Source organism: Prionailurus viverrinus, chromosome D2, assembly GCF_022837055.1.
Source record: "Prionailurus viverrinus isolate Anna chromosome D2, UM_Priviv_1.0, whole genome shotgun sequence".
Classification (NCBI taxonomy): Eukaryota; Metazoa; Chordata; class Mammalia; order Carnivora; family Felidae; genus Prionailurus; species Prionailurus viverrinus.
This window is the reverse complement of record NC_062571.1, coordinates 19,894,735-20,034,044: the sequence shown is the minus strand read 5'-3', so window position 1 is coordinate 20,034,044 and position 139,310 is coordinate 19,894,735. Positions and strand designations below refer to the sequence as shown.

Here is a 139,310-nt window from a genome sequence, read left to right as displayed (position 1 = left end):
ACTCTGTGCTGACAGTGCGGAGTCTGCTTGGGATCCACTCTCTTTCCCATCTCTCACCCCCTTCCCATGCACGCTCTCGAAATCAATAAAGAAAGAAACTTTAAAAAATATTAAGTATACAAAACATTAGGAAACCCTTCTCTCTCATATCTGGAAGGAGACAAGGACACCTACTCTCACCACTTCCATTCAACACAGTACTGGAGGCCCTAGCCAATCCAAGGCAAGAAACATACAAATGGTTATACTATTGGATAGAAACAAAAGAAACTTACCACAAGGCAACACAGAGAATGTAAGGCAGACATACACAAGAATGTGAAAACCTCTGCCATTCACAGATGGATTCCACACACATAGAAAGAACTCATTCAAATCAACAAAAACCAAAACACACAACCTAAACACCAAGTGGCTTCCAAAAGGCAATTATTATACAAAAGAAACACGTAAGTGGCCAAGACACACACAGGGGCGGGTCCCACGAATACACCATACCTCCCAGCACTTGAGCCCCAGCAACCAGTTAACACACGAGAAGAGGCAATACCAGGCATCAGCCAGCCCTGAGCTCCCACATGCTGTTGCTCGAGGGGAACAGACACGTGCCACCCCTCACGCCCTGCTCCTCCAAGGCAACCGAATACGGTGCATGTGGATCTGCAGGCAGTCTCTGCACAAACCAGAGCACCCACAGGAGAAAGAATAAACCGTGCTGTGCTCACACACTGGGCCTTCGACAGCAGGGGAGGACCAGCACAGCCACGCAAGGAAAGCAGGTGCATTGCGCACACACAGAGCTCAAGGGTTGGCTCAACATGAAGTGAAGAACAAGCCAAAGCCATGGCTGGTGAAAGTCAAGACCGTGGTTACCTTTGGAGGACGTTCGGTGGGAGTCAGTAGGAGGTAGGAAGCACGGTAAGGTTCCATTTCTTCATCCAGGTGGTGGTTCCAAGAATGTGTTCACTGAGTGGAAGATATGGAAGATCAGCTGAAAGTAGTGGTCTAGGATGTTCCAAACGTCCACCGCGTGCCACACAAAAATGCAGCTCTGTGCGGGCTGCTAACCCCCAAGAGAAGCAAGGAAGCCCCACCCATCTGAGTGCAGAATCAGGAAAGAGCATCCAGACACCCCAGGAGCTACCGCCACACCCTCCTCGCCTCCAGCTGTTCATCTGGGGGAGTCCACATCACCTTCCTAAACATAATTGGCCACAAGACACTGAATGCAGAAGCAGCTGGAAGAATAAAGATCTTGCACTAAGCCAATGCCAATGCCAATGCCATGCTTCTACACAGCGTTGTTCTGAAAATGTACGTATTTTTTGCATGAAAGGTATGAGTACGTTAATCTGTACTAATTTATTGTCTTTAAGTGAATTCATCACATGTGAGATGCTCGGATTTGGTTTGGTTTCCTTAATGTTTGTTTTAGAGAGAGAAACACACGGCACGTGAGGGGAGGGACACAGGGAGAGGGCCACAGAGAATCTGAGACAAGTCCAGGCTGGCAGCTGGCAGCACACAGCCCCACATGGGGCTCTAAACCATCAAATGTCACATCACCACCTGAGCCAGAGTCGGACCCTTAACACAGAGAGCCACCCGGACGTCCACTTCAATTCTCGGTTTAACCTCACCACAGAAGAGATCAAGAGACACAACCCCCACACACGAAGGCTCTCTGGGGCCCTCAATAATCCCCTGATGTCCAAGTGTCCCGACACCACCGAGTCTGAGAAATACTGACCCAGGGAACAAATGACACTCTCCCCTTCTTCTCCTCAACTTCCCAATTTCTATAGGGTTTCCCCAGCTCACCAGACTCTCTAGGGCCTGGCCCACAGGACACAAGGGCCTAATCGGCCTTTGTTCGTGGCAGCCGCCTCTGGGGACAGAACGTGTGCAACCTGTGCGGGGTCAGGGGACGGACAAGGCGGAAGGTCTCCGACAGCCTCTGCGAGGGCAGGCGGCACACTCCTTACATGACAGCCGCGGCTGAGGCGGGCACCCCGAGAACCTCAAAGAAGCCACTACCTGCAGGGAGAAGGGCCCTTACCGCCTGCCGAGTGGTTAAGCCAGCACTGCCACGGGAGGCGCTCCCACACACACCCCACCGCCACAGAGCGGCCACCATGACTCACGAGAGCCTGCGGGCGTCCACACGGACAGGCCGGCCTTCCGCCCGAGGATGGCCAAATGCTGTCCCCCAAGTGAACAGAACCAGGGCGCCCCGAGCCACCCGGCCTCTCACGGCTGGCACTGTGGCCTCTGCGGGAGTCTGAGCGGCGCTGGGTCCACCAGAACTCACCTGCCTCGATCGGGACGGTCTTCGGAGAAACAGGGGCCCCAGGGCGACATCCTCCTAGGTGGAAGACTTCTAGCAAGGGGGAAGCCTGATGCTCAGAAGAGCACCTCCCTCACCCCCCACAGCGCATGCGGGCTCCTACCGCCTGGAAGAGCCGCCGGCCTCCCGCCCACCTCTCCGCCTGGCAAATGAGCTGTGGCGCCAGCACCAACGGAAACTACTGCGTCAGGGCGGAAAGACTACCGGGTGGGACGCTGCACCCACCCGGACGCACTGGGGTACAACGTCAGAGGCGAACCCAATCTCAGCTGCGGACCTTGGGCGATGGACACACATCAGCACAGGTTTGGGGCTGTGACAAAGGCCTCGCCCTGGTGGGGGGTTCGGATACCTGCTCAGGGGAGAGGCTGTGCCTCAGTAAGGGCAGGTATGTGTGTGAAATCTCTGGAGGATCCTCTCACCTTTGCTAAAACTGCTCTAGAAAAGTAGGCAAGAAGCCAAAACCACCCCCAAAAATATGCATGGGCGGGCCTCCGTGCAATCACGGAGCTTAGCCTGCAGCACAAGCCTGTTACCTTGGAATCACTGTCTTCTTCATCCACTGATAGGATGGCAAGGGAAAACAGTGAACTCCAGAAGCTTTCCCTCTGTTTCTGAAGTAAGAACACAGGCATCTTGCCTTTGGGTTCCCACGGTAGATGACGGAGGCTTCCCTTTGCCGTACCCTTAGGTGTTTCATATCTATCCATATCTTATTCCTGAGACCATCAGCTTGCCAGGGAGTTGTCCTAGTCATTGCATCCTAAGATTTATCTCATTTTCTGGACCACATGCTTCCCTGGGGAATTCCATCAGACATCTAAAGCAGTTAATATCTATGCTTCTCACGCTGTTCCACAGAATAGAAATGGAAGGAAAACTTCCAGACTCATTCTACAAAGACAGCTTTACTTTGATTCCCAAACCAGACAGAGATCCAGAAAAAAAAAGACTACTACAAGACAATATGCCTGATGAATGAGAATCCAAAAATCTCAACAAGATACTGGCAAATCAAACGCACAGCATATGAAAAGAATTTTTCACCATGATCAAGTAGGATTCCTATCTGGGCTATAGGGCTGGTTCAATATTTGCAAATCAACCAATAGGATACATCACATTAAGAAAATCACAGGCAAGAACCACATGATCCTGTCAATACAGGCAGAGAAAGCATTTGAAAAAACATAGCATCCTTTCTTAATAAAAACCCTCAAGAAAGTCAGAATAGAAGGAACATATGAAAACATCTTAAAAGCCGCGTATGTTACAAGCCCACAGCTAATATAATTCTCGTGGGGATAAACTGAAAACTTTCCCCCTGAGATCAGGAACATGACAGGCATGTCCACTGTCACCACTGTTGTTGAACATAGTTTTGCAATTCCCAGAACCAGCAATCAGACAACAAAATGAAATAAATGGCATCACAATGGCAAAGATGAAGTCAAACGTTCACTCTTCACAGACCATATCATACTCTACCTGGAAAACCTGACAGAATCCACCAAAAGTCTCCTCGAACTGATACATCCATTCAGCAAACTCACAGGGTACAAAAGCAATGTACAAAAACCCATCGCATTTTACTATACCAATAACAACGAAACAGAAAGAGAAGTAAAGAAACTGATCACGTTCATAGTTGCACCAGGACCATAAAATACCTATCAATAACCTAAAAATATGAATGAACCAATCCAAAGATATAAAAGTTCTGTATGCTAAAAACTATACAAGGGTTATGAAGGAAATTGAAGAAGACAAAAAGAAATGGAAAAACATTCCAATTTCATGGATTCGAAGAATGAATATTGTTAAAATGTCAATACCACCCAAAGCAATCTACACCTTCAATGCAATCCCCATCAAAATCATGCCACCATTCTTTCCAAAGCTAGAACAAATAATGCTAACATGTGTATGGAACCACAAAAGACCCCGAATATACAAAGTAATATTCAAGAAGAACACCAAAGCAGGAGGCATCACAGTCCCAGAATGTAGCCTCTGCTACAAACCTGTAATCATCAAGACAGTATGGAATGGGCACACAAACAGACACATAGGCCAATGGAACAGAATAGAGAAGCCAGATTCAGACCCACAAATGTATGGCCCACTAATCTTCCACCAAGCACGAAAGAGTATCCAATGGAAAAAAACCAGACTCTTTAACCACTGGTGCTGGGAGAACTGGACAGCAACATGCTGAAGAATGAAACTAGATCACTTTCTTACAGCATACACAAAAATGAACTCAAAATGGATAAAGGACCTGAATGTGAGACACGAAACCTTTAAAACCCGAGAGGAGAAAGCAGGACAAAACCTCTCCGACCTCAGCTGTGGCAATTTCTTACATGACACGTCTCCAACGGAAAGGGAATTAAAAGCAAAAATGAACTGTAGGGACCTCATCAGGATAAAAACCTTCTGCACTGCAAAGGAAACAAGCAACAAAACAAAAAGACAACAGATGAAATGGGAAAAGATATTTGCAAATGACGTATCAGACACAGGGCTAGTATCCAAACACCTATAAAGAACTCACCAAACTCCACACCTGAAAACAAATAATCGGGTGATGAAATGGGCACAAGACATGAATAGGTACTTTTCGAAAGAAGACATCCAGATGGCCAACAGACATGTGACAAGATACTCAGCGTCACTCCTCATCAGAGAAATACAAATCAAAACCACACTGAGATTCCACTTCACATCGGTCAGAGTGGTGGAAATGAACAAATCAGGACACTATAGATGCTGAAGAGGATGGGGAGAAACAGGAACCCTCATGCATTGTTGGTGGGAAGAAAAACTGGTGCAGCCACTCTGGAAACACTGTGGAGGTTCCTCACCACATTAAAAATAGATCTACCCTATGACGCAACCATAGCACTGCTAGAATTCAGGGGATTCAGGAGTGCCGATGCACAGGGGACTCGTACCCCAATGTTTATAGCAGCGTTGTCAACAATAGCCACATGATGGAAAGAGCCTAAATGCCCGTCAATGGACAAATGGGTAAAGAAGATGAGGTTTCTATATACAATGGAATACTACTTGGCAATGAGAAAAGATGAAATCTGGCCATTTGTGGCAACGTGGAAGGAACTGCAGGGTGTTCTGCCAAGTGAAATAAGTCAGGCAGAGAAAGACAGATACCATATGTTTTCATTCATATGTGGATCCTGAGAAACTTCACAGGAGACCAGAGGGGAGGGGAAAGGGGGAAACGAGTTGCAGAGAGGGAAGGAGGCATACCCTAAGGGACTCTTAAATACTGAGAACAAACTGAGGGTTGATGGGGGGGGTGGGGGAGAAGGGAAAGTGGGTGATGGCCATTGAGGAGGGCACCTGTGGGGATGAGCACTGGGTGTTGAATGGAAACCAATTTGACAATAAATTATATTGAATACAAGAAAAAAGAAAAGATGCTCAAAGTCACTCCACATCAGGGGACTACAAAGCAAAACCACACTGACATGCCACCTCACACGGATCAGAGTGTAGCTATGGGTGGGCAGTCAGCACTGCTGCTTTGCTGGGACACAGTGTGTCCTCCAAAAGCGACAAGGGGTGGGGGGTCTCGCGCTTTGGGAAATATGGACAATCAGGAGCAGCGAAGCTGCAACGTAGCCCAGGGTGTCCCGAAGCTGGCCCAAACGTGGCCCATCAATGGCATCGGGGCTCTTACAGGCTCCCGAGCCCCTGTCGGTGGCCGAGGAGGGGGGTGGGGGAGGGGCTTGGAAAGAGCACAGACTTGGGTTATGACTGCACGGAGGCCCGCCCATGCATATTTTTGGGGGTGGTTTTGGCTTCTTGGCTCCTTTTCTAGAGCAGTTTTAGCAAAGGTGAGAGGATCCTCCAGAGATTTCACACACATACCTGCCCTTACTGAGGCACAGCCTCTCCCCTGAGCAGGTATCAGAAACCCCCACCAGGGCGAGGCCTTTGTCACAGCCCCAAACCTGTGCTGATGTGTGTCCATCGCCCAAGGTCCGCAGCTGAGATCGGGTTCGCCTCTGACGTTGTACCCCAGTGCGTCTGGGCGGGTGTGTGTTGAGGAGTCTCTGCCGGTGCAGCGTCCCACACGGTAGTCTTTCCGCCCTGACGCAGTAGTTTCCGTTGATGCTGGTGCCACAGCGCATTTGCCAGGCGGAGAGGTGGGCGGGAGGCCGGCGGCTCTTGCAGGCGGTAGGAGCCCGCATGCGCTGTGGGGGGTGAGGGAGGTGCTCTTCTGAGCATCAGGCTTCTCACTTGGTAGAAGTCTTCCACCTAGGAGGATGTCGCCCTGGGGCCCCTGTTTCTCCGAAGACCGTCCCGATCGAGGCAGGTGAGTTCTGGTGGACCCAGCGCCGCTCGGACTCCCGCAGAGGCCACAGTGCCAGCCGTGAGAGGCCGGGTGGCTTGGGGCGCTCTGGTTCTGTTCACTTGGAGGACAGCATTTGGCCACCCTCGGGCAGAAGGCGGGCCTGTCCTTGTGGACGCCCGCAGGCTCTCGTGAGTCATGGTGGCCGCTCTGTGGCGGTGGGGTGTGTGTGGGAGCGCCTCCCGTGGCAGTGCTGGCTTAACCGCTCAGCAGGCGGTAAGGGCCATTCTCCCTGCAGGTAGTGGCTTCTTTGAGGTTCTCGGGGTGCCCGCCTCAGCCGCGGCTGTCGTGTAAGGAGTGTGCCGCCCGCCCTCGCAGAGGCTGTCAGAGACCTTACCGCCTTGTCCGTCCCCTGACCCCCCACAGATTGCACACGTTCTGTCCCCAGAGGCGGCTGCCACGCACAAAGGCCGCCTTAGGCCCTTGCGTCCTGTGGGCCAGGCCCTAGAGTCTGGTGAGCTGGGGAAACCCTATAGAAATTGGGAAGTTGACGAGAAGAAGGGGAGAGTGCCCTTTGATCCCTGGGTCAGTGTTTTTCAGACTTGGTGGTGTCGGGACACTTGGACATCAGGGGATTATTGAGGGCCCCAGAGAGCCTTTGAGTGTGGGGGTTGTGTCTCTTGATCTCTACTGTGGTGAGGTTAAACCGAGAATTGACGCGGGCGTCTGGGTGGCTCTCTGTGTTAAGGGTCCGACTCTGGCTCAGGTGGTGATATCACAGTTGATAGTTTAGAGCCCCATGTGGGGCTGTGTGCTGCCAGCTGCCAGCCTGGACTTGTCTCAGATTCTCTGTGGCCCTCTCCCTCTGCCCCTCCCCTCATGTGCCCTGTGTCTCTCTGTCAAAAACAAACATTAAGAAAACCAAACCAAATCCGAGCATGTCAGATGTGATGAATTCACTTAAAGACAATAAATTAGTACAGATTAACGTACTCATACCTTTCATGCAAAAAATACATACATTTTCAGAACAACGCTGTGTAGAAGCATGGCATTGGCATTGGCATTGGCTTAGTGCAAGATCTTTATTCTTCCAGCTGCTTCTGCATTCAGTGTCTTGTGGCCAATTATGTTTAGGAAGGTGATGTGGACTCCCCCAGATGAACAGCTGGAGGCGAGGAGGGTGTGGCGGTAGCTCCTGGGGTGTCTGGATGCTCTTTCCTGATTCTGCACTCAGATGGGTGGGGCTTCCTTGCTTCTCTTGGGGGTTAGCAGCCCGCACAGAGCTGCATTTTTGTGTGGCACGCAGTGGACGTTTGGAACATCCTAGGCCACTACTTTCAGCTGATCTTCCATATCTTCCACTCAGCGAACACATTCTTGGAACCACCACCTGGATGAAGAAATGGAACCTTACCGTGCTTCCTACCTCCTACTGACTCCCACCGAACGTCCTCCAAAGGTAACCACGGTCTTGACTTTCACCAGCCATGGCTTTGGCTTGTTCTTCGCTTCATGTTGAGCCAACCCTTGAGCTCTGTGTGTGCGCAATGCACCTGCTTTCCTTGCGTGGCTGTGCTGGTCCTCCCCTGCTGTCGAAGGCCCAGTGTGTGAGCACAGCACGGTTTATTCTTTCTCCTGTGGGTGCTCCGGTTTGTGCAGAGGCTGCCTGCAGATTCACATGCATCGTATTGGGTTGCCTTGGAGGAGCAGGGCGTGAGTGATGGCACATATCTGTTCCCCACGAGCAACAGCGTATGGGAGCTCAAGGCTGGCTGATGCCTGGTATTGCTTCTACTCGCGTGTTAGCTGGTTGCTGGGGCTCAAGTGCTGGGAGGTATGGTGTATTCGTGGGACCCGCCCCTGTGTGTGTCTTGGCCACTTACGTGTTTCTTTTGTATAATAATTGCCTTTTGGAAGCCACTTTGTGATTAGGTTGTGTGTTTTGGTTTTTGTTGATTTGAATGAGTTCTTTCTATGTGTGTGGAATCCATCTGTGAATGGCAGAGGTTTTCACATTCTTGTGTATGTCTGCCTTACATTCTCTGTGTTGCCTTGTGGTAAGTTTCTTTTGTTTCTATCCAATAGTATAACCATTTGTATGTTTCTTGCCTTGGATTGGCTAGGGCCTCCAGTACTGTGTTGAATGGAAGTGGTGAGAGTAGGTGTCCTTGTCTCCTTCCAGATACGAGAGAGAAGGTTTTCCTAATGTTTTGTATACTTAATATTTTTTAAAGTTTCTTTCTTTCTTTCTTGATTTAGAGAGCATGCATGGGAAGGGGAGTGAGAGGGGGGAAAGCGAGTGGATCCCAAGCAGACTCCGCACTGTCAGCACAGAGTCTGATGCGAGGCTTGAACTCATGAACCATGAGATTATGGCCTGAGCTGAAATCAAGAGTCAGACGCTTCACCGACTAGAAGCCACTCAGGTGCCCCAAAGAGTTCAGTATTTTATCACTATATATGACACTTTCCGTGGCATTACTGGTAGATAGTTGTATCAAAACATGAAAATTCTCCTCTGTTTTTAGTTTGCTCTGATTTTTTAACAATCATCAAAGAAATAATAATACTAAATTTTCTGAAATGTGTTTTGTGCATCTTTGGGGACAAGTGATTTGTTTCAATGTTGTGGTAACTTAAAACAACTTTTGCCCATCTAGAATAAATCAAACCTGATGTCTATGCATTCTCTCTTCACTGGATTCCATTTGTAAATAGTGTGCTTTGGATCCTTGCATGTGTATTCAAGAGAGAGGTGGGTGTTCCCTTGCACCCTGTTGTGCTGTCCTTGCTGGGGTTTGGGTTACAGGTCGTGCTGGCCTCCTAAAACAACGTAGGAAGAAGCACTCCTTGTGCTTTCCCAGAAGAGTTTTTGTGTGTGTTCTTTTCTTTTGGGAAGAAGTGCTAGGCCAACAGCTGGTGTAGGGTTTTCCTTGTGAGAAGGGTTTTCATTGCAGATTCCTTTCTTAAGTGGAAATAGGATTTTTCTGATTTCCCATATCTTCTTGGGTCTATTTATTTATTTTTTTTCAACGTTTATTTATTTGTGGGACAGAGAGAGACAGAGCACGAACAGGGGAGCAGCAGAGAGAGAGGGAAACACAGAATCAGAAACAGGCTCCAGGCTCTGAGCCATCAGCCCAGAGCCTGACGCGGGGCTCGAACCCACGGACCGTGAGATCGTGACCTGGCTGAAGTCGGACGCTTAACCGACTGTGCCACCCAGGTGCACCTTCTTGTGTCTATTTAGATGAGGCATTTTGTTTTCTAGGAATTTGCTCTGACCTCCCAAACTTTCCAAGGAGTAAGTGTCAACTGGTTTCTAATAGCCCTCCTATCTGCAGCATCTGGTGTGATATTGGCTTTAGAACTTCTTGATATTGGGACTTTGTGCTTTGTTTCTTTTTCATAGAACCAACTTGGGCTCTTTTGATTTCTGTCATTTACTATTTGTTTCCTGCAGCACTGATTTCTGCCCTTTTGTTTTCCATCTACTTGGTGATTGTTTGCTGTCCCATCTTGTAGTTCTTGAACTAAATCCTTCATTTGATTTTTAGCCTTTGTTCCTTTCCAGTATGTGTATTGTATTTATTTGCTTATTAGTGTGTTGATTCATTTTAGAATGAGAGCATGAGCAGGGCAGAGGGTCAGACGGAGAGGGAGAGGGAGAGCGAGAGGGAGAGGGAGAGCGAGAGGGAGAAGGGGAGAGAGAGAGAGAGAGAGAGAGAGAGAGGGAGAGAGAGAGAGAGAGAGAATCTCGAGCAGGCTCCTCACTCAGTGTGGAGCCAGGATGGGGATTGATCTTGTGGCCGTGGGATCATACCCTGAGCCAAAATCAAGAGTTGGTCACCAAGCAACTGAGCTATCCTATGATATATGTATTCTAAAGCTATGAGTCTCCCTTTAAGCACACCTTTACCGATCTCACAAGTTTTGATAAGCCAAATGTTTATTATCTTTTATGTGAAACTATTTCCTAACTTTCATTGTGGCATCTTTTTCTTAATTCATCACAATGTTTAGGAGCAGAAGACATCTTGATGTTTCGGGGATTTTCTCGTTCTCTTTGTGCGGATTTCTAGCTTAATTCCATGAAGGTATCTGTCTCAGTGTTTTGGGGTGGTTGTAAGAAAATACATTGACTGGCTGCCTAATAAGGAACAGAAACTTCTTTCCTACAGTTGAGGAGACTGGGAAGTTCTCAAGATCAAGGCATCTACACATTCAGGGTCAGGTGAGAGTCAGCTTCCTGGTTCATCAACAGCCTGCTTCTCCCTGTCCTCCTGTGGTGGCAGGGGTGACAGTGCTCTCTCAGCCGCCCAGGACTGGTCATCACCGGAAGTCTCCCTGTCTTCATCCCATCACTGTGGGCGTGATGAATTGTTGGGGGAATTGAACTGTGAATCTAATGCAATCCCTAAATATGCCCTGCAGTATTTCAGTCCTTTGAGATGAGCTGACTTTCCTAATGGCCTGGCATATATTCGTTTTCATGAACGGTTCCTCGGGCACGTGAAAATAATGTGTATTGGGGGAATGCAGTAGTCTCTATTTATAGGTTAGATGAAGTTTGTTAATGACAGAATTCAGATTTTAGTAACCACTTGAAACCAAGTAAGGAATAGGCGAGAATGAGTTTCCTAATATAACTAAGAGCCACATCCAAAATATCATTTCAGTGTATAGCCGGTGTGAGCAAAAATTATGAATGATTTTGAATTCTCTTTTATCACGTTGTCTTTAAAATGTGGTGTGCATTTTATACTTTCCACACGTCGCACTTTGAGGAGCCGCGTTTCAAGTACTTGCAATAGAGCACGTGACCGCATATTGGACAGCCCCGTCCCACTGCCTTGAGTTTTCTGTTGTCGTCAGTTCTGTCAGATACTGAGAGATGTATCGTCAAGTCTCCCATCGTGCTTATGGATGTGGCTCTTTTTCCTTTTCTCTGTTTGTGAATTTTTCTGTATTTTGAGATTGCGTTATTAGGTATATGCGAGTTTAGAAGTTTTGTTCTCTTGGTAGATGGAACTTCCATCGCGAAATGTTCCTCTTGGTCTCTAGTAGAGCTTTTTGCTATTTTGGTTACTTTCTTGGAGGGTCCCAGTGGCCACATCAGTTTTCTGTTCGGTAGGGTTTGCCTGGGGATCTTTTCCTTCCACCCGTCTGTGATCTTATGTTTTAAGGTGTAGCTTTGTGACCAGCGTATGCTTAGTTTCCTTCTAATGAATTTGAGAGTCAACCTTTTGCTTGCAGCATCTGTGCACGTGTCATGACTGATAGGTTAGTTTACACGTACCGTATTATTAGTTTCTTCTTTGTCCCCTCTGTTCTGTGTTCTTTTGGTCTCTAGCCTTCCTTTAGAAGTAGGAGGGAGTTTTTAATTGTACACTGATCTGTTAGGTAATTGGAATATATCTATTTCTAGAGGCAGGTGCATTTTCAACTGACCCCTGCCTGATTCAGGACTTGTACTGCTTCCCTGACACTGCTCTCTCCGTTTATCTTTTCTTTAAGATTTATTTGTTTTTTGAGAGAGACATAATACAATCGGGTGAGGGGCAGAGCAGAAAGGGAGACACAGAATCTGAAGCAGGCTCCAGGCTCTGAGTCATCAGCACAGAGTCTGACGCGGGTCTCCAACTCACAAACCGTGAGATCGTGACCTGAGCCAAAGTCGGACACCCAACTGACTGAGCTACCCAGGCGCCCCTGCTCTTTTCTTTGACACTTGAACCACACTGAACTCCTCTTCGCCTTTTGTGGGGTAATATTTTTAAGTTTTAGATGGATTTTGGCGTTGTTGTCATTGTTTCGTGCACTTAATGCTTGTGAAGGTTTGTTCTCATAGTTACCCTTTCTGTTGTGACGTTGTTCTGCAAGCCTTGTTTTTTCATATTTCTTTCAGAGACTACATTTCTTTTGTGCAACAAGCTGCTTTAATATTGATTTTAGTTTGTGTCTGTAGTTGATGTGTAGTCATGGTTTATGTGTGTGTGTGTGTGTGTGTGTGTTTGTGTGTGTGTGTGTGTGTTGTTTTTGTTTGTTGTTTCTGTTTTTATTTTTGTTTTTGCTTCTGATTTGCCTGAAAAACATCTTTACTTTGCCTTCACTGTGAAGAATGTTTCTGTTAGGTAAAGACTTCCAGGTTGGTGGCTATTTTAGTTCACCTTTCATACATGCCAATCCATCATCTGGCTTCATTTGCTCTTCTTGAAGAGTCAGCTGGTAGTGTTGTTGTTGTCCCATGGAAGGCGGTATCTTTGTCCTCTCATGACTGTTAACATCTTTTTGCCTCGGGTGTTCTTTGTGGAGTCACTCTCATGGTTCTTTTATCAGTTTTGATTCTTATCTTTGTAGCGAAGTGGTACTACCCATTCTGTGTTTCCTCTACTTTGTGGGTTCCTATTGGACCTTTGTACCATATCTTCTGTGTCTTTTGGGCTTCTGTATTTTCTGGACGTTTTCTCTGTGTATGGTCTAGATATATTTTTACCTAACTATCTTTCAGTTCACTGAGTCTATTCACCTGTGTCTAGTCTGATGTGAAACCCACAGACTGAGTTCTTAATGCCATTAACAAGATTTTTTAGTCTTTTAATTATGTTAGAGAGCTAGACAGACTGGGAGCAAGGGAAGAACAGAGAGAGAGGGAGACACAGATGCCGAAGCAGGCTCTAGGCTCTGCACTGTCAGCACAGAGCCCAACGCGGGGCTCAAACTCCCGAATCACGAGATCATGACCTGAGCTGAAGTCAGATGCTTAACCAACTGAGCCACTCAGGCACCTGGAGATCTTAATTTTAGCTCCGATAATTTGCAGTTTGAGAATCTGTTTTGAGTCTCTGAAAATTTCCCATTTGTCAAGAATGGTTTTTGGACAGTTGACTTTTGCATCCAATAACTCCAGTCTATGTGTCTCCTCTTGGTCTGTTTCTCTTCTTTCTTCTTTGGGTCGATATGATGTAAAACCTGTTTTTTTTTTTATGTTTATCTATTTATCTTGAGGGAGAAAGAAAGTGAGAGCAGGGGTGGGGGTAGAGGACGGGGGAGAGAGAGACACTGTTGAGGAGAGGCTGTTTTCTGTCAGTAGAGAGCCCAACACAGGGCTCAAACTAACAAACGTGAGCCGAAACCAAGTGTCGGTCACTTAAACGAGTAGACTGAGCTATCCAGGTGCCTCTCTTTTTTTTGTTTGCTTGTTTGTTTCTTTCCTTTTCTTATTAAAAGAATTTTTTTTAAGATTATTTACTTCTGAGAGAGAGAGAGAGGTAGAGACAAAACTTGAAGAGGGGAGGGGGAGACAAAGTGGGAGACACAGAATCCAAAGCAGGCTCCAGGCTCTTCACTGTCACCACAGAGCCTGACGCGGGACTCAAACCATAAAGCGTCAGATCATGACATGAACCAAAGTGGGATGCTTCCCCGACTGAGCTACCCAGGCATTCCTTTCATTTCCTTGCCTTGCTTTGCCTTGCCTTGCCTAGCCTTGCCTTTCCCTTCCTTTCCTTTCCTTTCCTTTCCTTTCCTTTCCTTGCCTTGCCTTGCCTTGCCTTGCCTTTCCTTTCCCTTCCTTTCCTTTCCTTTTCATTTTCTTTTCTTTTCTTTTCTTTTCTTTTCTTTTCTTTTCTTTCTTCTTCTTTTTTTCTTTTCTTTTCTTTTCTGTCTTTTTTTTGTCTTGTCTTATCTTGTCTTTTCATTTCTTCTTTGTTTTTATTTTTGTGCTGGACTGTATGGAGAAGCATAGAGGCTCTTCGTGTGCTTGTATTCCTTCAGCATTTCATCCCATACACCCCGAGTGTGGCGGTTATTGGGCCCACTCAGGCGTGAGTGAGTTGAGACTGGGGCTCAGTCTTTGTAAGGTGCAGTGTGAGCTGGGCTCACGCTGTCCCCCACCCCCGTGTAGACCTCCAGGGTCCCCATTTGGAGGCCTGTAGTATTTCCGAGGACCCGTCCTTGATGCTAGGTCCCAAAGCCCAGTTATTTTCTCCACAGCACAATGAGATGATGGAAGGGTCAGCTTCTCAGGCAGTGCTTGCCGAGTGCCGGGCTCATTTTCTGTGCCTCCCTGTGCTGTCCACAGCTCGGTTAGCTGCGACTTTGTGCTTGCCTTTCTGTTAGGTTTCCTTTGCAGCTCGTTGGTATCTTGCCTCCAGTCCCTGAGGAAATTCAGAATCCTCACATGTCTTGAGGGAGAGAGAGGACTCTGAACATTAGAGTTGGCTCAGCGGGCTTCCCTCTTGTTGGGGCCTCAGTCCTTCCAGTTGTGACTGCCTCGGGGTCTCCTTGATGCCTTCAAACATGCTTCAAATTGAACTCATCTTTCCTAGTTCACGATGTGGTGATTAACAGGCTACTCACATGTATAAGAGCAAGCCAGGGAAGACTGAGAAGTCCTAGCAAACATTTTGGTCATCAGCATTTGTTACAGGAGAAAACAAAACCCAGTAGTCCTTGCCTAGTACCCGTCGTTCTTCTAAACTGGCCATCCAGTTTGCCCACGCTCAGCCAGCGTCCATGGGGTGGTGATGGTGTCAGCCTCCCAGCTCCCTATCCCCACTGCCATGGCCGCCCTCCTCCCCTGTCAGGTGCCTGCCCAGGGCAAGCTTTGTGATGATGGGCTGGCTATGGCAGGGCAACTAGATGAAGTGGATCGCTTAAGTGGCAGTTATTTTGGGAGTGTTTGATCAGTGTCGTTTGTTTCCTAATTTTCATAATGTTTATTTACTATTTAGAGAGACAGAGAGTGTGGCCAGGGGAGGGGCAGACAGAGGGAGACCCAGAATCTGAAGCAGGCTGGGGGCGGGATGCCCCTCAAGCGTACAGGGTAGCCCCCACAAAAAGGGCTTCTGTGTTGGTGCACCCGAATCATCTGCAGAGACACAACCACCCACCCTTGTTGAGCCCTTTTGTGACTCTGCACCATTGTGGTCGCCAGGCTCTGGCTGCTGTGCTCCTCGGAGACGGGGGTGGAGGCACAGCTGAGAAGAGTGTATCTGGACGAGTGAAGGGGTTAGGAGGAAATGTCGCTTACTTGTGCACCGTGGTTCCGGAAAGGCCTTTTCCGGAGAGGTCGCTCGGGGGCTGAGGCTGACCGAGCACTCTCCCAGCAGTCTGACTCCGAGGCCAAAGGCCGGGGTCAAGGAGGAGCTTGGCTTTGTTGTGAGCGATGGAAGGGGAAGCGGAGCCAGGTGAGGCACCAGGCAGCTGGTGTTGGGACAGAACCTACCCCGTAAGGAGTTGGGTTTTCAGATAAGGGCCTGGGGTCGTTGTGTCCTCAGGGGGAAGGACTGGCATGATGTTGTCGAATTTTTTATGTTTATTTATTTTTTTTCAGGATATGAAATTTATTGTCAAATTGGTTTCCATACAACACCCAGTGCTCATCCCAAAAGGTGCCCTCCTCAATACCCATCACCCACCCTCCCCTCCCTCCCACCCCCCATCAACCCCGTTTGTTCTCAGTTTTTAAGAGTCTCTTATGCTTTGGCTCTCTCCCACTCTAACCTCCTTTGTTTTCTTCCTGTCCCCCATGGGTTTCTGTTAAGTTTCTCAGGATCCACCTAAGAGTGAAACCATATGGTATCTGTCTTTCTCTGTATGGCTTATTTCACTTAGCATCACGCTCTCCCGTTCCATCCGTGTTGCTACAAAGGGCCATATTGCAGTCTTTCTCATTGCCACGTAGTACTCCATTGTGTATATAAACCACAATTTCTTTATCCATTCATCAGTTGATGGACATGTAGGCTCTTTCCATCATTTGGCTATTGTTGAGAGTGCTGCTATAAACATTGGGGTACAAGTGCCCCTATGCATCAGTACTCCTGTATCCCTTGGGTAAATTCCTAGCAGTGCTATTGCTGGGTCATAGGGTAGGTGTATTTTTAATTTTCTGAGGAACCTCCACACTGTTTTCCAGAGTGGCTGCACCAATTTGCATTCCCACCAACAGTGCAAGAGAGTTCCCGTTTCTCCACATCCTCTCCAGCATCTATAGTCTCTTGATTTGTTCATTTTGGCCACTCTGACTGGCGTGAGGTGATATCTGAGTGTGGTTTTGATTTGTATTTCCCTGATGAGGAGCGACGTTGAGCATCTTTACATGTGCCTGTTGGCCATCCGGATGTCTTCTTTAGAGAAGTGTCTATTCATGTTTTCTGCCCGTTTGTTCACTGGGTTATTTGTTTTTTGGGTGTGGAGTTTGGTGAGCGCTTTATAGATTTTGGATACTAGCCCTTTGTCCGATATGTCATTTGCAAATATCTTTTCCCATTCTGTTGGTTGCCTTTTAGTTTTGTTGGTTGTTTCCTTTGCTGTGCAGAAGCTTTTTATCTTCATAAGGTCCCAGTAATTCATTTTTGCTTTTAATTCCCCTGCCTTTGGGGATGTGTCGAGTAAGAGATAGCTACGGCTGAGGTCAGAGAGGTCTTTTCCTGCTTTCCTCTCTAGGGTTTTGATGGTTTCCTGTCTCACATTCAGGTCCTTTATCCATTTTGGGTTTATTTTTGTGAATGGTGTGAGAAAGTGGTCTAGTTTTAACCTTCTGCATGTTGCTGTCCAGTTCTCCCAGCACCATTTGTTAACGAGACTGTCTTTTTTCCATTGGATGTTCTTCCCTGCTTTGTCAAAGATGAGTTGGCCATACGTTTGTGGGGCTAGTTCTGGGGTTTCTATTCTATTCCATTGGTCTGTGTGTCTGTGTTTGTGCCAATACCATGCTGTCTTCATGATGACAGCTTTGTAGTTGAGGCTAAAGTCTGGGATTGTGATGCCTCCTGCTTTGGTCTTCTTCTTCAAAATTACTTTGGCCATTCGGGGCCTTTTGTGGTTCCATATGAATTTTAGGATTGCTTGTTCTAGTTTCGAGAGGAATGCTGGTGCAATTTTGATTGGGATTGCATTGAATGTGTAGATAGCTTTGGGCAGTATTGACATTTTGACAATATTTATTCTTCCAATCCATGCGCACGGAATGTCTTTCCATTTCTTCATATCTCCTTCAATTACCTTCATAAGCTTTCTATACTTTTCAGCATACAGATCTTTTACATCTTTGGTTAGAGTTATTCCTAGGTATTTTATGCTTCTTGGTGCAATTGTGAATGAGATCAGTTTCTTTATTTGTCTTTCTGTTGCTTCATTGGTAGTGTATAAGAATGCAACTGATTTCTGTACTTTGATTTTGTATCCTGCAACTTTGCTGAATTCATGTATCAGGCCTAGCAGACTTTTGGGGGAGTCTATCAGATTTTCCATGTGTAGTATCACGTCATCTGCAAAAAGGGAAAGCTTGACTTCATCTTTGCCAATTTGGATGCCTTTGATTTCCTTTTGTTGTCTGGTTGCTGATGCTAGAACTTCCAACACTATGTTAAACAACAGCGGTGAGAGTGGGCATCCCCGTCGCGTTCCTGATCTCAGGGAAAAAGCTCTCAGTTTTTCCCCATTGAGGATGATGTTAGCCGTGGGCTTTTCATAAATGGCTTTTATGATGTTTAAGTATGTCCCTTCTATCCCGACTTTCTCAAGGGTTTTTATTAAGAAAGGGTGCTGAATTTTGTCAAAGCCCTTTTCTGCATCGATTGACAGGCTCATATGGTTCTTATCTTTTCTTTTCTTACTGTGATGTATCACGTTGATTGATTTGCGAATGTGGAACCAGCCCTGCATCCCAGGAATGAATCCCGCTTGATCATGGTGGGTTATTCTTTTTATATGCGGTTGAATTCGATTTGCTCGTATCGTATTGAGAATTTTTGCGTCTATATTCATCAGGGATATTGGCCTGTAGTTCTCTTTTTTTACTGGGTCTCTGTCTGGTTTAGGAATCAAAGTAATACTGGCTTCATAGAATGAGTCTGGAAGTTTTCCTTCCCTTTCTATTTCTTGGAATAGCTTCAGAAGGATAGGTATTATCTCTGCTTTAAACGTCTGGTAGAACTCCCGTGGGAAGCCATCTGGTCCTGGACTCTTATTTGTTGGGAGATTTTTGATAACCGATTCAATTTCTTCGCTGGTGATGGGTCTGTTCAAGCTTTCTCTTTCCTCCTGATTGAGTTTTGGAAGAGTGTGCGTGTTTAGGAATTTGTCCATTTCTTCCAGGTTGTCCAATTGGTTGGCATATAATTTTTCATAGTATTCCCTGAGAATTGTTTGTATGTCTGAGGGATTGGTTGTAATAATTCCATTTTCATTCATGATTTTATCTATTTGGGTCATCTCCCTTTTCTTTTTGAGAAGCCTGGCTAGAGGTTTGTCAATTTTGTTTATCTTTTCAAAACACCAACTCTTGGTTTCATTGATCTGCTCTACAGTTTTTTTTAGTTTCTATATTGTTTATTTCTGCTCTGATCTTTCTTATTTCTCCTCTTCTGCTGGGTTTAGGCTGCCTTTGCTGTTCTGCTTCTATTTCCTTTAGGTGTGCTGTTAGATTTTGTATTTGGGATTGCTCTTGTTTCTGGAGATAGGCCTGGATTGCAATGTATTTTCCTCTCAGGACTGCCTTCGCTGCATCCCAAAGCGTTTGGATTGTTGTATTTTCATTTTCGTTGGTTTCCATATATTTTTAAATTTCTTCTCTAATTGCCTGGTTGACCCACTCATTCTTTAGTAGGGTGTTCTTTAACCTCCATGCTTTGGGAGGTTTTCCAGACTTTTTCCTGTGGTTCATTTCAAGCTTCATAGCCTTGTGGTCTGAAAGTATGCATGGTACAATTTCAATTCTTGTATACTTATGAAGGGCTGTTTTGTGACCCAGTATATGACCTATCTTGGAGAAAGTTCCATGTGCACTCGAGAAGAAAGTATATTCTGTTGCTTTGGGATGCAGAGTTCTAAATATATGTGTCAAGTCCATCTGATCCAATGTATCCTTCAGGGCCCTTGTTTCTTTATTGACCGTGTGTCTAGATGATCTATCCATTTCTGTAAGTGGAGTGTTAAAGTCCCCTGCAATGACCACATTCTTATCAATAAGGGTGCTCATGTTTATGAGGAATTGTTTTCTATGTTTGGGGGCTCCTGTATTCGGCGCATAGACATTTATAATTGTTAGCTCTTCCTGATGGATAGGCCCTGTAATTATTATGAAATGCCCTTCTTCATCTCTTGTTACAGCCTTTGATTGAAAGTCTAGTCTGTCTGATATAAGTATGGCTACTCCAGCTTTCTTTTGGCTTCCAGTAGCATGATAAATAGTTCTCCATCCCCTCACTCTCAATCTAAAGGTGTCCTCAGGGCTAAAATGAGTCTCTTGTAGACAGCAAATAGATGGGTCTTGTTTTTTTATCCATTCTGATACCCTATGTCTTTTGGTTAGCGCATTTGGTCCATTTACATTCCGTGTTATTATAGAAAGATACGGGTTTAGAGTCCTTATGATGTCTGTATGTGTACAGTGTAGCCCCCACAAAAAGGGCTTCTGTGTTGGTGCACCCGAATCATCTGCAGAGACACAACCACCCACCCTTGTTGAGCCCTTTTGTGACTCTGCACCATTGTGGTCGCCAGGCTCTGGCTGCTGTGCTCCTCGGAGACGGGGGTGGAGGCACAGCTGAGAAGAGTGTATCTGGACGAGTGAAGGGGTTAGGAGGAAATGTCGCTTACTTGCGCACTGTGGTTCCGGAAAGGCCTTTTCCGGAGACGTCGCTCGGGAACTGAGGCTGACCGAGCACTCTCCCAGCAGTCTGACTCCGAGGCCAAAGGCCGGGGTCAAGGAGGAGCTTGGCTTTGTTGTGAGCGATGGAAGGGGAAGCGGAGCCAGGTGAGGCACCAGGCAGCTGGTGTTGGGACAGAACCTACCCCGTAAGGAGTGGGGTTTTCAGATAAGGGCCTGGGGTCGTTGTGTCCTCAGGGGGAAGGACTGGCATGATGTTGTTGAATTTTTTGAAAGCTGGTGCTGGTTCTGTGTGGATAGTGGGTTGGGGGAGGAGACAAGAATGGATGCAGTGTAGACGTCATTGGGTAGAGTGGCTCCTTCTAATGTGTGGGTTGAGCTCTAAGATTCGTGCTTTAGGCAACAGGTACAAGCCCCTCACATCACCCATCTCATAAAGCACAGGACAGTGTGCGTCTTTATATCCTATACAGAACTACGTAATGTTTAAAAGCAGCTTGTGTAATATTTACGTGTGTGGGTACAAGGCGTACACTAAAGTATTCACCTGTTCTGGAGCGCGTGGCAGGCACGGTACTAGGTGCTGACCACTATGTGCTGCAGTTACCTCGCCCAGAGACGTATGCGGTTTTACGGAGAGTAATAGAACGGCATGGGAGTGTGTGGTTCGGTGGAATGGGGGAACGTGTGCACAGTGCGGCTGCAGGGTGGCCGTTTTGTCCCATGGGTTGGCGTGGGTCAGACTCGGGGAGGCGGTTTTCCTTGGGAGGTTCGGCTGCCCTGTGTTCTCCTTCATGCACCCCACTCTGTCTCCCGGACGTCTTTCCAAGCACCTCGTAGTGAAGGTCCATCTGGGCGGACTGTGGGCTCTTTGAGTTCCACACGGGCCACCACCCTCCTCCCCACACCTGTGCCTCCTCCTGGGAACAGAGCAGCTTGCTCCCTGGTCCGGTGGTCAGAAGCCAGGGAGATGGCTTTGCCTCTTTCCTGCTCTTCCCTCTCCCTGCTGGTCCGTGGGTCCTGTGGCGTGGAGCTTGCCTGTCTCAGAGGCCATCTGTGAGGTCTCTGGAGATCTGTACCCTGTCATCACTCGGGTGGACTCGGGGAGGGGCCGAGTCCTGCGGTCTTCCCTGCGCCGGCCCCACTCACCTCGCAGCTGCTTGGCTGTGGGGCGGGGGGCTCCTCCTGCTGTGCAGAGATGCTGGCGTTCTGCCCCATCCGTGTACAATACGCCTCTCTCTCTGAGAAGACGGCCTTTCTTTCTGAATCTGTGTCCTGCCTGCTGGCACTTAGTGCTGGGTGTTCCTGAGCAACTTGGTCACTAACTCCTTTGGGGAAACACGTATGCCTTGTGTACAAGGACCGTCTCAACTTCTCCTTTTCTGCTCCTAGGTTGCTCAGTGAGTTAAGCGGCTGACTTTGGCCCCGTCATGAACTTTTTCTTGGCGAGGGAACCCCCGAGACGGGCTCTGAGCTGACAGCCCAGAGCCTGGAGTCTGCTTTCAATTCCTTGTCTCCCTCTCACTCTGCCCGTCCCCTGCTGCTCTCCGTCTCTAAGGAATAAAGAATGACATTACAAAATTAAAACAGAAAATCTATTTCTATTTTCCTCTTTTCTGTTGTTCACAAAGGTCGTGCTTGCTTCGTTCTTCCCCAAGGATGAGTAGAGCTGACCGTAGAACAACTTGGTGTTCGGGGTTCCACCCTGCCCACAATTGAAAATCCATGTATAAGGTTTGGTCCCCAGAACACTTAACTGTTCAAACTCTCTTGTTGTCCAGTAACCTGAGTAGAAAGAAAAACAGTGCATTAGCACCTGTATCTTGTATGTGTCATATACTATATTCTTCGAGTCAAGTAAGCTAGAGAAACAGTTTTACGTCACAGGGAAATAGGTGCACAGCTCTGCGCTGTATTGATCCCTAAGTTTATTCTCCATCTGTTTCTAGAATGAATTGTCTATCAGAACCCACATCAGTGCTGTCTCAGGTGACACACTACGCTGTTGTTACGTGTATCCTTAGCACTATGCATCAGAAATGGGAGGAATTGGAAAGATTCCTGTGTATTTACGGATGTAACAATTCATGCATTACCAATGAAGGGTGAATGCTTCATGATGGCCTGGTGTACTCAGTACGATTGCTTCGTCATGGCCTAGGAGATACACGGGTGAATGCATGGTTACAAAGCTTTTCTAGCCTGCAGGTTTACAGCCATATTCCTAATACAGTCTGGACACATTGTTACATTACAAAAACAGCCTGTGATAGTAGGCTGAGAGGCATTTTCTCTGGGCGGGGACAGAGAGAGGCCTGCCAGAAGGAAATGTCATTTTTTGAAAGCCAGGTTATGGAACAACACGTTATTCATTTTATGTCAGATCTTACTGCCCTTATGCCCATGTGAGGATAGGCTGTCCAAGTGCACACAAGTCTCCACACGATGTTCCTCCTGATGAACGCTTAGGTGGTGGTGACACACATGCGTCCCGGGCGGCCTGGCTGCATGGTCCCTCGATTTTCACGCACAGACGTGTGCATGGCAGGCGAAGTGGTTCACTGAGCACCTTGGTGAGGATTTGCTGTCTGGAAAGTGGGGGTGGGTCCTCACAAATGTGCTGATATGCAGACCTGCATGGGGTGGGGGGGACCCGCCAGATGGGGCAGTCTTGGGCCTTGGGGCCTGGCGGTATGGGGGTGGAGGCGGGCACTGTCTGTGCAGCTTTCCACAAGGGCCTCTCTGTTCCTGGCCAATGTTTCCATAGACGGCTGGCTGGCTTTAGTCCCAGCGCCCTTGTCATGGAAGGGTCCATGTGGGAAAGGAGCCGAGACTCTGCCGGATCACTCCTGGTGGCACCGTGCTTTCCAGCGATGCCGCTTCCATGCCGCCTTCCTCGCCCTCCGTCTGCTTCGCCAGATCTCCTCTCTGTGCTGTCTTCTTCTGTGACCTCCTCTGGGCTTTTCTCTGTGCTCGTGACCTTCTGTAGGATACGCATTTTGAATCCCTGCATCCCCCAACTCTTTTTCTTTTTCTTTTTTTTCTTTTTGCCATATGCACAGTCTCAGTCATGAGTTTCCCTATTGGCTGTGTCATAGGTCCTGGAAATCATGCACGTCGTATGGACAGTCATCTCTAGCAGGGATTTCTTGATTGTGTTGGGCTTGATGGTTTCCCCAGAGTTTTTTGTAACGTCCCTTGGCATCTTCCTGACTTTCATAATGTTCCCTCTGTGGCGGTTCTCTTTGGCAGCATTGACTGTCCTTCTTGTAACGTGCCTGTGTCATGAGCCTCACAGGTCCTCGTGGCCCCTGGTGCGCAGGCTGACTTAGACCCGCTGCGCTCCGGAGCGAGTGAGCCACCAAGACACGTTTGGTGGTGACCCGTGGGGTTCTGGGTGGCCAGGACATTGTCCGATGTCAGAAGAACTTTAGAGGACATTCCCTTGCTCTCAGCGTACTTCCTGAGTTGAGGGACAGAGCCGGGATGGAACTGGTCCAGGGCAAGGGCTCTGGTTGTGCAGCCGGACCACTGGCCACTGGGACTTGTTGCCTTCAGGACCCTGGGGTGAGCTTCCTACACAGGGCCAGCCGCCCTGCTCACACCCCCGCCTGTATCCGCTCATTCGGGAGCTGCTTCACCCCTTCCTACCCAACATCTTGGTGCTCACTTGTCTTTCTCGTGAATAAATGTCGTTTGTGGCATTTTCCCCCCGACAGGGCACCTCCTTCTGCATGAAAAACCTGTGCAGGCAGCCATGGTCTCCTCAACTGATTTTCTTGGGTTTTCACTTTTTGTGTTGGAGTGGTTGACATGCGGTGGATGGTAGTTCCTGCTTCTCTGCAATCTTCTCTCGGGCGTCTGGGAAACTGTGTCCTTCTTCTTCGTGGTGGAAGCTGCTTCTCCTATCGTCTGGACCATTTTCAAAGCCAAACCCCTTTCTAAAATCACCAAGCTATCCTGTGCCTGCATTGAAATGTGCCAGTTTTCGATCCTTCCCTTCCTTCTGCCTTACGTCGTGATGTCAGGTCTTCACTTGTCTTGCAGTTTGAGTTGAGTCTGCAGGTGTGCCCGTCTCACAGCAGTCCTACATCCACAGAGATGCCACATCTTCCACACGAGACACAAAGATGTCTCACAAATAGCACCAGGTTTTTGCGTGTGCTGGGGTAGCCGCAGCGAGAGCTTCGAGAATTTCCCTTTCTTTGTGCCTCCATGGGCCTCACGCTGGCCGGCTGGCAGCTGCAGCTGTGGACCTCAGGACGTGTCAGGCCATTCAGCCTTTTCTTGTCATACCATGAGTCTTCTCTGCATTGCGGGAGCACGTCCAGCATCCCTGGGGACACTTCAAATGGGTCCCAGGATGTAATTAAGGTTCATGGTATTGCCCTTAACATGGTGAAAATGATGCAGGAACCCTGAGAAATCGCTTCTCCTGTGGTGCTTGATTTACTGGAGAAAGGAAGTGCTTACCAAGAGCTGAGTAGGAGTTTCGTGGATTCGTGCAACACTTGAGGGGATCTCAATAGCAACAGGAGGTGGTGCACACTTCCCCCAGAGGACAGCGTCTGCTACAGCTTGTGTTATGCGGTTAGGACTTAATCCTGCGTCTCCACATTGGTTTGCCTTTCTCTTGACTGCAAATGGCACCATGTAGGTACGGTCAGTTTCTGTGTGCAAAAGGATACGTTTTATCTTGTTAGAGTAGGTTTGTGTATGTTTTCGGAGAGGAAATGCTCTAATAGCCTAGTATCTGCGTATATTTCATGCACTCGTGGCCTCCCGTTTACTTACTAGTTTTGATACTTCGTAGCTGCTCAGCTCATCTGCCAGTCTTTCCAAATGTCACACATCTCCAGAAAAGTTTCCAATGTATTTATTGGAACAAAAATCCCCACATAGAAATGGGCCTGCACAGTCCTACCTCAAGGATCAGATAGGCTTCTGTGGGTTCACCTTGTCAAGTCAGATTGCAAGGAACGTGGTCAGTTCTGTGGTAACATTCCCGTTGATTTGGAAAGGGTTAATTTATGAAAGAAATTGAAGTATGTCACCAGTTTGTACTTGGATTTTCTAGAATTGCTGAAATCACAAACTCTCTTTATTTGGAATGTCAGTTGTTAAGTGAACGTTTATCCCCTCGTCTGTCCTACAGAGACCAAAGCTCTGGGGCGCCTGGGTGTCTCAGGGCATTAAGCGTCTGACTCTTGGTTTCAGCTCAGGTCATGATGTCATGGTTCAGGGATTGAGCCCTGCACCGGGCTCTGCGCTCGACTGACTGGAGAGTGTGCGTCCACCTCCTTGGAGCCCACCTGTACGCCATGTCCTGGGCGGGCGCTCAGTATTGGCGGGAGAGAAGCCCCACGCGGGGTGGTGGGCCCTGGCATCACTCTCCTCAGAAACCCTTCCTCCATAATATTTCCTGCTTGCCTATGGAAAGAAGTCGTAAACTCGCCCTTTCGTCAAGAGTCCTACCATCATTTTTGAAAAGTCCATCGGGTAGGGTTGAGTCTGATTGAGCCAGGGGTTCAGGCCAAGACAGCAGCTTTTGAGGACCGTCAGCCTTTCCTCACTGCCGCTCCACAAGCCTGCTTGCCAGGCGAGGCCAGAGGCTGCGGATGGGCAGGAGGCTTCTCGGCCTGTTGCTCCCGAGTCAGCAGAGTTCCTGAGTCCTAGACCTGCCAGGCACCTGAAAACGTCTGTCCCCTTGAGTGTCGGTCCCTCCGAAAATCCCCGGGGCTCCTGTGGGTGGCGAGGAGGGGACTGGTGTGTGTGATGCTACTTGAGGGTGGTGGGTGCTGGGACTCTGGAGGGCCACGGAGGCCTGGTGTGCTCTGGTAAAGACCCCCTGTGTCTCTCCACTTTTGTCCCCTCTCCGACCCCAGGAGTGTGCAGCTCTCGCTGCAGAGCTCCACACCTGCAGGGAGCAGCTAATGCAGAGAGAGGAGGAGATCGCCAACCTGAAGGCGGAGAGAAACAACACCAGGGTCAGTAGGCGCACTGCCAGTGTCTTTAAACACAGGACACCATTCACGCCCCTTGTCCACATGTCCCCGTGGAGTTGGCTGGGACCTATTGTTCTCAAACCTTGTTTGATCCGTGAGGAAGAGCGAGGCTATTTTAACACATTCGAGGGGGTGGCTCCCTACCTGGGATCTGAATTGAAGGGATTCAGACTTGGTTTTGCATTTGGTGAACTTGACGCCCGGAATTGAAGGTGTGCTTGAAACACGGTTTTCCTTTTGCCTCTCCCACCAGCTGCTGCTGGAACATTTGGAGTTCCTCGTCTCCAGGCACGAGAGAGCTCTTCAAAAAACAGTCATACGGCGACAGGCGAAGACTCCTGCCGGCGTGTCCAGTGAGGTGGAGGTGCTCAAGGTCCTCAACTCCATATTGGAGAAGGACAAAACCGAGGCTGAAATGGTGTGCCTAGCCACAGCGGTTCTCAATTTGTGCACATGCTGTGTGTTCTAGGCACACTTTGTGTGTTTGTGTGACTGGAGTTTCCTTTTCATCTTCTTGAATTCTTGTAAGAAGACAGGTCTGTATGGTTAAAAAGCAGTAGTTGGTGGAAATGTTGTGTGTATCGATTGGCTAGTACAAATTGCATAATGTAATTTATTTCGGGGAAGATTTGTCTCGAATGTAAAATTGAAAGCGGTTAACAAGCAAGTTTGTGAACAGGAGCATCCGTGAAAAAGCTTACCAGCATTCTGTCATGTTATTTGAGGCGAAGGGGTCTTAGGGTAACTGTAGAGTAAGGACTAATGAAACACCTCTGTGTACCAACTCAATCCCTTTGTTTCCAGGTGAGAGAGCAGTTACGTGTGGCACTGGAGGGGTGTAGTTTCGTAGAAGAATTAGGGGCCACACGCAGAGTTCAGCTCCAGACATCATCCCAGGATTTGATTGGAGGGGGTTTCCTTTTTATCCATTGTTTTTAAAACAACACGGGGGGCCTGGGTGGCGCAGTCGGTTAAGCGTCCGACTTCAGCCAGGTCACGATCTCGCGGTCCGTGAGTTTGAGCCCCGCGTCAGGCTCTGGGCTGATGGCTCAGAGCCTGGAGCCTGTTTCCGATTCTGTGTTTCCCTCTCTCTCTGCCCCTCCCCCGTTCATGCTCTATCTCTCTCTGTCCCCCAAAAAATAAATAAACATTGAAAAAAAAAAAACAACATAGGAAGACTAGCAGTGGGGGCCCTCACATGTTGCTTCCCTTTCTGAGTGTCAAAGGTGCAGAGCCAGGTGAAAGAGCTCCTGACTACCCTGTGCATTCTCGTGGCCAAGCTGGAAGAGGACCTAGACATCTCAAGGAAAGACCTCATCCTTTCTGAAGCAAGGAACACCATATTACAAAGAGATATCCGTGAAGTGAGTGTCAGTTGAAATGGCCACGCCATCGTCGAGCCTAACGTGGGGTGTTTGGTTCGGCCTTGCCCCGTGTGTCCTTCGTCTCCCACGGGTTTTGAACGTTTGGAGTTTGGTAGAAGTAGCAGCAGAACGGGACGTGACTCCGGGGCCTGGGTGGGCTGCCTCCCCGTCTGTGTGGTGGAATCTGTCCTCCCTGGACTCTCCCCTGCAGAGGCCTGGCAGGCAGGCGGCAGAGTGGCCTCGGGTGTGGAGTGTGGGCCACCTGAGCTTGGCCCCTGCCATGCTCTCGGTCCGTTTTGGGAACACACTGGCACGTAGGAACCAGCGTGGTGCTGCCAGGTCGTTTCCGGGGGCACGGCCTTGCGGGGGCCGCTCTGCCAGGGGCCGTCACGGCCACCTCTGCCGCCCTGCCCTCCTCCCAGGGTTCCGTGCCCCTGGTCGTGGCGGTCAGAGTGAGCGAGGCGCAGCCCGCTGGTTCTGGTGTAAGGTCATGGAGGAGTGCGGCCGCTTCTGCACGTGTGGACGTCGATGGGAATCTGATCATTGTCACAGAAACTAGTAAGGGTAGGATGGTTTCTCTGTGCCTCCTCCTGTCACTGTGAGCTGCCCTTTGCGGACAGTCCCCGCACACCCCACCCCCAGCCCGGAAATGCCACCTCGGGAACACCCTGTCAGGCCCTTGAGGGTGTAAGTGCACGAGCAGTCTGTTTAGTACCTTAGTGTGGGGGAGATCGTGTCAGAATTTAAAACAAAAGTATTTGCAGAAATTATAGAACCTGTTCAGTGAAGTTGTTGTTTGGCAAAGGTGGGGAGAGACCCCTCAGCAGAGTTCAAGATGCAGAGAATTTAGGAAATCATTTCTTAGGACTCATCACTTTCACTCTTGAGACTGCTGACATAAATTGCTTAGTAAACACGGAGGGCTGGAAGAGGAATCTTTCCCGTGTTGGACAAGAAAAGCAGGGCAGGACGTTCTGGTTCCATTGGCAGTGTCCGATACCATGGGATACAATGTTGTTACAGGGTTAGGCTATAGAAGATGACCTCCACTTATATGAAAGGTGGAGTTTGGCTTCCATTTGTTAACACTGCTGCTTCAACTCTGTGGTAATTGGATGAGATTTCATCCACCTTTTCCCCGGAAAAAGGATGGTTGTCTCATGGTGTGTGCCTCCAGAGGCAAGTCGCTGTTCTGTGGAAAGCTCAACGGTGTCCGGAGGCAACCGAGGTGATTTCCGGGAGACTTTATTATCCGTTTGTCTTTGAACACATGGGAAAGAATAAGCCTGGGTAACTGGTCAGAATCCTGAGCAGCCTCCGCACTGTCGGCACAGAGCCTGACGCGGGGCGGGCGCCAACTCACAAAGCGACACCGGCTGAGCCACCCAGGTACCCCGAGGATGCTACTTTTCTGTTTGTTTGGAAAATGAGGATTTCGCCCGGTTTTTGTGTCTGGAGCGTGTTAATGTGTCGTACGCTAATTCTTTCCCTGTTTTCCCTCTGAAATACCTGCTGTAGGCCGTGGCCCAGAAGGAAGACATGCAAGACAGGATCACTACCCTTGAGAAGCGCTGCCTCAGGGCACAGCACAAAGCCACCTCTCTGCACGACCTCAAGGATAAACTTGAAAACGAGATCGCAAAGAAGGACTCTCTGCATCGACAGGTCGTTGGTTTCGTTGAACTTCATTCCACTTTTATTAATTACAAGTCAAGTTAAGGACCAAGTGTCAATGTCAAGGTTTTAGGATCTTAGAATCTTGTGTTGACCAGCGGGGTTACTTCAACGTCCAGGGTTTAATTCTTTCGAATTTTATGGAAGCATGTTATGGGGCTCCCCTCCTTGATTCCTTCTTTGTCTTGTCTTACATGCACGTTACTCTGTTGCCTGTTAGCACTGTTTCCAAAGGAGCAGGGAGTGGCCGGGAATGTGTAGGCAGCTGGCCATTTTGGTTAGTACCTGAGATCGGGGGGAATGGCAGGGGCAGAAGCACAGTCTGGCGTGAGGATGTGAGACCCTGTGCTTTGGGAAGCCGCACGTCTCTTCCTTGGTTGTCTCAGGTCATCCGGCATTGAACAGGAACACCACATCCAGCTTCTTGGAAACAGAGAGAGCTTTGTCTGGTGTGTTTGTCAAATGTGTCAGTCGACCCAACATGATAATCAAAGTGAAATACTAGGAAGCCATTAAAATGACATCGAGGAATGCTGTTTGAGAGCACGTAACATGTTCCAAAGCATGAGTGTAAAGGGCAGATCACGAAATACTATGTGTACAGCATGTGATTTATTTTGGAGGGTTTTAAAGCATGACACGCGGTCTGTATATACACACAGAGCTATATGCACACAGAAGATGGAAGGAGTCTGTGGGAACAAACGTTAACCTTGCAAAAACCTCACCTTGTACATGATTTTTAAAATGACTTTATATATTTTTGATGCTTATTTATTTTTGAGAAAGGGAGCCAGAGTGAGAGAGAGGGAGACACAGAATCCAAAGCAGGCTCCAGGCTCTGAGCTGTCAGCACAGAGCACGAGGCGGGGTTGACCCCATGAGCTATGAGATCATGACCTGAGCCGAAGGTGGACGCTTAACCGACTGAGCCACCTCGGCTTCCCTAAAAGTCCTTTAACAAAAAATCTCGTGTCTAACTTTTCCACGTTGAAGGTTTCCACGTTTTTGGTCAAGAGGGAGAGTGTTTTTGTTGAATAATGGTACACTTCCAAAAAGAACTCAACTGGCATCAGGCATGCTCTCAGAAGCTCTGTGCTGGCTGATGTGCCCACCTCAGAATGTCCTATGTAGCTAGCCCTCGGACCGCAGTATAAGTATGTTTAAGAAGGGTTAGGACCGAACCCTTCTCTCCTTAACTGGTCAGGAAGAACGAGCAAGCTCCTCCAGAAGATGGGTTTTCTTTAATGTGTGGGAACTTTGTCTTTGGAAAGACTTCTTTGAAGATACTGGAGAAGAGCAAAGAGTTTGGCAAGACATGTTTTGCGTAGTGAAAGGAGGACCAAGGCCGTGGGTGACTCCTTGCAGAAAGGAAAGGTTTACTCTGAAGCACCTACCAAACTGTTGGCTTCGGTCAGAACTAACAGTAGATCTCTGCATTCATATTTTGTTTCACTTTATTAAAAATGGAAACGGAGAGAAGACTTGCTACACTTTGATGCTTTGCCTTCATTTCCTAGACTGTGGATCAAAACCGCCAGTTGCAAGAGCGCCTGGAGGTGGCGGAGCGGAGGCTGCAGCAGACCCCGAGGAAGGCCAAGTCGCTGCCCGAGGTGGAAGCCGAGCCGGCTCAGAGGGTGGCCACCCTCTGCAAGGTGGGGCCCCCGTTTCCTTCTGGGTCCCATGGTGGGAATGTCATTTTCATGGCGGTCCATTCTTGTATCTCATTTCTCACCGGTAACGTCGGCGTGCCAAAGTCCGCGAACCAGCTGAGATCTGTTTTCGGTGCTACTTTGTCTGAGATTGGAATGCTTTTCAAACGGCAGGCATCATCCCCAGTTTTGTTCCCTCCGGTTTTGTCTGACGTGTGCTGTTTGCCGTTGGCTGCATCTAAGACTCACTGCTTTTCAGACTTAAGTCAGCGACTCAAAGCTCAAGATAGTAGCCTTGGGCAAGAGAAGGACAGGGGTGCCTGGCCGGCTCAGTCAGTGGAGCTTGGGACTCTTGATCTCAGGGTCATGAGTCTGAGCTCCCCGTTGGGTGTAGAGCTTACCGAAGGAAAAAAAAAAACAAAGAAAGCATAGAATTTTTCCGAGAAATGAGAATATCCTATCCTCTTTTAAACACAATCGTTTTTATTTAAAAAATTCTTAAATGTTCATTTATTTGACACAGACAGAGAGGGCGAGCATGGGCACATACATGAGCAGGGGAGGGGCAGAAAGAAGGAGATAGAATGCCAAGTAGGCTCCATGCTATCAGTACAGAGCCTGACCCAGGGCTCGAACGCCCAAACCTTGAGTTCATGACCTGAGCTGAAGCCAAGAGTCAGAACCCGACTGACTGAGCCACCCAGACACCCCTGTAAGAAATAAATCTTTAAGGAATTCACTCGGAGGTTCCACAAATAGAGTCGAGGAACGTGCCAGACACATTCCCTGCCCTCCCAGCTCTCACAGCCCTCACCACCCACAGAGGAAGGCAGCAGTTGAAGAGGTAGTTTCCAGACATGATGTAGTCTGTGCTGGGATCGAGTGATGCACACAGGACGAGGGAGCACATGACTGGGCAGCCAGTCCATCCTTCCGGAACCTGGGCTGAGGGAACCTGTAGCAGGGAGCCTGTCGGTGCTTCTGTGTCACCGGTTCCAGTGCAGCGAGGGTCCCAGTGGGAAGGGGGGTGGGTTCGTCACGGGATAATGGCCCTCAAGGCTGCCATCAAGTCGGGCAGGCGGCATTGGGCGCCCACAGGCCCAGGCTCCAACAGAGCCTCTCCTCCTTTGTGATCTGCATGCCAAGTCTCCGTTTCTTTTCTCGCCTGTCCTGTCTCCTGTCCCTGGTCAGCCGTGTAGCCCGACCCTTTGTCTTTGGACACTGTGCTGCTGAGGAAGCTAAGTTGTTGGAAGTAACTTCCCAGCTTAGGAAGGCAGCACGCCTGTTTGCTCTTTCCGCTTGCTGCTTCCTCCTGTCCCTGCTGAGTGGACAGGCGTGTCTCCCGGGGGACGAGGCACCGTCCAAGGATCCGGAACCCGGGGTGGGGACGAGACCGTTGCCTACCCCCGGTCACCAGCAAGGAAGCCCACTGTTTCCCACTGGCACGCATGAGGCCTGTAGGGACTGTGAGCAGGCAGAAGGCCGCTCACAGCATGTCGTGCGTAGGCACAGCGTGTGTTGTGAGGCAGCCAGCTCTTCTAACCCCGCTGTCGCCCACAGGCCGAGCAGAGGCGTGGCAACATGGAAGAAAGGCTGCGCCAGATGGAGGCCCAGCTGGAGGAAAAGAACCAAGAACTGCAGCGGGTACGTGTCCGGGCGGAGCAGCCGCGCACCTGGCAGTGATTGAGGATGAGGTGCAGGCTGGGGGTGTGGGGGTAGGGAGTGGTCCCTTGTTTCCCACTTCTCCCCACGTGGACGCCAGGCCCCTTCTCGATCCCATCAGGGGTACAGTGCACTCTTGTGCAAGTTGGATGTTAGTGAACACTCCTAGCCTGTGGACAATGTTCTCTGGACGCTGGGGCCCCGTAGGCAGTGCCGCCTCGGGGTGGAGGCACCCGCACAGCCCACCGTGCCCACCAGCTCATTAGCAGCTACTCACGGTTGACGCGGGACCTCGTGGGTGTCCCTTGGCCAAAGCGGAGGTACTGGCCTGGGGTAGGGCAGCCTAGAGGAGGGGTCTCCTTCCTTAGGACATGACACTGAGGTCCTGAAATCAGGTCACGGGCCTGACCTTGGTCCCCACATCCTGAATTTCTACTTGAGATGTAAAGGCACAGGTCGGGGTAGATGTTCCTAAGAAGAGGAATAGCGTCATCGAGCCTTGACGAAAGGGAGGCCCCTGTCCCTTGAATCCCCTGAGATTTTTCCCTGCGGGAGCTGGTCGGACGTCAACATGAAACACCCAGGAGACAGAGCAGGCAGCAGCCTCCCCAACTTGGGACGTCCGTCCAAGGCCATCAGGTTTTGTTTTCACCAGAAAACCCAAAACACTCACCCTTAACTTACACCAGAAACTCGTGTGCTTGGCCCTCAGGGTCAGAGAATAAAACATGAGTTTCCGCGGAGTGAAGCTTCTGATGCCAGCGTGACGGCTCGGGTTGGCCGACCCCAGCCCGCCATGACACATGCACACAAGCGAGCACAACCAGACGCTAGCCTCTTGGGCCGAGAATTCGACCTCACCTACTTAGAGAAGCACTTCATTGCCTTTAGGACTGTATGGTAGTTTGGAGGGACAGGTGTTGAGATAAGGATTCTATTATAACTGAGACAATTGCAAGGACACTTTTAAGCTGCTTTGCTTGAAAAATACTTGGGTGCTGATCCCTTCTTGTGGGGTGGCCAGGGTCTTTTCCAAGTGATGGCCGTTGCTGCGTGTGACGTGTGGTGGTCGTGCTTTCTGTTGCCTGCTCCCAAGGAAAGAGGTGCCAGCAGGTGTGGCTTAGAGATGAGGAAGCCCGAGGCTGGAGGGACTGTCCATTGCCTAGCCTGCGGGTGTGTCCTGAGGGCTCTTCCTCCTCCCTGGGCCCCCCGACTGCAGGGCACATGTGTACTCCGTCCCCCACGGCCCTGCGCCCGGCAGGAGCCCCTGAATCCTGCCGGCCTGTCCTCGCCGCTTCTGTTTTGGGTTAATTCAGGATATGCGGTAGAAACAAGTTTTTAAACCATACGATTGATGAGAGTTCTATAAAACACAGACCCGTGAACTTTGCGGTTACGTTCGGAAATTACTTGAGGTAAATACAAGTTTCCATTACAAAACGTTCAGGAGATGTGTGAATTTCACGAAAAAACAGGTGAAAGTCTTTCTCACCACTGAATCTTTCCCAAAGGGGATTTTTTTTTTATCTTTGGGTTTTGTCAATGGATTCATTTCTTTCCCCCTGAGGCCAGATCCGAGCTTCTGTGTCCGCCCCGGAATATTCCTCCTCCCGTGGGTAGATCAGCTGATCCCCTTAAGAATATGCTCTTTCCTGCATGTACATCTGCCTCCTGAGCCCATCTGAGAGCTAATAATGAGGACATTCGTGAGGGCCCATGCGTGTTTTGTTTCCCAGAAACAAAGGGACCTGCTAAGTGATGACCCCTGGGAAGCAGGTTCCTGCGTTTCTGTGCCCCGCTAGGTCGGTGCTGGCAGTGACGCACAAGCACGCCAAAGAGTGCCGTGGGAAGGGGCAGCCGAGGATGGCGTGCGTGTGGGTCACACCGCTGGTCATTCGCACGCCTGAGCCGGTGTTCGCACTTTGGCTTGAAGCCTGCGTCTTCTCTTTCAGGTAAGGCAGAGAGAAAAACTAAAGGAAGAGACTAATCAACATCTGTCCAGCACTATTGACAAGCTCCTGTATGAATCGGACAAGCGACTTCAGCGTCATCTAAAAGAGAGAATGGCTGCTGTGGAAGATAAGGTAGGACATGAGAGACAGCGGCTGAGTGCCCCCGTCCTCACAGAGGAGACGCTCACGTTGTGATCCTGAGGAGCAGCGTGGAGCAGAGGCTAACAGCCACTGCAGAAAGAAGAAATGATTCTTTCACGCGGAAAAACTGCAGGCTGTTACCCACTGCCTACGTTAAGTTCCCAGTGTCCTGTCCCTGCCCGACGTATGTGTGCGGGAAGGTGCGTCTCACTGTCTAGAAGAGGAGTGTGGTCTGGGGAGGGCCCGAGAGTGAGTATTTTAGGCTTTTCCTAACTGAGACGTAAGGAGTAAGCTAGCTTCATGCTAATCAAAGATGGGCACAGAAACAGCCATAGGCAGTATATAACTAAGGGGAGGGGCCGTGTGCCGATAACCCTTTGTTGAGAGGACCCGGCGGTGGCTGGATGTGGTCGGCAGGCCCTCGTTTGCCACCCCTGTGCTGGAACCTTCAGCCTGGTTCTTGTCTGGGGAGCTAATTTCTACCTCTTTGTCCAGAACGAGCGGTAGGACTGCGCAGTTCTGTCAGGCATTTAACCAGCTGAAAACAGAGTTTCTCCTGTTCCATGTCCTGCCTTCCCTCTTTTCATCTGGGTTGCAAAGAGTCGAAGCCTGGACTCTCACACCATCACAACGGATACACTTGAGGTGTAACGGGAGGGAAGCAGTATCATACCATCTCTGTGAGAGAAGCTCTGGTGGGGACAGTTGGATGCGGACCTGATACTACCGGTTCTGGTGACACCTGTGTCCCTGTAGATGAGCCCAGAATCTTCCCTAAGATTGGCACTTGGAGACACCAGTGAGCAATGCTAATTCCACGACACACTTGTTTTGGGTAAAACCCATTATGAGGTGCGTTATTATACCCCACGTGAGATTCTACCTTGATCACTGGGGCCAGCCTTTCGGTAGAAAGTTGTATGTGAGATTGGAAGTATATGTACGAAACTTAGGTCAGGTTTCCCAAGTGACTGAGGCATCACAGACCCTAAAAGCTAGTACCAACCAGTGTACCTGCTGCAAGTGAACTTAGGAACTTGTCATACTTACAGTCAGACAGTGATCCGGGAAGAAATTGTACATGGACAAAGTATGAGTAAAGGCTGTTACTGCAGTTTCACAGACAGCATTTCACTCTGTGGTCATGTGACCCGGTTCGTTGGTAGGGCCATCCGCTCCATGACTTGTCTGTGGTGCTGCGTTATGGTAAAGAGAAACGTCGGCATGCTCTAGCATGTGGAACGTTTGAAAGAATCAACACTAAAGGACTGTGTGTACCTTTCTCAGAAGTCTCTGTTAGGAGAAGTTGGCAATCTGAAAAAACAGTTATAAGAAACGCAACGTGAGAAGGTATTTCCATCTTTCAATCATTCAGTGATCGGTTGAGACTGGAAAGGAGCAGGTGACCTCTGGGGCTCACACTTCCTCCAAGGCGAGCCAGCACTGTGCTTTCGAGCGGCCCCACGCTCGCAAGTCTGAATGGCACGCATGTGGCGGAGTTGGAGCCGAGCAGCCTATGGGGTTCAGATTTCTGAGTCCCTTCGGGGGTTCGCTCGAAAGCGAAAATGTTCGCGTAAACCTTTCGTTGAGTGCAGCGTAGCCCAGCAGGAAGGTAACAGGTGACACGGGTGTCATCCCAAGGGTTCTCGAGGCTGCATTTGAAAAGGTCAAACAGGGACGCCTGGGTGGCACAGTCGCTTAAGCGTCCGACTTCAGCCAGGTCACGATCTCGCAGTCTGTGAGTTCGAGCCCCACGTCGGGCTCTGGGCTGATGGCTCAGAGCCTGGAGCCTGTTTCCGATTCTGTGTCTCCCTCTCTCTCTGCTCCTCCCCCATTGATGCTCTGTCTTTTCTGTCCCAAAAATAAATTAAAAAAAAAAAAAAACGTTGCAATGGTCAAACAGACGGGTGATGTTTAGTTTTCATGCGGGCTCTGGGCTGATGGCTCAGAGCCTGGAGCCTGTTCCCGATTCTGTGTCTCCCTCTCTCTCTGCTCCTCCCCCATTCATGCTCTGTCTTTCTCTGTCCCAAAAATAAATTAAAAAAAAAAAAAAAACGTTGCAATGGTCAAACAGACGGGTGATGTTTAGTTTTCATGCAGCCTGATGCAAGCAACATGTTATTGTATCATGTAAATAGTGTAGACATGAAGGAGCTACTCTACAATGTTTTTCCACATTCAGTCCTTGCAACCCACGGGGCATCTCACAGTTCCATCCCCTGTGGTTGGGACCAGCCCCATTTTGGGCGCTCAGTTAGCCACGTGCGGCGGTGTCTCCAGCCTGGGACGGCACTGCCTAGGGGCTAGTTGTGTGACCGAAGCTCCTCGTCGGTTTGCTCCCTGGTGCTGCGTGTGCAGACGTGAGGCTGGGCTGCAGAGGGTCCACGACGGAGCACGTGCCTATTGCACAGAAGGGCTATTCCCCCACCGCCCAGAAAGTCCTGCTCCTCTCTACATAATTAGGAAGAAGTCCTAGTGGCTCGGTGTTTCTCCTCTGTAACCTTGCTATGCCTGAGACCTAACTGTTCAGTAGGGTTTAGGACGTTCATTTGGTGATCTGGGTGTTTCCTGGAGGACTCTTGGAGAGAATGGTCTTGGGGTTTGTAACTGCTGAATTTACCCATCGTGGTTATGATGGTCAGCATTTCAGCACACTTGATGCTAGTAGTGTTTTCCATTTGTTCTTGAATTCTAATGAACCTACAGTGTTATATCAGTTTCAAGTAGACAGCATACGGTTTCAACAATTGCACACGTGACTCTTTGCTCGTCACCATCACTGTGGTCACCGTGTGTCACCATACAGAGTCCTTAGGGTATCACAGACTGTATTCCCTGTACTGTGCTTTTCATCCCCGAGACGGCCTTATTTGATATCTGGATGCTGATGCCTCGTAATCACCATCATCTCTTTTGCCCACCGTCCCTACTCTCCTCTCCTCTGGCCACTACCAGTTTGTGCTCTGTGTTGAACGGACTCCTGATGCAAAGACTAGTTAACCTTGCTTGCAGTGAGTGTCGTTGTCATTTGCTGCTTTGCAGGATCACCTTCTACAGAACTTCGAAGCACTGAGGGCCGTATTAAAGCGGGCAAGAGTGAGAGGCTCTTCGCTTCACCACGGGTATGACACTTCCCGGTTCACAGATCTGTTTGAGATGCGGCTGGGGGCGGCTTCCCTCTGTCACCAGTATGACGTGAACCAGCTCATGGTTCGAAAGTAGAACCGTGGGTGTGCTATGGTATGACCCGAACCGGATCAGAGTTACACACAATAACCCTGAGTGTGTTGTAGTCTGACGCGATCCATTTTCCAGGGACCGGCTAACTGATGATGGGGCGGGGCTGGGGGGGACACTGCCCTTCACCGTGCCTAACATGAACCACCTCACAAACACCTATGTTGGCACCTGCTGTGTATCTTCCAGAGGAATCCTTTGGCCGAATGGGCAGAGTGACTGGATGTAGCTCAGGGAGCCGGTAGCTTAGTAGTTGGCAAGAGGGAGAAGTACAACCTCATTCCAGAGGTTAGGTTTGGAATCTCAGGAGACCGGGAGGCATGACAGAGCTCGCAGCCATGGGAGGAGGAGTGGAAGTTAGGGCAAGTTCTGTTCGTGTTTGGGTGGGTTTCTTTGCGGCCTCCCTCCACCGAGTGTGGCAGTGATGGTGTGGGGCTAGGAGGGGTCCAGCGTGCCAGGTTCGGCCCAGCATCCCTGGAAGCTATGGTCCCTTCCGCAACGCCAGTGGGGTCACCATGGGAGTGCACACGTGGCCATGGTTGTGAAGATCACCTTGACATTGGTGGGGTTAGCGCAGTGCTCGCAGTTTCTTATATGTTTGAAAAGACTGGAGAATGACATGTAATCGCTGTAACTCTGTTGGGACGTTGGTGAGTCGCCTGTGAGGGAGTGGGTCAGCCGGCTTGTGAGCTGCGTCCTGCAGACAGTATTGTCAGCGAGGTATTAAAAGGTTTGCTTGCTTCTTTGTAGGAAATGGGTACCATGTGAGAGTCATTCTGGTGTGACAGTGCCTCGAGTAGCTGACTGGGCCCCCTTAGGTGCAGGAAGGAGGCTCCTGCTCCAAAGGCAGGCCCACTCAGGCCTCACTGGGGTCTGTGCGGCTGCCGACGGGGGCTCTCGGGAGAGTCGAGGGTGTGCTGTGGCTGTCCTTGTTGAGCCTGCTTGTAGGAGAGAGAAGTCAGTGCAGGTAGAGTCACAAGCGGCCCTCCCTATCCACGGAACTACTGGTGGCACAGCGAATGTGTGTCCAGAGAGAGAAGCACCCAGGAAGATCCAGGCACAGAGCAGCCTCTTGGTTGGCTGACAGAGATCCTCGCCAGCAAGACACCAGTGTGCTGAGTGTCACCATTCCAGGGCTTGAAGACGGGTATGTGTGAGGAGGCCAAGGGAGCAAACAGTGGATGTGGTGCAGGCCACTCGAGTGCATGTTGGAGTTCTCAAGGGAAGGGGCTGTGCAGGCCCCTGGAGGGTGGCACCCTGGGGCAGTTGCCATAAGAGGGACGTCCACGCCCGTCACCCGCCTGAGGTGAGCTGGCCAAGGAGAAGGATAGAGAGGATCGCAGTGCTCCCGTGGTTGCGGAGGCATTGGCCGCGGTCACAGGTGGCCTTGTGGTCAGAAGACCCCGGGCAGGAGACCGGCTGAGGAACAGGGTCTGTTTGAAGCCGTCTCCCAAAGTGCTCTCTCGTCTGGTGGCAGAAGAGAGGCTGCTGGGAGCTGTGTCGCCGTGAGCGGCCAGAGGCCGTGGGGACGAGACTGGGAAGGCGGCAGGCAGGCTGGACAGCTGAGCCCTCCTGGCACGACCTCATAGCCACGTCTTCTGTTTGTGTCGTCCTCTAGCAAGATGACATGGTCTGGGTTGCAGAGGAAAAGAAAGGTGTCAGACCCACTTCCACACGCAGGCGGGGCAGATGGGAGAGAGCTCTGGGATAGGACTGGGTGCAGGGTGGTGGGGTCGGGAGCCAGGGAGCCTGAGATAGGGTGTCAGAGTCAGGGGACACACGTGAACCTCGGAGGAGCCATGAACCATGCCAGGTCCCATGCGGGGTGGCGTGTGTGGCTCTCCCCAATTGGTGATGTGTCGTGGCCGCACAGCGGTGAAGCTAGACCACCTGAGCTCAGGTGAGCAGTTGTTCTGGGAATGGGGGGACCAGAGGAGGGGAAGGTGGTTGTGGCCAGCGGGCAGTCCCGACTTGGCTGTCTTAGAAGCAATCAGTACCCTGAGGCAGCACGTGTCAATGACGTTTCTTGAAAGGCCGCAGAGAAGAGCTTGAAGCACCACAGCGGAGACGCCCTGTCGTGGTGGCTCTGTCTCCAGGCCACAAGGGGTGACGCCAGGGGCCCCCTCTCTAGTTGATGTGAATCAGATGGGCGTGTTCTGTCTCCTGAGACCATAAGGATTGGTGAAATGGAAGGCAGCCTCTCTTCTTTTCCAGAGAGCAAGGAGCCACTGGACTCCCGTGCAGGGTTCAAGTGTGGAGGGTGAGCCCGTGGCTGAGGCCAGGCACGTGGACTGGCCGGTGCTCCTTCACAGCTGCTGCCCCGAGCTTCGTGCCCAGAGCCTTTGCTGAGGGGAGCAGCTGACAGCCCAATTAAGTGACTCCACCCTAGGGGCTCGGGGCTCCATGGAACTTTTCTAGAGACTTCTGTGGCTAAGGGGGATATTTGTCAGTTAGTCTAACTGCACAGAAGCCAGAGACGCTTTTGCCTTGGAAACACCGGGCGCATTGCCACCTCCTGTGTACGGGAGCTGCGAGGTGTGGTTCCCGAGGATCCTGCTGCGACTGCCCCTGGGGCGCCCGATAGTGGCTGGTGGAGGAAAACCTGGGGTCACCTGGCATCACAGCAAGGGCCTTGGCACACGTGGGCCGATGGCAGGTGAAGGCCAGAGGGACGTATAGGAGTGCTTTCCGGTCAGTTGGGCAGGAGGTGGTGCAGACACGCAGGACGACAGCTTGACTGGGGGCAGGCGCTGCTCCACCTCGGGGGCGTCTGGGCCGTGGGGATGCGTTGCACCTATTGGGCCCAGGAGACCCTGTCTCCACAGGGCCTGGCTAGCGGGCTTGCACTGGAGCCAGGGGCAAAGACGCCTTCCTTGGAGACCTTTTACTGTGACCTCATTTTCCCAATGGACGGGTTCTGGCCTGGCTGACAAAGTCCACTTTTCTTTAGATAACAACCTTGGTGTGTGTGTGCGTGTTTTTTTGATTGTTTTCCTCCATATTTCAGGCGGACGCACGTCGGCAGCATCCCAGCTTCCAGGTTCCGTCTGGCGGGCAGCCCCACGGATGCCAGCAGCAGCAGCAGCAGCAGCGCGGTGTTGCGGCGCCACCGGAAAGGCCGTGTGGCCCGTCTGCGACATGAGCCTTCCAAGGCAAGGACCTCCATCCTCTGGGGGCTCTCGTGGGACCCACCTGCCTGCTCCAATGTCACCTGCCTTTTCCTCTGTCTGTGAGGCTCTTCTGGAACTAAAGGACTGATAGGCTGCTTTCTCTTTTCCCCTTCCCCCATTCTTCTTTTGCTGCCTTAGAATTTACTTTTGAGAGCTTTTGTTCTTTCTTTGTATAAAGTAGCAATGTGGATTCACATAGGACCTTGTGTTAAGCACAGCACAATGCAAATTAGTAAGGGTTTGAAACGCTAATGAAGGTTAAATGAACATGTGTATTCATCCTTGAACAACAAAGAATTCACCTTTGGAGTTTAAGTATTTTGTCCTTTGTCTCTTCAGCTGCGTATATTTTTATATATTTGTGTAAGTTTTGAGCACCTGTAGTCATGGAACAAGTTTGGTGCAGATATCGTCCCAGAGCTAGGGTGCAGCATGACTGAAAAACCCAGATGAGGGGCGCCGGGTGGCTCAGTTGGTCAAGCGTCCGACTGCTGATTTCTGCTCATGTCACGATCTCTGGGTTTGTGAGATCGAGACCCGGAGCCCCGCAGCCCCGCATGGGGCTCTGTGCTGACCGCGCCTGGAGCCTGCTTGGGATTGTCTCTCTCTCCCTCTCTCTGCTCCTCCCCCACTTGAAATAAAACAAAGAAAACAATAAATAGATAAAAAGTCAGAGGAGAGGCCTGCACCCCTATGTGTGCACAGTGTAGTGAGGGGAGACCAGCAGCGAATGGGAAGTAAAAGGTGATATGTGTGTTAGTTATCTATTTCTGTTTGACAGATGATTGACAAGTCCCTAGATGGGCACCTGTGGATAGCCCCAGAGTGCAAGGGTGGCTCTCTGGGCACTGCCCAGTGTGGCAGTGGAGAGAGAGAGACAGAACTGGCAGAGACCAAGCGGTGAGCTTGGTCTCAGTGAGCCAGGTGCTCAGAGAAAGGGAGCCCGGTGGCCTGGTCGTGCTGGGTGGGGCCAGGCAAGGTGGAGGCCGAGGACCACGGTGGTCTGGTCCAGGAGCCCTTGCGCTAAATCCCACTCGCCAGAGTTCCAGAGTCTGTTTAGACACGGTAGGGGCAGCTTTCTGGAGGACTTGAACTCTGGTTGGGAGCAGAGACGCAGTGCTAGCTGGAAGGAGACACAGGGTAAAAGTTCTGTGGTTTGTGTTTTGTCATTTTGCTGTTTTGCCCTGGAGCGTCTGTGGTCACTCGTGGCTGGCTCGTGTTGTTTCTCCTGTATCTTCATTTGTCATTAGAGAGTGGGGTTTTGCCCCAATAGTCATAAATTGTCGTTAGCGTATCACTGTATAGTACAGGTGGATACGGGTATGATCCAGATAATAATTTGTAAACGAAGTGTTTCTTCAAAAGAGATAAGGCACTGAGCATAGACGAACGGAAGCTCGATACAGACAGCACGCTTTGCGGTGCCGACACTCGTGTTCAGGACTCCAAATCTCACGGGCTTACTGAGCACAAGTACTGCCTTCTACACTGAAACTCAGGACTCCTACAACGTGAAGCCGGCACCTGCCCCTGAGCCCGTTTTTATCACGTACCTGCCCAGGACACCCTCCTGTAACCAGCACAGTGATTTGTGAGAGGTTGTCAATCAAATTCTAGGTCAGGATTTCACATTCACGTCCAGCAGGGCATTAACAGAGTGGGTTTGTTTGGTGTTATCCAAGGTGTTGCGGGAACTTCGGCACCCCCTAGGGTGATACTGTAAAAGTGTAACTTGGTTTTCAACAAGGAGAACAGTTACAGGAAAGTTTCGAATAGGCACCTGTTAGATGTCTCTGTTCTACAAGATGCCATGTTTTAATAAGTCGTGTATGTTGTAATGGAGTTTTCCATCCCTGAGTGATAATTGGTAGTGTCTCTGGTAAATGTCGAATAACCTATTACATTCAGATGTGTGGTGGAACAAAGTGCTGCTTCCAGGCGTGGTTGTTTCTAAATCTTCTCTCGATTATATCCGTCCTGTTGTTCTCTTTAAAATATGTTTGCCTCGTTTGGTCTTGGAAATTGTAGCTTCCAAGTGTGCAGTAAATCTGATTTCTCTTCCTTTCTTTGCATGCCTCTGTCAGCCTAGTGATGTAAGGAAGCATCGGAGAAAGCGAAAGTGTTTCGTAGTGCAACCTAGCTGTGTTTGTGTGTGGTGTGGGGGAGAGTGCCCGTCTCTTCACAGTGAGCACCACAGCTGGGTAAGGACGAGCGGCTGGCGTGTGCGGGGAAGTACAGGAGCCACTGGGAGCTCGAGCGCGGCGTGCGGTTTCCACGGTACCTGCGACGGCCACCAGAGCTCACCGTTGTCTCGCGTTTGTGTCTTGCTCGCTGCGCTGCGTACTTAGTTCCATGAGACATAGAAGTTTCTCGGAAGAGAAATTACTGAAGCAGAGGCATAGAGTTTCGATTTCGAGATCACCACTTTTGACAGCCGTAGCCAGCAGCATTCAGAGAGCTCTTAGGGTTCGCCACCTGGTGTGTGCAGTGGTTTAGGATCCTGTGACCTGGCCCTCACAGACATCCCCGCGAGCCACAGCTTGTGTGGTTAGCCCATTTCCAGATGTGCAACCAGAGCCTGAGAGCCTGGGTCCTTTGCATGAGGACACTTTGCAGGGCAAACACTGGCCACGACACCACTCTGCCACATACCCCACCTTTGCTCGGGCGCCCTTCTCCCATTTACAGTGCCCTTGCTGGGACAGGCCACCTCCTGTGTCCAGAGGACAATGATGTGGGTGTGCCCATTCTCACGGGGAAGCGCCATGCCTCGGGACGGAACCCTCGACCAGAGAGTCCGTCTCATAACTGGGATGCCTTGCTCCCTGGACCGGACCCCCATCTCAGACCTTCCCAGCCATGCGCTGACAGGGCCGTGCCTCTGATACACAGCTGGGCGGCAGCTGGGGGAGCCCCTCCACTGCACAGACGGTGTGTCCGTTCAGTTGAATTCTTGCGTTCAAGTGCCAGTTCTGTCCCTGGTTGTTTTGTGACCGGGGTGTATTCATCACCGTCTTTTTTTCCTGCTTTGGTCTCCTGGTAAGGGAGGACAGCGAAAGGTTCATGGCCCTTGCAGTGTCCACACCCTGCCCCTCGGTGCACGGTCCTCAGAGATCAGGAGCTCACATCGGCGCCGGGGCACAGAACACGCCCTGCATTCTGCTGGCTCGTGCTGCCTTTTCTTCGGTAGCAAGACTTTCTCAAGGAACAGAGGGTCGTGTGATGAACACCCAGGCAGGACGGCCTGCTCCCGCAGCTCACTGATGGTTACTTGGAGGGCTCTTTGGAGGTTTTGGGGGATGAAGTCTAGGTGTACGGGCAGTGGGTGTCAGGTCCATGCAGACAGGGCCAGCACGGGCGTTGCACTTCCCAGCCTGGCGGGAGCCTCCCGTTTTGGTTGAGACTGAAATGGCCCATAGGCACAAGTCTGGCAGGACCCAGTGCTGGGCGGGGGCCTGTGTGTGGACTGCGCTGTGACACAGGGGAGGGTGTGCTCCCGGAACCCTCCGTCTCTGCTCACCTCATAGCCTGGTCGCTAGTGTGGCTCCCTGTCCTGTTCCCTTTTGGGTTTGTTTTCTCCATATCCTTGCTTCCACCTGGGTATGAAACCTACTTGTGTTGAGCCAGTCTGACCCTGTTTGGTTTTATGTGGATAATTTGTAGCCTGTTAAGGTAGCCTTTTGTTGTCTGATGATTGTCAGGAAATCAGGAGAGGAGGCAGGTGTTTTGGAGCTGTTGGTTAAGCTTGTGTCTTCCCTGAGCTCAGCTCCACTTGGTGCTGACCGCCATGGGTGTCCCGAGCCCCATGCAGCTTCGGAGGCCCTGGTACAAACCCAGTTGGCTGTGCCTGTCTCACCAGTCCTACACGTGTGTCTCGTGAGATCCGGCCCTGCCTCACCACCAGGACCTGTCAAGGGTCGTAACGCTGGCGGGTCCATGGCCCCACGGTCCTTTCCAGGGCCCACAGCCACATAGCCGCAGACCCACAGCCTGTCACACAAGGAAAAATGGAGTCTGAAGGGGTTCATTTGTCGTGACGGCAGCCAAGGGACGCTGTGTCTCCACCGTGTCGAGCAGACTGTCTGTAAGCTGCAGATGAGTCCATCAGTTTGTAACATCAACCGAAATGTCCCCGAGAAGCAGAAGTCAGACCCGAGTGTGGGGTCAGGGGGTTGGGTGCCTTGTCACTTTACACACGTCCCCGTAGATTCCAGCCTTGCATCGCCACCAGAGGTGACAGTGGATTAGGCCACAAGCTCGCTCCACTTCCCCCAAACAAAGAGCTTTGGACAATCGTGCATGGGAGGGCTCCGTGCTCACCAGGGTTTGCCCTGAATGGCGTCAGGAAACAAACACCTTCCTTCTCAGCTGGCCGTGGTGTATGGTGACATGGTTTGGGTCTCCGCCTCTACCTTCTGTGGCCGGGCTCCTGGTGGTGGGAGGTCCTGGGGAGGGTACACCCCTCGGTGCAGATGGGCTGGGGGTCTCAGTGGGCCCACTGCCCGGACGCGAATCCACCCTTTCGCCTGGCGTTAGGCCGATCCTAGGAAGTCATTTTGGACGCTGCACAAAGCACAGCTCATAGCTTTTCAAATGAGTTGCTGGCTGTGATTTCAGGGCTGTGTGCTCCTCTGTCTGGGTGCACGGTGAACTCATGTCACTCTCCTCTCCACCCCACAGTTGCTGCCTTTGGAGGAAGAGTCACAAGATAGCACGGCAAGGACACGATGTGTACCGTCAGCTCCTTCTTCCCAGAGGTCCCTGAGCTTGGACAGGCTGCAGCAAGGGGCACTGCACAAGGCCAGCCACGAGGACATCAGGGACGCCACAAAGTAAGGGGCACAGGCATCGTAGGCGACATGCCTGTGCGCTGGTTTTCAGCTCTGAGAAACCTTTGATCTCTACATGGGGGAGAAAGGGTCGGAACAGCGATTCCAAAGAGAGGCCAATGAACCGAGTTTACGTGCACGTCATTCTTGGGATACCTGCCTGGGTGCCCTGGGTGTGGCCAGCAGAGCAAAAGGCAGGGGGAAAAGACCAGAGTCTTGTGATGCTGGTGGCTGTAGGGCAGCCTCGTTTGCTCAGATCCTACGCACCAGCCGTCCTGAGACCTCCCTTTTCCTCCCGGTGGATCCTGGGTGACATGCTCCCTAGGGCTCCTCCCCTGGGCCACACTGTGCCCTGTGGGGCTGTCAGGAGCCATGCTCTCTTCCCCCCACCCCCACCAGGCAGCTCCAGCAGCCTCTCTGTTCCTCGCACCACGTCCTGGGGTGGCTCAGGTGTGCATGTCCTCCGTGCTCCCGGGTCACGGCCAGGGTGGGGTGCCGAGCGTTCTCAACCCAAGGTGCTTGGACTCCAGATATACTTGGGAGGGAGAGAGTGTCAGCTCCCAGGGCGCAGCCCTCCCTAGAAGCTGGGGGATTGTGCTTCTAATCACGTGGGGCGGTGTGTCGTGTGACGAGCACGCGTGGAAGATGCTCTCCTGTGCGTCCCCCAGATCCCCAGGCTCTCGGGATGGCCCCTTGAGCAGCCTCAGCAAAACTAGCAATAGCCAGGACTCACTGAACAACGCCCCCAAGAAGAAGGGCATCACAAAATCCATCCTCTGGTTGCTCACCAGAAGACAAAAGGTCCACCCCAGCCACGCTAGCGACGAGCCTGCCTGACCAGGTTGGTGTCCCCTGCGTGTTTCCAGCGTGTGGGTGGTCTTACTGGCCTCATTCCTCTAGATCCGTGGTCTCTCTGCCTGCAGACCCCTCCCCGTGTCGGGAGACCTCACGTGGCTGTGGACACCCCCCACCTCCCATTTCATCACTCTGCTTCCCCACAGCCACTGGGTTGGAGCCACTGAATTGAAAACCCTTCCCAAGGTGCCCTGGGACTCAGCAAATTGGGCGGACAAGCTGAAAAACACCAAAAACTTTAAAAAATAAGCATTGTGTTTCTTGTCACCTTGCTGAGCACTTTTCAGCTGTACCTGTTTTTAAAGCAGTAGCTGTTCGTTTGTTCAATAGACTCTATAGCTGCAAAGCAGTATTATGTCCTCCACGGACATAAAAAGGCCTCCAGGGCCTTTTGCTCCTGGAACCATGCTGGGAAAATTCGGTCCCTTAGATGTTGCCGGTGTGTTTTCTTCCACATCCTTATACTTTCTGTAATGAAAACATTAAGATTCGTGAAAGTGCCCTCTGGCTCTCACACCCACTGCTCCCAGAAATGTGTATGTCTTGTAAGTCCAGGGGTCACAAAATTGGCCAAAACATTTCACTGTGTTTCCTACGTTTCTTTTGTCATCTTCGGGAGGTACGGTTTAAGTACTTGGTCATATGAGGACAGCGTTTATTGAGTCGTTTGCCCCAGCATTTGATTCAGTTTCACAGAGTGTGTGTAGGTGACTTTCTCCGGGGCTGAGATGTTCAAATCGCTGACTTGGGTTCTGGGTTACCATAGGTATAACGCAGTGTCTGAGAGTGGATCATACTGTGGTCTCTGTGGACATGCATGGCCAGTCCCAGAAACATACGGTTGACCCTTGAACAGCCAGGGTTTGAAGATCAGGTCCACTTGTATGCAAGTTATGTGTTTCCATTCAGTAGAGTATTGTAAACGTATTTTCCCCTCTTTATGGTTTTCTTAATCACATTTACCTTGTTTTATGAAGGAATACAGCATATACACGTCACTTATAAAATATGTGTTAACCGACTGTTTCTGGTAAGGCTTCTGGGTACAGTGGGCTATGAGGAGTGAAGTTCTCAGGGAGGTGGCGGTGAGGTAGAGCCCCATAAGGCTCCACGAAAGGTGCCTAGTGTTGACAGTGTCCGCCTCAGGAGAATGAGTCTCAGAGTTCTTACAGAGTTCTTACAGAGTTCTTACAGAGAAATGTAATAACGATCTGTAAGTGTTTTAAGCGTGTCCATGTGTTTGAACAACTGTTATTTTACCTAGTGAAAGACCTTGGAAATGAACTGGGTATATGTGTTTCCTGTACTGTGTACTTCATTTTAAATCTCTTCACAGTTGACAGAAGCAGTCTTTCACCAGAAGTAACTAGTGAATCATCTGGTGATTTTTCGATGTCTCCTAAAGGAGATGCAATATTTATTACTTTGCATGAAAGTGAGGTGTCCCGTCACAGTCTCTTCATATGCTGGGGAGTCTTTTCAGGTTTCTCTGATTTTCAACTGAGTCCACAAAGCGGGCTTTGCGATTAGAACTGAGACGTTTGTGTTGAAGTGACAAGGTGCCCAGGCTCGGGGCCAACAGTGTTGTCTGACGGGAGGAAGGTTTTCCAGAACACCCGGAGTGTGCAGCTGAAGCATAGGCTTGGGGCACAGAGCAGAGATCCTTGTCCTGCATCACAGGGTGTGGATGTGATGGAGAGAGCTTTCGGCAGCCACCGTGGCCATGGGTGTTTACTGTCGGCAGAGGTGCTGGTTTGGAGGAAGGACCCGGTGATTCGCTGGGTCCTATCGATTGGCCTTAAAGAGGAGGCCAATAATCGCGTAGACGGTGGAGTTCACGGCACGTTGATGGCCTTAGACGGGACCTTCGATGTCACCGCCCTGGCGCTTCTGGTGCAGATCCCGACCCAGAACACACAGGTGACACCGGGCCGTCTGCACCCGCCCACTGCTCTCCTGCTGGAGACCCCGCAACCTGTATTGGAGCAAGGCAGCGCGTAGCTTCACCGCACAGCTAGTCCTCTCTCCCCAAACCCGGTCTGTTTTGCGCGGCACGGAGTCCTCGGTGCTGCCTCCTCCTGCCTGAGCTCTGCCTGTCCCTTCCCCTCACAGGCTCGTGAGACTGGCGTGCGTTTAGCTCTTATGTGGAGAGAGAAACACTCTTGCTTCGTGTGCCACGTGGAAGTTTCATGGCTTCTGTTCCTGATTTCCCTGTGGAATTCTGTTTGACTCATGGGCTCAGTGGAGAATCAGGAATCTTTTGATCCTTCTACAGAACACTGTACACCTTTGGGAATGCCCTCAGTGTCCCCACTGCAAACCCCCCTCCACGGCACCCTTGTCTAATTTCCCGGAGAGCATGGACCCCTCTCCCCAAAGGCCCATTCCTGTGGGCTTCCTGGGGGGCTCAGATGATTCGGCGCTTGACCCTTGCTTTCGGCTCAGGTCATGATCTCCTAGTTGGTGGCGTCGAGCCCCAAGTCGGGCTCCGTGCCGACAACTTGGAGTCTGCTTGGGATTCTCTCTCTCCATCTCTCTCTGCCCCTCCCCTGCTCATGCTGTCTCTCTGCCTCTCAAAGATAAGTAAATGAAGCCCATTAATGGACTCCACATTAACATCTCTGATTGAAAATACACTATTAGGATTCAATGGGTATTGTTTTGAGTTTGAAGTCTTGGTTTCGACGCTATTGCAATATGTTGTCATCCTTTAGATTGACATAACTTTTGGGGTGTTGGCTCGTGACTTCAGCCTCGTACTATCTTGGAATGGGAGCTGAACCACCTTTTGCTCATGGGGACTGACCAAAGGGTTTTTGAAATAAGTTTTCAGCCTAATGATCTCTAAATTTGCGTTAACTGTTAAGTATTATATTTGGGGATGCCTGGCTGGCTGAGTCAGAGGACAGCGTGACTCATAATCTCTGGGTTGTGACTTTGAGCCCTGTGTTGGGGGTAGAGATTTCCTAAAAGTAAAATCAAAAAAAAAAAAACCAAACAGGAACGTAGATTATTCTGTTTGTAGGAATCATGTACCAGACTACTCTTCCAAATGCGGAGATAATTTTACCTTACAAGTTAAGCTTAGCTCTTAATTTATTAACAAATGAGCTTCGGGGCGCCTGTGTGGCTCAGCTGGTTAAGTGTCTGACTTTCGCTCAGGTCATGATCACACTGCTTGTGAGTCTGAGGCCAGCATTGGGCTGGCTGCTGTCTGCGTGGAGCCTGCTTTGGGTCCCCTGTCACCCTTTCTATCTGCCCCTATCTCACTCACACACAATCGTTCTCTCTCTCTCTCTCTCCCTCTCTCTCTGAAAATCTAACAAACAGGGGTGCCTGGTAGCTCAATCATTTAAGCATCTGAGTCTTGCTTTCAGCGCAGGTCATGATCTCACACTTCGTGAGTTTGGGCATCCCGTTGGGCTCAGCGGTGACAATGGGGATTCTGCTTGGGATTCTCTCTCTCCCTAGCCCTCTGCCCTTCCACAACTCATACTGTTTGTGTCTCTTTCAAAACTAAATAAATGTCCCTGCAAAAACGTAAAAAACACCCAAACCAACGAGCTATTGAGAAACCAATATTTTAACAGAGGTGAGGAGTTTGGTTTCTTTCCTTTTGGTATTTGACTTTTGATAGTCTTGAGAAATATTTTTCACATCATAACACATTGACGGCAGCCTGGCAATAGAGCCTGTAAGTTGCCTTTGGGGGCGGCTGGAGGTCTCTCTGCAGTCCAGGGCCCTGTGCTCTGGGGGAAGGTTACATTCGTTTCTTTAAAAAGACACGAAGTGTTGATTTCTCCTTATACAACACCAGGACTGATTTACTCCCACACCACTACTTAAGACTGTCTTCGTTGCCATAAGAACACTCGAGTGTGACGAGAATAGGACACGTGAAAGGGTGCGGTGGGACTGTCCTAGCGTGTAGCACTGTCCGCAGCTTAAAGACTGTTTTGAAAACAAAAAGGTAGTATCTTCTATAGCAGGAAGGTGATTTCACAAAGACAGTGCGGCAGGTCCAGTCAGCCCAGGACTGTCCTGACTAGTGCCCGGTCAGGGTCCTGGCACAAATATGGCCCTGCCCCCCTTTACCTCCTGGGGCGGCCGTCTGGGCAGGGGGCCCCCAATGGCTCTCAGGAATGGGGGTAAACAGCTGTAAACAAACTTGCAGAGTGAGGTCATTTTAAAGGGCTGGTAACCTTACTATATATTTTTGGTTTTTATTTCACAATGTGTCCTGTAATTTCCCAGGATGATGATAGAAGCTTCAGGAGGGCACCTTCTTAGAGATAGCAATGTAGATCAAGACACTGTTGACTTACCTGCTGGGTCAGCAGAGACTCTCCCTGCAGGCTTCTGGGTCACTTCCTCTCTGTCCTCTATGCAGCCAGAGAAGATGCTGCTGGTCTGTATGTGACGTGCTGCTCTGCCCCAGCCTCTTGGCGGAGGTATGGGAGGCTCTTGGGTTGGAATGTGAACACTGGTGGAGAATGGCCGACTTAATATGTAACAAGGCGTTCAGATGCTATGGCATGCTCAGGCTCAAATGATCTAAGGTTACTCCTCACTTCTGCTTATCAAAGGTTCACAGTGAAAGAGATTTTTTTAACTTTTCTATCTGATGGAATATTAGCGTATTCTCTCAACTACTACAACTAGGCATCGTGGGTGTCCTCAGAGCGTTGGACCAGCCTCAGAGCGACACTTGCAGAGCTATGTATGTGATGGGCAGCCCTGGCCCCTCTTTCACAAGATGGCAGATGGACACGGCGAAAGTGTTTTCATGGCCTCTACTGCCCCATTGCTATTTGAGAGTGAACTCCCGGGGACCCCCCCGGCTGCTTGCGGGTGGAGAGAACCCCACTCAGAAGTGCCCCGGGAGCCCTCAGTGGTTGCTGCTGTGGTTTGGAATGTGTGTGGCTGTATTTGTGCCCTCATGTGCTATTTCAAGACTAACCGCATGCTGCATTTGCACGCTGCCCCTTGTGTTGCTTGGAGCAGGCATAGTATCTGCACCAGGGAGGCTAGATTCAGGCAGTCATGTCTTAATCCTGCCGACACTTCCTGTTGGTGAGTAGAGGGCACCGTCCATGCAGGCCACAGTCGGACACCCTGTGTCCTGTCTGCGCAATGTCCATGTGAGCCAGGACAGCCGCAGCAGGCTCACTTAGAGACGTTCAGAAATACACGGACACGCAGACGCACATAGACAGACTCACACACACATACACGCACACGCACACACACACACATGCACACACACACACACACACACACACACATGAGCTTCTCTACACCTGCTAAGAGGATTCTGGTGTTTGTGTGCTTACACTTAAGAGGTTGGTGTGTTCTCAGTTTTTCCGGAGAAAACTGTATTTCCACTCTTTTCGTAAAAAAAGAAGTTTGGCTTCAGTGTCTGCTAATGTCTTTTGTGGTAGGGAGGCAGGATTGCTGTCGAAGCAGTAGGAGATTTTCCAGGTCTGAGCTGACCTTCCTGGTCGTTCGGGAGCAAGTGGCACTGGCCTTTGCCTGGTCTGGTGGAGCTCCTAGGTCAGCAGGCCTTGGCTGGCTTATTTTACGCACACCTCCTTGAATGAACCAGGCCCAAGAGGATTCTAGTCCTCACGTGAGTGACGCTGGTGGCCTCTCACTTGAGAGATTAGCTTTTAAAAGTGGAAGCACATTGCCCTCTGAGGGGCTGAGTTTGAACTTGGAGATTTCGGGTGTGGGCCCCAGAGCCCAGCCCTCTTCTCCCTGATCTGAGGGCCTCGGGGGTGGGCTTTGTTCTCCTCTCATTCTGTTTTCCTGTCTCATCCACAGTGTTTGATTGTTGGGAGCTCCTGGCTGGAGGCCAGGTGGAGCCTATGACACTTGAACTTAGGGTAGTGAGTTTGAGCCCCATTTTGGAGTGGAGATTACTTAAAATCCTGGAAAAAAAAGAATAGTGGATTGATTCCTTCATCTTCTTTTTTTTTTTTTTAATTTGGTAACTTTCAGTCTTAAGCCAGTATGAACTCAATCGAATAATTCTCATTGGTAATGCAAAATGCTTCATATGTTCTCTAGATTCTCAAATCTCTTCAGCCAGGAAGGTCTGTGGGGAGGGGGGGCACGTGCTAGGCCCCACCTGGGGCCCTGGAAGGTGCTTTACGGGCTGATGTCTTAAGACTGATTCTTTCCTTTATCTTGCAGTTTACCCACACTGCTTCTACCGATGGTCTTGCAGCACGCAGAGCCCAGCAGCGACTACATTTGAAACTTCAACCAGATCTTTCATCTGTTAATCCTTGTTATATGGACCCTGAGATATTTTATTACAGTATTTAATTACTGAAAAATTCGTGAATAGGATCAAGAAACTCATTTAGCATTTAATGTTTCGTACATTTCTGTAACTTTGTCACTCCCTATAGATAGTTCGTTACTTTCATGTATATCCGGGCTATAAATATCCTTTGGAATCAATTGATGTTGTTATATCTCAGTTTAGTCTTTCAAGTGTATGTACTCTCATGGTTGTATGTATAAATCCTACGACAAATACAGGGCTTTTATAACCTGTGCACGTATTGTAATTATCATTGTTTAATTGTTTGTTAAGAAACCCTGACAGAGAAAAGGATTTTACCACGTTTGCAAAATCACCGTGACACAGCCTGCATTATCCTTTACGAATGTCCCTTAGCTCTACAGCCATGGTTTTGATATAATCAGACTTAATTTGCAGCAATTGTCATTGTATTTTAATGACTCACCTTAACTACACTTTTTCTAGCAAGAAATGCTTTCTTCTGCAGTGTGAACAGAGTAAAAATATCTGGTGTTAACTATCAGCTAAAAAAACTTGGAGTGGAAAGCTGATGGAAACACTGTGAAAATCTCCCAGGCCCGTATGCTGTTTCTGAGCCTGGTCCCTGGGGGCCTGGGCAGTTTGCCTGGAGTGACCCGCACAACCTGGGAGCTGAGGGCCCAGAAAGCCTGGGTGGGGCAACCTGGCCACCTCTTCCCCAAAACTCTGCCCGCCCCCTTCTCCCCCCCAACCCGAACCTTAGACCCCTGGCAGCAGAACTCTCAGAGGACCAATCAGGGTGCACTTGTCTCCCACCTCGGGCCAGGGTGCTGGGTGCTCAGCACAGAGCAAGATGCAAGATCCTGGAAACAACGTAGTGCTACTCTAATAAAGGCCTTATTCTTCTTCCGGAAATCAGCTGTTTAGATATGTTTGTAAACAAGTTTAAGGAGTGGACCTCATTTTCCATTTGTAGATTTTATTTAATTTTTTTTTATGTTGCTTTATTATTGAAAGAGAGAGAGAGACAGAGCATGAGCATGGATGCTGCAGAGACAGGAGAAGACAGAGAATCCGAAGCAGTCTCCAGGCTCCGAGCTGTCTGTCAGCACGGGGCCCGACGTGGGGCTCTAACTCACGAACTGTGAGATCATGACCTGAGCTGAAGTCGGACGCTTAAGTGACTGAGCCACCCAGGCGCCCCATCTCCATGTGTAGATTTTGAGGAGACAGCCATTTCAGGTTATACAAGTAGCCAACGTAACTTATAATTTTGAGGTGGCATATAAAAAAGCCACCCAGGAATGTGCTCAGGTCATGGTGCCTTATTTCTTATGCAGCTGGTACAGAGATAGAAACGACATGTCTCTTTACATTGGACATTTGACAGTTTCCCTGTGTCTTTCTATTAATCTTTTGTGAACTTCCTGATTGTATGACAGAGTAGGTACCGTCTACTTTGAACTATTTTTATCACGGAATTATTTGCCGGCTTTCAAGGCAGTAGTGGAGCGTTTCCCACTGCCAATAAAGACTAGTGAGAATAAGCTGCCATTGACTTGAGAAGTGGCTGCCGTGGATTTCTCTGGTGCACGGGGCCATGAAGGCACTTGTGCCACGTGGAAGTAGTAGTGTGGAAACCAGCTGATAGAATACCACAGCTGGAAGTGGAAGTTCAGGACAGGGGTGTCCTCCACAGGAGGGCCAAGTGCCCAGACCCTAGGGTGGCGGCCCCGGAATCAGTGCAGCCGGGGGCCCAGGCAATAGGCCAACAGGGCAGGGCGACTCTTCCACGGTCAGGGCCAGCTGAGGCTGCTCTTCCTCCAGGACCCCAGGAGACTGGAGTGTGTGCGTGTGCGCATGTGTGTACAGGCGCGTGCTTTCCACCCAGTCTCCACTCCTCTTCCATCCTGTGTGTGGGCTTTCCTGTCCTGCTGCTGTCCTCTCAAGGTCCCAAGAAGTGCCCAGGGCTGCATCCTTCCCCATCGTCTCAGCCCCTGGCACCCACTAGGCTGCTTCTCCCGAAGCTCAGACCCAGTGCTGAGTCTTACACCAGCCGGTGTGGCAGGCGGGAGGGTCTGCCCGCACCGGGGGCTGGCAGCCACCACCAGGCCAACTCATGAGGCTCTGGCACAAGATCCCTGTCGCTCAGCTGACTCTGGGACGGTTCCTTCCCTCCCTGCCACAGAGAGGCTGCACACAGGGTTTTGGGGACACGCACCGGGGCACATCCAGCAGTTAGAGGGTACGTTGGCCTGTCCTGTGCAACCGGTGGCCACCGTCCCACTGGCTTGGAGTGTCTTTGGTGTGGCCGGCCAGCCATCCTCAGAGGAGGCGAACAGAACCTTTCTTCACTGGCGCTGAGGGGTGCCCCACAGCCCAGCCTCCAGGCCTTAGTGCCATGGCTCTGGTTTCCAGGCCAGGATGCTCTCAGAAAATTAAGTAAAAGCTATTTTTAAACTTATAATGAGAACAAAATAATGGAAATTGCTTTAAAAATCATTAACTAGGGGTGCCTGTGTGGCTCAGTTGGTTGAGCGTCTGCCTCTTGATCTCGGCTCAGGTCATAATCTCACGGTTTGTGCGGTTTGAGCATGGCATCGGTCTCTGCGCTGACAGCACGGACTCTGCTTGGCATTCTCTCTCTCCCTCCCCCGCTCACGCAAGTGCTTGCTCTCAAAATGAACGTAAAGGAAAATAAAAAATAAAAAAATTTAACTTGTAATTAAAGCAGTGACTAAGGGATTGTCACGTTGCACAAATAGAGGGTTGAGGATGTCTTCATCTCCAACACCTTATTTTCTTTTTTATGTTACCTTTTAAATTTTGTGAAAGTTGTGTTCATTTCGACAGGGACAGAGAGAGAGAGAGAGAGACGAGGAGGAGGGGCAGAGACAGAGGGAGAGAGAATCCCAAGCAGGTTCCTCACTGTCAGCACAAACCCGACATGGGACACAACTCTCACCAACAAAAAGGTCATGATGTGAGCTGACATCAAGAGTCAGAAGCTACACAGACTGAGCCACCCAGGTGCCCCTAATTTTGATTTATTTTTTAAGATTTTAAGCAACGTCTGCACAGACCCTTGACCCTCCTACAAGAGTTGTATACTCCCCTGAGTGGCAGCTGAGTGACCCTGTTTTTTTTACTTTTTCAAATGTTTTAATGTTGGTTTATTTTTGAGAGGGAGAGAGAGACACACACACAGAATGTGACTGGGGGAGGGGCAGAGATAGAGGGAGATACAGAATCCAAAAAAGGCTCCATGCTCTTGGCTTTCAGTACAGAGCCTGATGCAGGGCTTGAACTCACCAATGGTAAGATTATGACCTGAACGGAAGTTGGACACTCAACTAGCTGAGCCACCCAAGGGCCCCTGTTTTTAACGTTTTGCCCAAAGTGCCACCACACTCATTATTTCAAGAGAAACTGTGGTTGCCCCCACCTTGGTTTTCACTCCCCTCCCTACCCCATGTGATACTATTCTAACCATTTCCTCCCCTTGCTTCCCTAGAAACTCATTTGTGGCCAGTGTGAGCCCTGGCAAATCCATTTCAGATTTACCCGGTGGCATCTAGGTAATAAAGCGATATGTATAGCTCAGCCACGTGGATTGCAAGGAGGACAACACAAAGGGCTCACGGTGCCACCGTATGTCCCAGTATTTACAGGTGCACTCACCCACCATCTGGGAATTCGACGCCCTGGGTTAGGTCAGGGTATGCATCAATGATTAAGTGACCATGTGGTTTGATACTGGTGGAAGATGGGTGATGCATTCATGAAGGTTTACTGTACATCTTCCTTTGACATTTGTGCAGAAGTTTCTAGAATAGAAAACGTTAGTGGTTGTTTAGGGTTCCTCTCCATGCGATAGATGGTCTCAGCCTGGAATGAGTGCTCCCTGGCCCTCACTTTGGAACGTAAAGTAGCCCGGGTTCGAACTTTGAGCTGCACCCTCAGCGGAGACACGTCTCCCATCACAAACCAGCGTGCAAGTGCCGATTCCATCTTGGCCCTGCTTTCACATTTTGATTCCTGTGACATCAGGATGCGTCCTACAAGTGGTAACATTGTAGACTTGCTGAAAAGTGGCCTATGATGACATCAACGTCACGATGGGAGGTAGGTGCTTCGCTACGACTCCCTTTGAGAGGTGGAATCTAAGGCCTCCCCTTGAGCCTGGGCCGGGCTCAGTGATGTGCTTGTCGAAATGGATGTGTAGATGGGATGCCGGGGACCCTGTGGTTCTTGTGTGTGACAGAGTGGCTCATGGATGTAAGTGACATATGCTTGAGACTGGCTTGTTTCTAGGGAAAGAGGGCACTTTATTTCTCTGCTCTGTAATGTCTAACCGTGGGGTGCCTGTCGAGGCTGCTGTATCATTTCTGGGAGTTGGTGGGGAGTCAGTGGCTTGACGGATTGGTGTCTTCATCTCTGGGCAGTAACCATTACTGTTCATTAGAATTGCAGCCGTCTTCTCTCTTTGCTCCCAGAAGCTCCCTGCTTTTCATGCAGACAGCATTCCCTGTGCTTTGTCTCCCAGCTGCAACACAGTCCCTTCAGAGAGCTTTCCTTGGGTTATGTAATGATCGATTGATTGATTTATTAATGTTTGTTCCTTTTTGAGAGAGGAAGACAGGGTGAGCAGGGGAGGAGCAGAGAGACAGGGAGACACAGAATCAGAAGCAGGCTCCAGGCTCCTAGCTTACAACACAGAGCTGGACGAAGGGCTCGAATCCACAAACCTCGAGATCATGACCTGAGTCGAAGCCAGACGCTTAACCTACTGCGCCACCCTGGTGGCCATTTTGTGTGTGTGTTCGTGTGTGTGCATGTGTGTGTTTGCGTGTGTATGTGTTTAACTCACAGTAATATAATTTTATCACTTGTAGCAAAGTCTTCATTTGCAAGGAACAAAGACTGGAGGCCATGAGGAGATGTATGCTGGCAGGTTGCAGCAATGATTTCTGTTGGCACGAAGAGAAAACTTTATGCAGCTACAAATCTTTGGAAACTTGTCATTTTCTGTATTTTCTCAATGTGTCTGAAAACCGGTTGAGCTATTTGGTTAGTCAAATGCACTTCCTCCTTCCCTCCTTCGGATTTCTTCACAAAGCCGTGTGAAGTGTGGGAGGATGTCCTGGAGTCCTGAAAAGGTTTGCACGCCTGACAACTTGCCCTGGCGGCAGACGTCCTCTTGAGGTTTTTACTCTTCATCGTGTGACCCACGGATCCCTCCAGATGCCTGGGATTTCCTCAGTGGATCGCTGGGTTTCAGAGAGAGACCTGTGAGCAGCCTCTCACCTTGATCCAGGAAGAAAGGTCTGTGCCTTATCAAAATGAATGAAATATCGCCATTTGCAGTTACATGCATGGAAATGGAGGATATTATGCTAAGTGAAATTGGTCAGAGACAGACAACAATCATATGACTTTCCTCATATGAGGACTTCAAGAGACAAAAGGGATGAACATAAGGGAAGGGAAACAAAACTAATATAAAAACAGGGAGGCGGACAAAACAGAAGAGACTCATAAATATGGAGAACAAACTGAGGGATACTGGAGGGGTTGTGAGAGGGGGGGATGGGCTAAATGGGTAAAGGGCACTAAGGAATGTACTCCTGAAATCATTGTTGCAGTATATGCTAACCAATTTGGAGGTAAATTTTCAAAAATAAAAAAAATAAAATTACAACAAAAAAGAAAAAAGAAAGGTATGTCCCTTGTCACCATTGTGTTCCCTCCACTCAGAACACAGGAGTGAGTCCCTGAGCAAGGAAAGGGAGGCGATTCTCCCTTTGGGTGTGCAAAGATCAGATCAGGACAGAAATTTTCTGAGAGGATATTTTGTTGTTTGAAAGGTATAATCAAGAGGGCGCCTGGCTGGCTCTGCTGGAATAGCCTTGACTCTTGATCTCGGGGTCATACGGTTGTGAGTTTGGGCCCCACGTGAGGTGTAGAGATTACGTATACATTTAATAAATAAATAAATAAATAAATAAATAAAACAAATAATTAATTAATTGAATAACATTTAAAAAATCCAGCCCGGTTTCCAGTGATGCCTGTAGTTTCCAAGGAGAACTCTGGAGCTGGGGAGCAGGAAGCATGTGGACGGTGGGCAGGGCTGCCAGGCAGGATGTGAGGAAGGAGGCACAGGTGCTCCCCCTGTCCATTCGTGTGACCGTTTCCTCTGGCCCGAACTGCAGGTGGCTGAATTCCTGCAGTTGGGTGGCCTCTGTCCAGCTCAGGGCCGTGGGACCCACTTGACTGGAGAGGCAGAGACTGTGGGCAAATCACACAACTTTGGGTTAGCCGTTCTTTCATTTGTGAATGGGCTCCCTGGGACGACACTATCTGGGTTCCCCTCCCAGGGCTGAGAGTTGAGTCTGCTGTCTAAAAGGAGGCAAGGGCAGATTACATCTGGGAAATTCTTGCTGGTCTTGGGGCACCTAGACAGAGTGGAACTTTGAAGTGGTGGCTTTGAAGGGACAGTGTGGATCCTTCCTTACCTGCTGGCAAAATGTTGCCCGTTCAGGGGACAGTGACAGAGGTCCCACCTGGACACTTGAGAGCTGAGCCCTGATTTGCCCCTCGCTGCCATCCCGGATTTGGACTTGAAACCCAGTGGAGCTGGAGGGGGTGGGTGCAGACGGGCTATTGTTCTGGCTGAATTCAAACTACAAGAGCACAGGTGTGGCACCCCAGAATGCACCTACTGGTGTCCCCGGTTCAGACACGTGGGTGGAGCTTCAGCTTGATCGACTTCAAAAGGACGTTCAGTTGCTTCCTGGCCCCGGTGAAATTTTACCAGCGCTGGTGTGGAAGAAGAGTCGGTTCTGATACATAGTCTTCTCTTGAAACACTTAGAAGTTCGAGATTGCATTTGCGCGTGGGAAAAGTCTTGTCCTGTTTAGGTGTGAGGCGGCTGTCCCTTGTCTCTGTGCCAGATGGACCCTTCCAGCTCTGATGTGCTGGAGGAAGAGCGGACAGACCAGCCTCTGAGCTACCCAGTAGGAGAAAAGTCCGCATTGTGCGAGCCAGAGATTTCCCCGGAGAAGTGTTGAAGCAGCCCTCTAATAAATCACTTGAAACAATGGAGGTGTCAGAGCCCGAGTTATGGACGTCACTATTACCCTTCCAGGAAGTACTTGAAATCAAAACGGGTCCTGTTGTTTCTCTGAAGTGAGAAAGGCCATGTAATTTGACATTCCCTCATGTTGTTGGGCTCCTTCCTGTTTGGGTAACACTGTTGTTAGGACATAGTGAAGGCGTGAATTCTTTCTTGCTAGCTTGCCTTCTTGCTTTCTTGCTTTCTTGCTTGCTTTCTTCCCTGCTGATTTCTTGCTTTCCTTTCCTTTTGAATATTTATTTTTGAAAGAGAGACAGAGAAAGAGAGAGAGAGAGAGCGCGCACCACACAGTGGAGGGGCAGAGAGAGAGGGAGACAGAGGCTCTGAAGTGGGTTCTGCACTGATAGCACAGAGCCCGATGGGGACCTAGGACTCACGAATGGCGAGATAATGACCTGAGCCCAAGTTGGACACTTAACAGACCAAGCCTCACAGGTTCCTGCAGAGGGACGTATTCTTAATGGATGACTGAAATGCATGGGTGACTCTTTGTTTTCCAGAACATTTTCCCACTCGAATTGAAGCCGGAATGTTTCTGATGGTCTAAGATGCCCCTTGAGAGCAGTATTAGAAATCCCACATGATGTTGCTTTTGTGTCTGATGTAGTCATTCCCGCACGGGGTTGTGGGGGGGCATTTGCTGGCCCGGCTGCCCAGCCCCTCCAAGCTGAGAGCTGTCACACTGTGGCCAGAGAGCTTGTTGGGTGGCCTCTGAGAGCCGTTCTCCCAGGCGTCCCTGACCCCGGGCCCTGCTCTTTCACATGTGGAATCTTAGGAATGCCACACCATGTCCATTCCCCAGGATGAGGGGGTGCTGATGAGACCCATGGGAGACTGACCCTATTTTGTGGTATGAGTCACCAGTGTCCTTCTGTCTCCCTTTTCCCAAAGGTGATTTTCCTCTTGTTTTCATTTGGGTTCTCTGTGTTTCTTACAGTCCCCTGTGTGGGCTTCACTCCTCATTGACTACACTTTTCAGAATGATGTAAGTGGCAAAGAGCAGAGATGGGGGCCAAGACCGTGAAAGTTTCTGAGCACCAGGAGCACACCAAGGAAGAGACTATCTTCATGCTGTTGTGAAATTGGTCTTTTGAAGGGCAGAGACACAGACCAGGGGGGACACAGCTTTCCTGTGAACCCACACTGGCACGACTTGGTCTGTCTTGTGAGCTCACGTTCCCACAACACGCGACTCCGTGCTTCTATGCGTGTGTTTGCATAGGTACGTGCAGGCTTAGAATCTCCCATCACAAACAGTTCCTGTATTGATGATTCTAGCATCTTGTCTTTAATGGTGGAGATTGCGTCGAGGGACGTGGTCACCTATGCTCTCTGCAATGGGGGCTCCTGCCACACACGATGTCTCTGAATATCTTCAAAGTTAAACTCCCCTCCACGACTCTAATTTTCCTGCTTTGTCACTGAGCATGGGGTATACTGGAGAGCTGGGTTCTACGTACTGTGTTCTCATGAAAAGCCCCAAATAGGAGAGCCGAGGGATTGTCCCCTGGGAGAGCGGGCCCTGCTCCTGACTCGGCATGGCCTTACGCTGCCACCTCTCCTGGTGGTGTTTCCTAGTCAGGAAGTGTAGGTAAAAGGAACCCTGAAAGTGTGCTCAGAATTTTGTTTAGGCCGCACCAGCTCCCGTTTTTACCCTCCCGTCCCTACTTTGAAGGACTATCCCTCTGACCTGTTTGGGTCACCTGTGGTGCTTGACTTCCTCGGCCCCAATATCTTTCAGGAAAATGAAGCTGTTCTTGGGTGAGGCAGTGCCAGGAAATCATCCCCAAAAGAGGGTGAAGTCTGTAGTGTGGGTATTTTAGACACAGTGTACGTTCCTCCCTGACTTGCTGACCCCACACCTTCCACAGAAGCCATGTGAGGATGTCGAGGCCCTGGGAGCCGACTCCCGAGCCGGTGAAGTCACCATTGCTCTCATCGTCATTTCTGTTCCCGTGGCTTTGAAACATGCTGGATGTTGGGAGAACCCCTGGGACAGTTGTGGGCACCCTGTGGCCGTTCCAGGTGTTGGAACCGGTTCTACCCCCGTCACCATTCCCAAGGACACTGGGCAGTGGCCAGGGCTGGTTTGCAGGCTGGTTTGCAGGGCAGGCTGCACCCCAGGTGGTGCAGAAACAGGAGGAGGGGGAAAGAGAAGGCAGAAAAGCTGAGGTGTCTGCCTGAAGGCCAACAGAGGCACAGAGGGCAGAGAAAAGGCTTCACGTGGTTCTAAAGCGTGTCAGCTCAGTTAGATGAGCAGACGCCATGTTTTGTTTTTTTGTTTGGCTTGGTTTGGTTTTCCAAAAGGGAAATTAGGCAGTCCATGTCAGGCAAGAGAAGACAGGGAAGATCCCTGAAACAAAAGGGGTTTCGGCAGCTGCTTGGGAAGTTTCCTTCAAATCTTCATCCGGAGGTAGACTAGCCAGAGACCATTTGCTCTCATCATCCTAGTTCTTAATCCAGGGAATGAATGAGAGAGAAGCCCACACATATAGGTAGAGTAAGCAGAGTGTATAGGGAGAAACAGTGAGAGAGAGAGTCAGAGTCCCTATATTGTGGATGGCCTGTGGAAAATACACCCGCCCAATTTCAGTGCAGGGATTTATTGACAATGACTGGAAGCTGGCCTTGCTGCCTTGGTTGGCAATACTGCCCTGTAGCCGACGGTCATTCCAAAGACACCACAATAGCAGTGTCAAAGCCCTATGTGCCTTAGAAGGTATTGTCACTTCCTCCAAGTTAGTCTTAGCCCACGGCAGGCATGGCAAGAGTGCCATAACTAAGTTCTCATGTAATTCACCTAGTCAATGAGTGGATAGGTCCTCATTTAATTGTCTTGCTTTTTCACAGTGTCTTTTCTGTTTTTGTTTCTTTAATGCCAGTTAGGTAATATGAAGAGTTATGTTACTTTCAGGTCTACTATTCCATAGATCACTCTGTGTTCATCATGACAAGGACACCGTTCAAACACCATCACCGATTTCACCACCCCCCAGTGCATCCCACCACCCCTATGGTACTATCAGATTGTTCTCTAATCGGAAGAGTCTGTTTCTTGATTGTCTGTTCTCTCTCTCTCTGTCTCACTCTGTCTCTCAGTGTTTCCATTTGCTTGTCTGTTACTTCAAGTAAACATATGAGTAAAATGACTGGATGGTACTTTTTCTGATTGACTTATTTCACATACCATCATATTCTCTACCTCCATCTGTGTCCTATAGATGGATGTATACCTATATCTATATCTATAGAATAGATATATATTGATATATGAATAAATATATGTTTATATATATCTATATACCTATAGATTCATATAAACATATAGAGATGTAGATACATTCATGGATATATTCATGGATATATATGTATAGGTATGTAATTATGCATATAAATATGTATAGACATATATGGGTATATGTGGATATATAAATATATATACACACATATGTTTGGATATAAATTAATACACATATGGATATATATTTTGATATATATATATATAAGTACATGTATATGGATATATACAGACATATATATGAATATATATATCAAACATATATATCCATATATATATCCATATATCCATATCCATGTGTATATATACATATATATCAGTGATACAGATATATATACATATACATCAGTGATATATATATATATATGTATATATATATCAGCAAAAACAAGGAATGAATACTTCCCATTTGCAGGGACATGTTTGAAGTAGTTAGCATTCTCCTAAGCGAAATAAGTCGTGAGAAAAAGACAAATACCATGGAATAATTTCACTCATATATGGAATTGAAGAAACAAAAAGCAAAGGAAAAAAGTTAAGGGATAAAGTGAAACTCTATTAGGATTCGCTGCCACAGACTTTTAAGAAATTCATTATGGAAACTGTCTCTCCCCACAACAGAAACCATTCATTGTATTTTACAGACATTGGAAAATGTGGCCAACACTATCCCCAATCAGAAAGCAATCCTGAAATCATTAATGATTCCGCAGCAATACTGCCCTTGGTTCCCCACACAAGGAAATTATGGTCTTAACAATTGGGAACAAGTAAGGAAAACATTTAAAGCTGGGCATTCTGAGGGGGTAACATTCCCCCTGAGGTCGTCCTCACTTGGTCCACTGTTGACACTGCCCCTCTCCCCTTGAGTTCACAGGATGTCTATACAGATGTCAAATTACCACGAATAGAGGAAAGACCTGAGCTTTTTGACAGTCAGCCTGTGCCTTTGGTGCCTTTGCAGACAAGAGATACTCTCCCTCCCTCCAAAGTGTGGGAGGATGTGGAGCCTCTAAAAACCTCACCGACCAGTTCTGACAAAGTCCTCGCCCCCATGCAAAAGAGAACACACGAAGGAACCCCATAAGGCTGGTCAATTCCAGCTGTTTCCGTTGTCAAGCAACATGGGCAATAGGTCCATGAAGGCCTGCTCTTTCCAATAGGAAGAGAATTGCAACAATCGGTTCAGCTGCATGTCCATCACAGCCCTTTTACCACGGGCACTTTTAAAAAACACTTGTGGTACTTACTCCATGTGGGCCTGGACGGGGGCTCTCTTATGAGCCCCATTTTGACTCCAGCCCAGTGTGCCGTCTGTGCCCAAGAGGTTCAGGCAGCTTGTGTGGTTCCTGCCCTACAGACCTTTGATATGGCTGTTGCCGTGTCTTTCGAATGACCGTCTGCTACAGAACAGCATAGCCAACCAAGGCAGCAAGCCCAGCTTCCACTCATTGTCAGAAGCAATGCAGTGAAATAGTGTGGTGTATTTTACACAGGCGGTTTCTACTCCTACATGCCACGTCGGGGAGAGAGTCTGAACAGCACTGAAGAAGATCCAAGAGAAGGCCCTGATCAGCAGGGTGCACGGCGGGCAGAGGGGCATGGGTAGCAGGCAGGGGATGCGCACTCCAGGCCCAAGTCCACCGCCTCACGACAGACGGGCAGGCCAGTGACAGGAAGTGTCCCGCGGGAGCACCAGCAGCTTCCCTGGGGAAATGCCGAGCTGGTGGTGTTTCCAGTCGTGGGGTTTAATTCACCTTTTAAAGATCTCTGGGTTTTTAATTAATACGTGAGCTCTCTATTGTTAACGGTTGGCAACGATTTTCAAAATCTGAAACTGCACGGGCACCTGGGTGGCTCATTTGGTGAAGCATCAGACTCCTGGTTTCACTCAAGTCATGATCTCGTGGCCCGCTAGTTTAAGCCCCGCGTCAGGCTCTGCACTGACGGTGTGGAGACTCCTTGGAAATCTCTCTCTCCCTCTTTCTGCCACTTCCCAGTTTCTTGTAAGTAAATAAATAAATGCAAGAATACACACATACATACATACATAAATGAATAAATAAATATACAAACAAATAAACCAATAAAATCACACAAAAATTTAAACGTGCATGGACTCCTGGTGACTCAGTTGTGCGAGCTATTGACTTGTGATATAGGGGTTGTATGTTTGAGCAGCACACATGTGTACGGATGACTTAAAAAAGATAAAATCTTTATGAACATTTTTAACATGCACGCGAAATACAACATTGCAAAAGAGCCAACAATCTGCAGCCTCTGCGGGAGGGTACTGCGTTTCTAACACACCCCGCATGCACACATCAGTGTATAACTGATGCCTGGCAGGGATTTTAACGAGGGACAGGAAAACCAGCAGGGCCTGCAGGGACAATCTGGCAGCATCCACCAAAATTTTACCTTCCACCTTCTGTGACCCGGCAATTCCTCTTCTAGAAATTTACGCTTCTTAATAATCACTTCTGTCGATGACACAAGAGAACAAGATTTTTAACTTCAAAAACTGCACAGCGCCTGGATCCCATGGTCCAGAGAAGAAGGACGTACCTTGGGAGACTTGGGCCCTTCACACGACTGGGGCTGAGGTGCCATCCGAAGGACGACAATCCCCCTAAACCCATGGAAGAGACAGGAGTGCTCGCACACGTTCAGGTAAAAAGGCTACGTGAGTGTAATGTGGGCCTGTCTCCCCAGGTCCTGTTCTGGGGACGCAGGAGGCATCCCACACGAGGGGGCCCCAAGCGGTGAGCATGTGCTGCCACAGGCTGATCTTTCTGTGACTCGTGTTTCTCGGTCATGCCCTGGAAATTGAAGTCCACGACACTCTTGTCCACGTGCTTTGCCTTCAGGCTGTACTTGATGCCAAAGTCGCTCGAGTAATTTGAGGGGAATGGACAGGGCTCGGGGACAGAGACCGACGATGGACTGGTCTCTCGTCTATCACTCACGACAGCAACATTCCGGAATTAGGAGTCACCAGGACATGACGCACACGATTGAAAACACCACCCACGGTCACACACCAGTGAGCCGGCCTCGGCCTACAACTTGTGCACTGGGCAGCGAGGACCCCAAGCCTGTGATGGGCACCTGCTTCCTGGGGCAGAAACGAGCCTCGTTCCCACTCGGGAAAGTAACACTTTGGAAGCTACGCACTTATCATCCTTTTCCAAAGGGACAGGAAATGCCCACACCTGGCCACAGCACCCGCACCCTGGCTCATCTGATGACAAGCAAGAGGTGGAAGTAACCGGCTTGCTCAAGACACATCAAGTCCTCTGAGAAGGTGACACTCTTTCATTGCTAAAAAAGGTTCTAAAACATGGGCACAACTGAAAGGTCAGCTAATGATGTATTAGAGAGCACCCGTGTCCAGTAAAAGTGCACCATCATTAATTGAAAGGCTCGGGTTTACATTGTTGGGGGGAAAGTTAGCTCTTCACTGACCGGGCCCCAGAGACGACTGTCCAGGGAACACTGCTCAGAAAGACAGCTTCCGTGGCAGTGACACAGGACCCACACACCCGGAGAGCACAGTCTTCCCCAGAGGAGACACCCCACTCGCCAGGAAACCACCTCCGGGGACATTGGCCTCTCCCCCCGCTCGACTGCCCTCAGGCCTTACCTTTCTGAGAGGCGTGTTTCTCAGTTTTCCCCTGCTATTCAAAGCCCACAGAAGAGTGCAATTACCACAAGAAGGGAAACACGTTTTTAGAGGTCTCCAAAACAGGTCATCTGATCCCAGAATGCATGTGAAAGGATTGAAACCGCAAACCGTGTTATTTTTTGACCTCTGCCTTCCTAAGCCATGGGCAGGCCAACCTCACGCCCAAAGCTCTGGGGATGGAATCTTTCGGCCATGAAACATTCTGCAACGCCCAGCAGGCAGTGCGGGTGGACCGGTAGCCACCCGCAGGCCCTGCACGGCAAGTTGTGCTCGTGGACTTCAGCCCCCCAATGCCAATCCTCGGCGACCCCCTCCTGCCACACGCACACCTGCTTTTCCACGAGCTCTTCCAAGAACAATACTATCATCAGTAATGACAACGGGCATGGTGGGGGGGCATCTGCGCACACGGCCCTAGGAGACAGGAATCCCCGTCGCCCCGTTTTACAGGCAGTTAGCGCAGAACCGCAGCTGACATGTAGTAAAGCCTGAATGCAGACAGAGGGTTAACTCCAAAACCCAACTGCTGTGATGTAAAACAGGGTATACACGGCCCTCAGTCAAGACTGAGAGACTGAGGCCCAGAGGCGCCAGGACACCGGGCTTTGGCCCTGGAAACGGGCACATGTGCCGTACTCTGCCATGTCTGCCCTGAACACCACCGGGTCACAGTGATACCCATGCAGGGAGGCTGGCTAGAAATGGTCCCCACGGGCACAGTCTTAGGCAGTGAAAGGCTGTCTGTCCCTGGTCTATGTGATCTGTAGATACCAATGTGGGGGATTTCTACAAGAAACAGTGTTCCTCTTCTCACTTCTTAACCTGGCAAATCATCTCAGAGTCAGGGACTGGGGCGGGGGGCTTCTAGAAGCTCTGCACCTGGACGGCCACCCCACAGGCCTGAGTCGAGGCGCTATCTCGAGAGGCCCAGTGCATACCCTGGTCTAGAGGGAGGGGCTCCATCACCTGCACTCTGGTTCCCATGACGCCTCACTCACCTGGTCAACGCTGTCCACCTGGACACCAAACTTGACTCGAATGCCCCTGATGGAGTGGACCTGGGACGAGCGCTTGGAGAGCTTTGACTGATACTCGTGGCCGACAGCTGACTGAAACAGGTCACAGAGCAAAGGTGTCAGTGCCGGGCATAGAAGCTGTATCAGATACCCCGGGGCATGGTCCTCGAGGAACAGGCCCCACCTTTGTCCACACCAGGGCTCCTCCTGGGAACAGGCTCAGTGTGCAAGCTGGTGGAGGAGGGATCCCCGAAGCCACCCAAGACCCTACCAGGTGGGGCTTGTGATCTGAGGGGCATGGGGAAAGGGCCACGGGGCCGGGACCATCCACAGCCGAGTCTGACACCTGGCACCCACAGATGGTGATACAATCACTAGCTCTGTAAAGCGAGGCACTTGCCTACCTTGTGGCGTAGGAATGAGGACCAGGGATTTGCGGCGACAGGCGGAGACAGACTCACGCGCTTGGTGACAACATGCACTCCACCACTCTACACAGAAACTGCAATTGCAACGCCCACTCTATCCACATACAGGGTCTGCCACTCAGGAAAGTCTAGGCTTCCCGCCACTCTGGCCTCAGTGGGGTCAGCCACCCATAGCCTCCGTGTCACTCCGGGCACCACAGCACTTTGCAAACAAAGCTTCTGGAATGCAGCCCCCACCGAGCATTTATATATAAGCCCGGTTCTGAGATCTGCCCACCAAATTCAGTAAATGCCAGATGTGCCACATCCTCCAAAGCTGAAAATATGGACTACCGAGGTCCCAGGCAGCCCCTGGCCCTGCCTGGCCTCCCAGCACCAGGCTCTGTCCCCAGTGTGGTCGGCCCAGACGTGTGACCCAGTGTGGGCATCTGAACCTTCCCTCTTACTGCCTGGGACGCGGTGCATAGACACCCCACCACCTGGTCTCTCCAGGGCCCTACAAGATACCTGGGTCAGGAGGAGCCGGGATGAAGAGGAAATCAGGAGGCCCTTCTCAGCACAGTTCAAGGGGGAGAGCGGCGAGGTTTATTCCAAACTTCGGAGCCCTGCCACTCTCTCCCCTCCCCGGCTCTGCTCTGATGTCCATCCTGCCTGGAGACCTGAGGCACACTGGCCTCCCACAGCCTCCAGGCTTCCACTCAAAAGTGTTGACAAGCTCCCCTGGAGGACAGCCTGCGGAAGGGACTCCCCAGCACAAAACTTAGCAGAAAGAAGTTGTAAGAGAGTTTCTCTAAGAGTACTGCCAGAGATGCAGAGTGGCAATTTTTCCAAGTTTTTTTTTTTTTTTTTAAATCAAAACAGGTTGATCCAACTGAGAAAATCATGCGTATAACTAGGCAACAGCACCAGGGAGGGTGTGGTCTGAATGCCTAGTCTCATGCTCCAGGCAGGGGGTTGGGCCAAGGCCAGGAACAAGCCCAGGAGCGAGAACAGGAATGAGGTCCGCCTCACTGGCTCACCTGCAGACAAGGGCAGGATGCCAGACAGCAGTGCAGACTGGGGCCTGGCGGCTACCACACCTGCCCAGGCCACACTCATGCAAACACGTGCCTGCTTGAGCAGACTTTTGCTCTCCAAGACTCCATCACATTCTCCTCAAATCTTAACACAGGGATCTCAGGGCTCTTTCCAACTCAGAGAGGACAGGTTACAAATAACTTCAGAGTTATGCGTTTTTGAGTCTCATTTTCTTATCTTTATTTTTTATTTTGAGTGAGACAAAGACAGAGCATTTCAGGGAGGGCAGAGATATTGAGAGAGAGAGAATCCCTAGGAGGCTCTGCACTGACAGTAGACAGCCCAATGCAGTGCTCGAACCCAGGAACCGAGAGATCATGACCTGAGCCGAAACCAGGAGTCAGACACATAATAGACTGAGCCACCTAGATTTCTGACAAGTTGGTCCAATCTGGAAGAGCTGGAAGCCAAGCTTGCCTACAGGTGCAGGGTGGCACGGAGAGAGGGGCTGTGAGCCCATGGCAGCACCCCCGCCAAATTCCTCTGTAAGGGCAGTCTCCCACTATACCAGGTGTAGACACCTGAGCATTTCCATCAGCTGTCTGGGTACCATCACTGCACCGGCTGGTAACTCATGAGATATCGCTGAGCGCCTGCACGGTGCCAAGCCAGGCACCAGGTAAGGAGGACAGGTCCCAGCCCCAGAGAGCCTCCACGGAAATACAGTAATGTCCAGGGTGAGTGAAGGACCACAGGCAGAAGACACGGGGGAAAGGCAGCTGCAGACAGGCTGGCGGGAAGGAGGGCTCCTCAGGGAAACTTCGGGGCCTAGTAAGGCCAGAGCCCAAGGTGTTAGGAGGACAACAGAAGCAGAGAAGCCAGCAGTGACAGCTTTGTTGTTACTGCCATCAAGCTTCTCCTTGATAGATTCATTGTTTGCCCCAATGTGTCATTTTGCCAACCCAGAGCTAGAGACCCAGACAGACCACGAATTTCTCTCCGTTTCAAATCCCTACAACCCCATGGGCACAGGCTTTGTTTCAGGAAGGAAAGGCCTCTACCTGTTTCTCTCACTGTCCGAAGCACACGGGGGTGACGGGTTGTGTGTACTGCAAAAGGCAACCAGGCAACTTTGTAGAATCCAAAGATGATTCCACTCCCCACTCTGCCTATCTAGATATCTCCGGGAATGACAGTCACACCGGGAAACGTCCCTGTCTGTTTCCTGTAGCTCACTCTTGGTCCAACCCCAGCGTAGGCAAATTCCAGACCTGGTGTGCGGTGCCCCTAGGATGCCCCAAATATCTGCTCGGTGTGAACACAGTTCAGTGTGGCTCACTGTGACCCAGTGGTACAGTTCTGCACTTGGATCTGAGCAGCATCTGGAATTACAAGGGACAGGTTAGAATTATAGACCAGAAATTCCGTATCAGCTGATGGCTTCCCTTCTATTCAGAACAGAGGCAGACATCTGTTGGGTCAGAATAAGAGACACTGCTCAAACTGGGAAATTCACCTCTACAGGGAGGTCTGCAGAATGTACACAGGTACCTCCCTGGAGAAACATGTAACACACCCACCCCTGCACCGTAGTCTCTTGCATGGGGCATGGAATAGAGCGGATGAGCTCCGGGTGTCTCAGGACAGAGGATGCAAAATGCCACCAAAGGCTGATGTGTGCAGTCAACCATGCTGAACCCTACAGCTGGATGGCAGAGGAGGCTCGCCCACTGTCCTCAGTGAGTGCTCTCTCCTGGACTCACGGGAAGTGACTCTACACAGAGGGCCATGTTGGACTGTTCTGTCAAGGTCGTCAATGCCTGAAGGACAGCAAAGCACCTGGTGGCTGAAGCATCGCCTGCGCACTGAAGGACAGCCCCAGATCTGGTTCTGGCACCAGCTGGCTGAAGGCTCGCCTGCGCCGTGAAGGAGAGTCGCTGATCTGGTTCTGGTCTGCAGACCTGCTCAGATTAGGCTCGTGGTGAACTGGGGGCAGCAGTGACACCAACACCCACACTCAAGATCCTTCTGGGCTTCTGTCCTCCACCCAGAGCCCCCCCACCGCCCCCCAGTAAGGCCTTCTACCACATTGCCCAACCCCGGCACACATGAGAATCCTAAAAGAGATTCTAAAACGCAGGAACACCTCATGAGGAAGGTCAACAGAGGAGGATCTCACCTTCACCGCATGGACTCAAAGGTCTTCTGCAAGAAGTCTGAGCCCCTACTTCACCAACTCTGTGCCCGCAGTGAACTGGTACATGCTGCCAACACTGACCTTGTCCATCCAGTCCTACCACATGCCAAACATCCTGCCATAACCATGAGAGGCTTTTGTTCCTCTTTCAAGCTCTTTTCCTTGAGGGTCTGGTGTTCTTAAAAATCATTCTCTCTCAACTTGTGAGAAGGGAAGGAAGGGAAGGGAAGGGAAAGGAAGGGAAGGGAAGGGAAGGGAAGGGACGGGAAAGGAAGGGAAGGGAAGGGAAGGGAACCGAAGGGAAGGGAAGGGAAAGGAAGGGAAGGGAAGGGAAGAGAAGGGAAGGGAAGGGAAGAGAAAGAACTGGGAATGGTGGGAGGGCGTCGGTGCCTTCTAAGATGACACGTGAGGTCACGTGGTGGGATCTCTACACCACTAGGCCCCATTCCTCCACACCCCCAGTCCCTGCCTTTGCCAGTCTCCCCTTAGTCTGCCAGGCCCATCTTGTCAGTAGAGCTCAGAGTCAAGGTTACAGGGAAAACAGAAACTAATGTGCTCCGGGCCAGTGAGTCATCCCAAATCCAAGAGTAGCTGACCTAAAATGGGAATTTTCTATATTCATATGGAGAAAAGGTTCTCTTTCATCAGGTAGCAGGATTAGGAGAAGCACTTTTGCAAGCCTCAGCTCATAGCAGAGGTGGAAACCAAGTCAACAATCCCACATCGCAGAGACTCTGAGGACGCTAGTCAAAGACAGTGAGGCAAAACGTTTAGACAGCATCTCTTTACTTGAGGTACTACTGCTTTCACATATTCTTACACATTCGAAGGTGACACAAGACACTATCAGAATTTATGATCTAAAGCCCCTTTCTACATTTAACACCGGGAATAGTGAAGCAGATCCCAAGCTGTGGTCAAAATATGGCAGATCAAGAAGCCTTTAGAGCTGTCCCAATCAGGGGACGACAAAATGGCACAAAGGCCACCCCACAGGGCTGTCCAGGGGTCACCACGTCCACACATCTGGATGGCAATCCCAGAGTATAACAAAAAAGCAAACGAACCCTGGCCCCTGCCCAGTGTCCTTGGGAATGGTGACGGGAGTAGAACCGGCTCCAACACCTGGAACGGCCACCGGGTGCCCACAACTGTCCCAGGGGTTCTCCCAACATCAAGCATGTTTCAAAGCCACGGGAACAGAAATGACGATGAGAGCAATGGTGACTTCACCGGCTCGGGAGTCGGCTCCCAGGGCCTCGACATCCTCACGTGGCTTCTGTGGAAGCTGTGGGCTCAGCAAGTCAGGGAGGAACGTACACTGTGTCTAAAATACCCACACTACAGACTTCACCTCTTTTGGGGATGATTTCCTGGCTCTGCCTCAGCCAAGAACAGCTTCATTTTCCTGAAAGATATTGGGGCCAAGGAAGTCAAGCACCGCAGGTGACCCAAACAGATCAGAGGGATGGTCCCTCACAGTAGGGATGGGAAGGTCCAATCGGAAGCCGGTGCATCCTAAAGAAAAGTCTGAGCACAGTTTCAAGGTTCCTTTTACCTACACTTCCTGATTAGGAAACACCACCGGGAGAGGTGGCAGCATAAGGCCATGCCGAGTCAGGTGCAGGGCCCGCTCTCCCACGGGACAATCCCTCGGCTCTCCTATTTGGGGATTTTCATGAGAATATTGGACTTAGAAAGCAGCTCCCCAGTATACCCCACGCGCAGTGACAAAGCAGGAAAATTAGAGTCGTGGAGGGGAGTTTAAGGTCGGACGTTTTCAAAGACATGGTGTGTGGCAGGAAAGCCCACTTGCAGAGAGCGTAGGTGACCGAGTCCCTTGATGAAATCTCCGCTCTTGAAGACAAGATGCTAGAATCATCAATACAGGAACTGTTTGTGATGGGAGATTCTAAGCCACCACGTACCTATGCAAACACATGTATAGAAACATGGAGTCACGTGTTATGGGAACATCAGCTCCCAAGACAGACCAAGTCGTGCCAGTGTGGGTTCACAGGAAAGCTGTGTCCCCCTGGTCTGTGTCTCTGCCTTTCAAAAGACCAATTTCACACCAGTATGAAGATAGTCTCTTCCTTGATGTGCTCATGGTGCCCAGAAACTTTCACGGTCTTGGCCCCCATCTCTGCTCTTTGCCACTTACATCATTCAGAAAAGTGTAGTCAATGAGGAGTGAAGCCCACACAGGGGATTGTAAGAAACACAGACAACCCAAATGAAAACAAGAGGAAAATCACCTTTGGGAAAAGGGAGACAGAAGGACACTGGTGACTCACACCACAAAAAAGGGTCAGTCTCCCGTGGGTCTCATCAGCACCCCCTCATCCTGGGGAATGGACATGGTGTGGCATTCCTAAGATTCCACATGTGAAAGAGCAGGGCCTGGGGTCAGGGACGCCTGGGAGAACGGCTCTCAGAGGCCACCCAACACGCTCTCTGGCCACAGTGTGACAGCTCTCAGCCTGGGGGGGCTGGGCAGCCGGGCCACCAAATGCCCACCCACAGCCCCGTGCAGGAATGGCTACATCAGACACAAAAGCAACATCATGTGGGATTTCTAACACTGCTCTCAAAGGGCATCTTAGACCATCAGAAACATTCCGGCTTCAATTCAATTGAGAAAATGTTCTGGAAAACAAAAAGTCACCCATGCATTCAAGTCATCCATTAAGAATACACCCTTCCAGGGGCACCTGGGGGCCTCAGTCTGTTAAGCGTCTGACTTTGGCTGAGGTCATTATATTGCCGCTCGTGAGTCCCAGCCCCACATTGGGTCTGTGCTGTCAGTGCAGAACCCACTTTGGATCCTCTGTCTCCCTCGCTCCCTGCCCCTCCCCCATTGCGGCTCTCTCTCTCTCTCTCTCTCTCTCTCTCATTAATAAACACCAATAAAGAAAAGAAAGCAAGAAAGCAAGCAAGTAAGAAAGAAAACATGCCTTCACTAAGTCATGACAACAGTGTTGTCCAAACATGAAGGAGCCCAACAACGTGAGCGATTCCTAGGTTCCGTGGACTTTCTCACTTCAAAGAAACAACAGGAATCATTTCGATTTCAAGTACTTCCTGGAAGGGTAATAGTGACATCCCTAACTCAGGCTCTGACAATTGTGTCCATTTTTTCAAGTGATTTCTTGGAGGGCTGCTTCACACCTCGCAGGGGAAATATCTGGCTGGTACAATGTGGACTTTTCTCCTACCGGGAATCTCAGAGGATGTGCTGTCCCCTCCACCTCCAGCACATCAGTGCTAGAAGGGTCCATCTGGCACCGAGACCAAGGGCAGCAGACTCACACCTGAACAGGACAAGGCTTTTCCCACCCGCAAATGTAAACTCGAACTTTTACAGGTTTCAAGAGAAAACTATGTATGAGACCCGACTCGTTTTCCACACCAGTACTAGTAACAGTTTGCTAGCAGGTAAGGCAGGATCCACACTGTCCCTTCAAGGCCACCTCAAATCTCGCTCCCCTCTCTCTAGGTATCCTAAGCCTGGCACGAATTTCCCAGATGCAATCTACTGTGGACGCAGTATTAAACATCAGACTCAAATCTCAGTCCTGGGAGGGGAAACCAGGCAGTGTCTCGCCGGGGCGCCCATTCACAAACGAAACAATGGCAGAACGAAAGTTGTGTGATTTGTACACAGTCTCTGCCTCTCCAGCCAAGTGTGCACCATAGCCCCGAGCTGGAAAGAGGCCACCCAACTGCATGCACGACTTCAGCTGCCTGCAGTTCGGACCAGGGGAAACTGTCACACGAAAGGACAGGGTCTCTGGGGAGGGCCGGTGAGGCTAAATCTCCCGGAAGGTGAAGGTCAAAGAGGGCTTTGCCTGTTGTTCTAGACTCACCAGGAAAACTCGGCAAGGACACACCATTCCTGGTCCTTCTGGAAGCCAGCTTCATCAGAGGGCAGGGTGAGCACCTGTGCCCGATTCCTCACATCCTGCCTGGCAGCCATGCCCACGGTCCATATGCTCCTGCTCCCCAACTCCTAAGTTCTCTTTGAAAACCACAGGCAACACTGGAAACTGAGCTGGATTTTTTAAATGTTATTCATTTATATTGATTGATTGATTGATTGATTGACTGATTGATTGATTTATAGGTAATCTCTACACCTAACGTGGGGCTCAATCTCACGACCCTGTGACCCCGAGATCAAGAGTCACATGCTGTTCCAACAGAGCCAGCCAGGCGCCCTCTTGACTTTACCTTATAAACAACAAAATATCCTCCCAAAAAAAATTTCTATCCTGACGTGATCTCCGCACACCCAAAGGGAGAATCCCCACCCCATCCTTGCCCAGGGACTCACCGCTGTGGTCCGAGGGGAAGGAACACCATGGTGACAAGGAACAGACTTTTCTTTTTGTTTTAATTTTCTGTTTTTTGTTTTTTTTTTTATAATTTACCTCCAAATTGGTTAGCATATGGTGCAACAATGATTTCAGGAGTAGATTCTTTAGTGCCCCTTACCCATTTAGCCCATCCCCCCCTCTCACAACCCCTCCAGTATCCCTCAGTTTGTTCTCCATATTTATGAGTCTCTTCTGTTTTGTCCGCCTCCCTGTTTTTATATTATTTTTGTTTCCCTTCCCATATGTTATCCCTTATGTCTCTTAAAGTCCTCATATGAGTGAAGTCATATGATTTTTATCTTTCTATGAGTGACTAATTTCACTTAGCGTAATATCCTCCAGTTCCATGCATGTAACTGCAAATGGTGAGATTTCATTCATTTTGATAAGGCACAGACCTTTCTTCCTGGTGGAAGGTGAGAGGCTGTTCACAGGTCTCTCTCTGAAACCCAGCGATCCATTGAGGAAATCCCAGGCATCTGGAGGGATCCGTGTGTAACACGATGAAGAGTAAAAACGTCTAGAGGACGTCTGCCGCCAGGGCAAGTCGTCAGGCGTGCAGACCTTTTCAGGACTCCAGGACATCCTCCCACACTTCACACGGCTTTGTGAAGAAATCCGAAGGAGGGAAGGAGGAAGTGCATTTGACTAACCAAATAGCTCAACCGGTTTTCAGACACATTGAGAAAATACAGAAAATGACAAGTTTCCAAAGATTTATAGCTGCATAAAGTTTTCTCTTCGTGCCAACAGAAATCATTACTGCAACCTGCCAGCATACATCTCCTCATGGCCTCCTGTGTTTATTCCTTGTAAATGAGGACTTTGCTACAAGTGAAAAAAATCTATTACTGTGAGTTAAACACATACACACGCAAACACACACATCCACACACACCCACCCACCCCACCCCACCCCCACACACCACCTGCGTGACTAACCAGATTAAGCATCCAAGTTTCGACTCAGGTCATGATCTCGAGGTTTGTGGTTCGAGCCCTGCGTCCACCTCTGGGCTGTAAGCTGGGAGCCTGAAGCCTGCTTCTGATTCTGTGTCTCCCTCTCTCTCTGCTCCTTCCCTTCTCACATCCTATCTCCCTCTCTCAAAAATAAATAGACAAGAAAAAATATATAAATAACCCAAGGAAACCTCTCTGAAGGGACCGTGATGCACCTGAGAGACAAGCACAGCACAGGGACTGCTGTCTGGATTAGAGCAGGGTGACTCGGGGAGCAAGGGAGAAGCCAGCTGCACTTCTCATGAACGGTCACTGCGACTGCAGAGAGACCAAGACACCAATTCATCCACCCACCGACTCCCCACCCACTCCCACAAATGATACACCAACCTCGACAGGCACTGCATTGTTACGAATTACAGAGTAGAGAAATCAAGTCCTCTCTTCCTCTAGAAACCAGCCAGTGCCAAGCACGCACTGCTTACATCTGTGAGCAACTCTGTCACACTCAAGAACCACAGGTTCCCCGAGCATCCCATCTACACATCCATTTGGTCAAGCATGTCACCGAGGATGGCCAGGCTCAAGGGGAGGCCTTAGACTCCACCTCTCAAAGGGAGTTGGAGACAAGCAACTACCTCTCATCATGACTTTGATGTCATCATAGGCCACGTTTTAGCAGGTCTAAGATGTCACCACTTGTAGGAAGCATCCTGATGTCACACGAATCAAAATGTGAAAGCAAGGTCAAGATGGAATCGTGACGTGTAGGACTTGCACGCTGACTTGTGATGGGAGATGTGTCTCCGCTGCCGGTACAGCTCAAAGCTTGAACCCGGGCTACCTTCCGTTCCAAAGTGAGGGCCAGGGAGCAGTCGTTCCAGGCTGAGACCATCTATTGCACGGAGGGGATCCCTAAACAGCTACTAACGTTTTCTACTCTAGAAACTTCTGCTCAAATGCCAAAGGAAGATGTACAGTAAACCCTCATGAATCCATCACCCATCTTCTACCAGTATCAACCCACATGGTCACTTAATCATTGATGCATACCCTGACCTAACCCAGGGCGTCGAATTCCCAGAGGGTGGCTGAATTCACCTGTAAATCCCGGGGCATAAGGTGGCACCGTGAGCCCTTTGTGTTGTCCTCCTTGCAATCCACGTGGCTGAGTGATACATATCGCTTTATTACCTAGATGCCACTGGGTAAATCTGAAGTGGATGTGCCAGGGCTTACACTGAACACACATGAGTAGGTAAGTAACGGGACAAAACGATTAGAATACTATCGCACGGGGAAGGGAGGGGAGTAAGAACCAGGGTGGGGGCAATTCAGCCGCAGTTTTCCTTGAAATAATGAATGTGGTGGCACTTTGAGCAAAACATGAAAAACAGGGGCACCTCGGTGGCTCACTTGGCTGAGTGTCCAACTTCGACTCAGGTCATGATCTCACGATTCATGAGTTGAAGCCCTAGGTCGGGCTGTTTGGTGACAGCTCAGAGCATGGAGCCTTTTTTGAATTCTGTGTCTCCCTGACTCTCTTCCCCTCCCCCAGTTGCACTCTGTGTGTGTCTCTCTCTCCCTCTCAAAAATAAACAACCATTAAAAAATTTAAAAGAAACAAAAACCAGGCTCACTCAGCTGCCACAGTGAAGGGTGTATACAACTCTTGATACCTGGGTCGTGGGTCTGTGCAGAAGTTACTTAACATCTTTAAAAATAAACCGAAATTAGGGGTACCTGGGCGGCCCAGTCAATTAAGCACCTGACTCTTGATTTCAGCTCAGATCATGATCTCTCTGTTGGTGAAAAAGTTCCCACATCAGGTTTGTGCTGACATTGGAGGGCCTGCTTGGGACTCTCTCTCCCTCTCTCGGACCCTCCTCCCCTCTCCCTCTCTCTCAACAGATACCATTTTTAAAGTTTAAAAATTAACATAAATAAAAAAGAAAATAAGATGTTGGAGACTAAGACAATCTTAGCCCTCTATTTTTGCCATGTGACAATGCCTTACTCACTGCTTTAGTTATGAGTGAAAAATTTTTTTATTTTTGTAACTTTATTTTTATAACTTTATTTTGAGACAGAGTACATGCGTGAGTGGGGGAGGGGAGAGAGAATCCCAAGCAAGGTCTGTGTTGCCAGCCCAGGGCTCGATGCGGGCCTCAAACCCACAAACCATGAGATCGTGACCTGAGCCGAGGTCAAGAGTCAGACGCTCAACCAACTGAGCCACCCAGGCTACCCTAATTAAAAAATTTTAAATTAATTGACATTATTATTCTCCTGAAAATGTTTACAAATAGCTTTTACTTAATTTTCCCAAAGCATCCTGGCCTGAAAACCAGAGCCATGGCCCTGAAGCACGGAGGCTAGGCTGTGGGCCTCCCCTCAGCACCAGTGGAGAAAGGTTCTGTTTGCCTCCTCTAAGGATGGCTGGCCGGACGCACTGAAAACAATCCAAGCAAGTGGGACGGCAGCCACCATTTGCGCAGGAGAGGCTGACCTACCCTCTAACTGCTGGATGTGCTCTGGTGTGTGTGCCCCGAAACCCTGTGGGCGTCACCCATGCCCATGGCTCACAGCGGACGGAGGCCTTGGAGGCGGCACAGTGGGACACAGGCCTCCCTGCACCTGGCCCTCACCACAGCCCAGCCTGGCTGGCATCCTGGCTTCCAGGCCTGATGCTGCTTCCTCTCATGTGTGGCAGGATGGTTTCCTCTTGCATCACTGTCTCCCCCGCACGTCCTAGTGCCTTTCTAGACTGGTTCCTATCTCAGGGGTCCCTGAAAGTGCCTTCCACCAAAGCAGAGAACACTCACCCTCACCAGGCACACATAGGCTCGTGGCTAGGAGAGACCCAGCACACTCGAGTGAGAAGATCAACCGGCAGTAATCCTGATGCACGCCAGAGGTCCTTTTGACTATTTTCCATCTTCTACCTTCTGCCTGGACAGTCTAGAGCCTGTTGTGTGACCCAAGAGTCCTCTTCCCCGTGGGAGGGTTGGGCCCGTCCTCCCCACCCTGATGCCTCCGGGGTAGGACCGGGCAGAGCAAGCCTTCTCCAGAAACAGGTGGACTGGGGAGGTGGTCCCGTCTATGTCCAAATCTCTGGAACCTGTGCATGTGACTTTATTTGGAAAAGCAGTCTTTGTAAGTGCAGCTACGTGGAGGACCTGGAGACCACCCTGGACTCCCTGGGGAGGGGGCTGGGCAGTACACGGATGAATGTTCTTAAAAGAGGAGTCAGGTAATATACACCGAGAAGGGACAGGGCACGGGGGCCAGCAAGCACCGAAGCCGGGCAGGATGGAGCCTCCCTGCTCCCGCTGAAATCTGCCCATGCACCGGGTGGTGTGGACACAGCGCTGGCCTCAAGTCAGGACTGGGAAAGGTGCTGCAGGAAGACAAGGAGGAGAATCAGCAGAATCCACGCCACTTCTTCCCACCGAGGACTCAAGCGACATGGGGGTAGGAGAAAGCAGAACATCAGAGATGTTGAGAAACACCATCAGGTGAAGCCACATCATCAGGAAGGAGGCAACAACCCCTCTTGGGCATGCGCCTGCTGCCCCTCTGCAGGGGCCATGGGGACAGACCCCTCCCGGTACCGAGGAGCACCCACCTGTGAGGTGGCAGGACTCGGCCAGCAAAAGGCGAGGAGGAAAGTGTGAAGTCACAATTACATTCAGAACACTCGACGTGACACACAAGAAAGGACCTTAAGGGTAGCAGTGAGGAGGGTAGAGTGGCCTCAAGGAGGAGCGTGTAGCGGTAGGAGAGTCAAGGGTCTTCGGTGGGACCTGGAGGGTCTGTGGAAACGCCTGCACGCCCTGGAACATTCAGTATGGGGAGAGCACAGCCAAGGATGGCTAACGCGTGTTCTCAGAGAGGCCACACCCCTCGGACATCTGCTCGGTGCTTGGTCTGTTTCTCAACTGACATTTCTTTTTTAAGCATAATTGGATTCACCAAATCAAGTTTTAATAAACCATGTGCAACCTAATGTACCCGTGGGGAATTGGTCTGTTTCCAGGAACTCTCAGATGCCGAAGGCTTGCCCAGCTTTGGTGGGGAAAAAACAGAATCTTAGATGTAAAACGCAGGGAAGCACTTTGTTGTTCCAAACCTCACACTTAACACTAAGGACTAGGAAGTGCAGAAACTAAAGATCAGCCAGCAAAGGTTCTGAACAGGAAGACACAGAATGACCTAACTATGCCCTGACAGAAAGGAGAAGGGAAGTCTTACTCCACAGAAAGAAACTATGTATCCTTCACAGTAGTAAACGATCGGCCCTGGCGGGAGAGACAGTACAGGAAGAGGAAATCCCAGCGATTGTCAGTTGTGCCCTCCACACAAGGCCCACGGGTCAGGGCGTCCATCCCTTGACCCAATGGCCATAAGCTCTCTGTGGCGGGGAGGGAAGGAACCATCCCAGAGTCGCCTGAGCTATGAGGGATCTTGTGCCAGAGCCTCCTGAGGTGCCCTCGTGAGGGCTGCTTCAGAATCTGTGTCTTCTCCTGTCTCTGCCCCTCCCATGCTCATGCTCTGTCTCTCTGTCTCTCAATAATAAATAAACATAAAAAACTTAAGGAAAATCTACAAATGGAGAATGAGGTCCACTCTTGAAACTGGTTCAAAAAAGAAATGTAAAACGTTGATTTCCGTAAGAACAGTAAGACCTTTATTAGAGTTGCACTACATTATTTCCAGGGTCTCGCGCCTTCCTCCTGGGTGCACACCCAGCACCCTGCCCCGCGGTGGGAGCCCAGTGCTACCTGATTGGTCTTCTGAGTGTTGTGGTGCCAGGGAGTTCAGGGTGGGTGTGGGGCAGGGGTGGGGGGAGGACGTGCCCGGGTCCCCCCCGCCCAGGCTTGCCATGGCCTCAGCTCCCAGGTTCTGCAGGTCACTCCAGGCAAGCTGCCCAGGCCCCCAGGACTAGGCTCTGATAGAGACCACGCACTGAGGACACCCACGATGCCTAGCTGTAGTAGGTGGAAGAGCACACTAATATTCAAGCAGATAAGCAGAAGTTAGGAGTCATCTTAGACCATTGAAGCCTGAGAGGGCCACAGCCTTGTTACATAGGAAGTCGGCCATTCTCCACCATTGTTCACATTCCAGTCAAAGAGCCTCCCGTGGCGCCGTCGCCGAGGGGCTGGGGCAGGTCAGCATGTCACGGACCGATGACCAGCTGCATCTTCTTTGGCTGCATAGAGGACAGAGAGGAAGTGACCCAGAAGTCTGCAGGGAGAGTCTCTGCTGACCCAGCAGCTAAGTCACAAATGTCCTTTGGTCTACATTGTTTTCTCCAAGAAGGTGCCTTCCTAACGTTTTGTCATCATCCAGAAATCCAGACTGATTGGAAATTAAAAAACAAAAGTGTATACTAAAGTTACCAGCCCTTTAAAATGACTTCGCTCTGCAATTGTGTTTACAGGTATTTACCCACATTCCTGACAGCCATCGGGCCCCCTGCCCAGAAGGCAGCCCCAGGGGGTAACGGGAGACAGGGCCACACTTGTGCCAGGACCCTGACCGGGCACAAGTCAGCAGAGTCCTGGGCTGCCTGGGCCTGCTCCACTGTCTATGTGAAATCACCCCCCTGCCATAGAAGATACTACCTTTTCGTTTTCCAAATAGTCTTTAAGCTGCAGACAGTGCCACATGCTGGGACAGTCCCACAGCACCCTTGCCCTTGCCCTGTTCTCCTCACAAGCATGTGTTCGTTCTTATGGCAATGACGACAGTCTTAAGTGGTGGTGTGGGAGGAAATCAGTCCTGGTTTTTAGAAGGAGAATGCAACGTTTTGTGTCTTTTCAAATAAATAACTGAAACATTCCCCAGAGCACAGGGCCCTGGATTGCAGTGAGATATCCGCTACCCCCCAAACACAACTTACAGGCTCTATTCCCAGGCTGCAGCCAGCGTGTTATGATGTCAAAAATATTTCTGAAGACTATCAGTGTCAAATAGCAAAAATGAAAGAAACCAAACTCCTCACCTCTGTGAAACTGTTGGTTCCTCAATAGCTAATTGGTTTATTTATTTATTTTTTATACTTTTTTTTTCATTTTTGAAAGAGACAGAAACAGCAAGAGTGGAGCAGGGGCAGAGAGTTCGGGGGAGAGAGAATCCTAAGCAAACTCCCCACTGTCACCTCTGCGCCCAATGCAAGGCTCACATTCACCAAGTGTGAGAACATGACCTGTGCCGAAACCAAGACTCAGATGCTTCACTGACTGAGCCACCCAGTCGCCCCTGTTTTTAGAGTTTGAGAGAGAGAGAGAGAGAGAGAGAGAGAGAGAGAGAACGAGTGTGTATGAGGAGAAAGGGGCAGAGAGAAAGGAGGAAGAGGACCCAAAGCAGGCTCCACGCAGAAAGCAGCCAACCCACACTTTTTGTTACCTCTCAACTTGCAAAAATACACATTTCGGGGAGCAGTGGGGTGGGACATCCAGAAGGCATTACCACGAATCTTAGTGTTTTCATTACAGAAAGCATAAGGATGTGAAAGAAAACACATCAGCAACATCTAAGGGACAGAATTTTCCAGCATGGTTGCAGGAGCAAAAGGTCTACTTTCAGTATCAAATTGCATACAGCAAGGTGGCAACAATCCAAGTTATTGTAAAACACTTTTATACACTTCAAACAGGGACATTCAAATCAGACCACTGTTGAACAGTTTCTACAAATTTCCATGCCCAGGGAACCAAAAGCCTGAGGGTTCCTACGGAATTGTGAGCAGTAACGGAAATAACGGCATTTCAACTGAAGTACAACTGAGTGTGCCAGTCATGATCCTTATTACGAGTTCTGAGAAGGAGACTGATTGAGGCAGACGGAAAGAGAAACCAACGGACAAGTCCGGGGGCTGAAGGGGAAATGGCCTCTAGCGGTAAGGGGCCCTGTGGACCCAGTGTGGACGTGAGACACCCCACTCCAGACCTCATAGGCACACGGGCCCTGAAGAGTGGCCACATGTGTTGCCTGCTGTCCGGTGTATCACAGAGCCCACTGAGTTCTTCCCCGGCTCAAGGCCCCGTCCCGTCGTCCCACCATCTCCAATGTCCCCCCTTGGCCCACCTCCTGCTCCACCCCACTAAACTGCAAGCCACCTCTTCTGTTGAAGAGGGCTCACTTTTATTTTTCAGTTGTCTGATCACTGGGATGTGGTCTCAACCTGCCTCCTTCATCCACTTAACTCAGCTCTGGGACACGCTGAACCCACATGCGACCTGCTCTGCAGTGGAAAGTCCCAGAGAGATATGCCCGCACCACTCCTCTGGGCCCCCATCCCGGGCATCACAGCGCGTCCGCTGCTTGGTAAGAAACGAAACCCACTGCTGTTACTCATTGTCAGAATCAAGACCAGTTAAAAAAAGTGGTACTGAATAGATTGCAAAGGTCAGAGTCTATTTAAGAGAAACTCAAAAACTACAGGGAAAGGAAAAAGGAGGGCAGCCTAGTGAATACGCCAGAGAGACCACCAGATGAATGACAGTTTCTGAATGCTGGTGACCATGTCCTCACAGGGGCTGCAGTTACACATAATGTGATGGAGCTTCTGTGATCAAAGTATCTCGTGGATATTTAGATGCAGGCACTCCTAAAAGCCATGTGACGGAAGTGCTCCCACTGTTCCTATTAACAGGTGATTAAACGGAAGCACAGGGATGCTAATATGTAGCTTCCCCAGAGCCCCAAACTCATCTCTGCAGGAGCCAGGCTCAGAGTCAAGTGCTGTGGGGTCACGCCCTCCCTGCACAACTTCTCAAGGTGGACTGGGAATCCACGTGAGTCCTTTCCAGATTTCATACATACTCTACGTCCTCCAGGAACCATAGTTGAATTCGGGCCTCAGGTTCACTGTGGAGGAGATACAACCTATTTGCAGCTATATAGAACATTGAACAAACAACCACTGCTTGAAAACCAGGTACAGCTGAGAACTACTCAGCAACATGACAAATACCACAATGCTTATTTTTTAAAGTTTATTGTGTTTATCAGCTTGTCCGCCCAATTTGCTGAGTCCCAGGGCACCGTGGAAGGGTTTTCAACCTCCAATTCAGCGGCTGTGGGGAAGCAGAGTGATGAAATGGGAAGCGGGGGGTGTCAACAGCCACGTGAAGGTCTCCCTACACGGGAAGGGGTCTGCAGGTCGAGTGACTGTGGATCTAGAGGAATGAGGCCGGTAAGACCTCACTCATGCGGGAGCCACGCAAGGGACACCAACCTGTTCAGGCGGGCTTGTCACTAGCGTGGCCGGGGTGGACCTTTTGTTTCTTGCTTAGCAAGCAGCGCACGGAAGACTGATGACCTTCTTTTGGGGGGCGTTGTGCAACGAGTCCTGGCTACTGCTACTGCTGCTGAGGTTGCTCAAGGGGCCATCCTGAGAGCCTGTGGATCTGGGGGACGCACAGGAGTGCATCTTCCAGGCACGCTCGTCACACGACACACCGCCCCACCTGAGGGAGAAGCACAATCCCCCAGCTTCTAGGGAGGGCTGCGCCCTGGGAGCTGACACTCTCCCTCCCAAGTATATCTGGAGTCCAAGCGCCCTGGGTCGAAACGCTCAGCACCCCTCCCAGGCCGTGACCCGATAACCATGTCGTGGGTCTCATGTAATGCAATGAGGCTGTCCCCTGCATAGTGAGTGCCGGCCTCTCCTAACGAGTTCTGAATCTGCTCTGTGATAACCAAGAGCAATCAGTTTCTGAGATCCCAAAGGAAGGATTGCCTTCCTGAGAGTACTTGGTGTTTGGGTGGCTGGTACCTCCCTGGCCATTAAAGATGCTTTTACTCTCAAGAACTGTTGGTTCACCATGGACAGTATTCTCGAGGACTGCTTAGCACAGAGAGAGACCATTCATGAACTACTGCATCCAAGCCCTGTTCCAAACATTTGAGCTTAGCCTGCAGCACAAGCCTGTTACCTTGGAATCACTGTCTTCTCTATCCACTGATAGGATGGCAAGGGAAAACAGTGAACTCCAGAAGCTTTCCCTCATTTCTAAGGTAATAACACAGGCATCTTGCCTTTGGGTTCCCACGGTAGATGACGGAGGCTTCCCTTTGCCGTACCCTTATGTGTTTCATATCTATCCATATCTTATTCCTGAGACCATCAGCTTGCCAGGAGGTTGTCCTAGTCATTGCATCCTAAGATTTATCTCATTTTCTGGACCACATGCTTCCCTGGGGAATTCCATCAGACATCTAAAGCAGTTAATATCTATCCTTCTCAAGCTGTTCCACAGAATAGAAATGGAAGGAAAACTTCCAGACTCATTCTACGAAGCCAGCTTTACTTTGATTCCCAAACCAGACAGAGACCCAGCAAAAAAAAAAAAAAAAAAAAAAAAAAAAAAAAAGACGACTACAAGACAATATGCCTGATGAATGAGAATACAAAAATTCTCAACAAGATACTGGCAAATCAAACGCACAGCATATGAAAAGAATTTTTCACCATGATCAAGTAGGATTCCTATCTGGGCTATAGGGCTGGTTCAATATTTGCAAATCAACCAATAGGACACATCACATTAAGAAAATCACAGGTAAGAACCACATGATCCTGTCAATACAGGCAGAGAAAGCATTTGAAAAAACACAGCATCCTTTCTTAATAAAAACCCTCAAGAAAGTCAGAATAGAAGGAACATATGTAAACATCATAAAAGCCACGTATGATACCAGCCCACAGCTAATATAATTCTCCTGGGGATAAACTGAAAAATTTCCCCCAGAGATCAGGAACATGACAGGCATGTCCACTGTCACCACTGTTGTTGAACATAGTTTTGCAATTCCCAGAACCAGCAATCAGACAACAAAATGAAATAAATGGCATCACAATGGCAAAGATGAAGTCAAACGTTCACTCTTCACAGACCACATGACACTCTACCTGGAAAACCTGACAGAATCCACCAAAAGTCTCCTCGAACTGATACATCCATTCAGCAAACTCACAGGGTACAAAAGCAATGTACAGAAACCCATCGCATTTACTATACCAATAACAACGAAACAGAAAGAGAAGTAAAGAAACTGATCATGTTCATAGTTGCACCAGGACCATAAAATACCTATCAATAACCTAAAAATACGAATGAACCAATCCAAAGATATAAAAGTTCTGTATGCTGAAAACTATACAAGGGTTATGAAGGAAATTGAAGAAGACACAAAGAAATGGGAAAACATTCCATGTTCATGGTTTCGAAGAATGAATATTGTTAAAATGTCAATACCACCCAAAGCAATCTACACCTTCAATGCAATCCCCATCAAAATCATGCCACCATTCTTTCCAAAGCTAGAACAAATAATGCTAACATGTGTATGGAACCACAAAAGACCCCGAATATACAAAGTAATATTCAAGAAGAACACCAAAGCAGGAGGCATCACAGTCCCAGAATGTAGCCTCTGCTACAAACCTGTAATCATCAAGACAGTATGGAATGGGCACACAAACAGACACATAGGCCAATGGAACAGAATAGAGAAGCCAGATTCAGACCCACAAATGTATGGCCCACTAATCTTCCACCAAGCACGAAAGAGTATCCAATGGAAAAAAACCAGACTCTTTAACCACTGGTGCTGGGAGAACTGGACAGCAACATGCTGAAGAATGAAACTAGATCACTTTCTTACAGCATACACAAAAATGAACTCAAAATGGATAAAGGACCTGAATGTGAGACACGAAACCTTTAAAACCCGAGAGGAGAAAGCAGGACAAAACCTCTCCGACCTCAGCTGTGGCAATTTCTTACATGACACGTCTCCAACGGAAAGGGAATTAAAAGCAAAAATGAACTGTAGGGACCTCATCAGGATAAAAACCTTCTGCACTGCAAAGGAAACAAGCAACAAAACAAAAAGACAACAGATGAAATGGGAAAAGATATTTGCAAATGACGTATCAGACACAGGGCTAGTATCCAAACACCTATAAAGAACTCACCAAACTCCACACCTGAAAACAAATAATCGGGTGATGAAATGGGCACAAGACATGAATAGGTACTTTTCGAAAGAAGACATCCAGATGGCCAACAGACATGTGACAAGATACTCAGCGTCACTCCTCATCAGAGAAATACAAATCAAAACCACACTGAGATTCCACTTCACATCGGTCAGAGTGGTGGAAATGAACAAATCAGGACACTATAGATGCTGAAGAGGATGGGGAGAAACAGGAACCCTCATGCATTGTTGGTGGGAAGAAAAACTGGTGCAGCCACTCTGGAAACACTGTGGAGGTTCCTCACCACATTAAAAATAGATCTACCCTATGACGCAACCATAGCACTGCTAGAATTCAGGGGATTCAGGAGTGCCGATGCACAGGGGACTCGTACCCCAATGTTTATAGCAGCGTTGTCAACAATAGCCACCTGATGGAAAGAGCCTAAATGCCCGTCAATGGACAAATGGGTAAAGAAGATGAGGTTTCTATATACAATGGAATACTACTTGGCAATGAGAAAAGATGAAATCTGGCCATTTGTGGCAACGTGGAAGGAACTGCAGGGTGTTCTGCCAAGTGAAATAAGTCAGGCAGAGAAAGACAGATACCATATGTTTTCATTCATATGTGGATCCTGAGAAACTTCACAGGAGACCAGAGGGGAGGGGAAAGGGGGAAACGAGTTGCAGAGAGGGAAGGAGGCATACCCTAAGGGACTCTTAAATACTGAGAACAAACTGAGGGTTGATGGGGGGGTGGGGGAGAAGGGAAAGTGGGTGATGGCCATTGAGGAGGGCACCTGTGGGGATGAGCACTGGGTGTTGAATGGAAACCAATTTGACAATAAATTATATTGAATACAAGAAAAAAGAAAAGATGCTCAAAGTCACTCCACATCAGGGGACTACAAAGCAAAACCACACTGACATGCCACCTCACACGGATCAGAGTGTAGCTATGGGTGGGCAGTCAGCACTGCTGCTTTGCTGGGACACAGTGTGTCCTCCAAAAGCGACAAGGGGTGGGGGGTCTCGCGCTTTGGGAAATATGGACAATCAGGAGCAGCGAAGCTGCAACGTAGCCCAGGGTGTCCCGAAGCTGGCCCAAACGTGGCCCATCAATGGCATCGGGGCTCTTACAGGCTCCCGAGCCCCTGTCGGTGGCCGAGGAGGGGGGTGGGGGAGGGGCTTGGAAAGAGCACAGACTTGGGTTATGACTGCACGGAGGCCCGCCCATGCATATTTTTGGGGGTGGTTTTGGCTTCTTGGCTCCTTTTCTAGAGCAGTTTTAGCAAAGGTGAGAGGATCCTCCAGAGATTTCACACACATACCTGCCCTTACTGAGGCACAGCCTCTCCCCTGAGCAGGTATCAGAAACCCCCACCAGGGCGAGGCCTTTGTCACAGCCCCAAACCTGTGCTGATGTGTGTCCATCGCCCAAGGTCCGCACCTGAGATCGGGTTCGCCTCTGACGTTGTACCCCAGTGCGTCCGGGCGGGTGCGTGTTGAGGAGTGTCTGCAGGTGCAGCATCCCACCCGGTAGTCTTTCCGCCCTGATGCAGTAGTTTCCTTTGGTGCTGGCGCCACAGCGCATTTGCCAGGCGGAGAGGTGGGCGGGAGGCCGGCGGCTCTCGCCGGCGGTAGGAGCCCGCATGCGCTGTGGAGGGCGAGGGAGGTGCTCTTCTGAGCATCCGGCTTCTCCCTTGCTAGAAGTCTTCCACCTAGGAGGATGTCGCCCTGGGGCCTCTGTTTCTCGGAAGACAGTCCTGATCGAGGCAGGTGAGTTCTGGTGGACCCAGCGCCGCTCGGACTCCCGCAGAGGACACAGTGACAGCCGTGAGAGGCCGGGTGGCTCAGGGCGCCCTGGTTCTGCTCACTTTGGGGACAGCATTTTGCCACCCTCGGGTGGAAGCCTGGCCTGTCCGTGTGGACGCCCGCAGGCTCCCGTGAGTCATGGTGGCCGCTCTGTGGAGGCGGGTGTGTGTGGGGGCGCCTCCCGTGGCAGTGCTGGCTTAACCGCTTGGCAGGCAGTAAGGGCCCTTCTCCTTGCCGGTAGTGGCTTCTGGGAGGTTCTCCGGGTGCCCGCCTCAGCCGCGGCTGTCGTGTAAGGAGTGTGCCGCCTGCCCTCGCAGAGGCTGTCGGAGACCTTCCCGCCTTGTCCGTCCCCTGACCCCGCACAGGCTGCACACGTTCTGTCCCCCGAGGCGGCTGCCACGAACAAAGGCCGCCTTAGGCCCTTGTGTCCTGTGGGCCAGGCCCTAGAGAGTCTGGTGAGCTGGGGAAACCCTATAGAAATTGGGAAGTTGACGAGAAGAAGGGGAGAGTGCCCTTTGATCCCTGGGTCAGTGTTTCTCAGACTCGGTGGTGTCGGGACACTTGGACATCAGGGGATTATTGAGGGCCTCAGAGAGCCTTTGAGTGTGGGGGTTGTGTCTCTTGATCTCTTCTGTGGTGAGGTTAAACCGAGAATTGATGCAGGCGCCTGGGTGGCTCTCTATGTTAAGGGTCCGACTCTGGCTCAGATGGTGATCTCACAGTTGATGGTTTAGAGCCCCATGTGGGGCTTTGTGCTGCCAGCTGCCAGCCTGGACTTGTCTCAGATTCTCTGTGGCCCTCTCCCTCTGCCCCTCCCCTCACGTGCCCTGTGTCTCTCTCTCAAAAACAATCATTAAGGAAACCAAACCAAATCCGAGCATCTCAGATGTGATGAATTCACTTAAAGACAATAAATTAGTACAGATTAACGTACTCATACCTTTCATGCAAAAAATACGTACATTTTCAGAACAACGCTGTGTAGAAGCATGGCATTGGCATTGGCATTGGCTTAGTGCAAGATCTTTATTCTTCCAGCTGCTTCTGCATTCAGTGTCTTGTGGCCAATTATGTTTAGGAAGGTGATGTGGACTCCCCCAGATGAACAGCTGGAGGCGAGGAGGGTGTGGCGGTAGCTCCTGGGGTGTCTGGATGCTCTTTCCTGATTCCGCACTCAGATGGGTGGGGCTTCCTTGCTTCTGTTGGAGGTTAGTTGTCCCCACAGAGCGGCTTAGTTGTGTGGCACGTGGTGGACGTTTGGAACATCGTAGGCCACTACTTTCAGCTGATCTTCCATATCTTTCACTCAGCGAACACATTCTTGGAACCACCACCTGGATGAAGAAATGGAACCTTACCGTGCTTCCTACCTCCTACTGACTCCCACTGAACGTCCCCCAAAGGTAACCACGGTCTTGACTTTCACCAGCCATGGCTTTGGCTTGTTCTTCGCTTCATGTTGAGCCAACCCTTGAGTGCTGTGTGTGCACAATGCACCTGCTTTCCTTGCGTGGCTGTGCGGGTCCTCCCCTGCTGTCGAAGGCCCAGTGTGTGAGGACAGCACGGTTTACTCTTTCTCCTGTGGGTGCTCCGGTTTGTGCAGAGGCTGCCTGCAGATCCACATGCATCGTATTGGGATGCCTTGGAGGAGCAGGGCGTGAGTGGTGGCACGTGTCTGTTCCCCACGAGCAACAGCGTGCGGGAGCTCAGGGCTGGCTGATGCCTGGTATTGCTTCTTCTCGTGTGTTAGCTGGTTGCTGGGGCTCAGGTGCTGGGAGGTATGGTGTATTCGTGGGACCCGCCCCTGTGTGTGTCTTGGCCACTTACGTGTTTCTTTTGTATAATAATTGCCTTTTGGAAGCCACTTTGTGATTAGGTTGTGTGTTTTGGTTTTTGTTGATTTGAATGAGTTCTTTCTATGTGTGTGGAATCCATCTGTGAATGGCAGAGGTTTTCACATTCTTGTGTATGTCTGCCTTACATTCTCTGTGTTGCCTTGTGGTAAGTTTCTTTTGTTTCTATCCAATAGTATAACCATTTGTATGTTTCTTGCCTTGGATTGGCTAGGGCCTCCAGTACTGTGTTGAATGGAAGTGGTGAGAGTAGGTGTCCTTGTCTCCTTCCAGATACGAGAGAGAAGGTTTTCTTAATGTTTTGTATACTTAATATTTTTTAAAGTTTCTTTCTTTCTTTCTTGATTTAGAGAGCATGCATGGGAAGGAGAGTGAGAGGGGGGAAAGCGAGTGGATCCCAAGCAGACTCCGCACTGTCAGCACAGAGTCTGATGCGAGGCTTGAACTCATGAACCGCGAGATCATGGCCTGAGCTGAAATCAAGGGTCAGACGCTTCACTGACTAGAAGCCACTCAGGTGCCCCAAAGAGTTCAGTATTTTACCACTACATATGACACTTTCCGTGGCATTACTGGTAGATAGGTGGATCAAAACATGAAAATTCTCCTCTGTTTTTAGTTTGCTCTGATTTTTCAACAATCATCAAAGAAATAATAATACTAAATTTTCTGAAATGTGTTTTGTGCATTTTGGGGACAAGTGATTTGTTTCAATGTTGTGGTTTACCTTAAAACAACTTTTTCCCGTCTAGAATAAATCAAACCTGATGTCTATGCATTCTCTCTTCACTGGATTCCATTTGTAAATCGTGTGCTTTGGATCCTTGCATGTTGTATTCAAGAGAGTGGAGGGTGTTCCCTTGCACCCTCTTGTGCTGTCCTTGCTGGGGTTTGGGTTACAGGTCGTGCTGGCCTCCTAAAACAACGTAGGAAGAAGCACTCCTTGTGCTTTCCCAGAAGAGTTTTTGTGTGTGTTCTTTACTTTTGGGAAGAAGTGCTAGGCCAACAGCTGGTGTAGGGTTTTCCTTGTGAGAAGGGTTTTCATTGCAGATTCCTTCTTAAGTTGAAATAGGATTTTTCTGATTTCCCATATCTTCTTGTGTTTATTTATTTATTTATTTTCAACGTTTATTTATTTGTGGGACAGAGAGAGACAGAGCATGAACAGGGAAGCAGCAGAGAGAGAGGGAGACACAGAATCAGAAACAGGCTCCAGGCTCTGAGCCATCAGCCCAGAGCCTGACGCGGGGCTCGAACCCACGGACCGTGAGATCGTGACCTGGCTGAAGTCAGACACTTAACCGACTGTGCCACCCAGGCGACCCTTCTTGTGTCTATTTAGATGAGGCATTTTGTTTTCTTGGAATTTGCTCTGACCTCCCAAACTTTCCAAGGAATAAGTGTCAACTGGTTTCTAATATCCCTCCTATCTGCAGCATCTGGTGTGATATTGGCTTTAGCACTTCTTGATATTGGGACTTTGTGCTTTGTTTCTTTTTCATAGAACCAACTTGGGCTCTTTTGATTTCTGTCATTTACTATTTGTTTCCTGCAGCACTGATTTCTGCCCTTTTGTTTTCCATCTACTTGGTGATTGTTTGCTGTCCCATCTTGTAGTTCTTGAACTAAATCCTTCATTTGATTTTTAGCCTTTGTTCCTTTCCAGTATGTGTATTGTATTTATTTGCTTATTAGTGTGTCAATTCATTTTAGCATGAGAGCATGAGCAGGGAAGAGGGTCAGACGGAGAGGGAGAGAGAGAGAGAGAGAGAGAGAGAGAGAGAGAATATCTTGAGCAGGCTCCTCACTCAGTGTGGAGCCAGGCTGGGGATCGATCTTGTGGCCGTGGGATCATACCCTGAGCCAAAATCAAGAGTTGGTCACCAAGCAACTGAGCTATCCTATGATATATGTATTCTAAAGCTATGAGTCTCCTTTAAGCACACATTTACCGATCTCAAGTTTTGATAAGCCAAATGTTTATTATCTTTTATGTGAAACTAGTTTCTAACTTTCTTTGTGGCATCTTTTTCTTAACTCATCACAATGTTTAGGAGCATAACACATCTTGATGTTTCAGGGGATTTTCTCGTTCTCTTTGTGCGGATTTCTAGCCTAATTCCATGAAGGTATCTGTCTCAGTGTTTTGGGGTGGTTGTAACAAAATACCATAGACTGGCTGCCTAATAAGAAACAGAAACTTCTTTCCGACAGTTGAGGAGACTGGGAAGTTCTCAAGATCAAGGCATCTACACATTCAGGGTCAGGTGAGAGTCAGCTTCCTGGTTCTTCAACAGCCTGCTTCTCCCTGTCCTCCTGTGGTGGCAGGGGTGACAGTGCTCTCTCAGCCGCCCAGGACTGCTCATCACTGGAAGTCTCCCTGTCTTCATCCCATCACTGTGGGCGTGATGAATTGTTGGGGTAAATGAACTGTGAATCTAATGCAATCCCTAAATATGCCCTGCAGTATTTCAGTCCTTTGAGATGAGCTGACTTTCCTAATGGCCTGGCATATATTCGCTTTCATGAACTGTTCCTCGGGCACGTGAAAATAATGTGTATTGGGGGAATGCAGTAGTCTCTATTTATAGGTTAGATGAAGTTTGTTAATGACAGAATTCAGATTTTAGTAACCACTTGAAACCAAGTAAGGAATAGGCGAGAATGAGTTTACTAATATAACTAACAAGCATATCCAAAATATCATTTCAGTGTATAGCTGGCGTGAGAAAAAATTTTGAATGGTTTTGAATTCTCTTTTGTCACGTTGTCTTTAAAATGTGGTGTGCATTTTATACTTTCCACACGTCGCACTTTGAGGAGCCGCGTTTCAAGTACTTGCAATAGAGCACGTGACCGCATATTGGACAGCCCCGTCCCACTGCCTTGAGTTTTCTGTTGTCGTCAGTTCTGTCAGATACTGAGAGATGTATCGTCAAGTCTCCCATCGTGCTTATGGATGTGGCTCTTTTTCCTTTTCTATGTTTGTCAATTTTTCTGTATTTTGAGATTGCGTTATTAGGTATATGCAAGTTTAGAAGTCTTGTTCTCTTGATAGATGGAACTTCCATCGCAAAATGGGCTCTTGGTCTCTAGTAGAGCTTTTTGCAATAGAGGTTACTTTCTTGGAGGGTCCCAGTGGCCACATCAGTTTTCTGTTCGGTAGGGTTTGCCTGGGGATCTTTTCCTTCCACCTGTCTGTGATCTTACGTTTTAAGGTGTACCTTTGTGACCAGCGTATGCTTAGTTTCCTTCTAATGAATTTGAGAGTCAACCTTTTGCTTGCAGCATTTGTGCACGTGTCATGACTGATAGGTTAGTTTACACGTACCGTATTATTAGTTTCTTCTTTGTCCCCGCTGTTCTGTGTTCTTTTCGTCTCTAGCCTTCCTTTAGAAGTAGGAAGGAGTTTTTAATTGTACACTGATCTGTTAGGTAATTGGAATATATCTATTTCTAGAGGCAGGTGCATTTTGAACTGACCCGTGCCTGATTCAGGACTTGTACTGCTTCCCTGACACTGCTCTCTCCGTTTATCTTTTCTTTGTTTTAAGATTTATTTGTTTTTTGAGAGAGACATAATACAATCGGATGAGGGGCACAGCAGAAAGGGAGACACAGAATCTGAAGCAGGCTCCAGGCTCTGAGTCATCAGCACAGAGTCTGACGCGGGTCTCCAACTCAAAAACCGTGAGATCGTGACCTGAGCCAAAGTCGGACACTCAACTGACTGAGCTACCCAGGCGCCCCTGCTCTTTTCTTTGACACTGGAACCACACTGAACTCCTCTTCGCCTTTTGCTGGGTAATATTTTTAAGTTTTAGATGGATTTTGGCGTTGTTGTCATTGTTTCGTGCACTTAATGCTTGTGAAGGTTTGTTCTCATAGTTACCCTTTCTGTTGTGGCGTTGTTCTGCAAGCCTTGTTTTTTCATATGTCTGTCAGAGACTACATTTCTTTTCTGCAACAAGCTGCTTTATATTGATTTTAGTTTGTGTCTGTTGTTGATGTGTAGTCATGGTTTGTGTGTGTGTGTGTGTGTGTGTGTGTGTGTGTGTTGTTTTTGTTTGTTGTTTCTGTTTTTATTTTTGTTTTTGCTTCTGTTTTGCCCGAAAAACATATTTACCTTGCCTTCACAGTGAACAATGTTCCTGTTAGGTAAAGACTTCCAGGTTGGTGGCTATTTTAGTTCACCTTTCATACATGCCAATCCATCATCTGGCTTCATTTGCTTGTCTTGAAGAGTCAGCTGGTAGTGTTGTTGTTGTTGTCCCATGGAAAGCGGTATCTTTGTCCTCTCATGACTGTTAATATCTTTTTGCCTCGGGTGTTCTTTGTGGAGTCACTCTCATGGTTCTTTTATCAGTTTTGATTCTTATCTTTGTAGCGAAGTGGTACTACCCATTCTGTGTTTCCTCTACTTTGTGGGTTCCTATTGGACCTTTGTACCATATCTTCTGTGTCTTTTGGGCTTCTGTATTTTCTGGACGTTTTCTCTGTGTATGGTCTAGATATATTTTTACCTACCTATCTTTCAGTTCACTGAGGCTATTCACCTGTGTCTAGTCTGATATGAAGCCCACAGACTGAGTTCTTAATGCCATTAACAAGATTTTTTAGTCTTTTAATTATGTTGGAGAGCTAGACAGAGTGGGAGCAAGGGAAGAACAGAGAGAGAGGGAGACACAGATGCCGAAGGAGGCTCTAGGCTCTGCACTGTCAGCACAGAGCCCAACGTGGGGCTCAAACTCCCGAATCACGAGATCATGACCTGAGCTGAAGTCAGATGCTTAACCAACTGAGCCACCAGGCACCTGGAGATCTTAATTTTAGCTCCGATAATTTGCAGTTTGAGAATCTGTTTTGAGTCTCTGAAAATTTCCCATTGGTCAAGAATGGTTTTTGGACAGTTGACTTTTGCATCCAATAACTCCAGTCTATGTGTCTCCTCTTGGTCTGTTTCTCTTCTTTCTTCTTTGGGTCGATATGATGTAAAACCTGTTTTTTTTTTTATGTTTATCTATTTATCTTGAGGGAGAAAGAAAGTGAGAGCAGGGGTGGGGGTAGAGGACGGGGAGAGAGAGAGAGACACTGTTGAGGAGACGCTCTTTTCTCTCAGTAGAGAGCCCAACACAGGGCTCAAACTCACAAACGTGAGCCGAAACCAAGTGTTGCTCACTCAAACGAGGAGACTGAGCTATCCAGGTGCCTTTCTTTTTTTGTTTGCTTCTCTGTTTCTTTCCTTTTCTTATTAAAAGATTTTTTTTTGGTTAATATTATTTCCATTTTTGAGAGAGAGAGAGGTAGAGACAAAACTTGAAGAGGGGAGGGGGAGACAAAGTGGGAGACACAGAATCCAAAGCAGGCTCCAGGCTCTTCACTGTCACCACAGAGCCCGACGCAGGACTCAAACCATAAAGCGTCAGACCATGACATGAACCAAAGTGGGATGCTTCCCCGACTAAGCTACCAAGGCATTCCTTTCATTTCCTTGCCTTGCCTTGCCTTACTTTTTCCTTCCTTTCCTTTCCTTTCCTTTCCTTTCCTTTCCTTTCCTTTCCTTTGCTTGCCTTTCCTTTCCCTTCCTTTCCTTTTCATTTTTATCTTTTCTTTTATTTTCCCTTTTCTTTTCTTTTCTTTCTTCTCTTCTCTTTTCTTTCCTTCTCTGTCTTTTTTTGGTCTTGTCTTATCTTGTCTTTTCATTTCTTCTTTGTTTTTATTTTTGTGCTGGACTGTATGGAGAAGCATAGAGGCTCTTTGTGTGGTTGTATTACTTCAGCATTTCATCCCACACACGCCGAGTGTGGCGGTTATTGGGCCCACTCAGGCGTGAGTGAGTTGAGACTGGGGCTCAGTCTTTGTAAGGTGCAGTGTGAGCTGGGCTCACGCAGTCCCCCACTCCTTTGTAGACCTCCAGGGTCCCCATTTGGAGGCCTGGAGTATTTCCGAGGACCCGTCCTTGATGCCAGGTCCCAAAGCCCAGTTATTTTCTCCACAGCACAATGAGATGATGGAAGGGTCAGCTTCTCAGGCAGTGCTTGCCGAGTGCCGGGCTCATTTTCTGTGCCTCCCTGTGCTGTCCACAGCTCCGTTAGCTGCGACTTTGTGCTTGCCTTTCTGTTAGGTTTCCTTTGCAGCTTGTTGGTATCTTCCCTCCAATCCCTGAGGAAATTCAGAATCCTCACATGTGTTGAGGGAGAGAGAGGACTCTGAACATTAGAGTTGGCTCAGCGGGCTTCCCTTTTGTTGGGGCCTCAGTCCTTCCAGTTGTGACTGCCTCGGGGTCTCCTTGATGCCTTCAAACATGCTTCAAATTGAACTCATCTTTCCTAGTTCACGATGTGGTGATTAACAGGCTACTCACATGTATAAGAGCAAGCCAGGGAAGACTGAGAAGTCCTAGCAAACATTTTGGTCATCAGCATTTGTTACAGGAGAAAACAAAACCCAGTAGTCCTTGCCTAGTACCCGTCGTTCTTCTAAACTGGCCATCCAGTTTGCCCACGCTCAGCCAGCGTCCATGGGGTGGTGATGGTGTCAGCCTCCCAGCTCCCTATCCCCCACCGCCATGGCCGCCCTCCTCCCCTGTCAGGTGCCTGCCCAGGGCAGGCTTTGTGATGATGGGCTGGCTATGGCAGGGCAACTAGATGAAGTGGATCGCTTAAGTGGCAGTTATTTTGAGAGTGTTTGATCAGTGTCGTTTGTTTCCTAATTTTCATAATGTTTATTTACTATTTAGAGAGACAGAGAGTGTGGCCAGGGGAGGGGCAGACAGAGGGAGACCCAGAATCTGAAGCAGGCTGGGGGTGGGATGCCCCTCAAGCGTACAGGGTAGCCCCCACAAAAAGGGCTTCTGTGTTGGTGCACCCGAATCATCTGCAGAGACACAGCCACCCACCCTTGTTGAGCCCTTTTGTGACTCTGCACCATTGTGGTCGCCAGGCTCTGGCTGCTGTGCTCCTCGGAGATGGGGGTGGAGGCACATCTGAGAAGAGTGTATCTGAACGAGTGAAGGGGTTAGGAGGAAATGTCGCTTAGTTGAACACTGTGGTTCAGGAACGGCCTTTTCCGGGGAGGTCGCTCGGGAGCTGAGGCTGACCGAGCACTCTCCCAGCCGTTTGACTCCGAGGCCAAAGGCCGGGGTCAAGGAGGAGCTTGGCTTTGTTGTGAGCGATGGAACCAGAAGCGGGGCCAGGTGAGGCACCAGGCAGCTGGTGTTGGGACTGAACCTACCCTGTAAGGAGTTGGGTTTTCAGATAAGGGCCTGGGGTCGTTGTGTCCTCAGGGGGAAGGACTGGCATGATGTTGTTGAATTTTTTGAAAGCTGGTGCTGGTTCTGTGTGGATAGTGGGTTGGGGGAGGAGACAAGAATGGATGCAGTGTAGACGTCATTGGGTAGAGTGGCTCCTTCTAATGTGTGGGTTGAGCTCTAAGATTCGTGCTTTAGGCAACAGGTACAAGCCCCTCACATCACCCTTCTCATAAAGCACAGGACAGTGTGCGTCTTTATATCCTATACAGAACTACGTAATGTTTAAAAGCAGCGTGTGTAATATTTACGTGTGTGGGTACAAGACGTACACTAAAGTATTCACCTGTTCTGGAGTGCATGGCAGGCACGGTACTAGGTGCTGAACACTATGTGCTGCAGTTACCTCACCCAGAGATGTATGCGGTTTTACGGAGAGCAATAGAAGGGCATGGGAGTGTGTGGTTCGGTGGAATAGGGGGAACGTGTGCACAGTGCGGCTGCAGGATGGCCGTTTTGTCCCATGGGTCAGTGTGGGTCAGACTCGGGGAGGCTGTTTTCCTTGGGAGGTTCGGCTGCCCTGTGTTCTCCTTCATGCACCCCACTCTGTCTCCCGGACGTCTTTCCAAGCACCTCGTAGTGAAGGTCCATCTGGGCGGACTGTGGGCTCTTTGAGTTCCACACGGGCCATCACCCTCCTCCCCACACCTGTGCCTCCTCCTGGGAACAGAGCAGCTTGCTCCCTGGTCCAGTGGTGAGAAGCCAGGGAGATGGCTTTGCCTCTTTCCTGCTCTTCCCTCTCCCTGCTGGTCCATGGGTCCTGTGGCGTGCAGCTTGCCTGTCTCAGAGGCCATCTGTGAGGTCTCTGGAGATCTGTACCCTGTCATCACTCGGGTAGACTCGGGGAAGGGCCGAGTCCTGCGGTCTTCCCTGCGTCAGCCCCACTCACCTCGCAGAGGCTTGACTGTGGGGCTGGGGTGCCTCCTGCTGTGCATAGAGCTGGCGTCCTGCCCCATCCGTGTACAATACTCCTCGCTCTCTGAGAAGATGGCCTTTCTTTCGGAATCTATGCCCTGCCTGATGGCCCTTCGCGTCCAGGGTGGCCTGCCTGCATGCTCCCTTGATTTTCACGCACAGACGTGTGCATGGCAGGCGAAGTGGTTCACTGAAAACCTTGGTGAGGATTTGCTGTCTGGAAAGTGAGGGTGGGTCCTCACAAATGTCCTGATGTGCAGACCTGCATGGCGGGAGGACCCGCTAGATGGGGCAGTCTTGGGCCATGGGGCCTGCCGGTATGGGGGTGGAGGCGGGCACTGTCTGTGCAGCTTTCCACAAGGGCCTTTCTGTTCCTGGCCAATGTTTCCGTAGACCGCTGGCTGATTTTAGTCCCAGGGCCCTTGTCATGGAAGGGTCCATGTGGGAAAGGAGCCGAGACTCTGCCGGATCACTCCTGGTGGCACCGTGCTTTCCAGCGATGCCGCTTCCATGCCGCCTTCCTCGCCCTCCGTCTGCTTCGCCAGATCTCCTCTCTGTGCTGTCTTCTTCTGTGACCTCCTCTGGGCTTTTCTCTGTGCTCGTGACCTTCTGTAGGACACGCATTTTGAATCCCTGCATCCCCCAACTCTTTTTCTTTTTCTTTTTTTTCTTTTTGCCATATGCACAGTCTCAGTCATGAGTTTCCTGATTGGCTGTGTCATAGGTCCTGGAAATCACGCACGTCGTATGGACAGTCATCTCTAGCAGGGATTTCTTGATTGTGTTGGGCTTGATGGTTTCCCCAGAGTTTTTTGTAACGTCCCTTGGCATCTTCCTGACTTTCATAATGTTCCCTCTGTGGCGGTTCTCTTTGGCAGCATTGACTGTCCTTCTTGTAACGTGCCTGTGTCATGAGCCTCACAGGTCCTCGTGGCCCCTGGTGCGCAGGCTGACTTAGACCCGCTGCGCTCCGGAGCGAGTGAGCCACCAAGACACGTTTGGTGGTGACCCGTGGGGTTCTGGGTGGCCAGGACATTGTCCGATGTCAGAAGAACTTTAGAGGACATTCCCTTGCTCTCAGCGTACTTCCTGAGTTGAGGGACAGAGCCGGGATGGAGCCGGTCCAGGGCAAGGGCTCTGGTTGTGCAGCCAGACCACTGGCCACTGGGACTTGTTGCCTTCAGGACCCTGGGGTGAGCTTCCTACACAGGGCCAGCCGCCCTGCTCACACCCCCGCCTGTATCCCCTCATTCGGTCGCTGCTTCACCCCTTCACCCAACATCTTGGTGCTTACTTGTCTTTCTCGTGAATAAATGTCGTTTGTGGCATTTTCCCCCCGACAGGGCACCTCCTTCTGCATGAAAAACCTGTGCAGGCAGCCATGGTCTCCTCAACTGATTTTCTTGGGTTTTCACTTTTTGTGTTGGAGTGGTTGACATGCGGTGGATGGTAGTTCCTGCTTCTCTGCAATCTTCTCTCGGGCGTCTGGGAAACTGTGTCCTTCTTCTTCGTGGTGGAAGCTGCTTCTCCTATCGTCTGGACCATTTTCAAAGCCAAACCCCTTTCTAAAATCACCAAGCTATCCTGTGCCTGCATTGAAATGTGCCAGTTTTCGATCCTTCCCTTCCTTCTGCCTTACGTCGTGATGTCAGGTCTTCACTTGTCTTGCAGTTTGAGTTGAGTCTGCAGGTGTGCCCGTCTCACAGCAGTCCTACATCCACAGAGATGCCACATCTTCCACACGAGACACAAAGATGTCTCACAAATAGCACCAGGTTTTTGCGTGTGCTGGGGTAGCCGCAGCTAGAGCTTCGAGAATTTCCCTTTCTTTGTGCCTCCATGGTCCTCACGCTGGCCGGCTGGCAGCTGCAGCTGTGGACCTCAGGACATGTCAGGCCATTCAGCCTTTTCTTGTCATACCATGAGTCTTCTCTGCATCGCGGGAGCACGTCCAGCATCCCTGGGGACACTTCAAATGGGTCCCAGGATGTAATTAAGGTTCATGGTATTGCCCTTAACATGGTGAAAATGATGCAGGAACCCTGAGAAATCACTTCTCCTGTGGTGCTTGATTTACTGGAGAAAGGAAGTGCTTACCAAGAGCTGAGTAGGAGATTCGTGGATTCGTGCAACACTTGAGGGGACCTCAATAGCAACAGGAGGTGGTGCACACTTCCCCCAGAGGACAGCGTCTGCTACAGCTTGTGTTATGCGGTTAGGACTTAATCCTGCGTCTCCACATTGGTTTGCCTTTCTCTTGACTGCAAATGGCACCATGTAGGTACGGTCAGTTTCTGTGTGCAAAAGGATACGTTTTATCTTGTTAGAGTAGGTTTGTGTATGTTTTCGGAGAGGAAATGCTCTAATAGCCTAGTATCATGCACTCGTGGCCTCCCGTTTACTTACTAGTTTTGATACTTCGTAGCTGCTCAGCTCATCTGCCATTCTTTCCAAATGTCACACATCTCCAGAAAAGTTTCCAATGTATTTATTGGAACAAAAATCCCCACATAGAAATGGGCCTGCACAGTCCTACATCAAGGATCAGATAGGCTTCTGTGGGTTCAGCTTGTCAAGTCAGATTGCAAGGAACGTGGTCAGTTCTGTGGTGACATTCCGTTGATTTGGAAAGGGTTAATTTATGAAAGAAATTGAAGTATGTCACCAGTTTGTACTTGGATTTTCTAGAATTGCTGAAATCAACAACTCTCTTTATTTGGAATGTCAGTTGTTAAGTGAACGTTTATCCCCTCGTCTGTCCTACAGAGACCAAAGCTCTGGGGCGCCTGGGTGTCTCAGGGCATTAAGCGTCTGACTCTTGGTTTCAGCTCAGGTCATGATGTCATGGTTCAGGGATTGAGCCCTGCACCGGGCTCTGCGCTCGACTGACTGGAGAGTGTGCGTCCACCTCCTTGGAGCCCACCTGTACACCATGTCCTGGGCGGGCACTCAGTATTGGCGGGAGAGAAGTCCCACGCGGGGTGGTGGGCCCTGGCATCACTCTCCTCAGAAACCCTTCCTCCATAATATTTCCTGCTTGCCTATGGAAAGAAGTCGTAAACTCGCCCTTTCGTCAAGAGTCCTACCATCATTTTTGAAAAGTGCATGGGGTAGGGTTGAGTCTGATTGAGCCAGGGGTTCAGGCTAAGACAGCAGCTTTTGAGGACCGTCAGCCTTTCCCCACTGCCGCTCCACAAGCCTGCTTGCCAGATGATGCCAGAGGCTGTGGATGGGCAGGAGGCTTCTCGGCCTGTTGCTCCCGAGTCAGCAGAGTTCCTGAGTCCTAGACCTGCCAGGCACCTGAAAACGTCTGTCCCCTTGAGTGTTGGTCCCTCCGAAAATCCCTGGGACTCCTGTTGGTGCTGAGGAGGGGACTGGTGTGTGTGATGCTACTTGAGGTCGGTGGGTGCTGGGACTCTGGAGAGCCACGGAGGCCTGGTGTGCTCTGGTAAAGACCCCCTGTGTCTCTCCACTTTTGTCCCCTCTCCGACCCCAGGAGTGTGCAGCTCTCGCTGCAGAGCTCCACACCTGCAGGGAGCAGCTCATGCAGAGAGAGGAGGAGATCGCCAACCTGAAGGCGGAGAGAAACAACACCAGGGTCAGTAGGCGCACTGCCAGTGTCTTTAAACACAGGACACCATTCACGCCCCTTGTCCACATGTCCCCGTGGAGTTGGCTGGGACCCATTGTTCTCAGACCTCGTTTGATCTCTGAGGAGAAGTAAGGCCATTTTAACACATTCGAGGGACGGCTCCCTACCTGGGAACTGAATTGAAGGGCTTCATACTTGGTTTTGCATTTGGTGAACTTGAGGCCCAGAATTGAAGGTGTTCTTGAAACACGGTTTTCCTTTTGCCTCTCCCGCCAGCCAATGCTGGAACATTTGTAGTTCCTCGTCTCCAGGCACGAGAGATCTCTTCGGAAAACAGTGGTGAGGCGACAGGCGAAGACTCAAGCCGGCGAGTCCATTGAGGCGGAGGTACTCAAGGTCCTGAACTCCATATTGGAGAAGGACAAAACGGAGGATGAAACGATGTGCCTAACCACGGCAGTTCTCGACTTGTGCACATGCTGTGTGTTATCAGGCATACATTGCGTGTTTGTGTCTGGAGTTTCCTTTTAAGCTCCTTGAATTCTTGTAAGAAGACGGGTCTGTTTGGTGAAAAAGCTGTGGTTGCTGGAAATGTTGTCTGTTTCGATTGGATAGTACAAATTGCATAATGTAATTTAATTCAGGGAATATTTGTCTCCAATGTAAAACTGAAAGTGGTTAAGAAGCAAGTTTGTCAACACGAGCATCCGTGAAAAACCTTACCACCATTCTATCATGTTATTTGAGGCACAGGGGATCTTAGGGTAACTGTATAGTAAGGACTAATGAAACACCTCTGCGTACAAACTCAATCCCATTGTTTCCAGGTGAGAGAGCAGTTACGTGTGGCACTGGAGGGGTGTAGTTTCGTAGAAGAATTAGGGGCCATACCCAGAGTTCAGCTGCAGACATCATCCCAGGATTTGATTGGAGGGGGTGTCCTTTTTATCCATTGTTGTTTTTTTTTTTAATTTTTTTTTCAACGTTTATTTATTTTTGGGACAGAGAGAGACAGAGCATGAACGGGGGAGGGTCAGAGAGAGGGAGACACAGAATCAGAAACAGGCTCCAGGCTCTGAGCCATCAGCCCAGAGCCTGACGCGGGGCTTGAACTCACGGTCCGCGAGATCATGACCTGGCTGAGGTCGGACGCTTAACCGACTGCGCCACCCAGGCGCCCCTATCCATTGTTTTTAAAACAACATATGAAGACTAGCAGTGGGGGCCCTCACATGTTGCATCTCTTTCTGGCTTTCAAAGGTGCAGAGCCAGATGAAAGAGCTCCTGGCTACCCTGTGCGCTCTCGTGGCCAAGTTGGAAGAGGACCTTGACATCTCGAGGAAAGACCTCATCCTTTCTGAAGCAAGGAACACCATATTACAAAGAGATGTCCGTGAAGTGAGTGTCAGTTGAAATGGCCACGCCATCGTCGAGCCTAACGTGGGGTGTTTGGTTCGGCCTTGCCCCGTGTGTCCTTCGTCTCCCACGGGTTTTGAACGTTTGGAGTTTGGTAGAAGTAGCAGCAGAATGGGACGTGACTCCGGGGCCTGGGCGGGCTGCCTCCCCCTCTGTGTGGTGGAATCTGTCCTCCCTGGGCTCTCCCCTGCAGAGGCCTGGCAGGCAGGCGGTGGAGTGGCCTCGGGTGTGGAGCGTGGGCCACCTGAGCTTGGCCCATGCCATGCTCTCGGTCCGTTTTGGGAACACACTCGGCACGTAGGAACCAGCGTGGTGCTGCCACATCGCTTCCGGGGGCACGACCGTGCGAGGGCGGCTCTGCCAGGGGCCGTCACGACCACCTCTGCCGCCCTGCCCTCCTCCCAGAGCTTCCGTGCCCCTGGTCGTGGCGGTCAGAGTGAGCGAGGGGCAGCCCGCTGCTCCTGGTGTAAGGTCATGGAGGAGTGTGGCCACTTCTGCACGTGTGGTCATCGATGGGAATCTGATCATTGTCACAGAAACTAGTAATGGAAGGATGGTTTCTCTGTGCCTCCTCCTGTCACTGTGAGCTGCCCTTTGTGGACAGTCCCTGCACACCCCACCCCCAGCCTGGAAATGCCACCTCAAGAAGAACCTGTCAGACCCTCGAGTGTGTATGTACACGAGCAGTCTGTTTAGTACCTTAGTGTGGGTGAGGTCGTGTCAGAATTTAAAACAAAAGTGTTTGCAGAAATTATAGAACCCGTTCAGTGAAGTTGTTGTTTGGCAAAGGTGGGGGGAGGCCCCACAGCAGAGTTCAATATGCAGAGAATTTAGAAAATCATTTCTTAAGACTCATCACTTTCACTCTTGAGCCTGCTGACATAAATTGCTTAGTAAACACGGAGGGCTGGAAGAGGAATCTTTCGGGTGGTGGACAAGAAACGCAGGGCAGGACGTTCTGGTTCCATTTGCAGTGTCAGATACCATGGGATACAATGTTGTTACAGGGTTAGGCTATAGAAGATGACCTCCACTTATATGAAAGGTGGAGTTTGGCTTCCATTTGTTAACACTGCTGCTTCAACTTTGTGGTAATTGGATGAGATTTCATCCACCTTTTCCCCGGAAAAAGGATGGTTGTCTCATGGTGTGTGCCTCCAGAGGCAAGTCGCTGTTCTGTGGAAAGCTCAACAGTGTCCGGAGGCAACCGAGGTTGTGACTTCCGGTAGACTATATTATCCGTTTGTCTTTGAACACATGGGAAAAAATAAGCCTGGGTAACTGGTCAGAATCCTGAGCAGCCCCCGCACTGTCGGCACAGAGCCTGACGCGGGGTGGGCGCCAACTCACAAAGCGACACCAGCTGAGCCACCCAGGTACCCCGAGGATGCTACTTTTCTGTTTGTTTGGAAAATGAAGATTTCGCCCGGTTTTTGTGTCTGGAGTGTGTTAATGTGTCGTACGCTAATTCTTTCCCTGTTTTCCCTCTGAAATACCTGCTGTAGGCCGTGGCCCAGAAGGAAGACATGCAAGACAGGATCACTACCCTTGAGAAGCGCTGCCTCAGGGCACAGCACAAAGCCACCTCTCTGCACGACCTCAAGGATAAACTTGAAAACGAGATCGCAAAGAAGGACTCTCTGCATCGACAGGTCGTTGGTTTCGTTGAACTTCATTCCACTTTTATTAATTACAAGTCAAGTTAAGGACCAAGTGTCAATGTCAAGGTTTTAGGATCTTAGAATCTTGTGTTGACCAGCGGGGTTACTTCAACGTCCAGGGTTTAATTCTTTCGAATTTTATGGAAGCATGTTATGGGGCTCCCCTCCTTGATTCCTTCTTTGTCTTGTCTTACATGCACGTTACTCTGTTGCCTGTTAGCACTGTTTCCAAAGGAGCAGGGAGTGGCCGGGAATGTGTAGGCAGCTGGCCATTTTGGTTAGTACCTGAGATCGGGAGGAATGGCAGGGGCAGAAGCACAGTCTGGCGTGAGGATGTGAGACCCTGTGCTTTGGGAAGCAGCACGTCTCTTCCTTGGTTGTCTCAGGTCATACGGCATTGAACAGGAACACCACATCCAGCTTCATGGAAACAGAGTGAGCTTTGTCTGGTGTGTTTGTCAAATGTGTCACTCGACCCAAAATGATAATCAAAGTGGAATACTAGGAAGCCATTAAAATGACATGGAGGAATATTGTTTTAGAGCATGTAAGATGTTCCAAATCATGAGTGTAAAGGGCAGATCACGAAATACTATGTGTACAGCATGTGATTTATTTTGGAGGGTTTTAAAGCATGATACGCGGTCTGTATATACACACAGAGCTATATGCACACAGAAGATGGAAGGAGTCTGTGGGAACAAACGTTAACCTTGCAAAAACCTCACCTTGTACGTGATTTTTAAAATGACTTTATATATTTTTAATGCTTATTTATTTTTGAGAAAGGGAGCCAGAGTGAGAGAGAGGGAGACACAGAATCCAAAGCAGGCTCCAGGCTCTGAGCTGTCAGCACAGAGCACGAGGAGGGGTTGACCCCATGAGCTATGAGATCATGACCTGAGCCGAAGGTGGACGCTTAACTGACTGAGCCACCTCGGCTTCCCTAAAAGTCCTTTAACAAAAAATCTCGTGTCTAACTTTTCCACGTTGAAGTTTTCCACGTTTTTGGTCAAGAGGGAGAGTGTTTTTGTTGAATAATGGTACACTTCCAAAAAGAACTCAACTGGCATCAGGCATGCTCTCAGAAGCTCTGTGCTGGCTGATGTGCCCACCTCAGAATGTCCTATGTAGCGAGCCCTCGGACCCCAGTATAAATATGTTTACAAAGGGTTAGGACCGAACCCTTCTCTCCTTAACTGGTCAGGAAGAACGAGCAAGCTCCTCCAGAAGATGGGTTTTCTTTAATGTGTGGGAACTTTGTCTTTGGAAAGACTTCTTTGAAGATAATGAAGAAGAGCAAAGAGTTTGGCAAGACATGTTTTGCGTAGTGAAAGGAGGACCAAGGCCGTGGGTGACTCCTTGCAGAAAGGAAAGGTTTACTCTGAAGCACCTACCAAACTGTTGGCTTCGGTCAGAACTAACAGTAGATCTCTGCATTCAGATTTTGTTTCACTTTATTAAAAATGGAAACGGAGAGAAGACTTGCTACACTTTGATGCTTTGCCTTCATTTCCTAGACTGTGGATCAAAACCGCCAGTTGAAAGAGCGCCTGGAGGTGGCGGAGCGGAGGCTGCAGCAGACCCCGAGGAAGGCCAAGTCGCTGCCCGAGGTGGAAGCCGAGCCGGCCCAGAGGGTGGCCACCCTCTGCAAGGTGGGGCCCCCGTTTCCTTCTGGGTCCCATGATGGGAATGTCATTTTCATGGCGGTCCGTTCTTGTATCTCATTTCTCACCGGTAACGTCGGCGTGCCAAAGTCCGCGAACCAGCTGAGATCTGTTTTTGGTGCTACTTTGTCTGAGATTGGAATGCTTTTCAAACGGCAGGCCTCATCCCCAGTTTTGTTCCTTCCAGTTTTGTCCGACGTGTGCTGTTTGCCGTTGGCTGCATCTAAGACTCACTGCTTTTCAGACTTAAGTCAGCGACTCAAAGCTCAAGATAGTAGCCTTGGGCAAGAGAAGGACAGGGGTGCCTGGCCGGCTCAGTCAGTGGAGCTTGGGACTCTTGATCTCAGGGTCATGAGTCTGAGCTCCCCGTTGGGTGTAGAGCTTACCGAAGGAAAAAAAAAACAAAGAAAGCATAGAATTTTTCTGAGAAATGAGAAAATGCTATCCTCTTTTAAACACAATTGTTTTTATTTAAAAAATTCTTAAATGTTCATTTATTTGAGACAGACAGAGCGAGCATGGGCACGTACATGAGCAGGGGAGGGGCAGAAAGAAGGAGATAGAATGCCAAGTAGGCTCCATGCTATCAGTACAGAGCCTGACACAGGGCTCGAACGCCCAAACCTTGAGTTCATGACCTGAGCTGAAGCCAAGAGTCAGAATCCGACTGACTGAGCCACCCAGACACCCCTGTAAGAAATAAATCTTTAAGGAATTCACTCGGAGATTCCACAAATAGAGTTGAGGAAGGTGCCAGACACAGTCCCTGCCCTCCCAGTTCTCACAGCCCTCACCACCCACAGAGGAAGGCAGCAGTTGAAGAGGTAGTTTCCAGACATGATGTAGTCTGTGCTGGGATCGAGTGATGCACACAGGACGAGGGAGCACATGACTGGGCAGCCAGTCCGTCCTTCCGGACCCGGGGCTGAGGGAACCTGTAGCAGGGAGCCTGTCGGTGCTTCTGTGTCACCGGTTCCAGTGCAGTGAGGGTCCCGGTGGGAAGGGGGTGGGGTCGTCATGGGATGCTGACCCTCAAGGCTGCCATCAAGTCGGGCAGGCGGCATTGGGCGCCCACAGGCCCAGGCTCCAACAGAGCCTCTCCTCCTTCGTGATCTGCATGTCAAGTCTCCGTTTCTTTTCTCTACTGTCCTCTCTCCTGTCTTGGTCAGCCACGTAGCAGAACCCTTTGTCTTTGGACACTCTGCTGCTGAGGAAGCTCAACTATGGGAAGTAACTTCCCAGCTTAGGAAGGCAGCACGCCTGTTTGCTCTTTCCGCTTGCTGCTTCCTCCTGTCCGTGCTGAGTGGACAGGGGTGTCTCCCGGGGGACGAGGCACCGTCCAAGGATCCGGACCCGGGGTGGGGACGAGACCGTTGCCTACCCCTGGTCACCAGCAAGGAAGCCCACTGTTTCCCATTGGCACGCATGAGGCCTGTAGGGACTGTGAGCAGGCAGAAGGCCGCTCACAGCATGTCGTGCGTAGGCACAGCATGTGGTGTGTCGCAGCCAGCTCTTCTGACCCCGCTGTCGCCCACAGGCCGAGCAGAGGCGTGGCAACATCGAGGAAAGGCTGCGCCAGATGGAGGCCCAGCTGGAGGAAAAGAACCAAGAACTGCAGCGGGTACGTGTCCGGGCGGAGCAGCCGCGCACCTGGCAGTGATTGAGGATGAGGCGCAGGCTGGGGGTGTGGGGGTAGGGAGTGGTCCCTTGTTTCCCACTTCTCCCCACGTGGACGCCAGGCCCCTTCTCGATCCCATCAGGGGTACAGTGCACTCTTGTGCGAGTTGGATGCTAGTGAACACTCCTAGCCTGTGGACAATGTTCTCTGGACGCTGGGGCCCCGTAGGCAGTGCCGCCTAGGGTTGGAGGCACCTGCACAGCCCACCGTGCCCACCAGCTCATTAGCAGCTACTCACGGTTGACGTGGGACGTCGTGGGTGTCCCTTGGCCAAAGCGGAGGTACTGGCCTGGGGTAGGGCAGCCTAGAGGAGGGGTCTCCTTCCTTAGGACATGACACCGAGGTCCTGAAATCTGGTCATGGGCCTGACCTTGGTCTCCACATCCTGAATTTGTATTTGAGATGTAAAGGCACAGGTCAGGGTTGATGTTCCTAAGAAGAGGAATAGCGTAATCGAGCCTTGATGAAAGGGAGGCCCCTATCCCTTGAATCCCCTGAGATTTTTCCCTGTGGGAGCTGGTCAGACGTCAACATGAAACACCCAGGAGACAGAGCAGGCAGCAGCCTCCCCAACTTGGGACGTCCATCCAAGGCCATCGGGTTTCACCAGAAAACTCAAAACCCTCACCCTTAACTTACACCAGAAGCTCGTGTGCTTGGCCCTCAGGGTCAGAGAATAAAACATGAGTTTCCGTGGAGTGAAGCTTCTGATGCCAGCGTGACGGCTCGGGTTGGCCGACCCCAGCCCGCCATGACACATGCACACAAGCGAGCACAACCAGACGCTAGCCTCTTGGGCCGAGAATTCGACCTCACGTACTTAGAGTGCACTTCATTGCCTTTAGGACTGTATGGTAGTTTGGAGGGACAGGTGTTGAGATAAGGATTCTATTATAACTGAGACAATTGCAAGGACACTTTTAAGCTGCTTTGCTTGAAAAATACTTGGGTGCTGATCCCTTCTTGTGGGGTGGACAGGGACTTTTCCAAGTGATGGCCATTGCTGCATGTGAGGTGTGGTGTTCGTGCTTTCTGTTGCCTGCTCCCAAGGAAAGAGGTGCCAGCAGGTGTGGCTTAGAGATGAGGAAGCCCGAGCCTGGAGGGACTGTCCATTGCCTAGCCTGCGGGTGTGTCCTGTGGGCTTTTCCTCCTCCCTGGGCCCCCCGACGGCAGGGCACATGTGTACTCCATACCCCACGGCCCTGCGCCCGGCAGGAGCCCCTGAATCCTGCCGGCCTGTCCTCGCCGCTTCTGTTTTGGGTTAATTCAGGATATGCGGTAGAAACAAGTTTTTAAACCATACGATTGATGAGAGTTCTATAAAACACAGCCCCGTGAACTTTGCGGTTACGTTCGGAAATTACTTGAGGTAAATACAAGTTTCCATTACAAAACGTTCAGGAGATGTGTGAATTTCACGAAAAACAGGTGAAAGTCTTTCTCACCACTGAATCTTTCCCAAGGGGAATTTTTTTCATCTTTCGGTTTTGTCAATGGATTCATTTCTTTCCCCCTGAGGCCAGATCCGAGCTTCTGTGTCCGCCCCGGAATATTCCTCCTCCCGTGTGTAGATCAGCTGATCCCCTTAAGAATATGCTCTTTCCTGCATGTACATCTGCCTCCTGAGCCCATCTGAGAGCTAATAATGAGGACATTCGTGAGGGCCCATGCGTGTTTTGTTTCCCAGAAACAAAGGGACCTGCTAAGTGATGACCCCTGGGAAGCAGGTTCCTGCGTTTCTGTGCCCCGCTAGGTCGGTGCTGGCAGTGACGCACAAGCACGCCAAAGAGTGCCGTGGGAAGGGGCAGCTGAGGATGGCGTGCGTGTGGGTCACACCGCTGGTCATTCGCACGCCTGAGCCGGTGTTTGCACTTTGGCTTGAAGTCTGCGTCTTCTCTTTTAGGTAAGGCAGAGAGAAAAACTGAAGGAAGAGACTAATCAACATCTGTCCGGCACTATTGACAAGCTCCTTTATGAATCTGACAAGCGACTTCAGCATCATCTAAAAGAGAGAATGGCTGCTGCGGAAGATAAGGTAGGACATGAGAGGCAGTGGCTGAGTGCCCCCGTCCTCACAGAGGAGACGCTCACGTTGTGATCCTGAGGAGCAGCGTGGAGCAGAGGCTAACAGCCACTGCAGAAAGTAGAAATGATTCTTTCACGCGGAAAAACTGCAGGCTGTTACCCACTGCCTACGTTAAGTTCCCAGTGTCCTGACCCTGCCCGACGTATGTGTGCGGGAAGGTGCGTCTCACTGTCTAGAAGAGGAGTATGGTCTGGGGACGACCCGAGAGTAAGTATTTTAGGCTTTTCCTAACTGAGACGTAAGGAGTAAGCTAGCTTCATGCTAATCAAAGAAGGGTACAGAAACAGCCATAGGCAGTATATAACTAAGGGGAGGGGCCGGGTGCCTATAACCCTTTGTTGAGAGGACCCGGCGGTGGCTGGATGTGGTCGGCAGGCCCTCGTTTGCCACCCCTGTGCTGGAACCTTCAGCCTGGTTCTTGTCTGGGGAGCTAATTTCTACCTCTTTTGTGCAGAACGACAGGTAGGAGTGCACAGTTCTGTCAGGCATTTAACCAGCTGAAAACAGAGTTTCTCCTGTTCCATCTCCTGCCTTCCCTCTTTTCATCTGGGTTGCAAAGAGTCGAAGCCTGGACTCTTACACCATCATAACGGATACACTTGAGGTGTAACGGGAGGGGAGCAGTATCATAGCATCTCTGTGAGAGAAGCTCTGGTGGGGACAGTTGAATGCGGACCTGATACTACCGGTTCTGGTGACACCTGTGTCCCTGTAGATGAGCCCAGAATCTTCCCTAAGATTGGCACTTGGAGACACCAGTGAGCAATGCTAATTCCACGACACACTTGTTTTGGGTAAAACCCATTATGAGATGCGTTATTATACCCCACATGAGGTTCTACCTTGATCACTGGGGCCAGCCTTTCGGTAGAATAGCTGTATGTGAGATTGGAAGTATATGTACGAAACTTAGGTCAGGTTTCCCAAGTGACTGAGGCATCACAGACCGTAAAAGCTAGTACCAACCAGTGTACCTGCTGCAAGTGAACTTAGGAACTTGTCATACTTACAGTCAGACAGTGATCCGGGAAGAAATTGTACATGGACAAAGTATGAGTAAAGGCTGTTACTGCAGTTTCACAGACAGCATTTCACTCTGTGGTCATGTGACCCAGTTCGTTGGTATGGTCATCCGCTCCATGCCTTGTCTGTGGTGCTGCGTCATGGTAAAGAGAAACGTCGGCATGCTCTAGCATGTGGAACGTTTGAAAGAATCAACACTAAAGGACTGTGTGTACCTTTCTCAGAAGACTCTGTTAGGAGAAGTTGGCAATCTGAAAAAACAGTTATAAGAAACGCAACATGAGAAGGTATTTGCATCTCTCAATCATTCAGTGATCGGTTGAGACTGGAGAGGAGCAGGTGACCTCTGGGGCTCACACTTCCTCCAAGGTGAGCCAACACTGTGCTTTCGAGCGGCCCCACGCTCGCAAGTCTGAATGGCACGCATGTGGCAGAGTTGGTGCCGAGCAGCCTATGGGGTTCAGATTTCTGAGTTCCTTCGGGGGTTCGCTCGAAAGCTAAAATGTTCGCGTAAACCTTTCTTTGAGTGCGGCGTTGCCCAGCAGGAAGGTAAAAGGTGACACGGGTGTCATCCCAAGGGTTCTCGAGGCTGCATTTGAAATGGTCAGACAGACGGGTGATGTTAGTTTTCATGCAGCCTGATGCAGGCAACATGTTATTGTATCATGTAAATAGTGTAGACATGAAGGAGCTACTCTAAAATGTTTTTCCACATTCAGTCCTTGCAAACCACGGGGCATCTCACAGTTCCATCCCCTGTGGTCGGCACCAGCCCCATTTTAGGCGTTCAGTTAGCCACATGCGGTGGTGTCTCCGGCCTGGGACGGCACTGCCTAGGGGGTAGTTGTGTGACCGAAACTCCTCGTCGGTTTTGCTCCCTGGTGCTGCGTGTGCAGACGTGAGGCTGGGCTGCAGAGGGTCCACGACGGACCACGTGCCTATTGCACAGAAGGGCTATTCCCCCACCGCCCAGAAAGTCCTGCTCCTCTCTACATAATTAGGAAGAAGTCCTAGTGGCTCGGTGTTTCTCCTCTGTAACCTTGCTATGCCTGAGACCTAACTGTTCAGTAGGGTTTAGGACGTTCACGTGGGATCCGGGTGTTTCCTGGAGGACTCTTGGAGAGAATGGTCTTGGGGTTTGTTACTGCTGAATTTACCCATCGTGGTTATGATGGTCAGCATTTCAGCACACTTGATGCTAGTAGTGTTTTCCATTTGTTCTTGTTTTCTAATGAACCTACAGTGTTGTATCAGTTTCAAGTAGACAGCATACGGTTTCAACAATTGCACACGTGACTCTTTGCTCGTCACCATCACTGTGGTCACCGTGTGTCACCATACAGAGTCCTTAGGGTATCACAGACCGTATTCCCTGTACTGTGCTTTTCATCCCCGAGACGGCCTTATTTGATATCTGGATGCTGATGCCTCCTAGTCACCATCATCTCTTTTGCCCACCGCCCCTACTCTACTTTCCTCTGGCCACTACCAGATTGTGCTCTGTGTTGAACGGACTATTGATGCAAAGAATAGTTAACCTTGCTTGCAGTGAGTGTCGTTGTCATTTGCTGCTTTGCAGGAAAACCTTCTACGAAACATGGAAGCACTGAGGGCCGTATTAAAGTGGGCAAGAATGAGAGGCTCTTCGCTTCACCACGGGTATGACACTTCCCGGTTCACACATCTGTTTGAGATGCGGCTGGGGGCGGCTTCCCTCTGTCACCAGTATGACATGAACCAGCTCATGGTTCGAAAGTAGAACCGTGGGTGTGCTATGGTATGACCCGAACCGGATCAGAGTTACACACAATAACCCTGAGTGTGTTGTAGTCTGACGCGATCCATTTTCCAGGGACCGGCTAACTGATGATGGGGCGGGGCTGGGGGGGACACTGCCCTTCACCGTGCCTAACATGAACCACCTCACAAACACCTATGTTGGCACCTGCTGTGTATCTTCCAGAGGAATCCTTTGGCCGAATGGGCAGAGTGACTGGATGTAGCTCAGGGAGCCGGTAGCTTAGTAGTTGGCAAGAGGGAGAAGTACAACCTCATTCCAGAGGTTAGGTTTGGAATCTCAGGAGACCGGGAGGCATGACAGAGCTTGCAGCCATGGGAGGAGGAGTGGAAGTTAGGGCAAGTTCTGTTCGTGTTTGGGTGGGTTTCTTTGCGGCCTCCCTCCACCGAGTGTGGCAGTGATGGTGTGGGGCTAGGAGGGGTCCAGCGTGCCAGGTTCGGCCCAGCATCCCTGGAAGCTATGGTCCCTTCCGCAACGCCAGTGGGGTCACCATGGGAGTGCACACGTGGCCATGGTTGTGAAGGTCACCTTGACATTGGTGGGGTTAGCGCAGTGCTCGCAGTTTCTTATATGTTTGAAAAGACTGGAGAATGACATGTAATCGCTGTAAATCTGTTGGGACGTTGGTGAGTCGCCTGTGAGGGGGTGGGTCAACCGGCTTGTGAGCTGCGTCCTGCAGACAGTAATTGTCAGCGAGGTATTAAAAGGTTTGCTTGCTTCTTTGTAGGAAATGGGTACCATGTGAGAGTCATTCTGGTGTGACAGTGCCTCGAGTAGCTGACTGGGCCCCCTTAGGTGCAGGAAGGAGGCTCCTGCTCCAAAGGCAGGCCCACTCAGGCCTCACTGGGGTCTGTGCGGCTGCCGTCGGGGGCTCTCGGGAGAGTCGAGGGTGTGCTGTGGCTGTCCTTGTTGAGCCTGCTTGTAGGAGAGAGAAGTCAGTGCAGGTAGAGTCACAAGCGGCCCTCCCTGTCCACGGAACTACTGGTGGCACAGCGAATGTGTGTCCAGAGAGAGAAGCACCCAGGAAGATCCAGGCACAGAGCAGCCTCTTGGTTGGCTGACGGAGATCCTCGCCAGCAAGACGCCAGTGTGCTGAGCGTCACCATTCCAGGGCTTGAAGACGGGTATGTGTGAGGAGGCCAAGGGAGCAAACAGTGGATGCGGTGCAGGCCACTCGAGTGCATGTTGGAGTTCTCAAGGGAAGGGGCTGTGCAGGCCCCTGGAGGGTGGCACCCTGGGGCAGTTGCCATAAGAGGGATGTCCAGGCCCGTCACCCGCCTGAGGGGAGCTGGCCAAGGAGAAGGATAGAGAGGATCGCAGTGCTCCCATGGTTGCGGAGGCATTGGCCGCGGTCACAGGTGGCCTTGTGGTCACAAGACCCCGGGCAGGAGACTGGCTGAGGAACAGGGTCTGTTTGAAGCCGTCTCCCAAAGTGCTCTCTCGTGTGGTGGCAGAAGAGAGGCTGCTGGGAGCTGTGTCGCCGTGAGCGGCCAGAGGCCGTGGGGACGAGACTGAGAAGGTGGCAGGCAGGCTGGACAGCTGGGCCCTCCTGGCACGACCTCACAGCCACATCTTTTGTTTGTGTCCTCCTCTAGCAGGATGATGGTCTGGGTTGCAGAAGAAAAGAAAGGTGTCAGACCCACTTCCACAGGCAGGCCGGGCAGATGGGAGAGAGCTCTGGGATAGGACTGGGTGCAGGGTGGTGGGGTCGGGAGCCAGGGAGCCTGAGATAGGGTGTCAGAGTCAGGGGACACACGCGAACCTCGGTGGAGCCATGAACCATGCCAGGTCCCATGGGGGTGGCGTGTGTGGCTCTCCCCAATTGGCGATGTGTCGTGGCCCCACAGCGGTGAAGCTAGACCACCTGAGCTCAGGTGAGCAGTTGTTCTGGGAATGGGGGGACCAGAGGAGGGGAAGGTGGTTGTGGCCAGCGGGCAGTCCCGACTTGGCTGTCTTAGAAGCTATCAGTACCCTGAGGCAGCACGTGTCAATGACGTTTCTTGAAAGGCCGCAGAGAAGAGCTTGAAGCACCACAGAGGAGACGCCCTGTCGTGGTGGCTCTGTCTCCAGGCCACAAGGGGTGACGCCAGGGGCCCCCTCTTTAGTTGATGTGAATCAGATGGGTGTGTTCTGTCTCCCGAGACCATAAGGATTGGTGAAATGGAAGGCAGCCTCTCTTCTTTTCCAGAGAGCAAGGAGCCACTGGACTCCCGTGCAGGGTTCAATTGTGGAGGATGAGCCCGTGGCTGAGGCCGGGCACGTGCGCTGGCCGGTGCTCTTTCACAGCTGCTGCCCCGAGCTTCGTGCCCAGAGCCTTTGCTGAGGGGAGCAGCTGACAGCCCAATTAAGTGACTCCACCCTAGGGGCTCGGGGCTCCATGGAACTTTTCTGGAGACTTCTGTGGCCAAGGGGGATATTTGTCTGTTAGTCTAACTGCACAGAGGCCAGAGACGCTTTTGCCTTGGAAACACCGGGCGCATTGCCACCTCCTGTGTACGGGAGCTGCGAGGTGTGGTTCCCGAGGATCCTGCTGCGACTGCCCCTGGGGCGCCCGATAGTGGCTAGTGGAGGAAAACCTGGGGTCACCTGGCATCACAGCAAGGGCCTTGGCACACGTGGGCCGATGGCAGGTGAAGGCCAGAGGGATATATAGGAGTGCTTTCCGGTCAGTTGGGCAGGAGGTGGTGCAGACACGCAGGACGACAGCTTGACTGGGGGCAGGCGCTGCTCCACCTCGGGGGCGTCTGGGCCGTGGGGATGCGTTGCACCTATTGGGCCCAGGAGACCCTGTCTCCACAGGGCCTGGCTAGCGGGCTTGCACTGGAGCCAGGGGCAAAGACGCCTTCCTTGGAGACCTTTTACTGTGACCTCATTTTCCCAATGGACGGGTTCTGGCCTGGCTGACAAAGTCCACTTTTCTTTAGATAACAACCTTGGTGTGTGTGTGCGTGTTTTTTTGATTGTTTTCCTCCATATTTCAGGCGGACGCACGTCGGCAGCATCCCAGCTTCCAGGTTCCGTCTGGCGGACAGCCCCACGGATGCCAGCAGCAGCAGCAGCAGCAGCAGCAGCGCGGTGTTGCGGCGCCACCGGAAAGGCCGTGTGGCCCGTCTGCGACATGAGCCTTCCAAGGCAAGGACCTCCATCCTCTGGGGGCTCTCGTGGGACCCACCTGCCTGCTCCAATGTCACCTGCCTTTTCCTCTGTCTGTGAGGCTCTTCTGGAACTAAAGGACTGATAGGCTGCTTTCTCTTTTCCCCTTCCCCCATTCTTCTTTTGCTGCCTTAGAATTTACTTTTGAGAGCTTTTGTTCTTTCTTTGTATAAAGTAGCAATGTGGATTCACATAGGACCTTGTGTTAAGCACAGCACAATGCAAATTAGTAAGGGTTTGAAACGCTAATGAAGGTTAAATGAACATGTGTATTCATCCTTGAACAACAAAGAATTCACCTTTGGAGTTTAAGTATTTTGTCCTTTGTCTCTTCAGCTGCGTATATTTTTATATATTTGTGTAAGTTTTGAGCACCTGTAGTCATGGAACAAGTTTGGTGCAGATATCGTCCCAGAGCTAGGGTGCAGCATGACTGAAAAACCCAGATGAGGGGCGCCGGGTGGCTCAGTTGGTCAAGCGTCCGACTGCTGATTTCTGCTCATGTCACGATCTCTGGGTTTGTGAGATCGAGACCCGGAGCCCCGCAGCCCCGCATGGGGCTCTGTGCTGACCACGCCTGGAGCCTGCTTGGGATTGTCTCTCTCTCCCTCTCTCTGCTCCTCCCCCACTTGAAATAAAACAAAGAAAACAATAAATAGATAAAAAGTCAGAGGAGAGGCCTGCACCCCTATGTGTGCACAGTGTAGTGAGGGGAGACCAGCAGCGAATGGGAAGTAAAAGGTGATATGTGTGTTAGTTATCTATTTCTGTTTGACAGATGATTGACAAGTCCCTAGATGGGCACCTGTGGATAGCCCCAGAGTGCAAGGGTGGCTCTCTGGGCACTGCCCAGTGTGGCAGTGGAGAGAGAGAGACAGAACTGGCAGAGACCAAGCGGTGAGCTTGGTCTCAGTGAGCCAGGTGCTCAGGGAAAGGGAGCCCGGTGGCCTGGTCGTGCTGGGTGGGGCCAGGCAAGGTGGAGGCCGAGGACCACGGTGGTCTGGTCCAGGAGCCCTTGCGCTAAAGCCCACTCGCCAGAGTTCCAGAGTCTGTGTAGACACAGTAGGGGCAGCTTTCTGGAGGACTTGAACTCTGGTTGGGAGCAGAGACGCAGTGCTAGCTGGAAGGAGACACAGGGTAAAAGTTCTGTGGTTTGTGTTTTGTCATTTTGCTGTTTTGCCCTGGAGCGTCTGTGGTCACTCGTGGCTGGCTCGTGTTGTTTCTCCTGTATCTTCATTTGTCATTAGAGAGTGGGGTTTTGCCCCAATAGTCATAAATTGTCGTTAGCGTATCACTGTATAGTACAGGTGGATACGGGTATGATCCAGATAATAATTTGTAAACGAAGTGTTTCTTCAAAAGAGATAAGGCACTGAGCATAGACGAACGGAAGCTCGATACAGACAGCACGCTTTGCGGTGCCGACACTCGTGTTCAGGACTCCAAATCTCACGGGCTTACTGAGCACAAGTACTGCCTTCTACACTGAAACTCAGGACTCCTACAACGTGAAGCCGGCACCTGCCCCTGAGCCCGTTTTTATCACGTACCTGCCCAGGACACCCTCCTGTAACCAGCACAGTGATTTGTGAGAGGCTGTCAATCAAATTCTAGGTCAAGATTTCACATTCACGTCCAGCAGGGCATTAACAGAGTGGGTTTGTTTGGTGTTATCCAAGGTGTTGCGGGAACTTCGGCATCCCCTAGGGTGATACTGTAAAAGTGTAACTTGGTTTTCAACAAGGAGAACAGTTACAGGAAAGTTTCGAATAGGCACCTGTTAGATGTCTCTGTTCTACAAGATGCCATGTTTTAATAAGTCGTGTATGTTGTAATGGAGTTTTCCATCCCTGAGTGATAATTGGTAGTGTCTCTGGTAAATGTCGAATAACCTATTACATTCAGATGTGTGGTGGAACAAAGTGCTGCTTCCAGGCGTGGTTGTTTCTAAATCTTCTCTCAGTTATATCCGTCCTGTTGTTCTCTTTAAAATATGTTTGCCTCGTTTGGTCTTGGAAATTGTAGCTTCCAAGTGTGCAGTAAATCTGATTTCTCTTCCTTTCTTTGCATGCCTCTGTCAGCCTAGTGATGTAAGGAAGCATCGGAGAAAGCGAAAGTGTTTCGTAGTGCAACCTAGCTGTGTTTGTGTGTGGTGTGGGGGAGAGTGCCCGTCTCTTCACAGTGAGCACCACAGCTGGGTAAGGACGAGCGGCTGGCGTGTGCGGGGAAGTACAGGAGCCACTGGGAGCTCGAGCGCGGCGTGCGGTTTCCACGGTACCTGCGACGGCCACCAGAGCTCACCGTTGTTTCGCGTTTGTGTCTTGCTCGCTGCGCTGCGTACTTAGTTCCATGAGACATAGAAGTTTCTAGGAAGAGAAATTACTGAAGCAGAGGCATAGAGTTTCGATTTTGAGATCACCACTTTTGACAGCCGTAGCCAGCAGCATTCAGAGAGCTCTTAGGGTTCGCCACCTGGTGTGTGCAGTGGTTTAGGATCCTGTGACCTGGCCCTCACAGACATCCCCGCGAGCCACAGCTTGTGTGGTTAGCCCATTTCCAGATGTGCAACCAGAGCCTGAGAGCCTGGGTCCTGTGCATGAGGACACTTTGCAGGGCAAACACTGGCCACGACACCACTCTGCCACGTACCCCACCTTTGCTCGGGCGCCCTTCTCCCATTTACAGTGCCCTTGCTGGGACAGGCCACCTCCTGTGTCCAGAGGACAATGATGTGGGTGTGCCCATTCTCATGGGGAAGCGCCGTGCCACGGGACGGAACCCTCGACCAGAGAGTCCGCCTCATAACTGGGATGCCTTGCTCCCTGGACCGGACCCCCATCCCAGACCTTCCCAGCCATGCGCTGACAGGGCCGTGCCTCTGATACAGAGCTGGGCGGCAGCTGGGGGAGCCCCTCCACTGCACAGACGGTGTGTCCGTTCAGTTGAATTCTTGCGTTCAAGTGCCAGTTCGGTCCCTGGTTGTTTTGTGACCGGGGTGTATTCATCACCGTCTTTTTTTCCTGCTTTGGTCTCCTGGTAAGGGAGGACAGCGAAAGGCTCATGGCCCTGGGGGTGTCCACACCCTGCCCCTCGGTGCACGGTCCTCAGAGATCAGGAGCTCACATCGGCGCCGGGGCACAGAGCACGCCCTGCATTCTGCTGGCTCGTGCTGCCTTTTCTTCGGTAGCAAGACTTTCTCAAGGAACAGAGGGTCGTGTGATGAACACCCAGGCAGGACGGCCTGCTCCCGCAGCTCACTGATGGCTACTTGGAGGGCTCTTTGGAGGTTTTGGGGGATGAAGTCTAGGTGTACGGGCAGTGGGTGTCAGGTCCATGCAGACAGGGCCAGCACGGGCGTTGCACTTCCCAGCCTGGCGGGAGTCTCCCGTTTTGGTTGAGACTGAAATGGCCCATAGGCACAAGTCTGGCAGGACCCAGTGCTGGGCGGGGGCCTGTGTGTGGACTGCGCTGTGACACAGGGGAGGGTGTGCTCCCGGAACCCTCCGTCTCTGCTCACCTCATAGCCTGGTCGCTAGTGTGGCTCCCTGTCCTGTTCCCTTTTGGGTTTGTTTTCTCCATATCCTTGCTTCCACCTGGGTATGAAACCTACTTGTGTTGAGCCAGTCTGACCCTGTTTGGTTTTATGTGGATAATTTGTAGCCTGTTAAGGTAGCCTTTTGTTGTCTGATGATTGTCAGGAAATCAGGAGAGGAGGCAGGTGTTTTGGAGCTGTTGGTTAAGCTTGTGTCTTCCCTGAGCTCAGCTCCACTTGGTGCTGACCGCCATGGGTGTCCCGAGCCCCATGCAGCTTCGGAGGCCCTGGTACAAACCCAGTTGGCTGTGCCTGTGTCACCAGTCCTACACGTGTGTCTCGTGAGATCCGGCCCTGCCTCACCACCAGGACCTGTCAAGGGTCGTAACGCTGGCGGGTCCATGGCCCCACGGTCCTTTCCAGGGCCCACAGCCACATAGCCGCAGACCCACAGCCTGTCACACAAGGAAAAATGGAGTCTGAAGGGGTTCATTTGTCGTGACGGCAGCCAAGGGACGCTGTGTCTCCACTGTGTCGAGCAGGCTGTCTGTAAGCTGCAGATGAGTCCATCAGTTTGTAACATCAACCGAAATGTCCCCGAGAAGCAGAAGTCAGACCCGAGTGTGGGGTCAGGGGGTTGGGTGCCTTGTCACTTTACACACGTCCCCGTAGATTCCAGCCTTGCATCGCCACCAGAGGTGACAGTGGATTAGGCCACAAGCTCGCTCCACTTCCCCCAAACAAAGAGCTTTGGACAATCGTGCATGGGAGGGCTCCGTGCTCACCAGGGTTTGCCCTGAATGGCGTCAGGAAACAAACACCTTCCTTCTCAGCTGGCCGTGGTGTATGGTGACATGGTTTGGGTCTCCGCCTCTACCTTCTGTGGCCGGGCTCCTGGTGGTGGGAGGTCCTGGGGAGGGTACACCCCTCGGTGCAGATGGGCTGGGGGTCTCAGTGGGCCCACTGCCCGGACGCAAATCCACCCTTTCGCATGGCGTTAGGCCGATCCTAGGAAGTCGTTTCGGACGCTGCCCAAAACACAGCTCATAGCTTTTTCAAATGAGTTGCTGGCTGTGATTTCAGGGCTGTGTGCTCCTCTGTCTGGGTGCACAGTGAACTCATGTCACTCTCCTCTCCACCCCACAGTTGCTGCCTTTGGAGGAAGAGTCACAAGATAGCACGGCAAGGACACGATGTGTACCGTCAGCTCCTTCTTCCCAGAGGTCCCTGAGCTTGGACAGGCTGCAGCAAGGGGCACTGCACAAGGCCAGCCACGAGGACATCAGGGACGCCACAAAGTAAGGGGCACAGGCATCGTAGGCGACATGCCTGTGCGCTGGTTTTCAGCTCTGAGAAACCTTTGATCTCTACATGGGGGAGAAAGGGTCGGAACAGCCATTCCAAAGAGAGGCCAATGAACCGAGTTTACGTGCATGGCGTTCTTGGGATACCTGCCTGGGTGCCCTGGGTGTGGCCAGCAGAGCAAAAGGCAGGTGGGAAAGACCACAGTCTTGTGATGCTGGTGGCTGTAGGGCAGCCTCGTTTGCTCAGATCGTACACACCAGCCATCCTGAGACCTCCCTTTTCCTCCCGGTGGATCCTGGGTGACATGTTCCCTAGGGATCCTCCCCTGGGTCGCACTGTGCCCTGTGGGGCTGTCAGGAGCCATGCTCTCTTCCCCCCACCCCCACCAGGCAGCTCCAGCAGCCTCTCTGTTCCTCACACCACGTCCTGGGGTGGCTCAGGTGTGCATGTCCTCCGTGCTTCCGGGTCACGGCCAGGGTGGGGTGCCGAGCGTTCTCAACCCAAGGTGCTTGGACTCCAGATATACTTGGGAGGGAGAGAGTGTCAGCTCCCAGGGTGCAGCCCTCCCTAGAAGCTGGGGGATTGTGCTTCTAATCACGTGGGGCGGTGTGTCGTGTGACGAGCACGCGTGGAAGATGCTCTCCTGTGCGTCCCCCAGATCCCCAGGCTCTCGGGATGGCCCCTTGAGCAACCTCTGCAACAGTAGCAATAGCCAGGACTCACTGAATTACGCCCCCAAGAAGAAGGGCATCATAAAATCCATCCGCTGGTTGCTCGCCAGAAAACAAAAGTCCACCCCAGCCATGCTAGCGATGAGCCTGTATGACCAGGTTGGTGTCCTTGCGTGTTTCCAGTGTGTGGGAGGTCTTACTGGGATCATTCCTCTAGATCCGTGGTCTCTCTGCCTGCAGACCCCTCCCCCGTCGGGAGACCTCACGTGGCTGTGGACACCCCCCACCTCCCATTTCATCACTCTGCTTCCCCACAGCCGCTGAATTGGAGGTTGAAAACCCTTCCCAGCGTGCCCTGGGACTCCACAAATTGGGCGGACAAGCCCAAAAACACCAAAAACTTTAAAAAATAAGCATTGTGTTGCTTGTCACCTTGCTGAGCACTTTTCAGCTGTACCTGTTTTTAAAGCAGTAGCTGTTTGTTTGCTCAATGTACTCTATGGCTGCAAAGCAGTATTATGTCCTCCACACTGAACCTGAGGCTCTTCTTAAACTGTGGGTCCTGGTGGACGTAGAGCACGTATGAAATCTTGAAGGGACTCACATGGATTCCCAGTGCACCTTGAGAAGTTGTGCAGGGAGGATATGTTGTGGCTCACGTGCGGTTGTGGCCCCAGAGCACTTTCGTCTGAGCCTGGCTCCTGCACAGATGGGTTTGGAGGTCTGGGGAAAGTCCATATTAGCATTCCTGTGCCTCCGTTTTCTCACCTGTACCTGGGAACAGTGGGAGCACTTCCGTCACATGGCTTTCAGGAGTGTCTCCTTCTAAATATCCACGAGATACTTTCAACACAGAAGCTCCATCACATTATGTGTAACTGCAGCCCCTGTGAGGACCTGGTCACCAGCATTCAGAACCTGTCATTCATGCTGGTGATCTCTCTGGCATCCTCACTAGGCTGCCCCTGTGTTTCTTTCCCCTGTAGTGTTTGAGTTTCTCTTCAATAGACTCTGACCTTTGCAGTCTGATCACTACATCTTTCAACTGGTCTTGATTCTGACAACGAGTAACAGCAGTGGGTTTCGCGTGCTACCAAGCAGCTGAGGCGCTGTGATGCCCGGGATGGGGGCACAGAGGAGTGGTGCAGGCATAACTCTCTGGGACTTTCCACTGCAGAGCATGTCGCACGTGGGTTGACTGTGTCCCAGAGCAGAGTTAAGTGGGTGAAGGAGGCAGGTTGAAACCATATCCCAGTGATCCCACAACTGATTAAAAAAAGTAGGTACTTTTCAACAGAAGAGGTGGTTTGCAGGCTAGCGGGGTGGAGCAGGAGGTGGGCCACGGGGGTACATTGGAGATGGTGGGACGACGGGACGGGGCCTTGAGCCAGGGCAGAAGTCAGTGGGCTCTGTGATACACCGGACAGCAGGCAAGGCGTGTGGCCACTCTTCTGTGCCTCAGAGCCTGCGAGGTCTGGAGTAGGGTGCCTCACGTACACACTGGGCCCACAGAGCCCCTTCCCGTAGAGGCCGTTCCGCTTCAGCCCCCGGACTTGTCCGTTGGTTTCTTTCCATCTGCCTCAATGTAGTCTCCTTCTCAGAACTCATAATAATGATCATGACTGGCACACTGAGTTGTACTTCAGGTGAAATGTTATTATTTCTGTTACTGCTCACAATTCGTAGGAACCCTCTGGCTTTTGGTTCTCTGGGAATGGAAATTTGTAGGGACTGTTCAACAGTGGTCTGATTTGAATGTCCCTATGTTTGAAGTATATAAAAGTGTTTTACAATAACTTGGATTGTTGCCACCTTGCTGTATGCAGTTTGATACTGAAAGTAGACCTTTTGCTCCTGCAACCATGCTGGAAAATTCTGTCCCTTAGATGTTGCTGATGTGTTTTCTTTCACATCCTTATACTTTCTGTAATGAAAACAGTAAGATTCGTGGTAGTGCCTTCTGGTTGTCCCACCCCACTGCTCCCCGAAATGGGTATTTTTGTAAGTTCACAGGTAACAAATAGTGTGGGTTGGCTGCTTTCTGCGTGGAGCCTGCTTTGGGTCCTCTTCCTCCTTTCTCTCTGCCCCTTTCTCCTCATACACACTCGTTCTCTCTCTCTCTCTCTCAAACTCTAAAAACAGGGGCGACTGGGTGGCTCAGTCAGTGAAGCATCTGAGTCTTGGTTTCAGCACAGGTCATGTTCTCACACTTGGTGAATTTGAGCCTTGCATTGGGCTCACTGCTGACAGTGGGGAGTTTGCTTAGGATTCTCTCTCCCCCGAACTCTCTGCCCCTGCTCCACTCTTGCTGTTTCTGTCTCTTTCAAAAATGAAAAAAAAAAGTATAAAAAATAAATAAATAAACCAATTAGCTATTGAGGAACCAATAGCTTCACAGAGATGAGGAGTTTGGTTTCTTTCATTTTTGCTATTTGACACTGATAGTCTTCAGAAATATTTTTGACATCATAACACGCTGGCTGCAGCCTGGGAATAGAGCCTGTAAATTGTGTTTTGGGGGTAGTGGATATCTCACTGCAATCCAGGGCCCTGTGCTCGGGGGAATGTTTCAGTTATTTATTTGAAAAGACACAAAACGTTGCATTCTCCTTCTAAAAACCAGGACTGATTTCCTCCCACACCACCACTTAAGACTGTCGTCATTGCCATAAGAACGAACACATGCTTGTGAGGAGAACAGGGCAAGGGCAAGGGTGCTGTGGGACTGTCCCAGCGTGTGGCACTGTCTGCAGCTTAAAGACTATTTGGAAAACGAAAAGGTAGTATCTTCTATGGCAGGGGGGTGATTTCACATAGACCGTGGAGCACGCCCAGGCAGCCCAGGACTCTGCTGACATGTGCCCAGTCAGGGTCCTGGCACAAGTGTGGCCCTGTCTCCCGTTACCCCCTGGGGCTGCCTTCTGGGCAGGGGGCCCGATGGCTGTCAGGAATGTGGGTAAATACCTGTAAACACAATTGCAGAGCGAAGTCATTTTAAAGGGCTGGTAACTTTAGTATACACTTTTGTTTTTTAATTTCCAATCAGTCTGGATTTCTGGATGATGACAAAACGTTAGGAAGGCACCTTCTTGGAGAAAACAATGTAGACCAAAGGACATTTGTGACTTAGCTGCTGGGTCAGCAGAGACTCTCCCTGCAGACTTCTGGGTCACTTCCTCTCTGTCCTCTATGCAGCCAAAGAAGATGCAGCTGGTCATCGGTCCGTGACATGCTGACCTGCCCCAGCCCCTCGGCGACGGCGCCACGGGAGGCTCTTTGACTGGAATGTGAACAATGGTGGAGAATGGCCGACTTCCTATGTAACAAGGCTGTGGCCCTCTCAGGCTTCAATGGTCTAAGATGACTCCTAACTTCTGCTTATCTGCTTGAATATTAGTGTGCTCTTCCACCTACTACAGCTAGGCATCGTGGGTGTCCTCAGTGCGTGGTCTCTATCAGAGCCTAGTCCTGGGGGCCTGGGCAGCTTGCCTGGAGTGACCTGCAGAACCTGGGAGCTGAGGCCATGGCAAGCCTGGGCGGGGGGGACCCGGGCACGTCCTCCCCCCACCCCTGCCCCACACCCACCCTGAACTCCCTGGCACCACAACACTCAGAAGACCAATCAGGTAGCACTGGGCTCCCACCGCGGGGCAGGGTGCTGGGTGTGCACCCAGGAGGAAGGCGCGAGACCCTGGAAATAATGTAGTGCAACTCTAATAAAGGTCTTACTGTTCTTACGGAAATCACTTTTTACATTTCTTTTTTGAACAAGTTTCAAGAGTGGACCTCATTCTCCATTTGTAGATTTTCCTTAAGTTTTTTATGTTTATTTATTATTGAGAGACAGAGAGACAGAGCATGAGCATGGGAGGGGCAGAGACAGGAGAAGACACAGATTCCGAAGCAGCCCTCACGAGGGCACCTCAGGAGGCTCTGGCACAAGATCCCTCATAGCTCAGGCGACTCTGGGATGGTTCCTTCCCTCCCCGCCACAGAGAGCTTATGGCCATTGGGTCAAGGGATGGACGCCCTGACCCGTGGGCCTTGTGTGGAGGGCACAGCTGACAATCGCTGGGATTTCCTCTTCCTGTACTGTCTCTCCCGCCAGGGCCGATCGTTTACTACTGTGAAGGATACATAGTTTCTTTCTGTGGAGTAAGACTTCCCTTCTCCTTTCTGTCAGGGCATAGTTAGGTCATTCTGTGTCTTCCTGTTCAGAACCTTTGCTGGCTGATCTTTAGTTTCTGCACTTCCTAGTCCTTAGTGTTAAGTGTGAGGTTTGGAACAACAAAGTGCTTCCCTGCGTTTTACATCTAAGATTCTGTTTTTTCCCCACCAAAGCTGGGCAAGCCTTCGGCATCTGAGAGTTCCTGGAAACAGACCAATTCCCCACGGGTACATTAGGTTGCACATGGTTTATTAAAACTTGATTTGGTGAATCCAATTATGCTTAAAAAAGAAATGTCAGTTGAGAAACAGACCAAGCACCGAGCAGATGTCCGAGGGGTGTGGCCTCTCTGAGAACACGCGTTAGCCATCCTTGGCTGTGCTCTCCCCATACTGAATGTTCCGGGGCTTGCAGGCGTTTCCACAGACCCGCCAGGTCCCACCAAAGACCCTTGACTCTCCTACCGCTACACGCTCTACCCTCCTCACTGCTGCCCTTAAGGTCCTTTCTTGTGTGTCACGTCGAGTGTTCTGAATGTAATTGTGACTTCACACTTTCCTCCTCGCCTTTTGCTGGCCGAGTCCTGCCACCTCCCAGGTGGGTGCTCCTCGGTACCGGGAGGGGTCTGTCCCCATGGCCCCTGCAGAGGGGCAGCAGGCACATGCCCAAGAGGGGTTGTTGCCTCCTTCCTGATGATGTGGCTTCACTTGATGGTGTTTCTCAACATCTCTGATGTTCTGCTTTCTCCTACCCCCCTGTCGCTTGAGTCCTCGGTGGGAAGAAGTGGCGTGGATTCTGCTGATTCTCCTCCTTGTCTTGCTGCGGCACCTTTCCCAGTCCTGACTTGAGGCCAGCGCTGTGTCCACACCACCCGGTGCCTGGGCAGATTTCAGCGGGAGCAGGGAGGCTCCATCCTGCCCGGCTTCGGTGCTTGCTGGCCCCCGTGCCCTGTCCCTTCTCGGTGTATCTTACCTGACTCCTCTTTTAAGAACATTCATCCGTGTACTGCCCAGCCCCCTCCCCAGGGAGTCCAGAGTGGTCTCCAGGTCCTCCACGTAGCTGCACTTACAAAGACTGCTTTTCCAAATAAAGTCACATGCACAGGTTCCAGAGATTTGGACATAGATGGGACCACCTCCCCAGTCCACCTGTTTCTGGAGAAGGCCTGCTCTGCCCGGTCCTACCCCTGAGGCATCAGGGTGGGGAGGACGGGCCCAACCCTCCCACGGGGAAGAGGACTCTCGGGTCACACGACAGGCCCTAGAGTGTCCAGGCAGAAAGTGGAAGATGGAAAATAGTCAAGAGGACCTCTGGCGTGCATCAGGATTACTGCCGGTTGATGTTCTCACTCGAGTGTGCTGGGCCTCTCCTAGCCACGAGCGTATGTGTGCCTGGTGAGGTTGAGTGTTCTCTGCTTTGGTAGAAGGCACTTTCAGGGACCCCTGAGACAGGAACCAGTCTGGAAAGGCACTACGACCTGCAGGGGAGACAGCAATGCAAGAGGAAACCATCCTGCCCACACATGAGAGGAAGCAGCATCAGGCCTGGAAGCCAGGATGCCAGCCAGGCTGGGCTGTGGTGAAGGCCAGGTGCAGGGAGGCCTGTGTCCCACTGTGCCGCCTCCAAGGCCTCCGTCCGCTGTGAGCCATGGGCATGGGGGCCGCCCACAGGGTTTCGGGGCACACACACCAGAGCACATCCAGCAGTTAGAGGGTAGGTCAGCCTCTCCTGCGCAAATGGTGGCTGCCGTCCCACTTGCTTGGATTCCTTTTAGTGCGTCCAGCCAGCCCTCCTTAGAGGAGGAGAACAGAACCTTTCTCCACTGGTGCTGAGGGGAGGCCCATAGCCTAGCCTCCGTGGCCATGGCTGTGGATTTCAGGCCAGGATGCTCTCGGAAAATTAAGTAAAAGCTATTTGTAAACATTTTCAGGAGAATAATAATGTCAGTTAATTTAAAATTTTTTAATTAGGGTAGCCTGGGTGGCTCAGTTGGTTGAGCGTCTGACTCTTGACCTCGGCTCAGGTCACGATCTCATGGTTTGTGGGTTTGAGGCCTGCGTCGAGCCCTGGGCTGGCAGCACAGACCTTGCTTGGGATTCTCTCTCCCCTCCCCCACTCACGCATGTACTCTGTCTCAAAATAAAGTTATAAAAATAAAGTTACAAAAATAAAAAAATTTTTCACTCATAATTAAAGCAGTGAGTAAGGCATTGTCACATGGCAAAAATAGAGGGCTAAGATTGTCTTAGTCTCCAACATCTTATTTTCTTTTTTATTTATGTTAATTTTTAAACTTTAAAAATGGTATCTGTTGAGAGAGAGGGAGAGGGGAGGAGGGTCCGAGAGAGGGAGAGAGAGTCCCAAGCAGGCCCTCCAATGTCAGCACAAACCTGATGTGGGAACTTTTTCACCAACAGAGAGATCATGATCTGAGCTGAAATCAAGAGTCAGGTGCTTAATTGACTGGGCCGCCCAGGTACCCCTAATTTCGGTTTATTTTTAAAGATGTTAAGTAACTTCTGCACAGACCCACGACCCAGGTATCAAGAGTTGTATACACCCTTCACTGTGGCAGCTGAGTGAGCCTGGTTTTTGTTTCTTTTAAATTTTTTAATGGTTGTTTATTTTTGAGAGGGAGAGAGAGACACACACAGAGTGCAACTGGGGGGAGGGGAAGAGAGTCAGGGAGACACAGAATCCGAAAAAGGCTCCATGCTCTGAGCTGTCACCAAACAGCCCGACCTAGGGCTTCAACTCATGAATCGTGAGATCATGACCTGAGTCGAAGTTGGACACTCAGCCAAGTGAGCCACCGAGGTGCCCCTGTTTTTCATGTTTTGCTCAAAGTGCCACCACACTCATTATTTCAAGGAAAACTGCGGCTGAATTGCCCCCACCCTGGTTCTTACTCCCCTCCCTTCCCCATGCGATAGTATTCTAATCGTTTTGTCCCGTTACTTACCTGCTAACTCATGTGTACTCAGTGTAAGCCCTGGCACATCCACTTCAGATTTACCCAGTGGCATCTAGGTAATAAAGCAATATGTATCACTCAGCCACGTGGATTGCAAGGAGGAGAACACAAAGGGCTCACGGTGCCACCTTATGCCCCGGGATTTACAGGTGAATTCAGCCACCCTCTGGGAATTCGACGCCCTGGGTTAGGTCAGGGTATGCATCAATGATTAAGTGACCATGTGGGTTGATACTGGTGGAAGATGGGTGATGGATTCATGAGGGTTTACTGTACATCTTCCTTTGGCATTTGAGCAGAAGTTTCTAGAGTAGAAAACGTTAGTAGCTGTTTAAGGATCCCCTCCGTGCAATAGATGGTCTCAGCCTGGAACGACTGCTCCCTGGCCCTCACTTTGGAACGGAAGGTAGCCCGGGTTCAAACTTTGAGCTGCACCGGCAGCGGAGACACATCTCCCATCACAAATCACCGTGCAAGTCCTACACGTCACGATTCCATCTTGACCTTGCTTTCACATTTTGATTCGTGTGACATCAGGATGCTTCCTACAAGTGGTGACATCTTAGACCTGCTAAAACGTGGCCTATGATGACATCAAAGTCACGATGAGAGGTAGTTGCTTGTCTCCAACTCCCTTTGAGAGGTGGAGTCTAAGGCCTCCCCTTGAGCCTGGGCCATCCTCGGTGACATGCTTGACCAAATGGATGTGTAGATGGGATGCTCGGGGAACCTGTGGTTCTTGAGTGTGACAGAGTTGCTCACAGATGTAAGCGGTGCGTGCTTGGCACTGGCTGGTTTCTAGGGGAAGAGAGGACTTGATTTCTCTACTCTGTAATTCGTAACAATGCAGTGCCTGTCGAGGTTGGTGTATCATTTGTGGGAGTGGGTGGGGAGTCGGTGGGTGGATGAATTGGTGTCTTGGTCTCTCTGCAGTCGCAGTGACCGTTCATGAGAAGTGCAGCTGGCTTCTCCCTTGCTCCCCGAGTCACCCTGCTCTAATCCAGACAGCAGTCCCTGTGCTGTGCTTGTCTCTCAGGTGCATCACGGTCCCTTCAGAGAGGTTTCCTTGGGTTATTTATATATTTTTTCATGTCTATTTTTTTTTGAGAGAGGGAGATAGGATGTGAGAAGGGAAGGAGCAGAGAGAGAGGGAGACACAGAATCAGAAGCAGGCTTCAGGCTCCCAGCTTACAGCCCAGAGGTGGACGCAGGGCTCAAACCACAAACCTCGAGATCATGACCTGAGTCGAAAGTTGGATGCTTAATCTGGTTAGTCACGCAGGTGGTGTGTGGGGGTGGGGTGGGGTGGGTTGGGTGTGTGTGTGTGGATGTGTGTGTTTGCGTGTGTGAGTATGTGTTTAACTCACAGTAATAGATTTTTTTCACTTGTAGCAAAGTCCTCATTTACAAGGAATAAACACAGGAGGCCATGAGAAGATGTATGCTGGCAGGTTGCAGTAATGATTTCTGTTGGCACGAAGAGAAAACTTTATGCAGCTATAAATCTTTGGAAACTTGTCATTTTCTGTATTTTCTCAATGTGTCTGAAAACCGGTTGAGCTATTTGGTTAGTCAAATGCACTTCCTCCTTCCCTCCTTCGGATTTCTTCACAAAGCCGTGTGAAGTGTGGGAGGATGTCCTGGAGTCCTGAAAAGGTCTGCACGCCTGACGACTTGCCCTGGCGGCAGACGTCCTCCTGATGTTTTTACTCTTCATCGTGTTACACACGGATCCTTCCAGATGCCTGGGATTTCCTCAGTGGATCGCTGGGTTTCAGAGAGAGACCTGTGAATAGCTTCTCACCTTCCGCCAGGAAGAAAGGCCGGTGCCTTATCAAAATGAATGAAATCTCACCATTTGCAGTTACATGAGTGGAACTGGAGTATATTATGCTAAGTGAAATTAGTCACTCAGAGAAAGACAAAAATCATATGACTTCACTCATATGAGGACTTTAAGAGACAGAAGGGATAACATATGGGAAGGGAAACAAAAATAATATAAAAACAGGGAAAGGGACAAAACAGAAGAGACTCATAAATATGAAGAACAAACTGAGGGTTACTGGAGGGGTTGTGAGAGGGGGGATGGGCTAAATGGGTAAGGGGCACTAAAGAATCTACTCCTGAAATCATTGCTGCACTATATGCTAACCAATTTGGAGGTAAATTATTAAAAAAAAAAAAAACAGAAAATTAAAACAAAAAAGAAAAGTCTGTGCCTTGTCACCATGGTGTTCCTTCCCCTCGGACCACAGCGGTGAGTCCCTGGGCAAGGATGGGGTGGGGATTCTCCCTTTGGGTGTGCGGAGACCACGTCAGGATAGAAATTTTTTTGGGGAGGATATTTTGTTGTTTATAAGGTAAAGTCAAGAGGGCGCCTGGCTGGCTCTGTTGGAACAGCATGTGACTCTTCATCTCGGGGTCACAGGGTCGTGAGATTGAGCCCCACGTTAGGTGTAGAGATTACCTATAAATCAATCAGTCAATCAATCAATCAATCAATCAATATAAATGAATAACATTTAAAAAATCCAGCTCAGGGGCGCCTGGGTGGTGCAGTCGGTTAAGCGTCCGAGTTCAGCCAGGTCACGATCTCGCGGTCTGTGAGTTCGAGCCCCGCGTTGGACTCTGGGCTGATGGCTCAGAGCCTGGAACCTGCTTCCGATTCTGTGTCTCCCTCTCTCTGCCCCTCCCCCGTTCATGCTCTGTCTCTCTCCGTCCCAAAAAATAAATGTTGAAAAAAAAATTTTTTTTTTTAAAAATAAAAAAAAAAATCCAGCTCAGTTTCCTGTGTTGTCTGTGGTTTTATAGAGAACTCAGGAGCTGGGGAGCAGGAGCATATGGACCGTGGGCATGGCTGCCAGGCAGGATGTGAGGAATCGGGCACAGGTGCTCACCCTGCCCTCTGATGAAGCTGGCTTCCAGAAGGACCAGGAATGGTGTGGCCTTGCCGAGTTTTCCTGGTGAGTCTAGAACAACAGGCAAAGCCCTCTTTCACCTTCACCTTCTGGGAGATTTAGCCTCACCGGCCCTCCCCAGAGACCCTGTCCTTTCGTGTGACAGTTTCCCCTGGTCCGAACTGCAGGCAGCTGAAGTCGTGCATGCAGTATGGTGGCCTCTTTGCAGCTCGGGGCCATGGGGCACACTTGGCTGGAGAGGCAGAGACTGTGTACAAATCACACAACTTTTGTTCTGCCATTGTTTCGTTTGTGAATGGGCGCCCCGGTGAGACACTGCCTGGTTTCCCCTCCCAGGACTGAGATTTGAGTCTGATGTTTAATACTGCGTCCACAGTAGATTGCATCTGGGAAATTCGTGCCAGGCTTAGGATACCTAGAGAGAGGGGAGCAAGATTTGAGGTGGCCTTGAAGGGACAGTGTGGATCCTGCCTTACCTGCTAGCAAACGGTTGCTAGTACTGGTGTGGAAAACGAGTTGGGTCTCATACATAGTTTTCTCTTGAAACCTGTAAAAGTTCGAGTTTACATTTGCAGGTGGGAAAAGTCTTGTCCTGTTCAGGTGTGAGTCTGCTGCCCTTGGTCTCGGTGCCAGATGGACCCTTCTAGCACTGATGTGCTGGAGGTGGAGGGGACAGCACATCCTCTGAGATTCTCGGTAGGAGAAAAGTCCACATTGTACCAGCCAGATATTTCCCCTGCGAGGTGTGAAGCAGCCCTCCAAGAAATCACTTGAAAAAATGGACACAATTGTCAGAGCCTGAGTTAGGGATGTCACTATTAACCTTCCAGGAAGTACTTGAAATCGAAATGATTCCTGTTGTTTCTTTGAAGTGAGAAAGTCCACGGAACCTAGGAATCGCTCACGTTGTTGGGCTCCTTCATGTTTGGACAACACTGTTGTCATAACTTAGTGAAGGCATGTTTTCTTTCTTACTTGCTTGCTTTCTTGCTTTCTTTTCTTTATTGGTGTTTATTAATGAGAGAGAGAGAGAGAGAGAGAGAGAGAGAGAGAGAGCCGCAATGGGGGAGGGGCAGGGAGCGAGGGAGACAGAGGATCCAAAGTGGGTTCTGCACTGACAGCACAGACCCAATGTGGGGCTGGGACTCACGAGCGGCAATATAATGACCTCAGCCAAAGTCAGACGCTTAACAGACTGAGGCCCCCAGGTGCCCCTGGAAGGGTGTATTCTTAATGGATGACTTGAATGCATGGGTGACTTTTTGTTTTCCAGAACATTTTCTCAATTGAATTGAAGCCGGAATGTTTCTGATGGTCTAAGATGCCCTTTGAGAGCAGTGTTAGAAATCCCACATGATGTTGCTTTTGTGTCTGATGTAGCCATTCCTGCACGGGGCTGAGGGTGGGCATTTGGTGGCCCGGCTGCCCAGCCCCCCCAGGCTGAGAGTTGTCACACTGTGGCCAGAGAGCTTGTTGGGTGGCCTCTGAGAGCCGTTCTCCCAGGCGTCCCTGACCCCGGGCCCTGCTCTTTCACATGTGGAATCTTAGGAATGCCACACCATGTCCATTCCCCAGGATGATGGATATGCTGATGAGACCTCTCGGAGACCGACCTGATTTTGTGGTATGAGTCACCAGTGTCCTTCTGTCTCCCTTTTCCCAAAGATGATTTTCCTCTTGTTTTCATTTGGGTTGTCTGTGTTTCTTACAGTCCCCTGTGTGGGCTTCACTCCTCATTGACTACACTTTTCTGAATGATGTAAGTGGCAAAGAGCAGAGATGGGGGCCAAGACCGTGAAAGTTTCTGGGCACCATGAGCACATCAAGGAAGAGACTATCTTAACGCTGGTGTGAAATTGGTCTTTTGAAAGGCAGAGACACAGACCAGGGGGGACACAGCTTTCCTGTGAACCCACACTGGCACGACTTGGTCTGTCTTGGGAGCTGATGTTCCCACAACACGTGACTCCATGTTTCTATACATGTGTTTGCATAGGTACGTGGTGGCTTAGAATCTCCCATCACAAACAATTCCTGTATTGATGATTCTAGCATCTTGTCTTCAAGAGCGGAGATTTCATCAAGGGACTCGGTCACCTACGCTCTCTGCAAGTGGGCTTTCCTGCCACACACCATGTCTTTGAATACGTCCGACCTTAAACTCCCCTCCACGACTCTAATTTTCCTGCTTTGTCACTGCACGTGGGGTATACTGGGGAGCTGCTTTCTAAGTCCAATATTCTCATGAAAATCCCCAAATAGGAGAGCCGAGGGATTGTCCCGTGGGAGAGCGGGCCCTGCACCTGACTCGGCATGGCCTTATGCTGCCACCTCTCCCGGTGGTGTTTCCTAATCAGGAAGTGTAGGTAAAAGGAACCTTGAAACTGTGCTCAGACTTTTCTTTAGGATGCACCGGCTTCCGACTGGACCTTCCCATCCCTACTGTGAGGGACCATCCCTCTGATCTGTTTGGGTCACCTGCGGTGCTTGACTTCCTTGGCCCCAATATCTTTCAGGAAAATGAAGCTGTTCTTGGCTGAGGCAGAGCCAGGAAATCATCCCCAAAAGAGGTGAAGTCTGTAGTGTGGGTATTTTAGACACAGTGTACGTTCCTCCCTGACTTGCTGAGCCCACAGCTTCCACAGAAGCCACGTGAGGATGTCGAGGCCCTGGGAGCCGACTCCCGAGCCGGTGAAGTCACCATTGCTCTCATCGTCGTTTCTGTTCCCGTGGCTTTGAAACATGCTGGATATTGGGAGAACCCCTGGGACAGTTGTGGGCACCCGGTGGCCGTTCCAGGTGTTGGAGCCGGTTCTACTCCCGTCACCATTCCCAAGGACACTGGGCAGGGGCCAGGGCTCGTTTGCTTTTTCTCTATACTCTGGGATTGCCATCCAGATGTGTGGACGTGGTGACCCCTGGACAGCCCTGTGGGGTGGCCTTTGTGCCATTTTGTGGGCCCCTGATTGTGACAGCTCTAAAGGCTTCTTGACCTGCCATATTTTGACCACAGCTTGGGATCTGCTTCACTATTCCCGGTGTTAAATGTAGAAAGGGGCTTTAGATCATAAATTCTGATAGTGTCTTGTGTCACCTTCGAATGTGTAAGAATATGTGAAAGCAGTAGTACCTCAAGTAAAGAGATGCTGTCTAAACGTTTTGCCTCACTGTCTTTGACTAGCGTCCTCAGAGTCTCTGCGATGTGGGATTGTTGACTTGGTTTCCACCTCTGCTATGAGCTGAGGCTTGCAAAAGTGCTTCTCCTAATCCCGCTACCTGATGAAAGAGAACCTTTTCTCCATATGAATATAGAAAATTCCCATTTTAGGTCAGCTACTCTTGGATTTGGGATGACTCACTGGCCCGGAGCACATTAGTTTCTGTTTTCCCTGTAACCTTGACTCTGAGCTCTACTGACAAGATGGGCCTGGCAGACTAAGGGGAGACTGGCAAAGGCAGGGACTGGGGGTGTGGAGGAATGGGGCCTAGTGGTGTAGAGATCCCACCACGTGACCTCACGTGTCATCTTAGAAGTCACCGATGCCCTCCCACCATTCCCAGTTCTTTCTCTTCTCTTCCCTTCCCTTCCCTTCCCTTCCCTTCCCTTCTTTTCCCTTCCCTTCCCTTCCCTTCCCTTCCCTTCCCTTCCTTCCCTTCAAGCATACACAAGTTGAGAGAGAATGATTTTTAAGAACACCAGACCCTCAAGGAAAAGAGCTTGAAAGAGGAACAAAAGCCTCTCATGGTTATGGCAGGATGTTTGGCATGTGGTAGGACTGGATGGACAAGGTCAGTGTTGGCAGCATGTACCAGTTCACTGCGGGCACAGAGTTGGTGAAGTAGGGGCTCAGACTTCTTGCAGAAGAGCTTTGAGTCCATGCGGTGAAGGTGAGATCCTCCTCTGTTGACCTTCCTCATGAGGTGTTCCTGCGTTTTAGAATCTCTTTTAGGATTCTCATGTGTGCCGGGGTTGGGCAATGTGGTAGAAGGCCTTACTGGGGGGCGGTGGGGGGGCTCTGGTTGGAGGACAGAAGCCCAGAAGGATCTTGAGTGTGGGTGTTGGTGTCACTGCTGCCCCCAGTTCACCACGAGCCTAATCTGAGCAGGTCTGCAGACCAGAACCAGATCAGCGACTCTCCTTCACGGCGTAGGCGAGCCTTCAGCCAGCTGGTGCCAGAACCAGATCTGGGGCTGTCCTTCAGTGCGCAGGCAATGCTTCAGCCACCAGGTGCTTTGCTGTCCTTCAGGCATTGACGACCTTGACAGAACAGTCCAACATGGCCCTCTGTGTAGAGTCACTTCCCGTGAGTCCAGGAGAGAGCACTCACTGAGGACAGTGGGCGAGCCTCCTCTGCCATCCAGCTGTAGGGTTCAGCATGGTTGACTGCACACATCAGCCTTTGGTGGCACTTTGCATCCTCTGTCCTGAGACACCCGGAGCTCATCCGCTCTATTCCATGCCCCATGCAAGAGACTACGGTGCAGGGGTGGGTGTGTTACATGTTTCTCCAGGGAGGTACCTGTGTACATTCTGCAGACCTCCCTGTAGAGGTGAATTTCCCAGTTTGAGCAGTGTCTCTTATTCTGACCCAACAGATGTCTGCCTCTGTTCTGAATAGAAGGGAAGCCATCAGCTGATACGGAATTTCTGGTCTATAATTCTAACCTGTCCCTTGTAATTCCAGATGCTGCTCAGATCCAAGTGCAGAACTGTACCACTGGGTCACAGTGAGCCACACTGAACTGTGTTCACACCGAGCAGATATTTGGGCCGTCCTAGGGGCACCGCACACCAGGTCTGGAATTTGCCTACGCTGGGGTTGGACCAAGAGTGAGCTACAGGAAACAGACAGGGACGTTTCCTGGTGTGACTGTCATTCCCGGAGATATCTAGACAGGCAGAGTGGGGAGTGGAATCATCTTTGGGTTCTACAAAGTTGCCTGGTTGCCTTTTGCAGTACAGACAACCCGTCACCCCCGTGTGCTTCGGACAGTGAGAGAAACAGGTAGAGGCCTTTCCTTCCTGAAACAAAGCCTGTGCCCATGGGGTTGTAGGGATTTGAAACGGAGAGAAATTCGTGGTCTGTCTGGGTCTCTAGCTCTGGGTTGGCAAAATGACACATTGGGGCAAACAATGAATCTATCAAGGAGAAGCTTGATGGCAGTAACAACAAAGCTGTCACTGCTGGCTTCTCTGCTTCTGTTGTCCTCTCAACACCTTGGGCTCTGGCCTTACTAGGCCCTGAAGTTTCCCTGAGGAGCCCTCCTTCCCGCCAGCCTGTCTGCAGCTGCCTTTCCCCCGTGTCTTCTGCCTGTGGTCCTTCACTCACCCTGGACATTACTGTATTTCCGTGGAGGCTCTCTGGGGCTGGGACCTGTCCTCCTTACCTGGTGCCTGGCTTGGCACCGTGCAGGCGCTCAGCGATATCTCATGAGTTACCAGCCGGTGCAGTGATGGTACCCAGACAGCTGACGGAAATGCTCAGGTGTCTACACCTGGTATAGTGGGGAGACTGCCCTTACAGA

At 50.4% G+C, this 139,310-nt stretch overlaps 2 protein-coding genes and 2 long non-coding RNA genes across 5 annotated transcripts; 2 read left to right on the top strand and 2 right to left on the bottom strand.

Moving 5' to 3' along the window:
- The first annotated feature begins 20,073 nt into the window (after positions 1–20,073).
- On the top strand, positions 20,074–127,464 carry LOC125147575 (liprin-alpha-1-like). The gene is made up of 14 exons (XM_047824666.1): positions 20,074–20,436; positions 26,175–26,276; positions 26,548–26,754; positions 27,099–27,114; positions 27,513–27,658; positions 29,177–29,323; positions 30,853–30,987; positions 32,545–32,628; positions 34,599–34,730; positions 37,782–37,861; positions 118,042–118,192; positions 122,892–123,043; positions 123,709–123,880; positions 126,917–127,464. Exons 1-14 carry the CDS (start codon positions 20,269–20,271, stop codon positions 126,947–126,949), a joined length of 1,725 nt encoding a protein of 574 aa, XP_047680622.1. The 5' UTR covers positions 20,074–20,268; the 3' UTR covers positions 126,950–127,464.
- Positions 21,871–22,521, bottom strand: LOC125147853 (uncharacterized). The gene is made up of 2 exons (XR_007145321.1): positions 22,386–22,521; positions 21,871–22,074 (listed from the first exon to the last, which is right to left on the bottom strand). It is a non-coding gene; the product is annotated as an uncharacterized LOC125147853 (long non-coding RNA).
- LOC125147855 (uncharacterized) lies at positions 76,989–78,053 on the bottom strand. Its single transcript, XR_007145323.1, has 2 exons — positions 77,885–78,053; positions 76,989–77,114 (listed from the first exon to the last, which is right to left on the bottom strand). It is a non-coding gene; the product is annotated as an uncharacterized LOC125147855 (long non-coding RNA).
- Positions 84,022–108,346, top strand: LOC125147849 (uncharacterized). Of its 2 annotated transcripts, XM_047825176.1 has the most exons (6): positions 84,032–84,153; positions 84,388–84,581; positions 91,373–91,465; positions 104,992–105,129; positions 106,653–106,799; positions 108,275–108,346. In XM_047825176.1, the coding sequence occupies exons 1-6, from the start codon at positions 84,141–84,143 to the stop codon at positions 108,305–108,307; spliced, it is 618 nt and encodes a 205-aa protein (XP_047681132.1). In that variant the 5' UTR covers positions 84,032–84,140; the 3' UTR covers positions 108,308–108,346. The 2 variants fall into 2 exon arrangements, with proteins under 2 accessions (XP_047681133.1, XP_047681132.1); XM_047825177.1 differs by lacking the exons at positions 104,992–105,129; positions 106,653–106,799; positions 108,275–108,346 and adding exons at positions 103,636–103,737; positions 104,008–104,743 and having other exon boundaries at positions 84,022–84,153.
- Positions 127,465–139,310: the final 11,846 nt, after the last annotated feature.

Coding starts and splice junctions, on each gene's coding strand:
- LOC125147575 (XM_047824666.1), top strand. CDS start 20,269: ATGTCGCTTACTTGCGCACTGTGGTTCCGGAAAGGCCTTTTCCGGAGA. Junction 32,629..34,598: donor AGAACCAAGAACTGCAGCGG/GTACGTGTCCGG, acceptor CTTCTCTTTCAG/GTAAGGCAGAGAGAAAAACT. Junction 37,862..118,041: donor GGCTCTTCGCTTCACCACGG/GTATGACACTTC, acceptor TCCATATTTCAG/GCGGACGCACGTCGGCAGCA.
- LOC125147849 (XM_047825176.1), top strand. Junction 105,130..106,652: donor TACAAAGAGATGTCCGTGAA/GTGAGTGTCAGT, acceptor TACCTGCTGTAG/GCCGTGGCCCAGAAGGAAGA. Junction 106,800..108,274: donor AGGACTCTCTGCATCGACAG/GTCGTTGGTTTC, acceptor ACTTTATTAAAA/ATGGAAACGGAGAGAAGACT.